The following is a 144,179-nucleotide window of genomic DNA, read 5'->3' as shown; positions in this document are numbered from 1 at the left end:
TGTAAAAGTAAGCTAGACTTACTAAAGAAGATACCCAATAATAACCTCTGAACTTCATCTATGGCTACTTCCCCAGATGAACACACACACACAAACAAACAAACAAACACACACACACACACACACACACACACTGAGCTCTTATCAAAAGAAGTACAAATAAAGAATCAATATGTGGAAAAATGTTCAATATATTTAGCCATCAGGGAAATGAAAAAAACTAAAGTGGCATTCAATCTCATCTCAGAACAGCTACTTAAAAAAAAAAACCTGACGAGTATACAGTAAAAAAAGGAAATACTTCTAGAATTTTGGTTCAGATGTAAATTAGTAAGTCACTATAAAATCATTATAGGAGTTCCACAAAAATACTATAAATAAGACTAATATATGACCCAACCATACCACTTCTGGTTAAATATCTAAATGAAATAACTCAGTAAATCACAGAGATACCTGTGTAGTCTTCCTTTATTATGATCTATTTATAGTATGCAACTTACAAAAGTAGTCTAGGTACTCACAAGTTGATGAGCTGATAAAGAGAATGTGGTTTCCATAAACAATTATGTGTTACTCTGCCACAAGTAAGCATGTAATTATGCCATTTTCAGGAAGATGTGCAGAACTGGGTATCATCACAGCAGGAGAAGTAAAAAATTAACAAAGACAAATATTTCACCTTTCTCTTCACAAATAGAAGCTTGGCTTGTCTCAAAAGTGGAAGGGGACTATTTGGGAAAAGTAAGGGGAGCATAGGAGGGTAAAGAGAAACAAGAGAGGGAAACTGAAGCTACGATTAAAGGACACACACACACACACACACCTTACCAAGATAGAACATAATTAATGAACGATAATTTTTATAAATAATATGAACTGAGACGTTCTAACAGATTCTGACATTCTGTTTAGTTTGTTTCATTTTACATGAAAAGTTTGAAATATGGAATTTTTAAAAGAAAATGTGGTAAGAGTAACTGATTATTTAATTCTATAGTTCATTTGAAAATCTCAAATCATGACATATACAGAACACATAAAGGTAAAATATGGTCCTCCATGAGTTTTCTACTAATGCTTGATTTAAAAAAGTCATTCAGCTGTATGATTTATTCTTTATAAAACCATTAATTTCTGTTGAATAATTATTTATTTTGCTTTGCAATTTATCAAAAGTTGTTGATTATACCTTTGGGAATAATTGATCCCTCCAAAATAAAGTTGCAGGAAAGAAATTAGTGAAAGATTGTTCATGCATGTAGTGTAAATGTAAACAGGATGTACCTTCAGTAATATTCTGCATGTCAAGTGAGTAAGGTATTTTTCTCCAAGAATGTTGTAGGTTGTAAGCATACTTTCTGTTCTAATAAAAATGCTGGAAACTTCAGTCCTTTTTCCAATGATATGCATAGAGACGGTCTTTTGAAAGCATCAATAGGTAGAATGACTGAAAGATCAATAGTTTCATGGCAATGAATATCCACTAAAGAACATTTCTCACCTAGTAAGACCTAATATTGGAACAGAATGATGGAAAAGAATTAGATCTCCATTTAAAACTTTAATAGAAGTTGGAAGCTTCATTCTTCAAATAATTATGCTATAAACATTTTGTAATAAATAAAATATGTTGAAATAGCTTCATAAATATTTAAGCAGCTAACCCACAAATCATACTAGGTGTTTTGGTCAACATTGTTTTAATAGTTACTTAGTGGCATGTATACCATTAGTGCCCATTAGTTACACAAGTACAATGTACTTCTTCAGCCACAAAAGCTATTCCACATTTAGTGGGATGTCCAGTAGTTAGATATTTAATAGTTATAACAGTTTTCTCTTGGAATCTATAGTTTACATGATTAAAGAAATAGGGGTGAATCTGGGATGCTATATTGATGGGAGAAGAATAAATGATTAGTAGAAATACTACATTTTTCTCAGTAGAGTAAGACACTAAATGATACAATAATTTGTATTTTAGGGAAATTACTCCCTATCTTTGGAGACTAGTTTTGTTAACTTTCAGTAGGTTAAATTCAGTAATACCTCCATTCAAGTTAGGAAAATAAAAATTCCATGATTAAAAGTTGACATGTCTTGAGTATAAAATTCCTCCGGACCTGCTCCCAAAGGCCTCAGGAGCTGAAAATTCTTGGAGGAAGTAGATCACAAGTGGAGACTTTTGATAGTCTTATTCTGGCCCTGTGTACTCTCTCTCTTTGGGGTCTAACATTAAATTTAATATCTTCTGCCTCAGGATCCTGGAGACAGTTGTTTACATACTTATCCTTTAGGGTAGATTGAAACATTCTGAAACTATGAAGCAAAATTGGTACTTTTTCTTATTCATTTTCCAGAAACTGTAGGAAGAACTAATAACTATAAAACTGTAAAAACAACTTTTCTCCTTATACTGTCATTGGGATAAAAGAAAATTGTAATCATATACAGAAACAAATATTCCATTTTTATTTAGTTTACCATCTACTGTGAAACTGTCTAAATGGAAGGAAAAATATAAGAAGGGACAGAGTCATGGGGAAAATAAGAGAATATGAAACACTATTTTTTTTCCTACTGAGAACACTCAGTACTAAACTTAAACTACTAAAGATACAAAGAAAGAAATAGAGTATCTTTGGGAGAAAAAGGAAAGAACATGGAGAGTTAAAAAAAAGCACAATGAAGACTGAGTGGCTGGAGAATTTGAGGAAGGGATGTGGAATTTGAATATGTAGGAAGAAAGTGTGCTTTAGGGAAGAGCATGAGGCAAAGAACACCACAGAATGAAACATTGCTGCATGTTTGGTTTATATTTAGAGACAAACTGGCATCCCAGGGGTTGCTGAATTCTTAAAGCAATTCATCTACAGAGCAGTGGTTACTTTATTTTTTTTCTCACAGGAAAGACATTGGTTTCTATCCTCTTACATTTTTGTAGAAACTTAGTCTATTTTTCATTTGCCAAGAAAACATTACAAATGTGACTGTCTTAGTCGGGGTTTATTTTGCTCTACAGAGACACCATGACTGTGGAAACTCCTATAAAAATGAATGTTTAATTGGTGCTGACTTACAGCTTCAGATGATTAGTCCTATATTGTTATGACAGCATGTAGGCAGGCAGACATCGTGCTGAAAGAGTGGAGAGTTCTACATCCCGATCTTCGAACAACAGGAGTCAACTGTGTGTCACACTGGGCATATCTTGAGTGACAAAGACCTCAAAACTTATCCCAACAGTGACATACCTTCTCACACAAGGCCACACCTCCTAACAGTGCCACGCCTTATGGGTGTCATTTTCTTTCAAACTACTTTAGTGACCAGTTTTAGCATTTGTTGCTTATGTAAGTACCGATTTTCTCATAAAAAGTATAAATGATTAAAATCTTCCAGTTGTACAGAAATATTTAAAATCTTATAGTAAAATATATATATTTTTACAGGGAATGCAAGTCTTCTATGTCGCAAAACAAACAAATAGAAAATATTAGACAAGATGTTTCCAGTATGTAAATTCCTATTTCTAATACATACACTACAAAGTGAAGAAAATAAAATTAAGAGTCATTTTATTCTATAATAAATTTTCATCTAAAATACACATATATCTATTCATATGCCTTATTAACACATATTGGCTTAATACATATATTGGCTTATAGTTCATGAGCTCAAAATCATCTCGCAGAAAAATAAAATAGAGAAAGCAGCATGACTGATATCCCACAAAACCTTCCATTGAAAGCATAGCTCTCCATAGGCCTTGACTCTTAGAACTCATAATCATTTAATAGAGTTGCTAGTTACCAGAAACCCTTTAGCCCAGGAAGCTTTGGAGTATATAGAAGATCTAGACAATGCGGGTTGAGGATGGGAGGAAGTAGAAACTGTCCTACTAGGTACATGCCCTGTGATAATGATGGATGTGTAGCACCAGCCAAGTCAAGAACACTCACAATACACTGTCAATCTGTAAAATAAGACAGTGCTCTGATTGCTGTACATGCATTATTGGGATTTGTTTGTGCACTTCCCATGTGTTTTGTAGTACAATGTTTAGAACACAGGAGAAATACTTTTTGAGATTCCCAATGCTGTTACTGTGTTTGTGGTAAAAACAGAGGTTAGCTAAAACTGAAAATTCTCTGCCTCTTGAGCCCACATGATTAAGTGATCAGAGTAGGAATGTGGTCTCCTCTGTCCAGATGGCACTTAACTATCCGATTAAAATGCTGCACATTTAAAAATCCATACTTACAATATGGTTTACATCCATCTCTTTTTCAAGAAGGCTCTTGATTAGTTATTTTCTCTGGGAGAGAAGTACAGTTAGAAGAATGACAGAAAATTGTAAGACATAATACATTAATACCATGTAACCCTAAACACATGATCACTAGGTAATTAAAAAATATGAAACAATTTTGGGGAGCCCTATTAGGAATATAGCTTTATCCCTGACTAGAGCTTACATCAGTCAGTTTCCAATCATTTTTGTTTATTGATAAAAGGTATAGTATAGAAAATTAATTCATCTAGTCATGTGCAAATATTTACTCATTCCTAATACAGTAAATACATCAACTTGGGGATCCTAGAGTTTGAGGCAAGCCTGGTCTACAGAATGAGTTCCAGGGCAGGCTCCAAAACTACAGAGAAACCATGTCTTGAAACACAAACAAACAAAAGACACAAACTAACAGAATTGGTATCCAAACAGGAACTATACTTCTGCTGCATACAAAAAACTTTAATCAGTATCAAAGACTTCAGAGTAAAGGTTTGCAAAAAGATATTTTAGCAAACAGATCTAAGAAACAAGCCTGTATATCTATTCTAATATCTAACAAAATAGACTTCAAACTAGAATTAATAAAGGATGAAGAATGTCATTTCACACACATAAAATCAAATATCCTCCAAGATAATATTTCTTTTTCCATACTTTTTTATTTAACTTTTTATGCATGTCACTTTCAGTTCTCTCTACCTCCCCTCCTCACCCAGCTCCCAATCCTCCCAACCCCTCATCTCCACTCCATCCTTCCTTCACTCCCCAGGGAAGGCAAGAGCTTCCATGACAGTATTTCAGAGTCTGTCACATCATCCCGAGACGGGCCTAGGTTCTTCCCCATGTGTACAGGCTGAAAGAGCGTCGTGCCACGTGGTATGGGTTCCCAGAGTCCCTCTGTATGTCAGGAATAAATACTGCTCTACTGTCTAAGGTCCCACAGATTGCCAAGGCCTCCTCTCTGTCACCCAGGTTCGGTGGGAGAGATGTCTGGATCAGTCCCATGCTGGCCCCTCAGTTATCAGTCTGGGGTCCCATGTGTTCCCCCTTGTTTAGGTCAGCTGCCTCTGTGGGTTTCGTCAGCCTGATCTTGATTCCTTTGGTCATCACTACTCTTTGCAACTGGGTTCTAGGAGTTCAAATCGGTTCACAGCTGTGGGTGTCTGCCTCTGCCTCGATCAGCCACTTGATGAGAGTTCTAGGATGGCATATAAGGTAGTCATCATTCTCATTATCATGAGCGGCATTTAAGGTAGCCTTAATGTCAGTTGATGTCATTCTTGTAGATCTGTGAAGATCTCACTAGTGTTAGATCACTCCTCCAACTTATACTGGCTTCCTCTTTTATGGTATCTCCTATCCTTTTCTCCTCTATTCTTACCCTGGCTCAACCTTTCTGCTCTCCCACGTCCTCCTCTCCCCTCCTTTTCTCTCCCTCTCTTTCTCACATCTCCTTCTGCCCACTCCTTTTACCCCCACAATCCAATTAGGAGATCGAATCCCCTAACCCTTCTCCGGGTTACCATGCATATCTCTCTTAGGATCCTTCCTGCACCCCAGACTTTCTGGCAGTGAGACTGTGGACTGGCAATGCCCTGCTCCATGTCTAAAATACATATATGAGTAAGTACATAGCATGCTTGTTTTTTGTGACTGGGTTACCTCACTCAGGATAGTTTCTTCTAGTGCCATCCATTTGCCTGCAAATTTCAAGATTCCATTTTTTTTTCTGCTGAGTAGTATTCCATCGTGTAAACATACCACATTTTCTCTATCCACTCTTCAGTTGAGGGGCATCTAGGTTCTTTCCAGGTTCTGGCTATTACAAATAATGCTGCTCTGAACATAGTTGAGCATATGTCCTTATTGTATAAGGGTACAACTTTTTAGTATATGCCTAAGAGTGGAATTGCTGGATCTTGTAGCAGACTGATTTTCATTTTTCTTTGTATTGTCTTGGAGGCTATCCTGGAACTTGCTTTGTAGACCAAACTGACCTTGAACTCACAGAGATCCACCTGCCTCTGCCTCCCGAGTGCTGGGATTAAAGGTGTGCCCCACCAACGCCCGGCTGATTTTCATTTTTCTGAGGAATCTCCATACTGATTTCCAAAGTGACTGCACAAGTTGCCATTCCCACCAGCAGTGGAGGAGTGTATCCCTTTCTCAGCATCCTCTCCAGCATAAACTGTCATTATTGTTTTTTATTTTAGCCATTCTGAAGGGAGGGAGATGGTATCTCAGAGTTGTTTTGATTTGCATTTCCCTAATGGCTAAGGATGTTGAGCACTTTCTCAAGTATCTCTTGGCCATTTTGGAATCCTCTATTGAGAATTCTCTATTTAGTTCTGCACTCCATTTTTAAAATTGGATCCTTTGGTGTTCTGGAGACTTGCTTCTTGAGTTCCTGTACCAATTCGGTCAAGGGTACCTCCCACTTTCTCTTCTAAGAGGTTCAGTGAGGCTGGATTTATGTTGAGGTCTTTGATCCTTTTGGAGTTAAGATTTGAACATGGTGATAGACATGGATCTATCCCAATTCTTCTACATGCCAGCATCCAGCTATACCAGCACCATTTGTTGAATATTCTTTTTCCATTGTATATTTTTAGCTTCTTTGTCAAAAATCAGATGTTCATTTTTGAGAGTGAATGGCGTGGGTTGGGGGAGGTGGGGAGAGCTGGAAGGGGGAACTGTGTTTGGCATATAAAATGAGTAAAATATTTTAATAAAAAATAAATTAATAAAAAATAAAAATGGTGGTATCTCATACTAGCAATCTAACAACACACCTGGAAGATCTAAAACAAAAACAAGCAAGCATACCCAAGAGAAGTAGATAGCAGGAAGTAATAAAACTGAGGTCTGAAATCAATAAAATAGAAACAAAGAAAACAATACAGTTAATCAATGAAATAAAGAGTTGATTCTTTTAAGAAATTAACAAGATAGAAAAATCCTTATCCAATCTAACTAAAAGACAAAGAGAGAATATCCAAACTTACAAAGTCAGAAATGAAAAGGGGCCATAACAACAAAGTAGTTTCTTGGCCCCCACAGGGACACTCTATTGGAGAGAACTTAATTTTAGTTTGCAAGTGGTTTTGAACTGGAGATTCCATTTGGGTTAGGGATGGAGACATTTGTCTACTTTTCTCATCTCCATGACCATAACTGGTGCAGACCCTTATAAGCCCAGTATATGCTGCTTCAGTCTCTGTGAGGATTTCATATGGGCTTTAAATATGTTGCTTTGGAGGGTGACATTTACATCAAGTCCTCTATCACCTGTAGCTATTATATTCTTTTTCTGTGTAATGTGCAGTTTTCCTCTGCCAGCTGCTTTGGTCCCGCCCCCACCCTGCAAGCTGCGTGGGCTCTGCCACAGTTGCAGTCCCCAAATAACACATAGGAGGCTATATTAATTATGAAGCTGTGGGCCGTTTGCTCGTTTCTTACTGGCTAACCCATAATTGTTAATCTAAGTATTTCTCTTACCAGAGAAAAGGGTCCGGACATCTTTCTTATCTGGAGGGCTACTTTGTCTCTGCCTGTGTCTCTCTTTCCCAAAATCCTCCTCAATTCCTAGTCCCACCTGTCTTGTTTCACTGTTGGCCAACAGTGCTTTATTGACATATACACAGGACTTCCCCACCATCTCCTCTTTTCTGTCTAAAAAAAAGGTTTTAACTTTGACATAGTCAAATTATATATAACAGAACAGCTATCAAGTAAGAACATAGTTGCAATATTTTGTCTATTAACATTTAGTAATATTTAAAGAAAGTATGTTATCATCTATCCTATCTGTATGAATCTCAAGTCTTATATGTAGCTAATCTTTTATTATAGCTAAGGAAAACTATGATGATAACTATCTGCCTTAAACTCCATCAAAGACCACAGAAGGATAACATATAAACACTAGGATTGACAGAGACATCTTGCTACCTGGACAATCACCCTCTATAACATTGGGGCACCCATCTTCAGCCCATAAGGCCACAATGTGTCCAAAAGACTTCTCAGCAAAGGAGGAAATTTCAAACTGTCCATCTGCATTGGCAATCTATCATTCATTTTTCTGTGTCCTCAGAAGTCTGGTAGACTCTTTCATGAATCAGGACCCCTGAAGGAATGTTTGCGTTCAGCAGTCACTTTCCTGTGGGTTCTGCATGTCCAGTTTATACAGCAACAGTCAAGCAGTCTAGGCAAGAGCAGTTTCTTGCCTAAATGGCTAATCTTGCCATGTTGAAAGCAAACTCCATAATGAGTATCTTTGATACCCATCTTCCTCTCAGACGTAATTGATGTGGCAGGAGCAGACATTTCTCATTATCAAGAAAAACATTAAATCATTTTAAATGCCATTTTCTGAAGGTCTTTGAAAGGTTTGAAGAATGTCTATGTATCTCAAATGTCTCTGTATATCTAGAAAACCTAACTTACCTAACTATAAATTCTGAGTATTATAAGTAACTATCTACAATCTGTATTTAATTATGCATTACATTTTAAAAGATCAGTATAAGCACAATACTTAATCAAGAAGAGAAATATACATTTCACAAAATTGACCTTGAATTTGTATCAATAAATGAAAAAACGATACCCATAGAAATTATTCATTTCCATACCATAAACTCCTTTTACCATTAAAAAGAGATTGGTTATGTTCATTAACAAATTATAAGCAACCCCATTTAGATGAAAACAAAGGTTTATAAACAATATGGGAATTTGGATGTCACTCATTCCAAACTGCTTCCTGCTGCATGCGGGTGCTGTTCATACCATGGGGATCCTGACAAAACACAGAAGCGTGTAGAAGTCCTTATTTTTGGGGTCTGTAAGGCTGCATCATCTTAGCTGTTTTAGATGTTGAATCACTTAGGCCACTGCTTCCAAGGGTCTTGGTTCATCAAACCACAGAAGCCTGGAAGGAATCCACAGCTTTCTATTTTCTGTAGAAACATAAACAAAACCTCTTTTTCCAAGCAACCAGTCCTTATATTTAAAGTTAGAAGTCAAAGCATTTTTGAAATATGTAAGTTGGATTATATTCAGCAGCATTTATAATCAAGTATATTTCAGCAGTTTTTCCTTTCTTAGCCACTGAACAACTGAAAAACACAATAGTATACAGTATCCAGACTTCCTGTGTATTTTCCATCTTTAGGTGGCTTATATTACTCTATTTCTTTAATTTTATTTATTTTTCTCTGAGACAGGGTTTCTCTTTGGAAATCTACCTGCCTCTCTGCCTCTGGAGTGCTGATATTGAAGGCGTGTGCCACCACACCCAGCTACTTTAGTTTTATTTTTTAACATCTTGTTTCTTTTACTCTACCAAGTCTACCTATGTTTTTCTTCATCTGAATCTGACTTTACTGCAAAACTTTTATGTTTTTCTGGCCACGTGTCTTATCTGCTAAAAACCATGGCTGTTTAAACTGCAGTTTTTCCAATATGGTGGGCATAAATTTGACTCCAGCACACTGCCTCAGTCTATGCTGACATCCAGCAGCATGGTGCCGGTTGGAGATGTGGTCACTGCCACTGACAGATGCTCGTGCACACCATTCAATTGTTAGCAGAGCCTCTTAAAAGAACCTGGCTGGTTTTTTTTTTTATGCTGAGTCAGGAAGACTCCCTTAAGCATGCTGTGTGAGTCTCTGCTTGTTGCTAGCAAAACAGAGCCCACCTAAGAAAATTGCTGCTACCAAGAAGCTGTGCTTATCTCAGTTCTTTTGTTTCTAAAATTCTTTTAAAGCTTTTGTCATTCTACATGGAAATTCAATTCTACTTCTGGCACCATTATGAAACGTGTAGTTTTCCTCCACCAGCTGTTTTGGTCTCCCCGCACCCAAGCCACTGGGGCTCTGCCACACCTCTTCCTCTTCCTTAAGTGTTACCTGAGCCCTAAGGTGAGGGATTTAGTGAAGACCTCCTTTTTAGTACCAAGTGTTCCAAAGTCTCTTATTCTCTGCATGATGTGTGGCTGTGGGTCTCTATATTTATTCCCATCTGTTGTAGGAGAACACTTCTTTGATGAGGGGTAAGCAAGTGACTGATTTCTGAGTCTTTTTCTTTTTCTTTTCTTTTCTTTCTTTTCCTTTTTTTTTTTTTTGGTTGTGAGCCTAGCCTTTAAAGGTTGAACCATCTCTCCAGCCCAGTCTTTTTCTATTTTTAAGAACAATACTATTTGGTTTTACCCCATGTTCCTGAGCTACCTAGTCTGGTCTCAGGTTCTTGGTCATCCAGTGTTGAGTATGGGTTGCACCTTGTGTACTGGGTCTCTTAAGTCAAGTCAGACATTGGCAGATCACTTCTGCAATTGTTGGTCACCATTGCAATAACATATCTTGCAGGAAGATCACAATGTAGGTCAAAGGATTTGAGGCTGGGATGGTGTTTACATTCCTCCTTTGTTAGCATGAAGAGTACTTTCCTGTATCAAAGACACTAGCACATGTGGGTGAAGGCTCTATGTAGGCACCAGTTTGACATCTTCATGTTCAGTGATTTGTGTTGCTAGTGTCTTCAACAGTGGGAATTTGTCATTACTTTGTGGAAGACAATTTATAATCTTGGCAACAGTCTGAATTGTTTGCGGGTTCTTGTGGGACTACTTGGGCCAATGACTCAATTAGATGTAACCCAGTTCTGGGACTGGAAGCTTCCTTTGGTGACAAAAAAATGTTCAATTGGGACTCATTACTTGGTTATGTCATGTAGACCACCATCATGTGTATACATGTTTGAGCTGTATTATGTTTCCATACTATACCCAAGTGACCCTTAAATTTAGCTATTTCTCCCCATTTTTCCTCCCTTAAGCTATATGCACTGGACAATAAGCTGAGAAGAATAGGAATTAATTTTGTAAATGAAAAGGCAAATCACACTGTACAAATGACATTATTTCTATGTGGTAGTAAACTGCGTGAGTTTAGATTGAGTGACTAAAAATGAGGATTCTCTCAATCTACTTAATAAGAAAGGATAACACACAAGAAATTTTAGGAAAGACAGTGTAATTCTCTTTCATGCTCACCATGCATTCATATAAAATTCTATAGTTCTGGTGACTCAAATCTCTCTATGTCTTCAATTTACTTACACAGTAAAAAGTTTACACATTTCATCTACCACTGATGGGAAAAATCTTTTCACTAAGTCCAAGAGGAAAGTGCGATGGCCTTGATTGCTTTCTTCATTGATCATCTGCTTTCTTAAACAGACTTAAAAATTATTCATTCATAATATCTATAAATTAATCTACAAGATATATCTTAAATGAGATATAGGAAAAAGCTTAATCATTTATAACCCTCATCTTCTTAAAAAGCCAGCTAAACATTAGATGCATGGTTTTTTGTCTTAAATCTATATTCATCATTATATATCATATGAATATTCTATATATAATTTAAAATAGATCTCTAATCTGTTAATATTACATTCTATGATTCATATTTTTTCTTTTTCCATTAGCTTTTTATATGCAGTGTACCTTCTATGTGTGTGTGTGTACATATGCACATGTATGCTCATGTTTGTAGAAACTCAGTGTTCATATCTGGAATCATTCTCCCAAGATTTTTCATCTTATTCAATGAAGCAGTGTAGCTCTGTTAAACATGGAGTTCAATGATGGAGCTACTCCTGCTTGCAAGCCTGCTTTAGGGCTCCCCTATCTTTGTTTTCCAAGTCTATAATTATAATTAGGCCTTCATGTATGGATTCTGAGGATCTGGCCTCTAGGCCTCACTGTTGAATGGCAAGTGCTAACAGCTTTGTTACATTCCCAGGCCTGCATGTTTGAAAATTTTGAAGACTAGTGATTTTAATTTTAAGTCTGAGGCTTAAACAGGCTTTGGCTATAGTGGGGATTTGATTGTCTCATACAGGGCTTGGGTGTTAAACGGTTACTCATAGAAGTGCCATTGGGAAGTAGTAGAAATTAGAAGAGATAGCCCCTAATGGGGAATTCTCAGATCACTGAGGATATGCTCTTGAAAAGAATACTTAGGCCCTATCTCCTTTGTTTTTCAGTCATAAGCTAAGTCCTTTGCAGCATCCACTGCTACTTCATTACAGGCCTGAACATAAAGAAGCCAAATGAATTGAAACCACTAAGACCAGGAGCTAAAATAAACACCCCGTTTTTATACACTAGGTATTTGTTATGGCAACAGAAATCTGACCCTTTTTTTCCCCTCAGAATTACAAAATACAACTTTGAAAAACCTTAAGGCTGAAAATGAATTTGTGTTCTGAAGAATATATGGGGACTGTGCACACTTTTTATTCTGCTGAGCATGAGTAAGAAATAAGGGTTGAGAGAGGGTAAGAACGTAGATTCCAGTGGCACATAGGAAAAAAACATAAATAAAATCTGATGAACGGTTTGGAGAGGTATGTCTCAATGTGTCACAAAGATGATAAATTCTTCCAGACAGTCACACTAGGCATAGCAGTGTAACATTTCAAAAATATAAGAGTGAGCACTGTGGAAGACGTCTGGACCTGCAGGCAGCAGTCCACAATTGTCAGTCATGTGTTAGAAAAAGCAGCTGAGAGTTCCTTAGCTACAAAATGACCAAGAGAGAAACCACTAGAGGCCCACAGGGGGTGTCTCTTTAAAGTAGGGATAAAGGGAGATAGTTCATACTAGTAGGAAGCTGAGAGGACAAGGGGTGCATGTTCAGAAGTGGGAATACAGACCCCAGCAAGGATCAAAGACAACACTTGGAACCAAGGCCCGAATGACAGTGATCTCCTTCTTGCAACATTGAGGATAGCATGCAAATGATGAGAGGAATAGGATAATGATATATTTACGTGGAAACTCACCCAGAAGTTACTCAGTTTTAATGAAGAGGTGATCAATATATTTGATTAAGTTCAGTTGTTTCCAGTAATCCACTGCAATGCAAGTTGATTAGCTCTGGTTTTACTAGCTGAAGAATAGTTGCTTATCAACATTTTATTTACACTTTTAAATAGTTACTTATTTTTGGTGTGTGTGTGTGTGTGTGTGTGTGTGTGTGTGTGTATGCATGTGTTATAGGTGGCCCATAGCGTAAAGGAGAAGATTCCAGATACCTTGGAGCTAGAGTTACAAGCATCCATGAACCACCAGACACAGGAAATTGGAACCAAACTTGGGTCCTCTATAAGAGCAGCATATATATACTCTTCATTGCTGAACCATCTTTCTATATCCTCACCAATGTTTTCTAGAAAATGTGTCCTTATCACATGTTGATGACACCCAGAAATAATAACATCTGAGAGTCTATCCTACATACACAAGCACACACACACACACACACACACAACACACACACACACACAAACACACCAGAAATGATTCATGTGTAAAACTAAATTATTTCCTTCCTTCTTATCTCATAGTAAAAGGGTGAAAATTATTCAAATGTCAATGCACAGTTATTGTGAAAATGATTTTCCAGTATTTTCCAATACAATGAACTAAAACAGTGCTGGTTAGTGGTCTACAAACTGGACACAAGTTAATGTGATTTGGGAAGAGGGAACCTCAACTGTGAGACACTATCTTGACTGATTTATGGTAATATGCTCAGATCACTGGGGAAACAGCCAACTTGGGCAGGGAGTTCTAGGTGTTATAAGAAATAAGCCCAAGTAAGCCATGATCAGAAAGCCAGTAAGTCATGGCCCCCAATAATCTCTGCCTCTGCCTGATTCCAGGTTTCTGTGTGGAATCCCTGCCGAGGCTTTCTCCCATGATGGGCTATGATGTAAAGTGGAAGTAGAAGCAAAATAATCCTATCTTCTTTAAGTTGCTTGAGTTTTAAATACAATAATATAATACCCTAACTAAGAAACCACTAAAAACAATACTAATGAATGTGCATTCAGATAAAGCTCACTAAGACTTAATAAAGATTATTTAATATGCTACAAGGAGAATGTAAAAGTTTGGTGACAAACTCCCATATATCCACTACATCTATGAATTCCTGCCAACCATAAATGGGGTGTGGTACTCACATGCAAAGTTTTTACTATATTTAAAAAGTACTGTTTAAATAGTCATCTTTCAATTACGTACTAGGTTGAAGTGTGTTTATTTTAAGTGTACCAACTTATTTCAAATACCTACTTCAGCATGAAAATTGTGTGAAAAATTAAGATATAATTTTAGTAAGTCATCCCTTCATTATTTTGAATTCCAGAAAAAACAATATTAAGATGTTCTTACCTCACAGAGCTGCTGCGAGATATCAGTAGGATTTATGTAACTAAATTACAAGTAAATCCCCTAATGCTCAGGGAATAAGGCATTCTGTTTAATTAAATATTCAATTGTTCTGTTATCACATAAAGCATACACGGTTTTCAAACTTAAAGTATTTGGAAACAAATTAAAATATGAAATACAGCAAAAACAAGACCCAGCATAGAATGTAATTTAATTCTTACTCATTTTCTGGATCCCACAGTGTTTCAGTATGAAGGAAGAAAAGTTAGACCCCAACCAGAAAGACATGACCTATAAACAAAATGATTTAACTTCCTTGAATTATTTTCCTCACTGTACCAGTCTTTCCAAGTTCCCGAGAGGGAAAGGAATAAACACACATACAGAGAGAGAGAGGGAGAGAGAGAGAGAGAGAGAGAGAGAGAGTGAGAGAGAGAGAGAGTGAGAGAGAGAGAGAGAGAGAGAGAGAGAGAGAGAGAGAGAGAGAGAGAGAGAGAGAAAGAGAGAGATGAATTGCACCACTGCATCACCCAGGACATTTCTAAGTCATTACTTCTAGGAAGGTCCCAATCTTACAACTTCATGCAGACTTAATTAGCTATTTATTTCCATTTCTGCTTCTACTACATGGTCATTTAAAGCTTCAACATATCAGCATATGGCCTGTGTGGGAGACATAATTCAATCCATAGCACCAACTAACTTTACAGAAGTGCCTTCCTTGCACAAGCCTATAATCACATGTTTTCAGTCAATGGTCTGCTGTGTCAAAATGTCCTGATGCTTCACTGCTAAGCTCTTACTAACACTCATCAGACTCTCTATACAAACATTTCTTCTTCCTTAGTATAGATATTTGTCTAAAAGTCTTTTTAATCCTATTGGACTTGAATAGCAAATCCATAGCTAAAATGCTCACTGACAAATTAGACACTTAAATATCATCAACATTTTCTTGTTCTTTATAAAAAACAATGGTATATATTCAAAATGCTAGGTTGGTTTTGAATTTCACACTTGTTTTGAATTAAAATATAGGAAAATAGTATTTTCATGATTTACTTTATTTGTATTTGCTTTACATTACAGCTTTACACATTCTTGTAAACTATTATTATCATTATATTGTGTACATGATATGTGAGTGGTAGTGAATGGCTAGGATACACATGTCAAGATCGGAAAACAACTTTGTGGAGTTAATTTTCTCCTTTCATCTTTATGTATTTTCTAGAGAGTGAACTCAGGTTTCTAGGGTTGCAGGGCACATGTCTCCATCAGCTGAGCCATCTCACTGGACATTTTCATTTTCTTTATATTAATTAAAAGTTGAGGAATACCAGTCATTATTTCACTTGTCTTATTGTTTCTCATCACTAATATGATAACCAGGCATAATGATCGTATCTTTCAGGCTTCTGATTATATTAGTTTTCATTAAACCTTCACCCTTATAGAGGCATATGGAGTATGACAGTGCCATAGACTACATGTTTTTGGTTTATTCATTGGACATATGCTTTACATACAAAAAAACTATTTTGATTTACCATATGTGATCCATATTTAAATGTGGAAATGGAGCCTCACAGGAGATGTATCAAAATAGCACATGCAAACATTTACTATTTGTGCCAGTAAGTGGATCTTTAGAAAAAACTCAACAACTACCATATGTAGCAGCTGTTAGTCAGTGAACCAAAAATAACGTCCTGGAACAATGAATCCTGCAGTCTCAGCATATTTTAGTCCCATCCACCTAGCAAATAATTATCTTTCCAAATTCATTCAAATGCCTAAAAGGCTACTCATTTGCAATTAGTCACTGTAATTGTTTTGACCCAGACATGCTAGTGAGAGAAAAACAATCCAAGAAAAATTTCCAGAAGCTATAAGGTGAGCTAGAGGGATAAATACTAGTGTGATCCTCAGGACAACTTTGGAATCAAACACAGAATGGTCTTAATAAGTATCTGGCTATCAAATATGGCTCAGACAGTATCTAGAGCCATACACAAATGCTAACTAGTTTATTAATAAGAACTTTTCTGAAAGTTCATAAAGGGCTATTTTCTATATTGAGTATTTCCTGTGTTTACATATTTTGGTCTATGAAAACATATAATAGGAACCTATAGTAATACATATTTGAAGTGCATTAAGGCTAGATATCACTAAAGTTTATTTTGAATGCATATGTATACCCATGGAGACAACTTTAAACAAGGTGAAAGTCACAGCGGGAAAAAATCATTATCAGGAAGCAAAGTCACTGACTTTGAACTTTATCTCTATCACAAGCATGTAGATAATGCCTGAGTTTCTTTAACAACTATTAGAAATACCAACTTGCAAAAATGGAATGGTCCACTAACAGCTTTGGTGGCATTCAGTCCATGAATGGCTGAGCCCATTATTCTGGGCCTGTGGTTAAGCAGCATTTCTTTGTTTTCTTTGTGGTGATAACATTATATATATAATTTTTAACTTTAAATTTAAATCAGAAACAAGGTTGCTTCACATGTCAATTCCAGGTCCCTCTCTGTTTCCCTCCCCTCCTCCCATGCCCTCCAACCAATCCCCTCATTTCCCCAGGGAGGGTGACCGCCCTCCATGGGGGTGTCCATAGACTGTCATGTCATCCAGGGCAGAGCCTAGAACCTCCCCCAAGAGTTCGGGTGAGAGTGCATCTCATTGTTGGATGGTAGCCCAAAGTCCATTTGTATACCCGGCATAAATACTGATCTACTACCCAAGGCTCAATAGATTACCTAGGCCTCCTCACATTCATGGGTCTTGATCAGTCCCATGCTGGATTCCCAGGCATCAGTTTGGGATTCAAGAGCTAAACCTTGTCAAGTCAGCTGTTTCTGGGGGTTAAATCAACCAGTCTTAATCCCTTTGGTCATCAGTCCTTCCTATCTGTTATTGGATTTCTTGAGTTCAACTCAGTGCTTATCCATGGGAGTCTGTCTCTGCTTACATCAGCCATTGAATGAAGGTTGTGTTTCCCAGACTCTCTGCCATTGGGATTGTAGGCTGGCATTTCCCAGATCTATGTCTAAAATCCACATATGAGAGAGTACATGCCATGTTTCTCTTTTTGCGACTGGGTTACCCCACTCAGGATGGTTTTTTCTAGTATCATCCATTTGCCAGCAAATTTCAGGATTCCATTGCTTTTTTCTTCTGAATAGTACTCCATTGTGTAAATGTACCACATTTTCTCTATCCACTCTTCAGTTGAGGGGCATCTATGTTGCTTCCAACTTCTGTCTATTACAAATAATGCTGCTATGAACATAGTAGAACAGACATCCTTGTTGTATGAATGGGCATCTTTTGGATATATGCCTAAGAGTGGAGTTGCTGGGTCTTGTGGTAGTTTTATTCCCATTTTTTCTGAGGAATCTCCATATTGATTTCCAAAGTGGTCGTGCAAGTTGGCACTCCCACCAGCAATGGAGGAGTGTTCCCCTTTCACCACATACTCTCCAGCATAAATTGTCATTGGTGTTTTCGATTTTAGCCATTCTGACAGGAGTGAGATGGCATCTTAGAGTTGTTTTGATTTGCATTTCCCAGATGGCTAAGGATGTTGAGCACTTTCTCAAGTGCCTCTCAGCCATTTGAGACGCCTCTATTGAGGATTCTCTATTTAGTTCTGTAACCCACTTTTTAATTGGATCCCTTGGTATTGTGGAGACTTGCTTCTTGAGTTCTTTGTAAATTTTGGAGATCAGCCCTCTGTCAGATGTGGGGTTAGTGAATATTTTTTCCCATTCTGTAGGCTGCCTTTTTGTCTTGCTGACTGTGTCCTTTGCCTTACAGAAGATTCTCAGTTTCAGGAGGTCTCATCTTTTAATTGTTGATCTCACTGTCTGTGCTACTGGTGTTATGTTCAGGAAGCTCTCTCCTGTACCAATTCATTCAAGGGTACCACCCATTTTCTCTGCTAAGAGATTCAGTATGGCTGGATTTATGTCGAGGTCTTTGATCCACTTGGACTTAAGTTTTGTGCATGGCGATGGACATGGATTGATCCGCATTCTTCTACATGCCAACCTCCATTTATGAAAGCACCATTTGTTGTTGAAGATGCTTTCTTTCCATTGTATATTTTTAGCTTCTTTTTCAAAGATCAGATGTTCATACATGTGTGGGTTAATATCAGGGTTTTCAATTCAATTCCATTGGTCTACCTGTCTATTTATGTGCCAATACCAAGCTGTTTTCAGGACTATAGCACTATAATAGAGCTTGAAGTCAGGGATGGTGATGCCTCTGGGCATTGCCTTGTTGAAAAGGGTTGTTTTGGCTATCCTGGGTGTTTTGTTCTTCCATACAAAATTGATTATTGTTCTTTCAAGGTCTGTGAAGAATTAGGGTGGTTTTTTAATGGGGATTGCAATGAATCTGTAGATTGCTTTGGCAGGATTGCCATTTTTACTACATTGATCCTACCTATTCAAGAGCATGGGAGATCTTTCCATTTTCTGGTGTCTTCTTTAATTTCTTTCTTTAAAGACTCAAAGTTCTTGTGATACAGGTCTTTCACTTGTTGGTTAGCGTTACTGCAAGGTTTTTTTTCTTGTTTATGGGAATTGTAAACTGTGATGTTTCTCTGATTTCTTTCTCAGCCCTTTTATCATCTGTATATAATAGGGCTACTGATTTTCTTGAGTTGATCTTGTAGCCTGCCACTTTGCTGAAGGTGTTAATCAGCTGTAAGAGTTCCCTGGTAGAGTTCTTTGGTTCATTAATGTAAACTATCATATCATCTGCAAATAGTGAAAGTTTGACATAATCCTTTCCAATTTTTATCCTCTTGATCTCCTTTTGTTGTCATATGGCTCTGACTAGAACTTCAAGTACAATTTTGAAAAGGTATGGAGAGAGTGGACAGCCTTGTCTTGTTCCTGATTTTAGAGGAATTGTGTTGAGTTTCTGTCCATTTAGTTTGATGTTGGCTGTTGGTTTAGTGTATATAGCTTTTATTATGTTTCAGTATGTTCCTGTTATGCCAGATCTCTCCAAGACCTTTATCATGAAGGGGTGTTGGATTTTGTCAAAGGCTTTTTCAGCATCTAGTGAGATGATCATGTGATTTTTGTGTTTCAGCTTGTTTATATGGCGGATTACATTAACGGATTTTCATATGTTGAACCATCCCTGCATCCCTGTGATGAAACCTACTTGATCGTTGTGAATAATTGTTTTGATGTGTTCTTGTATCTGATTTGTCAGTAGAAATTGAGCATTTTTGCATCCATGGTCATGAGGGATATTGGTCTGAAGTTGTCTTTCTTAGTTGTGACTTTGTGTGGCTTGGGGATCAAGGTTATTGAAGCCATGTTGAAAGAGTTTGACAAAGTACCTTCTGCTTCTATTGCATGGAATTCTTTGAGAAGAATTGGTATAGGATGTTCTTTGAATTTCTGGTAGAATTCTGCACTGAGGCCATTTAATGTGGGCTTTTTTTGTTTGGGAGAATTTGATGACTGCTTCTATTTCCATAGGGGTTATAGGTCTATTTAAATTGCTCATCTGTTCTTGATTTATTTTTGGCAAGTGATAGCTATCCAGGAAGTCATCCATTTCCTTTAAATTTTCGAATTTTGTGAAGTACAGGTTTTCAAAGTATGACCTGATGATTCTCTGAATTTCCTCAGAGTCTGTTGTTATATCCCCCTTTCATTTCTCATTTTGTTAATTTGCATGTTCACACTGCTGTTTGGTAAGTTTGGACAAAGGTTTGTCTATCTTGTTGATTTTCTCAAAGAACCAACTCTTCCTTGCATTGATTCTTTGTATTATTTTCCTAGTTTCTACTTTATTGATTTCAGCCCTCAATTTGATTATTTCCTGGCGTCTACTCCTCCTGGGGGAGCTTGCTTCTTTGTGTTCTAGAGCTTTCAGCTGTGCTGTTAATTCTCTAGTATAATCATTCTCCAGTTTCTTCATGTGGGCACTTAGTGCTATGAACTTCCCTCATATCACTGCTTTCAAAGTGTCCCATAGGTTTGGGTATGTTGTGTCTTCATTCTCATTGAATTCTAGGAAGTCTTTAATTTCTTTTTTTATTTCTTCTTTGACCCAGCAATGGTGCAGTTGTGCATTATTCAATTTCCATGACTTTGTAGGGCTTCTGCAGTTTGTGTTGTTGTTGGATTCTAATTTTAACGCATGGTGGTTTGAATGTATGCATGGAGTTGTTCCAATTTTTTTGTAGCTGCTGAGGTTTGATATGTTGCCAAGGATGTGGCCAATTTTTGAGAAGGTTTCATGCATGTGGAGGTAAGAAAAAGGTGTATTCTTTTTTATGTGGATTAAATGTTCTGTAGATGTCTGTTAATCCCAGTTGGGTCATTACTTGTATTAGACCCTTTGCTTCTTTGTTGCGTTTCTGTCTGGTATTCCTGTCTAATGATGTGAGTGAGATGTTGAAATCTTCCACTATAAGTGTGGGGCTTTACATGTGATTTAAGTTTTAGTAATGTTTCTTTTATGAACGTGGATGCCCTTGTATTTGTGGCATAGATGTTCAGAATTGAATCTTCATCTTGGTGGATTTCACCTGTGATGAGTATGTAATGACCTCCTTCATCTCTTTTGATTGATTTTATTTCAAAGTCTAATTTGGTAGATATTAGGATTGCTATCCCTGCTTGTTTCTTGGGTCCATTTTGATTGGAATATGTTTTCCCAACCTGTAAGTCTCAAGCAATGTCTGGCTTTGAGTGTGACGTGTGGTTCTTGCATACAGCAGAAGGATGGGTTTTATATTTGAATCCATTCTGTTAGCCTGTGTCTTTTTAAGCGGTGAGTTAAGGCCATTAATATTGAGGGATATTAGAGACCATTGATTGCTCATTCTTCTTTGATTTGGAATTGTTTTTGGTCTCAGAATTATGTGTGCAATTTCAACCCTTCGTTCTTTTGGCAGTTGGTAACGTGGGATTATCTAATGCCTATGTTTTTCTGGTTGTAGTTAACTTCCTTGGGTTGGAATTTTCCTTCCATAACTTTCTGTAAGGCTGGGTTAGTGGATACGTATTGCTTGAATCTAGTTTTGTCATGGAATATCATGTTTTCTTCATCTATAGTGATTGCGAGCTTTGCCGGTTATAGTAGTCTGGGCTGGCATCCATGGTCTCTTAGTGTTGGTAGAATTTCTATCCAGGATCTTCTGGCTTTCAAAGTTTCCATGGAGAAGTCAGGTGTAATTCTGATAGGTTTGCCTTTATATGTTGCTTGGCCTTTTTCCGTATCTGCTCTTAATATTCTTTATTTATTCTGTATATTTAGGGTCTTGATTACTATGTGGCAAGGGGATATTCTTTGTGATCCACTCTATTTGGTGTTCTGTAAGCTTCTTATACCTTCATTGGCATGTCTTTCTTTAGATGGGGAAAGTTTTCTTCTACAATTTTATTGAATATATTTTCTGCCCCTTTGAGGTGGTTTTCTTCACCTTCTTCTATACCTATTATTCTTAGGTTTGGTCTTTTCATGGTGTCCCATATTTCCTGGATATTTTGTGTTAAGGATTTTTTGAACTTAAAATTTTCTTTGGTTAATGAATCCATTTCTCCTAGTGTATCTTCAACACCTGAGATTCTCTCTTCCATCTCTTATATTCTTTTGGTAATGATTTTATTGGTAGTACCTGGCCATTTGCCCAGCTTTTCTATTTCCAGCCTTTCTTCATATTGTGTTTTTTATTGTCTCTATTTCAGTTTTCAACCCTTGCACTGTTTGAATTGTTTCTTACAATTTTCGGTTTATCTTTTCGTCCATTTGTTGCATTTTATGAATTTTTTGGTTCGTTTTTTCTTCCATTTCTTGCATTTTTATGGTTTTTATTCCTTTCTTTGAGGGATTTTCCTATATCATCTTTTAGGGCCTCTATCATTTTCATGAAGTTTTTTGTAAGGTCATTCTCTTCTGCTTTATTTGCATTGGAATGTTGGATTCTTGCTGGTGTGGTGTCTCTAGAATCTGGCTGTGTCATATTTGTTTTTCTGTTGCTGAGTGTGTTTTTGTATTTTCTCTTTCCCATCTCTTATTTTAGTGGGTGGAGAAAGAGTCTCTTATTGGTCTGGTGGTTAGGTGACCAGAGTTCTCTTTCGGTGGGTGCTAGCAAGTCCAATCAATACTCTGGTAGTTCTTCTATTCCTCGTCCTAGTTCTGGTCCTGTGGATAAAGAAGAAGACCAGGAATATGGGGTGCTTAGCCTTCCACCTGGTCCCCTGGTCCCTTTGGTGGAAGAGAAAACTTGGTATCTGGAGTGCGTGGCTCCCTCCGGGATGGCAAGCTCTGTGGCAGTTCCCAGACAATCCCCAGGCACTGGAATGTAGGCCAGGATGCATGGCTTGTTTTACCTGGTCCAGCCTGACCAGCTGGTCCCCTTGTCTCATTGGTGGAAGAGAAGACCTGGGAATGGGAAGCTCTGTGGCTGTCCCCAGTCACTGGAAGGCACGCAGGGATGCAGGGCATTATTTACCTGGATTTGCTGGTTTCCTGGTCTCGCAGCATTTCATAGTTTTTAAAATACAGTAGAATATAGCTATTGCCTTTATGGTTAAGACACAAAATGGTACAAGAGGCGGCACATGCCTTTAATCCCAGCACTTGGGAAGTTCCAGGATAGGCAAGGTTGTGAAGACATTTGGTATCTTTACATAGAAATTAGAAATTCAAAAGTTTTGAGTAGCTTGATGAAAATATTTCATTCTCATATTTATGGAAATTGCACATTAGAAAGTGATGGAAATGTTTTATATTATAGGGGCCACAGTGATATATCTCAGTGGTTAGGAGCATTGGCTGCTTTTTCTGAGAACTCAGGATTGATTACCAAAACCCACATGGTGACTTACATCCATCTGTACCTCCAGTTTCAGGGGAATTGATGCTCTCTTCAGCATTTCAGGGGCAATAGGGCAATATGTGGTATTTGAACACACACGAAACTGAAAAACACATATAAACAAAATAAGCGTCCTTTTAAAGACTCATAGGTTATAAAAATCAATAAAACAATGAATATACTACTTAAAATCATAAAAGGGAAGATTACCATTTACAATTAAAATTGAATAATGAACTATACTACAAGAATAGAGCATAAGTCTTAATGACTGAGAATTGCACATGGCAAATGTTTGCACATTTACACTCTTATTTATGATTTTTAAAGATCATCAGGAGCAGTGGTATTCATCCAAAAATATGATATGATTAGGTTAGTTTTGAAGATAGCCACAACTAAAAATGATTGCCAGGACAAGAATGTTGTTACTATACTAACAGGTTTATCTCTTAAAATAACAGAATTTGGGGAAAATGTAAATCATCCTTTATGAAATGTTTCGATGGTAACTATTGATAAGATTAGTTTGTCTAACAGTCCAATACACTCTTGTTTTTTTTACTATTAACTATATTTACAAATCTCAATTTTTGGACCTAATTGCAAGATTTCACACACCTTAACACCATCTCTTAAACTAATAATTTAGGTAAAGTTCACATTGATACTCATTTTCATAATTTATTGAAAAATCATTGAAATACTTTGTACATATATTACTTATATAGAACGATATGATGAAGGTATGTAAATGTGCTTATATGTGGTCATCTGAGGCAGGAAATAGTACTCAAGGTGCTAACATCCATTGGTAAGTATATTGTTCTCATCTCTGTGCTGTTCTCTCACATCATAGAATAATACATGACTGACAAAGGTAACAACAGTTTGTCTCCATTGAATACCCCTCTCTTTACTGTGGCCAGTCTGCGGTCAATTTCTAACACCCATAAGCTCCTTTGTTTCTTGAAGTCTATCAAGATGGTGCTATCATTGGCAGTCCCATTTGAAAGCATATGGAACACAGTGATTGAAAATAATGGTGTAAGCTTCCTGAATCACACAACTCCTTTGGGGCAGAGAACACTTCTGAGCAAATATTTGTGTGATAATAGTGCATGAGTTCTTTTTGTTCTGTGAGTCTTTTTGGCTCATTGTCTTGCTTTCCTCACTCAGCTGCTGTGTCTCTACATTTTCTTACTCTGTGGCTGGGTGTCAAGGTCATCAACCTTGACCATGACATGATTTAAAAATATTAATTTTATCATGTTGACCATGATAAATCTGACCAAATGAGGCTCAAGGATATTTATTTGCTTTCTGATTTCAAGTAAAAAGCATTAGAGCATTTCATTCTCTTTTGAGAAGAGATTAGAGAAGAAAAATTATGGGACTATTCTCCAATGTCAACAAAGTCACCATAAAATCTGTGTATTCTTAATACAGTGATCTTGGCTTCCACTAATGAGGTAAAACATTTCTCAGATTGCTACTTAATGTCATGTGGAATATATAGAAATCACCATCAAATTGATTTTTAAGACTCTTGTCTAAAGCTATGTCTATTATATTATTTCACAGTCCCTTGTCAGGTTTGCGTGGTGGGAAGAAAGTTTGTTTTTGGAATTTATCTTCAGGATAGCCTTATTCTCCCTAAGGGGTCTCTATGCATTTTCTTATTAACATGCTTCATCTTTACTCTGCTAGTTGGGACATTAAGGCCTCACACAAATGCTCTATCAAAGCCATCATTTTGCATCTGTATCACAGGTTGTTCCCTTTCCTTATTTTCTCTTCCTACTTAGGAAATTTCTACACAATATTTTCAAATTTCCTCTAGAGATAATTTGGTCCAAGTATCTGAACCCCATCAGGAAAATATACATGAAAGTGGTCTATCTGTCCTTCCATTATGTTAGGACTTAATTCTAAATGGTTAGCACCTACTTGGAATATACATTCTGATGAGGACAGTCTTTTCTACCCCACTATCCAGAACATGCTCACAGATATGCCTTACATGAGCAATAAACAAAATGTGCAAAGCCAACAAAGTTTGGAGATTATCAGTTACAACTACAGCATTAATTGACAGCTGAGAGGCAGGCAATAGTTCTCGTAATGAGCTCAGGAGCCTCAAGACTTGTGCTTTGCATAGGCATTTAGAATCCAAAAGGGACTGGGAGTTAGGCCTCCTCACAATAACCCCTTCAAAGTTGTATCTTAAATAGTAATTAGGCAATGGGCTGCAAAACAAGCCACCAACCAGCCAGGAGAGTCACACTACAACAGATGGAAGCACAGGTTAATTAGAGGCAAAATAGTTTTTTGATAATTCAGAAGACAGAACTCACGTATACCAAGTGTATGGACACTAAAAGGGGGGTGGGCGGTGAAGCATACTGTTTCCAACATTTAAAAAATATTGACAGATGATACCTAGGTATTTTATGAGATAGAACTAAATATATCATGACTTATAAATAGTGCACTCTGATCAGATCATAGAATTACTGGTCCTAGCTTGTGGAACCTCTAAGTGCTGTTCTTTTACTTGTTTATGCAACATAAAGTAATTTACTGTGAAATCCATGACACTGTGCTGGAAACTTCACTATTTCTATCTAACAGCATTTTGATACCTATTATCCCATCCCCAAACCTATTTGCTAGCCTTGTTTTATGGCTGTTTTACATTTAGATTGTAGGATTTAGCATCCACATATGGAAGGAAACAAATATTTTATCTTAGTGCCTCACTTATTCTGATTTTATAATTTTATGATTGATTACAGATATCAAATTATTACACTGTACCTGGCAAATAGGTACCTTTTAATTAGTCTTATTAGTGGTAAGCATTGGTTGCCACTGGTTGAGCAAAGGATGGTGACAAAATATGGGGATGAGGTTGGACAACTACTAACTGCTTTGTAAAAAGAATAAATAAAACATTTCCAGAAATTTTATATTTATATGATCTGGAAAAGTTGATGCTTTTACAAAGCCAAATGAACAAACAAACAAAAAGAGAACCGAAAGAAAAAGCCCCTGAGGCCTTCGAATGACAAATACCCATTTAGACTCAAAGTACTCATGAGATAGGGTTTTACAATTAAACCAGAAGTACTCAAGATAGCAAGCACTTGTCAATAAGTGGCAGGCATGTGGGAGAAGTGTGGGGAGAGCAGAGAGAGAACTGGGATGGAGGAGATCGAGATCTGCTTGGGCATAGATACCTGGCAAGGCATCAAACTTATATGGACCAGTGATTATTTCCTGTAGTTCTATTTTCATCTTTCTATCCTTGATTCACCTTATCTCTTATATAAAAGGGTTTATTAAAATTAGCTTACTGTACTTTCTTCAGTTACTACTATGAGGTGTGTGTGTGTGTGTGTGTGTGTGTGTGTGTGTGTGTGTGTGTGTGTGTGTGACTGGAGCGTGTGAAGCCATGTTGTCCTTTCATTCATGGGTGACCAATGAGAAACTACCTGACATCCTATGCATCTCCACAGACATGAGATGGAACTTGGGAAGAAGATAGATGGATTGTGTATCTGAGTTACAAAGTTATGACATGTTTCAGGATTTATGACAGTCTCCACTTGTAAAGGGAAAGCCTTCCTGCCAGCCTGGTTCCAGCGCCGCATCAGTCCCAAATAAACACACAGGAGGCTATATTAATTATGAAGCTGTTGGCCTTGCTTGTTTCTTACTGGCTAGCTCTGACTTAAGTATTTATCCCATAATTGCTAATCTAAGTATTTCTCTTACCGGAGAGGTTTCCGGGCTTCCTACCCAATAGCGTTATATCTTGACTCTCTGTGTTTCTCCTCCCCAGAGTTCTCCTGGACTCCTAGTCACACCTATCTAGATTTCTATTGGCCAGCAGTGCTTTATTGACAAAGGACTTCCTGAACATCCACTATCTACCAAACTATCCCCATTTCCTTGACCCCCTGGGTATATGATACTTCTTAATCTCTTAGCATCCACTGCACTGAAATTTAGCCATATGACTGAGTTGAAAACAAATGAGATTCCTGAATAAAAAACTTTCTGTGCAAACTCCTACTATATTAAACTACAGACAAATCTCTTCCTATTCTCTCTTGCTCCTGATATGCAGGGAGTAATCACTACACCGGGATGACTCAGAAGGACCCTGTGGTGGAGCTTCATCCCTAACATCATAGCCACCACTTGCAGAAGATAAATTTCTCAGTCTTAGTCTGCTGGAATTTCATTTTTTATGCATAATACCAGTTGGTATTATCTTTACTCATTTGTTTATTTTTAATTAAGGGAGATGTCAGTGATATCTTTAAATCTACCTCCCCTATCTCATTGATGGGAATAGGCAGATGTAAATGTTAAAAGCACCCCCAAAAAGTGAATAACTAGGAATTCATGCTTCCAGGAGATAATTTAGATTGAATCTACAAAATTAGGAAATTCAGTAGTCTGTCCTCATATTCTACAAAGTTAACACAGGTGAAAAAAGATTGCCATTGCAAATTTGACTTGTAATTGTAGAACCATCTATTTTCCTAAGGAATATATTTCTTAAAATAACAAATATGCTATAAGAGCAATTATATTTATAATCCATGCAGTGGCTGCCAGACTCTACTAATGAGATATTATGGTTACTTATTTCAGTGCATTCATAAGGTCATTATTAAACATTATACAGGCCAACTGTCTGTAATAGTCAAAAATATTTGTTTCTTCATGTGCTTATAAATATACATTTTTTAATTCCATCAGCTCAGACCACATTAACCTACAAATAAATCCCTACCTATTTGCAAATGATTTTCTTTTCTCCAGAACCATTCAACAGGAACAAAGTTCTTCAACAAATACCTCCCTAAATTTCTTTTGACTACCACCAAGAGCTCATAAATCCCATCCACTAATGAGTAAGGCACTTTGCACAATTACACTCTCTTCTCACTCAGCTTGACCCAGCCACTGGAAAATTCTCTGTATTTCTGACTACCATATTCAGCTAATACTGGCCCTGTAATTACCCTAACTTGAAGCCGCATAGTCAATTTAATACTTCCTTCTCCATAACCCAGCACATCGATCCAATCAATGGGGGATACTCTCCTTCCACGCAGGCTTCACATCTTTCGCTCTCCTTCTCTTCCTGCTGCCTGCAGTTCTGTTCAGATGCTCACCACTTCCCTGCTTTTCTTACTATAATGACCTAGTAATTGGCTCCTGCACTGCCACCTCTCTCCAATGCAATCCAGTCTACACTGATTCACGATTAATCACCCTAACCTGCATCTCTGATCACAGAATCACAGGGATCTGATAGAGATAAAAGGGATCTCCTTACTTTTCAACTCTCAATAAATATCAAGACTAGATAATTAGATAATTCCTAGATAATTTGCTTTATAAGCAAGAGATGTGACTAAACATACAAGTCATATATAATAATAAAAAAGAAAAAGGAAAAATCGTGCTTCAATTCTTTATAGCCAGTTTTACTTTCTAAACATGAAGTTGTTTTCATCTTGCAGGTTTGTTTTATTTTTAAACTTATTAGTTATAATTCTAACTTTTAAAAATAGAGTTACACTCATTTCCAGATTGAGAGACTCGTCATACAACACGTCATACGACATACAGTGAAATATGACTAAGATAATGCATTTAACCCTTTTCTGTACCTTTCACCGTTTCTTGTTATTATCTTTTTGCCAGCTTCCATACCCATGCCATTTTAGTTCCTTCCTATAAACTATAACTAAATTCCAGTGCTTCCCATATTACTCATGTCAAAGAATCAGAAAAAGAAGCAAAATAAGCACGCATTTAAAAGAGAATCCTTTTTTGCTCTCATCCTGCTCTCCTTTATTCTTCACCAATAATGAGATTAATGACTTCCTTATATGCCATCCTAGAGACTTCATCCAGTGACTGATGGAAGCAGAGGCAAACATCCACAGCTAAACACTGAACTGAACTCCTGGAAACCAGTTGCAGATAGGGAGGAGTAATGAGCAAAGGGGTCATGACCAGGAGAGTGAAACCCACAGGAACAGCTGACCTGAGCAAGAGGGAGTTCATGAACCCCAGTCTGATGGCTGTGAGTCCAGCAGGGGATTGATCCAGACCCCTGAACATGGGTGTCAGTGAGGAGGCCTCATCAATCTTTGAGGCCTCGGGTACTAGATCACTATTTATCCCTGGCATCCAAATGGATTTTGGGAGCCCATTCCACATGGAGGGATGATCTCTCAGCCTGGACACATAGGGTAGGGCCTAGGTCCTGCCCCAGATGAAATGACAGACTTGAGATATCCCATGAAGGGTCTCACCCTCCTTGGAGAGTGAAGTGTGGATTGGATGGGGGGTTTGGGGGGTTGTCCAGGGGCAGCGGAGGAGGGGAGGAAGAAGGAGCTGGGATTGATAGTGAAGCAAGCTTGTTTCTAATTTAAATAAATAAAAAGTAAAAAAAAGCAACAAAAAATAAATCAAGTTATCTGTCTTATTAAACATTTTGACTGAAAAAAAGAGTATCCTTATGGTTTGGATTTTTTTCACTTATATTTAATGGAAAAAGATTGTTTTTTCCAGCTGACCTCATCAAGTAGGAGCTCAAGTACTTCAGACTGACAGCTGGGGAACCAGCATAAGGCCTCCTGAATATGGGTGTCAGTTGGGAGGCTTGGGCAGTCTATGGGACCTGTGACAGTGGAGCCAGTATTTATCCCTAGTGCACAAGTGGGTTTTGGAAGCCCATTGCCTATGGAAGGATACTCTCTCAGCTTAGATACATGAGGTAGGGACTAGGTCCTGCCCCAAACGATGTGACAGACTTTGATGATCCCCCATGGGAGGCCTCACCCTTCCTGAAGAGTGGATGGGGTGTGGGGAGATGGTCGTGGGAATGGGAGGACAGAAGAGAGAGGGAACTGGGATTGGTATGTAAAATAAGATTGTTTTTTATTTTAAATAAAAATTAATTTTAAAAAGTGAAAAAAAAGATTGTTTTTTCTTTTCACATAGTATATCCTGAATATGTTTTCCTCTTCCTCTGCTCCTATTTCTTCCCACTTCCCCTCCATCTGGCTCCACTCCCTTTCTGTATCACTAAAAGACAAACAGGTTTCTAAGGGATAATAATAAAATAATGTAAGATAAAACAAAAACTAACATATTGGAATTGAGAAAACAACAACAACAACAAAACAACAATAAGAAAGAAAAAAAAAGAAGGAAAAAGAGCCCAGAAAAAGGCACAAGGCTCATTGTCACACTCAGGAATTTCATAGAAACACTAAACTGGAAGCCATAATATAGTCACAAAATACCTGATGCAGACTAGTCCTATCCCAATACATGTGTGCATGGTGCCTCTGTCTACGTGGGTTCCTATGAGCTTGTATCATGCTGATTTAGAGGGGCTTGATTTCTACATGTCCTTTGTCCCCTCTGGATCTTACTCTCTGCCTGCTCTTCAGCAGAGCATGGTTTTCATCTTAAATGTGCCTCAAAGCTCCCAGTTTACTCTTGCTCACCTACCAGTCTATTGGAAGGAAATGGAAGTTTTAGGAAGTGGAAACCACTGAAAAGAAAATAAGGGCCTGCTCTTCATGGAGAAATTTGAAGTCTATGCCCTTACCCTGTTGTTGCTTCCTCCTTTGTGTCTGCTGTGAGTTAGTAGCTTTGTTTGTTCCGTATGTGCTTTTAATGACACAATTCCACAGACCCCAACTGGAGAAACAGCATATAATGAGCCCAGTTCTCTGAACCCATGAACCAAAGCCAGTCTTTCCCCTTTTTAAGCTCTCTATCTCAAATATTTTATTGCAGTCATGAAAAACTATTAACATTAGCATGATTATGAAATTATATCACTGTAATCTATACTTAATTAGAAACCTAAAATTAGAAACATGAGTAAAATGAAATATAGGAAGACAACTGCTGCACGATGCTGTGTAAAACTAGGTTTTAGACAAGGTTATTTGGTCAGAAGTACGGGTCAGAGCTAAGATCTCATTCACCTTGCTGTATACCTTAACATGACACAGTCGCATGCCTCCATTTTCCATGAGGTTTCCATACGTTCCTTGAGGTTTTATGGGAAAGGATACATGACAAATTCAAGGCCACTGGATTCACCAAAATTTCAAGTAGACAATGGTGAAGAGAATAAGACATTACAAAAGGTTAAATATGAAAAATGGATCATAGAATTCTATGATGAAGAGTAATATTTATATGTAACCATAGAAAAAACTTTTGTTTTGTTTTTACCTTTTGCAGAATTAATTAAGAAGAAATCCAGGATTCTGTGCGTTGCTGAGGGTTCAGGAGGGCAGTGTGCTTTTATTGCATTGACTATCAGTGTGATCCATAAAAAACAACTTCACTTCATCTTGGTTTAAAATAACTAGAAACTTAGTCTAAGGTGTGGTTACTATTAACCCTCAAGTCCAGATAAGAAGAGATTTAGTCTAAGGCATGGTTACTAAATGTTTGTGGATAATTAAGGAAGAAAGCCTGTTTGTTAACAGCCACAAGGCAGCTGTGAACCAGGAAAAACGTAGTCAGTCTTTAGAATCATTCAATCTGCCAGAGCTTTGATCCAGGACCTCTTGGCATCAAGAAGTGTGGGGAACATTATTTTGGGTGTATGTATTTTTATTAGAGTAGTTCAAAAAGACTTCACATGATTCTTTAATTTGGACTCTTTCCCTCAATATATGTTTTTTATTTAAATTAGAAACATGAATGCTTCACATGTCAATCCCAGATCCCTCTCCCACCTGTCCTCCCTTGTCCCTCCACCAGCACCCCTCCAGCCCCCCCACCCAATCCCCATATCATTCCCCAGAGAGGCTGAGGCTCTCGTTTGGGGGATCTCCAGAGTCTGTCATTTCATCCAGGGCAGGATCTAGGCCCTTCCCCATGTGTTCAGGCTGAGAGAAAGCATCCCTCTATTTGGAATGGGCTCCCAATGGATGTTTTATAATGGTTAGTTGCATTGTTATTTCAGTTCTCTCCAAACTGATATTCTGCGTCATCACATGATCCATTTCTATTGGCAGCTGGTGTGGTCCTGGTGGCTATGGTGGCAGTGGCCATGGTGTTGGTGTTGGTCATCTCGGTAGTAGTGGTGGTGCTGGTGGTGCCATTTTCTTTCTCTTAGCTTTATTGTCTATATAAATTCCAACCTGGTTTAAATGAAGTGTAATACTTAGTGTTGTTTTAAAATCCCACTAACCTGGTAAAATCTAGGAAAGCACTCTTTGCTTGGACATTAGAATCCTATTGCTGTTTATTTGCATTTGTTAGAAATATTCAAATTCCACCTTCTAATGATATTGCTTGTTGCAACAGTATCAATATCTTCCAATACTTCACTGCCAGAGACTCTGCTTGTATCTTTAGCTTTCTTGCATATTTTTGGTAACTTGTCAATCATATTCCTCTGACTGACTCCTTTCTCTCATCCTCCACATGCTGTCATGGTCATTTTATCCTTTTAGAAAACCTATTAAGAACACAAAGCTAATTTCAGAATATGTTTTCTTTTTTGGGAGCGGGGGTTTTTGTTTGGAAGCAAAGTCTCCCTGGCCTTGACAGTCTGACAGCCTGCTATACAAATCAAGCTGGACTTGATCTAACATAAATTTGTCTGTGCCTCAGCTTTACAAGGGTTGGGATTAAGTTCTATCACGCCAGCAAAAAGATATATTTTCTTTTATGTACTGCTTTAAAATATGTTTTATTTTCTTTTTAATATGATTTTTATGTATTTTGAGAACAAAATTCTAATATTCATGGCACATTATACTTGTACACTTTATATCATTCAGGGTAATACATGTACTTTAACGCATACTGAAATTAAGATATTTAGCATAACCATAAATTCACAAATTTGTCATTCTTTATGGCAAGCCCATCCAAATGTTTTTCTCTGATTCAACATCTGGTTTTTGTATTATCATGGGAAATTTCCTTAAGTTCTCATTGCAAATAACACTATATATTTACTTACGGCTAATTCTGTTTTGCTTGAAAATGGGATGGTCTCTTCTGTTGTTTTACATTGCACATGACTGTGCCAAATCACTTTTCAGACTGAAGCCATCATGGTTTTATAGCACCTTTCAATCACATAGCAGGTGTCTAATAATCTTCTATTTAACGTGGCTGTGCTGTTCTGAGGAAGGCAGACCTAATATTACCTGAACAATAGCAACTTATAAAAACTCTTATGACTTACTAATTCAAAGAAATGTTTAGTCTTTCTCTTGTTAAGTATCGAAAAATAAAAATCTCCTTAGATTCACTATTCTCTGATCCATGCAATAACGTTTTGTTCCCACTCCCAGCTAGTCATTCCAAAGTTCAATGGCCATTTTCATTTCATGTCCTTCCTTCTCTCTTCCACTCTATTCTTGGTAGCTAAAGTAACATAAACTGGCATGATGAGATGTGAGAGACAGTGTCAAAAAGGAGCCTTAACTTCTGAATAACAAAGAAAAATGATAGTGAATGATGTGCAATCATTAACATCCACTGTCAACCTAGTGTACTGAGAATCATCTCAGAGGCACACCTTGATATTTGTGTGATAGAGATCCTACATAAAATTAACTAAAGTGAGAAGACTTACTCTGAATGTAGGTGGTATCATTTTATGGGCCCTAGTCAGACTGTATATAAAATAGAAAGTGAACTGGGCACCAGCATTAACTGTTCTATGCTTTCTGAATAATCAGCTATCTCATATTTCCATACCATTGTAGATTATCCTGGCAAGCTGAGAGACAAGGCAAACCCCATCTTTCTTGGTAGAGTCACATAAGATATGTCATAAACACACATGATGATGATGATGATGATGATGGCATTTTGGTGGTAGAAGATAGGAAATTTTGGTGAAGAAAATTTTGGAAATCTGTTTTGAACTTAAAACTTGTGATACAGGGACTTGTGCTCACCATTGGTACTCATAGATGTTACATTTCTTCACTCATAAATACTTATAATGGAGGTTAATAGATCATTTGCTACTTCATATTCATCTTGCTACACAAGTATGTACAACTCCATTATTTAGAGAATAGAGTACTATGGGCTCCTGTTTTCCAAGGCTCCTGAAATATTGCACAGTTTGTTTGTTTATTTGTTTGTTTGTTGTTGTTTTTCTTTATTTTGAAGCTTCTTTCTTGTTTTACATTCTGCTTTCATTTTTTATCAGTGTGTAGCCTTCATTTTTCTTGCCTCTATTTTTTTGCACTATATTTATTGTGTTGGTTGCAATTATATCTAAATTTGCAACTAATTGTCTCTTAACAGGTCAACTTTACATGACTACAAATCATCTCCTGGCATGAACATACAATCTTCATAATGCTTATTTTACAGAGTGTTTGAGAGATTTCTTAGTGAGTAACAGAACTTGCTTGTAACTCAGTACAAGAAACTGAGTTAAAATCTCAACATGAAACAAAAAACACTGACCATATCTGCATGTATCTGTGATTCTAGGGCCATGGGAATAGAGACAACAGAATCTCTGTAGCTAGATGTGTGACAGTCTGTTTGCAAAATCCAAGCTTTCAGTTTAGGAAGATATTTTATCTCAAGGGAATGAGGCATAGAGTAATTAAGTAATAAGGACAACTTATATCCTCTTCTGGGTTGGAAGCATTGCCTGCATGTACAAATGGCATAAAAAACAGACTACACATACACATACATACAGAGAGAGAGAGGGAGAAAGGGAGAGGGAGAGGGAGAGGGAGAGGGAGAGGGAGAGAGAGAGAGAGAGAGAGAGAGAGAGAGAGAGAGAGAGAGAGAGAGAGAGAGAGAGAGAGAGAGAGAGAGAGAAATATTTATACAGGGGAAAAATCTACATTTTAAACTATAGTGTACAAAGATTAGCTGCCATTGCCAAAAAATTCACAAAGCTTATATTACCTTACATGAATGTTCATTAACATATATACTGAAGAGTAATAAATAAATAATAAGTACCAAGTAATTATGGCTAAGGAAGAATCATACTCGAGCCCTACTATTTCACTTGCTGAGTACCATAGTAATTCCTTTTAGGATATACTCCAGGATTTCATTTTTATATATGTCCTACACATAAGATGACTGTCTTCCACCAGGTGCCTTAGGGCGGATCTGCTCTGTATGTTAACCACTTCTTTTCCATGTATGTTTTTTTAATAGCACCAGATGTACAACAGCTGGCTTTTTGTACAAGGACTTAAACAACTTTTCCTATAGATTTTATTGAATGTACATAGGCCCTAATTTATAGATATGGTGTGTGTGTGTGTGTGTAATTATTAAATTACAATTAAATTCATTTAAAACCTTTTTTTAAAAACCATGAGTTTCTTAAATTCATAATCTGTTCTTCTCTTAACTTGGTAAGTTTGTCCATTATGCACAGGTTGTATGCATGTGCCTACTTTTATTAGCTCATCTCATTATTAAATACCTCTGCTACAGAAACCAGTATCTAACAGACATCCTGGTGTCATTTCTTCTTTATATTTCTAAGATAAACAATGCTCCAATTGCTCCCAAACTTGAAGTTACCCTACAGTTCTGCTAATCATCTCCATGGCAGCAGTGGCATTGGGAACGCTGTACTTTCTCCTTGGTTGGTTTTATAAACCCACTTCCCCATGTTAATTTGTTGGCATATAACATCTTGGCAATAATACATTTCTTGAAGCATTGATGAATTGGGGATTCAAAAAAATCAAGAGTCAAGTGAACCAGAAACCCTAAACTATGATACAAGAAATGAATTGCATGGTACTAGAAAAGTTTGACTTGGTTCTAAGCATCATGCTTCTGAGAAAACAATTTAGGTAAATTTTTTTATGAGCTAGGCATTTGTTCTTAGGTAAAGTAACTTAATCACAGTGTATATTATTTTAATTACTAATAAAATATAATGACCCAGTGTTAAGTTAGGATTAAAATGGTCTTATTATTGTCCCATTAACCCCTGTATTTTCATGTGATTCTATACAATTTGACTCTATGGAGTCTTTGTTTCCCTTTATATAAAATAAGTACAGTATTAGTTTTCATTTCTAAAAACATTTCTGTTTTTAAAGCTCCCCCCCCCCGCAACTGGTGGAGTAATGATTGATTTGTTTTTATTCTGATGTGTTTATAAGTCTGACTAACAAATCGCAAATCTTCAGGGCCATATCTACAACAGTTCAATATCAGTTCAATAACAGACAGGTAATTGAAATGTGGCCCAGGGGAGTTTCACAAGACCGTGCCTCCTGGTGTGGTAGTAAGTCGATGGGAAAGTGATCTCATTCTTTAGATCTGGAAAACTCTGGCATCTGGCATCCAGAAAGTGAGAATTGGCAACAAGTGACCAGTTGTACTGGTGTATTCCTACACTCAACAACATCCACTTCACAACCACCACAGCCTATTGTATGCAGGTGTTATTGAGTAGGACCTGATGGAAGGCACTAGTATACCCATATAAAGGTTAGGCCTACAGTTTATGTGGCAGGAACAGTAAGGTACTGCTCACAAATGAGCAGGATTATACCTTAATAATTTTGCAGAATACCACACTTGGTCAAAAGGCAGATAACAAGTGATTTGATGTCACCAACCCCAACAGATACATCTACATCTCAGTTCCTGCACCTACGCCCCAGGGAACATTTCAAAAGGTGGGAGGAAAGATTGTTTAGAGTCAAAGGACTAGGGAAGCCTTCTGTGAGATTGTGTTCCTAGAAATGACAGGGAAGCTGCACCCATGATACTTAATGCAGATGCCTAAGGTAGCACTAAATAATGACAAACCAGCAGACATACTAATGTGGAAGGAGGGAATTTCATGGGACCCTACCCCTAGGAAAAGGACTACAGACAAACAATGACACAGACAGGGGGAGAATTAGCCTCTCTCATGAAGGAACTCCCTAATTGGTTATCCAGTACCAAGTGGGTAGCTAAACACTAACCAGACTCAGCAAGTGTGTGTGTGTGTGTGTGTGTGTGTGTGTGTGTCTGTGTATAGCAATAATAATCAAAGGAATATAGGCCAGCAATTTGAGAGGGAGGGAGTGTGGATGGAAAGAGTTGGAAAGGGAGACATAGGGAAATTGGAGGGAAGGGATAATTATGTGATATATTTTAATTAAAAAATCTTAAAAGAATGTCATTTTTTCTTGTGTAATATTTAATCTAATCTTTCAGTTATTTTTCCATTCTATGTGAAAACAAGTATTCTTAGGACTTAAAAACATATTTAATTTCTGCTTTTAATTGTGTGGGAGGTGTGTGTGTGTGTGTATGCTTACCTCTGAGAGTGCAAGAGCATGTGGAAGGCAAAAGTGGGTGTTACAATTCCTGGAGCTCGAGTAACAGGTGGTTGTAAGACAGCTAACCTGGTTATTAGGAATCAAACTCAGGTCTATTGCAAGAGGATGGCATGTTCTTACCCACTGAACCATTTCTCCAGCCCATCTTATAGTCTTTTAAGTGAGGAAGCCAATGAAATGTCGTTAAGATACACAAAGAAGTTGAATGGTAAAACTAAAAGTACAGTGCTTAGAAAGTTACTAAGTGAACATATGGTTTTACTTGTCCTACTACAATAACATAGGCATAGGGAAATGGCTATGTGAGTTAATGAATGCTATGAAGCATAATGACCAGAGTTCAGATCCCTAGAGCCCACATGAAAATCAGAGGTGATGATACATGCCTATGACTACAATGCTCAAGGGTCAAAGACAGACATTTCACTGACTAGCCCATGTACATAAAATGGTAAGATCTAGGTACATAGAGAAACCCTGTCTTTTTATTATTATTTTCATTTTAAACAGTTTGTTTTACATGTCAATCCCAGTTCCCTCTCCCTCCCCTCCTCCTGCACCCCCACCATCCCGCACAGCCTCCCACCCTATAGCCACTTCCTTCCACATAGGGGATATCCAGAGTCTGTCATTTCGCTCAGGGCAGGGTCCAGGCACTCCCCTAAGAGTCCAGGCTGAAAGAGCATCCCTCTGTGTTATGTACACACAAAGTCCATTTGTATGCCAGGGATAAACACTGATCTACTGCCCAGGGCCCCATAGGTTGCCCAGGCCTCCTCACTGACTCTCACATTCAGTGGGTCTGGATCAGTCCCATGCTGGCCTCCCAGCTGTCGGTGTGGGGTCCAAGAGCTCCCCCTTGTTCAGATCAGCTGTCTCTGCTGGTTTTGCCAGCCCATTCTTTGCTCATTGCTTCTCTCTCTCTGTCACTGGGTTCCATGGGTTCAGTTCAGTGTTTAACTGTGGGTGTTTGCCTCTGCTTCCATCAGTCACTGGATGAAGGTTCTAGGATGGCTATAGACATCACATTCATTATCAGGAATGGGCATTTAAGGTGGTCTCTCCACTATTGCTTACCGTGCCAGTTGGTGTCATCCCTTTAGATCACTAGAGGTCTCATTGGTACCAGATCTGTCTTCTAACCTATGACTCCCTCTTCCCCCTATTCTACCTCCCACTCAACCTTCCTGTTCCCCCATGACCTACTCTCTCTTCTTCTTCTCCCTCTCTCTTCTTCCCAGCTCCTTTCCTCACCCCTCACCGTGTCCCCAATCTGTTCAGAAGATCTTGCCTCATTCCTCTTCTCTGGGGTACCATGCATATCTCTCTTAGGTTCTTTCCTGATTTCCAGACAGAGAGTCTGGGAAACAGAGAAATCCTGTCTTAAAAAAAATAAATGATTTCCATTTCCTGGATGGCTAAGGATGTTGAGCACTTTCTCAAGTGCCTCTCAGCCATTTTAGACTCCTCTATTGAAAACTCTCTATTTAGTTCTGCAGCCCACTTTTTAATTGGGTCCTTTGATGTTTTGGAGACTTGCTTCTTGAGTTCTTTGTAAATTTTGGAGATCAACCATCTCACTCCTGTCAGAATGGCTAAAATCCAAAACACTAATGACAATTTATGCTGGAGAGGATGTGGTGAAAGGGGGACACTCCTCCATTGCTGGTGGGAGTGCCAACTGGTTCAGCCACTTTGGAAATCAGTATGGAGATTCCTCAGAAAAATGGGAATAAACCTACCACAAGACCCAGCAACTCCACTCTTAGGCATATATCCAAAAGATGCCCATTCATACAACAAAGATGTCTGTTCCACTATGTTCATAGCAGCTTTATTTGTAATAGCCAGAACTTGGAAGCAACCTAGATGTCCCTCAACCGAAGAATGGATAGAGAAAATGTGGTACCTCTACACAATGGAGTACTATTCAGCAGAAAAAAGTAATGGAATCATGAGATTCGCAGGCAAATGGATGACACTAGAAGAAACCATCCTGAGTGAGGTAACCCAGTCACAAAAAGAGAAACATGGCATGTACTCTCTCATATATGGATTTTAGACATAGATCTGGGGAGTGCCAGCCTACAATCCTATGGCCAGAGAGTCTGGGAAACAGAAACTTTATTTAGTGGCTGATCGAAGAAGAGGCAGACTCCCTTGGTTAAGTACTGAGCTGAACTCAAGAAAGCCAGTAACAGAGAGGGAGGACTGATGATCAAAGGGATTAAGACTGGGCTGGTTTAACCCCCCAGAAACAGCTGACCAGACAAAGGTTAACTCTTGAATCCCAGGCATCAGCCTGGGAATCCAGCATGGGACTGATCAAGACCCCCTGAATCTGGGTGTCAGTGAGGAGGCCTAGGTAATCTATTGAGCCTTGGCCAGCAGTTCAGTACCCATCCCAAGTATACACACGGACTTTGGACTCCCATAGAACAATGTGAGGTGCACTCTCACCCTGAACTCTTGGGGAAGGGTCTAGGCCCTGCCCTATATGAAATGACAGACTATGGACACCCCCATGGAGGGCCTCACCCTCCCTGGGGGAATGAGGGGATAACGGGGGGGGGGTTGGGGGGAGGGCACGGGAGGAGGGGAGGGAAAGGGAGAGGGACCTGGAACTGGCTTGTGAAGCAACCTTGTTTCTTATCTAAATTTATACTGGAAAATAAAAAAAATAAATAAAATAAAATAATATAAAAAAATTTTCAAAAAAAAATGAAGGTTAATAGAGGAAGACACACAGTGTTGGTGCCTGCTATCCACATGCTCATGATCATGCAAACATGTCTATATACATAAATACACACATGAATACCAACAGAAAAAAAAAGAGTGTGTTTAATATAGGTGAGCTCTATGGAAGATGTTCTCAAACTTAAGGATTCCCTAAGGTATGTATTAAAGGCATCAAAATTAGTATTTCTGAGGGACAAATCCATTAATTTTGATTAGGTCAATCAAGAACAAGATCTGACCTATTACACAAATCAGGAAAGAGGTTGCTCAAGGATAAACCCAGTTGTAAAGAGCTATGGCTCACCATGCTTTCCTCTCTGTTTTGAAGAATAAATTATGTTGACAGTGTTTAATTCAGTATTTTTATGATTATGGATGAAATAAATATCAGTGTCATATTAAATTAAAAAACAGTATCAACTTATTTAATAATCAAGGTGGGTTATAATTGTTTATTTATTTCTGCTTCTAGGAAATTCACCGGTCTTGAAAGTTCATAGTACACAATTGCCTCAAGAGGACATAAAGTTTTAGGAATTTTCCTGTGACATGTTGGGTTCCTGTGCTCATGCACACATGCATCATGCACATACTGATGATAGTAAATCTGATGAGCTGCTTTTGAGCATCATGTCCTGATAATGCTAAACTGCAAATTATTGTTTGTATTTTGATCAGTGTAACGTGATCAGTTTTAGTTTGCGTGCAGCATGGCAGCTGTTAAATTATAGATGGGATCAATATGATTTGATTCAAAAAATTTTTAAATAGAGTAGCCATGTATACTTAGAAAGCTCCAGTGGTCTAAGATGCAGTGATTATATTTTCATAGGGTATTGTCACTCTCAGTTTGTTGAATGGGGTTAAGCTACATGTACCGAGAGATTTGTCGTGGAAATTCAAAGAGGCACTGAACTTTAATTGCTTAGCATAGCACCTGACAGAGACATCTTAAATTGATACATTTCTTGCAGTTTTACAGACAGGAGAGTAAACATTATATATGATCTTTAGATCTTTATGTTAGCATTTGTACTTCTTTATATTAGAAAATAATTTATACTTACTTAACCTCTCATGACTATCAAATTACTTTAGTCTATAAAATCCCATTGACTTTCATGTTTATATTACTACATAGACAAACCAGATGTTATGTCACTTTGGTTATTAAAAGTCACATGATTAAAGCTTATATTACGAATTGCAAATGGTAATATTAGGATGGTAACTGGAGCTATCTAGTGTCTGCTTTAAAATATCATTGAGTTATCCAGAAAATATCTATTTAATATGTCCTGTACTGAAAGCTCTATGACAGAAACAAGAGTAATGCATAGCCCTGTCCCAGAGAGCTAAAACTGGCACTTGACTGTGAGTTAATGTATGAGATTTGAGTCTCAGCTTAGCAATGATGTCAGCTATGGTGATGATGCTTGTTTACCCTTGCACCATCATTTAAATTTGTGCTGATGTTTTGAATTATCAAAGGTAAACTCTATGAAGTGGTCAGTGTTTTCACAAGATTACGCTATCAGTACATTAGTTTACTTAGAGAGCAAGTGGAAAGCTGTTCATTCCATGCCACTCGTTGACAGAGAAACCAAGAAACAAAGCCCAGAAATGTGGAATCCAGATCTGTGTCTGTTACTGCTCTTCTCATGGACTTTCATGACAAAACTAAAGCCAGAAGTGGTATCATTTTGTCCACATGTGAGCCTTCATTCCTGTCTCTATGACAGACTGCCATAGAAAATGTGGGGTTAAGGTCACCCATTTTAAGGACACTAGCTCCTGCCTTTGTATACATGTGTATGAACAAACCAGAGTGGTATCATGTTTGTTTGTCCAAGAAGTGGAGAGAATCACTAAACAGCTTTTACTCAGAGCAACCAGTCTATGAAAAGCAATATATTGTGCCTCAATTGGGATTGGGGTTTTTCTGCATGACATCCTTTTAATTTCACCAGGACTGGACAAACTTGAAAACTTCACTGGGCAGAATGAGACACTGGCTAGGAGAGGATATAGGAGCTGAGCTCAAGATGGACTTGTGGCCATGGTTATGCGCAGTGATTTGTTCAGTCAACAGCCCCAGAACTTCCGTGGTGGCTCCTCTGTGCTTATGTATTCACCATCTCTATCCCTCTTTTCTCTCTTCAGGAGGCTGTGCTTAAAGCTGATTGCTGAAATTCTGCAAATGAAATCCAAAGTAAAAAAACAACAAAAACAATTTTAATTTGGACTCCTACCTGTGGAAGTGCACATCTAAAGGGCAAGCATTTTCAAAAGAACTGAGATCTATCAGTGGCATAATTTATCTTTGTCAGCTGTCAGTGGACATGGCCTTTATTTGAAAGCAATTTAATTAATGATATCAATGCCCTTGAACTTCTTCACTGATGAAATAAAGGAATCCATATATCCTAATGTCTTATACAGATTTTCCCCCATAGTTTAATATACTTCCCAAATGCCAGTCATTGATCATCCACTCATTGGAATTAAAAAAAATCTATGAGTTTTAGATTTTGATAGAAGGAAAACAAAGAAAAACATATTGGGTGTTAGCTGACAGTAAAACCATATCCAAATTTGTGTTCCAGAAAGTTTGTTTGTCAAATATGTAAAAGAAAAATTACAAGTTCCTTTGATGCCATTGAAAAGCCTAAGGCAGTTTCTATCCCATTTGTATTTCTGGATTTTTTTTCAGGCCCATCTGTTTATTTTCTATTGAGCAACCATTACAAAACAGAAAGCCAGCATGTGACAATATGAAAACAGGTGGGATTTGAAAATAATTTGAGAGGCATAATGATCAATTCTCAGACAAAACGACCTCAGGTTGACTAATGTCACAGGTTTTCATGAACTTATATCCCTTTAAGGTTAGTACTATTTATATGAGGTAGAATTTATGTGTAATCAGGAAGTTCAAGATCTTTAGACATCTTAGGAATTGAAAATTTTAAATATTTCTTATGATTCTTTTCAGTAATTTTTAAAGTGTTGGAGGTCTTGGCCTTACTAGATTTTCTAATATATTTCAGATTATAGTATAAAACCCAGAGGATACAGTTTTAACTCATTTCCTTAACTATGCACATATTGATTCTGATGGAATATGCCTGGAGGGATTAGACAGTTCAGAAATCTATTTTAAATATTAACTTAAGATCTGTAATATGCACTTAAAAAGAAATACATTTTTAAAATTGAAAACTTTTATGAAAAAGTTTGCCTTTCATTTGATGTTTTCCTTTTTGAAAAACTTGATTTATTTTTATTTGTTTGTGTGTGTGACTACATAACTTTATGTGCATGCTATGTGCAATAGAGCCTGCAGAGACCAGAAGATAGTGTTGGATCCCATGTAACTAGATTTACAGGAAGTTTGCGAACTGCCAGGATGGTATAGGATACTGAACCAGGGTCCTGTGCAAGAAAAGTAAAAATGCTCTCAACTGCTAATTCATCCCTCCAGTTCCTCACTTGATATTTTATGATAAAATTTTGATACAGACTAATAAATGCCCCTTGTACAACTTAAAGGAAAGCTCACAAATATAGGAAAGAAAATGAGATAACTTATATTACATATTTAATAGTAATTACCCTATACAAATATATGCTCTTTATACTAAAATATTATATTTTCAGATGAAACAATTTGTCCTGTTTGTCACTTATTTTAATCTTAGAAAATATTATCTTCAGATGTCTTTTAAATTGAAAGGATATAGGAAATGTACTGGGTTTATTTTACTGTCTTCAACATCTGACTTACATGAATCTATTTACTTTTGCTAGCATCCTTAATTTAGTAGAATAATATTAAGAACATATGTTGTAAAGACAAAGTGCTCACCATCAATACTTGCAACTAATACTTTCTGTCTGTTGTTTAATCAAGTTGTGTAATTGCTTTTAGGACAAGTTTCATACCTGAGAAGCATACATGAGGATGTTCACAAGAGAGAACTACCTGAAATAATATCAAAAGTTAATAGATTATTGGTATAATTCAGCACTGGCCACACAGGACAGACTGAACAAGATGCATATATGCTAGACACAAAAAACCAAGACCTTCATTTAATTTTCTCATGAGGTTCCTTGTTATCAATTGTCAGTTCATTATTCTTGGCAAAAAAACAATAGTTGTTGGTCCTTAGCAATTCCTACAATTGTACACTGAGCATTTGTACCAAGAAATAAAAGATAAGGAATAGGCAGGTCTGAACAAAGGAACTTGTTAATTTCTTGGAGCTGAATTAAAAAAAAAAACCTACAAATGTTCAAATCAGCTAGCATGCCTTTTCTAATTTTTTAAATGTTGAATGATATATAGATGGTATAATTTCTAATAATTCTTTCAGACTGGAGATATAGCTTGGTGGTAAAGAATGCCTGTTGCCCTTGTAAACAATCAGAGCTCAGTAATTAAGCATCCATATTCATGTCAAATAGCTCACACTGCCTGTAACTTCAGATCCAGAGGGTTTTACAACCTCTTCTGGCCTCTGAGAGTATCCACACACATGTATGTGCGAGTACACACAAATACAAACACACACACGCACACACACAAACACACACACAGACACTTTTTAAAATGTCCTTAAATGAAAGAAAATAAATAATGCCTGCACTTACTTGTGTTTGGGGAAAAGTCTCATCAGACAGCAAAAGACTCAACTCTTTCTGCAATGAATCCTTGACAAGAATCTGTGCGTATAGTGCTTTAAACCTTTGTTTGTTTTTAATTATCCATCAAACCTCATGATTACAATTTTCTTTTAAGGAGGAAAACAGTTAAGTAATTACCACTTTCATGCATTTTTTCTAAAAATCCTTTATTTAATATTTTTTCTGTTTTATTTATACCTTTGATTTGATCATCTCAGAGCCAATAAGAGGGCGATTACTTTAATCTGACTGGCAAATTAACTTAATTACTGACCAAGATTTGTTTCTGAATGGCTTTAGATATTTAGTTGTCAGTAAGCTATAGAACTGGGGGATTCCCCTTTTTGTGAATTTTAAATACATCTAATGAAATATTTTCTGGAATAAATAAGCTTCATGCAGTATGTCTGCACTTCTACATCAAAGTCACACCATGTCATCCTAACAGGTTCATCTCATTAATTACATGGTTTTGTGTGTTGTGACCAGTAGCAAGGTCTAGGAAGGCACCAGAAGGCAGTTTCTCCTATGTCTCTGGGGAATTTTAATTTGAGTTTCATTTATTTATGTGAGAATAGCTGATACCAATTAAGCAAAAAATGATTTCAAATGCTAAGAATACATGCTCTAATGCAAAAATAAATTAACATTTATATTCTATAAAAACTTTCACAAATGAGTGCATTCCACTCTAACTAATGGTGCTCAAATTAATATTTATGGGCCCTGGGATATCACTGTCCACTAAGTAGACCTCTATTTTAGAGCACACAGGAAAAATGTTACTAAAGAAAGTGTCTCCAGTTGTAGAATAAGTTAACATACTCTAGGTTGAAAAGAAATGGTATAGAGGGAGAAAATATTAGTTATACAAGAGTTTCACAAGATAGAAAACAGCTGCTAGATATTAATCTAGAGAAGCTCAGGAGGTGAGAAACCACTGGAGAGCAAAAACAGGGTGAACATTTCAACATTCAGTCTCTTAGCAGAGCCCAGGATGAAACTGATATGAAAGCTGGCATCTGCTCAGGTTAAAATTTTGATTAAATTTTTCCAAATTATAAAGTTTTACAGGCCTGAAAATCAGCTCTCAATAGCAGATTGCCAAGGATGTTTACCAGGTGGGGTGTTTTTGATGTTCTAATGCTCTTAACTGTATTGTAGATGAGGGACACTAAAAGAAGCCACTGTTTTAATGATGTGTTCTTTATACACACACACACACACACACACACACACACACACACACACACCATATGCCTTGAAAAGGAAAATGTCTATCATGTCAAAAGTTTTGCATGGTAAGCAGAGTTAGGAGCCCAGTGGATATGGAATTCCCTCTGGAAGGCAATGCTATTGGATTGAGTTGTCATACATAGATAGAACAGGTGTTCTGATTTGGGGAGGAATTTCACTAAGGATGAGCACAAGCCAGGATGGACCAGGAGGACAAATTTACAACATTTAAAAAATGCAAATGTTCTAAAACTCAGGGACAGTAGTTGTATATTCTAGGAGGAAGGTAACCCTGAGACCCAGTGCTCTGATCAAACATGGTTTTCAATAGACATGTATACAGTTCACTTGTCTGTACCTATATAACAGCAGATAGCTGTAGCAAATCAACAGACACAGAAGAGGGAGCTCCAGGATGACATGAGTACCATAGTGCTGTTAAAAGACCCCCAGCATTGTGGTTTACTTATTCACACTTTCACTCCTCAGTTTTTTTTTTAATTTTTTTTATTTTCCATTTTAAATTTAGATAAGAAACAAGGTTTCTTCACAAGTCAGTACGAGGTCCCTCTCCCTTTCCCTCCCCTCCTCCCGTGCCCTCCCCCCCATCCCCCCCGTTATCCCCTCATTCCCCTAGGGAGGGTGAGGCCCTCCATGGGGGTGTCCATAGTCTGTCATTTCATATAGGGCAGGGCCTAGACCCTTCCCCAAGAGTTCAGGGTGAGAGTGCACCTCACATTGTTCTATGGGAGTCCAGAGACCGTGTGTATACTTGGGATGGGTACTGATCTGCTGTCCAAGGCTCAATAGATTACCTAGGCCTCCTCACTGACACCCAGATTCAGGGGGTCTTGATCAGTCCCATGCTGGATTCCCAGGCTGATGCCTGTGATTCAAGAGTTAACCTTTGTCTGGTCAGCTGTTTCTGGGGGTTCAACCAGCCCAGTCTTAATCCCTTTGATCATCAGTCCTCCCTCTCTGATACTGGCTTTCTTGAGTTCAGCTCAGTACTTAACCAGCCAGTAAATGAAGTTTCTGTTTCCCAGACTCTCTGGCAATAGGATTGTAGTCTGGCACTCCCCAGATCTATGTCTAAAATCCATATATGAGAGAGTACATGCCATGTTTCTCTTTTTGTGACTGGGTTACCTCACTCAGGATGGTTTCTTCTAGTGTCATCCATTTGCCTGCGAATCTCATGATTCCATTATTTTTTTCTGCTGAATAGTACTCCATTGTGTAGATGTACCACATTTTCTCTATCCATTCTTCGGGTGAGGGACATCTAGGTTGCTTCCAAGTTCTGGCTATTACAAATAAAGCTGCTATGAACATAGTGGAACAGACCTCTTTGTTATATGAATGGGCATCTTTTGGATATATGCCTAAGAGTGGAGTTGCTGGGTCTTGTGGTAGGTTTATTCCCATTTTTCTGAGGAATCTCCATACTGCTTTCCAAAGTGGCTGAACCAGTTGGCACTCCCACCAGCAATGGAGGAGTGTCCCCCTTTCACCACATCCTCTCCAGCATAAATTGTCATTGGTGTTTTTGATTTTAGCCATTCTGACAGGAGTGAGATGGTATCTCAGAGTTGCTTTGATTTGCATTTCCCGGATGGCTAAGGATGTTGAGCACTTTCTCAAGTGCCTCTCAGCCATTTTAGACTCCTCTATTGAAAACTCTCTATTTAGTTCTGCAGCCCACTTCTTAATTGGGTCCTTTGCTGTTTTGGAGACTTGCTTCTTGAGTTCTTTGTAAATTTTGGAGATCAACCCTCTGTCAGATGTGGGATTAGTGAATATTTTTTCCCATTCTGTGGGCTGCCTTTTTGTCTTGCTGACTGTGTCCTTTGCCTTACAGAAGCTTCTCAGTTTCAGTAGGTCCCATTTATTAATTGTTGATCTCACTGTCTGTGCTACTGGTGTTATGTTCAGGAAGCTGTCTCCTGTACCAATTCTTTCAAGGGTACCACCCACTTTCTCTTCTAAGAGGTTCAGTGTGGCTGGATTTATGTTGAGGTCTTTGATCCATTTGGACTTAAGTTTTGTGCATGGCGATAAACATGGATCGATCTGCATTTTTCTACATGCCAGTCTCCAATTATGACAGCACCATTTGTTGAAGATGCTTTCTTTATTCCATTGTATATTTTTAGCTTCTTTGTCAAAGATCAGATGTTCGTACGTGTGTGGGTTAATACCCGGATTTTCAATTCGATTCCATTGGTCTGCCTGTCTATTTTTGTGCCAATACCAAGCTGTTTTCAGGACTATAGCTCTATAATAGAGCTTGAGGTCAGGGATAGTGATGCCTCCGGACGTTGCCTTGTTGAACAGGGTTGTTTTGGCTATCCTGGGTCTTTTGTTTTTCCATACAAAATTGATTATTGTTCTTTCAAGGTCTGTGAAGAATTGTGCTGGGATTTTAATGGGGATAGCATTGAATCTGTAGATTGCTTTTGGCAGGATTGCCATTTTTACTACATTGATCCTACCTATCCAAGAGCATGGGAGATCTTTCCATTTTCTGAGGGCTTCTTTAATTTCTTTCTTTAAAGATTCAAAGTTCTTATGATACAGGTCTTTCACTTGTTTGGTTAGCGTTACCCCAAGGTATTTTATGTTGTTTGTGGCAATTGTAAAGGGTGATGTTTCTCTGATTTCTCTTTCAGCCCTTTTATCATCTGTATATAGTAGGGCTACTGACTTTCTTGAGTTGATCTTGTAACCTGCCACTTTGCTGAAGGTGTTAATCAGCTGTAAGAGTTCCCTGGTAGAGTTCTTTGGGTCATTGATGTAAACTATCATATCGTCTGCAAACAGTGAAAGTTTGACCTCTTCCTTCCCAATTTGTATCCCCTTGATCCCCCTTTGTTGTCGTATGGCTATAGCTAGAACTTCAAGTACCATGTTGAAAAGGTATGGAGAGAGTGGACAGCCTTGTTTTGTTCCTGATTTTAGAGGAATTGCGTTGAGTTTCTGTCCATTTAGTTTGATGTTGGCTGTTGGTTTACTGTATATGGCTTTTATTATGTTTAAGTATGTCCCTGTTATCCCAGATCTCTCCAAGACCTTTATCATGAAGGGGTGTTGGATTTTGTCAAAGGCTTTTTCAGCATCTAGTGAGATGATCATGTGATTTTTGTTTTTCAGCTTGTTTATATGGTGGATTACGTTGATGGATTTTCGTATGTTGAACCATCCCTGCATCCCTGGGATGAAACCTACTTGATCGTGGTGAATGATTGTTTTGATGTGTTCTTGGATCCGATTTGCCAGTATTTTATTGAGTATTTTTGCATCAATGTTCATGAGGGATATTGGTCTGAAGTTCTCTTTCTTGGTTGTATCTTTGTGTGGCTTGGGGATCAAGGTTATTGAAGCCTCATAGAAAGAGTTTGGCAAAGACCCTTCTGCTTCTATTGTGTGGAACACTTTGAGAAGAATTGGTATAAGCTGTTCTTTGAATTTGTGGTAGAATTCTGCACTGAGGCCATCTGGACCTGGACTTTTTTTGGTTGGGAGACTTTTGATGACAGCTTCTATTTCCATAGGGGTTATAGGTCTATTTAAATTGCTTATCTGTTCTTGATTTAGTTTTGGCAAATGATAGCTGTCCAGGAAGTCATCCATTTCCTTTAAATTTTCGAATTTTGTGGAGTACAGGTTTTCAAAGTATGACCTAATGATTCTCTGGATTTCCTCAGAGTCTGTTGTTATGTCCCCCTTTTCATTTCTGATTTTGTTAATTTGCGTGTTCACTCTCTGCTGTTTGGTAAGTTTGGACAAAGGTTTGTCTATCTTGTTGATTTTCTCAAAGAACCAACTCTTCGTTGCATTGATTCTTTGTATTGTTTTCCTGGTTTCTACTTTGTTGATTTCAGCCCTCAATTTGATTATTTCCTGGCGTCTACTCCTCCTGGGGGAGTTTGCTTCTTTGTGTTCTAGAGCTTTTAGCTGTGATGTTAATTCTCTGGTATAACTGTTTTCCTGTTTCTTCATGTGAGCACTTAGTGCTATGAACTTCCCCGTAGCACTGCTTTCAAAGTGTCCCATAGGTTTGGGTATGTTGTGTCTTCATTCTCATTGAATTCGAGGAAGTCTTTAATTTCTTTTTTATTTCCTCTTTGACCCAGGGATGGTGCAGTTGAGCATTATTCAATTTCCGTGAGTTTGTAGGTTTTCTGCAATTTGTGTTGTTGTTGAATTCTAATTTTAAGGCATGGTGGTCTGATAAGATGCATGGAGTTATTCCAATTTTTTTGTAGCTGCTGAGGTTTGATATGTTGCCAAGTATGTGGTCGATTTTTGAGAAGGTTCCATGTGGTGGTGAGAAGAAGGTATATTCTTTTTTATGTGGATGAAATGTTCTATAGATATCTGTTAATCCCAGTTTGGTCATTACTTCTATTAGACCCTTTGCTTCTTTGTTGAGTTCCTGTCTGGTATTCTTGTCTAGTGGTGAGAGTGGTGTGTTGAAATCTCCCACTATAACTGTGTGGGGCTTTAGATGAGATTTAAGTTCTAATAATGTTTCTTTAACGAATGTGGATGCCTTTGTATTGGGGGCATAGATGTTCAGGATAGACACTTCGTCTTGGTGGGTTTCACCTGTGATGAGTATGTAATGACCTCCTTCATCTCTTTTGATTGTTTTTATTTTAAAGTCTAGTTTGTTAGATATTAGGATTGCTACCCCTGCTTGTTTCTTGGGTCCATTTGATTGAAAAATTTTTTCCCAACCTTTAACTCTCAAGTAATGTCTGTCTTTGAGGGTGAGGTGTGTTTCTTGTATGCAGCAGAAGGAAGGGTTCTGTCTTCGAATCCATTCTGCTAGTCTGTGTCTTTTTATGGGTGACTTAAGGCCGTTAATATTGAGGGATATTAATGACCATTGATTGCTCATCCTTCTTTGATTTGCGATGGTTGTTGTTGGTGGAATTATGGGTGGAATTTCGCCCCTTTGTTCTTTTGGCTGTTGGTAGAGAGGGATTCTCTAATGCTTATGTTTTTCTGGTTGTAGTTAGCTTCCTTGGGTTGGAGTTTTCCTTCCAAAATTTTCTGTAGGGCTGGGTTAGTGGACACATATTGGTTGAATCTAGTTTTGTCATGGAATATCTTGTTTTCTCCGTCTATAGTGATTGAGAGCTTTGCCGGGTATAGTAGTCTGGGCTGGCATCCATGGTCTCTTAGTGTAGGTAGAATATCTATCCAGGACCTTCTGGCTTTCAGAGTTTCCATGGAGAAATCAGGTGTAATTCTGATAGGTCTGCCTTTATATGTTACTTGACCTTTTTCCTTAGCTGCTCTTAATATTCTTTCTTTATTCTGTATGTTTGGGGTCTTGATTATTATGTGGCGAGGGGATTTTTTTGTGGTCCACTCTATTTGGTGTTCTGTAGGCTTCTTGTACCTTCATTGGCATGTCTTTCTTAAGGTTGGGAAAGTTTTCTTCTATGATTTTGTTGAATATGCCTTCTGCCCCTTTGAGGTGGATTTCTTCTCCTTCTTCTATACCTATTATTCTTAGGTTTGGTCTTTTCATGGTGTCCCATAATTCCTGGATGTTTTGTATTAAGGATTTGTTGGATTTAAGGTTTTCTTTGGTTGATAAATCCATTTCTCCTAATGTATCTTCAACACTTGAGATTCTCTCTTCCATCTCTTCTATTCTGTTGGTAATGCTTGTATTGGTAGTGCCTGACTGTTTGTCCAGCTTTTCTATTTTATGCCTTTCTTCAGATTGTGTTTTTTTTAGTGTCTCTATTTCAGTTTTCAACCCTTGCAGCGTTTGCATTGCTTCTTGCAATTTTCTGTTTATCTGTTCGTCCGTTTGTTGCCTTTTATGAATTTTTTGGTTTGTTCTTTCTTCCATTTCTTGCATTTTTTGGTTTGCTTTTTGTTCCATTTCTTGGATTTTGTGCTTTGTTTCTTCTTCCATTTCCTGCCTTTTTTGTTTTGTTTCTTCCTCCATTTTTTTCATTTTTTGCTTTGTTTTTTCTACCATTTCTTGCATTTTTTGCTTTGTTTCTTCTTCCATTTCCTGCCTTATTTGGTATGTTTCTTCTTCTAATTCTTGCATTTTTTGCTTTGCTTTTTCTTCCATTTCTTGCATTTTTTGCTTCATTTCTTCTTCCATTTCGTGCCTTTTTTGGTTTGTTTTTTCTTCCAATTCTTGCATTTTTTGGTTTGTTTTTTCTTCCATTTCTTGCATTTTTTGGTTTGTTTTTTCTTCCATTTCTTTGAGGGATTTTCCAATATCCTCTTTTAGGGCCTCTATCATTTTCATGAAAGTGCTTTTAAGGTCGTTCTCTTCTGCTTCCTTCGCGTTGGAATATTGGGGTCTTGCTGGTGTGGAGTCTCTAGAATCTGGCGGTGTCATATTTGTTTTTCTGTTGCTGACTGTGTTTTTGTATTGTCTCTTTCCCATCTCTTCTTTTAGTGGGTGCAGAAAGAGCCCCTTCCTGGTCTGGGGACCAGAGTTCCCTTTGGTGGGTGCTAGTAAGTCCAGTAATCTGGTGGTTCTTCTATGCCTTGTCCAAATGCTGGTCCGTGGGTAGAGAAGAAGAACAGGAATCTGGGGCGCTTAGCCTCCTACCTGGTCCCCTGGACCCTATGCTGGGTCCTGTTGTAAGTGATCCGGAACAGCTACTCCCCTGGTCTCCCTGGCTCCTGTAGTTTCCTGGTCTCTTTGGTGGGAGAGAAGATCTGGAGTCTGGGGTGCTTGGCTCCCGCCGGGATTGGGAGCTCTGTGCAGTTCCCAGGCGATCTGCAGGCTCTGGAACACAGGCCGGGAAGCTGGCCTGTTTACCTGATGATGCCAGAGGGACAGCTACTTCCCTGTACTCCCAGCCTCCTCTCCTTTCCTGGAATCGTTGGTGGGAGAGAAGATCTGGAGTCTGGGCTGCTTGGCTCCCGCCGGGATTGGGAGCTCTGTGCAGTTCCCAGGCGATCTGCAGGCTCTGGAACACAGGCCGGGAAGCTGGCCTGTTTACCTGATGATGCCAGAGGGACAGCTACTTCCCTGTACTCCCAGCCTCCTCTCCTTTCCTGGAATCGTTGGTGGGAGAGAAGATCTGGAGTCTGGGGTGCTTGGCTCCCGCCGGGATTGGGAGCTCTGTGCAGTTCCCAGGCGATCTGCAGGCTCTGGAACACAGGCCAGGAAGCTGGCCTGTTTACCTGATGATGCCAGAGGGACAGCTACTTCCCTGTACCTCACTCCTCAGTTTTAATGTGATATATATTTGTATTATTTCCATTTTCCTTTCTTTGGCTCAATCCTACCCTACCAGACTTAATTTGGGAATTTAATTAAAATCAAGCAGAGAAATATGGCCAAGTACTTATATTTCACTTAGTCTTATTGCTACCACAGTCTCTCAACAGGTAGCCTTGGATTTTGAGAGAGAAAGGACTTTGAAGGTAATGTGCATTGGTTTTGAGATTTGGTTATCACCCTCTACTTTTCTTAATGCATATCAAATCTTTGGATGAGTTGTTTAGTTTTTCTGATTTTCAAATCCTTTTCTTGAAGTGGGGCCATAAGTCCCATAAGCCGTGCCTCATAAATTGTCATGATGGTGGCTAAAATGTAGCCAGAGTAGAGTCAGTGAAATGGCTCAGTGGGTAAAGGCATTCATTGCCACACTTGAAGACCAGAGTTCAATCCTGGGGACACATGTCATAGAAGGAGAGAACCAAATGACTGTTCAGAATAGTCTTTTGATGTCTACATTTGCATATAAACATGCATATTGACACACACACAAACACACACATGCGCACACTATACACACATATTTATGGGGAGGGAAGAAAAACAAGGAAAGAATAAATAACAAAAACATGATCAAATAAATATTGAGTTTCTGACAGTTTAATCACGGATTGTGATTTCATCCTACACTTTAATCTCTGTACCTGGAAAATTCAGGGCATGGCATCATTTCCACAGAGCTAGCGACCAGCATCAGCTAGCAGTATGTGTCCTGTTTAGACAAGTAATGGTTCCCACATTCCCACTGTCATTATGCATGCTATTAACATTACTTCCTTTCTCCTATGAATGAGTTATCATCATGAAAATTCACAAAGAGCTATTTAAGACAGTGCATTTTAGAAAATTCAAGTATTTATAAAAATATTTTAATAATTTAAATAATAATCCTGGAGCACAATAATTGGGTTAAAGTCTGAAGCCATAACATGAATCATTGTTAATACATAATTTCTGTGTTGGAACATTAAATATGCTCAATATGGAGAAGACTCTATACTGACCATATTACTAATGTAAAGCAGGCCCAGTGAGGGCAGGATCTTAGTGACAGGGACAGAACTAGGCATGTAACAGGACAACCTCATTGACTGTTTAATGCTTTCCAACTATATTTCTAATTTTTTCCAGTATAATTTTATAAATTAAAGAGATCCTGACACCAAGTCTACATTGAATTATAATCCTAAGGTTAGGGTTATTTATATGTCTTTGCTTCAGTAATAATGTTGAATGAATATTCCGCATTTAAATAATCATGTTCAAGCCTTACTTTGGACTCTTACTTATGGTTACTGTATATTAAATACTAGTTTTTCTTCAATGAAGTCAACAGCTTCCAAATTCCCTATGAATTCACAGATGTTAGTAGATGGCCCACTGTTGTTATTGGTTACTTATTTATGCAGTACTTATCGTACCAACTTCTAGCAGTTCTACCTTGTCTGATCTCTTCATTAGCTCACGATAGAGTTTACTGAATGTTTTTATGATGGGTTGAATGATGTGCACTTGTACTAATTCACAAAATTGGTGACAACTCAGAATAATTCGATCCCACATCTGCTGTTGACAAAGTCTGAGAGCAACAGCAATAGACAATTAGAAATTTGGCTACAAAAAGAAACACACACACACACACATCTATATCTATCTATCTATCTATCTATCTAACTATATATATATATATATATATGATTTCTTAGGCTTGAATTCCACAAATGCAATGCTTTTCCAATCCCTTAAAGATCATATGAGTACCTTGCTCCAGTCACAAGAAGTTAGATGATTCATTAGTGCTACAATCATATTAACACTGGGTATATGCTTGCCTGTACCTCAATATGGAATCAAATTCCTAATACTGGGATATAGGAGTCAAAAGTAGAAGCTCTAAAGAAAACATAGAAACAAGTGTAGACGTATATGAATAAAATGTTTTGTTTGATTTTACTGGAATGAGACAACAGTTCTTTTTCAAGTGGACTGACACTTTTAGGGTGAAGACCTACAGAAGAAATTACTGAATTGAAAATAAATGGGCTAACAATGAGATTAGCTCATTTTATTGATTAATTATGATGTGATTAATTAATAATGGTGAAACTAATCTCATCATTGAGATTCAGTCATAGTATTGAAAGAAAATGGAAGATTCCTTTTCTAACATTTTTTATTTCTTTTTCTTCACTTTTTCAACAGACGAAAAGATGCATTTTAACACTGAAGGTATGTGTGGTTAAATAACATACTTTTCAGTGCCATTACCATGTAAATGGGACCAGGAGTTTTCAAAACTATTGTGACCTATTTTGAAAGAAAATTGTCTCTGTTACAAAATCTTCAGTGGTCAAACCAGGAGATAATTCTACATTCCAAAAAGCTGTAAGAAAGTATTTGGAGGGTTTTGATCATGAAAAATAATAAATGTTTAAGGAGATAAAAATGGTGACTTAAATATCACATAATGTGTTCAAGGAGCAGAAAAATACATGGAATCCATTATAGTGTTGTGGCTCAGTTCAAAATTAAAACATGAAAGGTATATATGTGCAAATAGAAACAAAGTGTTTCAGACTTTAGTTCAATATGGAACTATTTCTTGTTTCTTTCCTTTTCTGATTGTAACTTTTATTTCTTTACTATTGTCAACAAGATCGAGGTAACTTTGAGTCCTGGAAAAGGAGGCAGCTTCAGTTGCAAGGTGCCATCCTCTCACTGTTAAGAATTGAAGCTAGAAAATAAAATCAGAGCTCTAAGTGTAACTGAAGAACACCTTCAGGAAACTTCCTTTAGTAAGATAAATAATACATCAGGGAGATCTAGACAGAGAAATAAATCACATACCTGATATGAACATCACATTGTGTCTTTAAAAAAATACTCCAAATCTTACTGATAGCTGTTACCCAAGAAACCTCACATTATCATTTTTAAATAGAGTAATTGCTAAGGGGAAGATTTTTCCCCTCCCATTGAATCCTGAATAATTTTCTTTTTGAGATTTCCCAAAATGCTAATTTAATCTTAGAGCCAAATGTTGGTGGAAGGATACTACAAGGTTATCTTCTCCTTTATATTAATTTTTTTAGTAACTTCCTTTGTGTAGAGCAACCATTAGTATCCGGGTAACATGAGTCTGGTCTGATGAGTAAATAATCATGTTGCTACTATAGAGTACGAAGAAAAGAATAATAAATAACACTATTATAGGACATATTTACACATCCCACTTCTAAATCTCACCAGGTATATGCCATCAAAAACACATCAGAAAATGAACTCAAATATGTTCATGGAGATTTTTATTGCTAATTTGGGGGTTTCATTTTAAGCATCTTCGTTTTTTGCTTGTATGTGTTTTTGTGGTGTTTGTTGGTATGTGTCTCTATATCTATAACGTCTCCTACTTTTTTCATTGTTTGTCACATTCTATTTTGTTTCATTTGCCTATTTGTTTTCTAAAAAGAGAGAAAGAAGGGCTAAAGTTGGAAGGATGGTAAGATTGGCAGGGTCCAGGAGGAAATAAGATATAGGAAACCATGATCAGAATATATCATATGAAAAATTATTTCCAGTTAAAAATATAATGAAATAGAATCTATCTTTGAGTCAGGACTGCACATTGTTGTTCAAATAGAACAATTTCAAATATAGCAGCAATGGTGCAGAAACAAAACAAGTCACTTTTCTAGCTTCTTGTCCTCTCCACTCTCATACTTGGTACAGCAAGACAGCAGAAATATACTGTGGACTACTCATCAAACAAATAGCATCGATGGCCCTCCTTTCCTCCGAAACATCTAAGACAGACTGTCACTTGGTCAGTTAGGTATGGACAAGAAATCCTGGAAAGAAACTGTGTCTGCAGAGACTAATTGACTGATTAGAACAGTGGTACTATAGTGACACTGTGGAGAGATGAAGGTTTCAGGGCTACAGTCGGCTTATTATATTTTGGGATGGTTTTAGCACCCATAATAGCCATTTTTGCCAAACTTTGTGTCAGAACTAATATTCTGTGAGTAATAAATACCATCCTTTTACAATCTGTTAATTTAGCAAGCCTCTAGCTTCCACCAATCTGAAAGTTAATAATGTCTTCAGATGATATCTTGTATCTATAGAAAAACTTCCTGTCTTACTTTAACCACCTTCTCTGATTTACCCATCAATCTACTTCAGCATGATTTATGACTTTCTCTGGCACATAAGACTGTAAACCTTCATGAGACTACCACATTGGAACATATAATCTGTGGTAAGTTAAATCTGTGTCCCTGGGCCATGGTCACTCAAAATGTTTCCAGAAAAACTATTTCTTAATCTATTTAAGATGGGAGCTGTATGTTTTGTGCTGACATAGGCATGTACTCTTCTCAGCTTCCACCAGCTGCTGTCTACCTGGGTGTCTGCTGTGTTAACAAGTCCTTTGACAATCTCTTACTTCAAAGGACAATTCTCTTCAGTGCCCCCCCTTGAACCTCCACTCCAAAACCCTTTCAACACCATGTCATATAATATTCACTAACATGTCTCTATGTACTTTATTCTGTAAGCAAGCTGCTCTAGTTTCAATATGGGTTGTCCATTCTTACACTCCATTTAAAATTTCATTGCCATTATAAAATATAAAAGGTGAGTTAAGTTGAGATACTTAAAAGGGTGATTTTGGGTGTGCTGTTATAAATGTATTAATTTACTAATGCAATTAAAATATTAATCAACTATAAGATTTAGAGGTTATCTGAGAATGGGTCTGCTATAAAATATGAGCTTGGCTAAGTCTCTCATATGCTTCCTATCTCCCACTATGTGACACACAGAACTGCCCTGTGAATCTCACAGAAAAAAATCTCAAGATGCAGTCCAGAAATCTTATACCAGACTTCCTATCAAAGCAAACCCTTTTGCATAATAATGCAGACAGTGTATAGTGTTATGTTATTAGTAAAAGACAATAGACTAAGTGATATTTACTAAGACTCTACTCTATGCAAGACTTTGAATACACAAGTGAAATGAGCATATTGTCTAACTGCTACTCTGAATAACACAATTAAAAGGCTATCTCTTGACACTATAGGAACACTCACTGTAGTTTAATTTTTGTTGTTGCTTTATTTTTTTCATTTCAGAATAGATATCTTACAGGAGAGGATGAAATTTATATTATATTATATTATATTATAATGGTTTGTTAGGACTGACCAGTTTCAAAGTGACAATTTCTCTAGCTCTTTGGCAGTATAGAAATAAACAGTTAGTTGGGAGGTGAACTTTGCAAAAGAATGGACTGAGCAGAAACACGAATTGAATATGCAGGCTAGAAGGCGACAAACTGTAGCCTTGCTTTGCCACTTAAAACTACATCCTTAAAACATTTGAGGATTAATTTTCTCTGGAGATTAAAATATGTCTATCTATTAGGGGAGTGTATAAATTAAGAAAACACTGAGATTGTTCTTAAAAGAATTTATCCCTCATTGTGGCACACATGTTTTTGTTTTCTCTCCATTCTCACCTCTTTGTGTTTGTGTTAGTCTTGTGTAGCCCAGAATGGCCTCTATCTCCCAGTGTTGCTGAAGAGGATCCTTGAACTCACAAACCTTTGTCTCCATCATGCAAATATTTGGTTACAGGCATGCACTAACATGCTGATCTTCTCTTTTGTTTTTGTAATTATTAGGAGAGACTTTGTAATAAATCAGAGATGTATATCTTTTTGTTGTTATTGTTTTTGATTTTTTTTAGACAGAGTTTCTCTGTGACTTTGGAGGATTCCTGGAACTAGCTATTGTAGACCAGGCTGGTCTCAAACTCACAGAGATCTGCATGCCTCTACCTCCTGAGTGCTGGGATTAAAGACGTGCACTACCACCACTGGGCTTCAGAGATGGGGATCTTTTCTCAGGGTTATTTATAATCACTGCTGAGTGCAGCTTAATAAAAAAGATGGCCTAAAAAATAAGACTATAGATAGATCTTTGAAAATTTATTTCAAATGACAGAGACATGCAGAAAAGACTATGAGCAGAGAAATTTAATAACATGATGAGTTTGTGGAGCATGGCTGCCCAAGTATAGTGAAGACTCAAGAACAGTTGTAATTTTATAGAACAGAATTCAGAGAGAGAGAGAGCTTAAAGATAAATGAAAGACAAATGAAGCAAATGTAGAAATGCATGCAAGTATAAAGCAATTTCCACATAGAATAGGTGTCATAGGGAACTGTTTGCCTATGCAAAGGTTCTGTGTGTTCACATATTTATTCTTGAGAGAACCCTAAGAAAGTAAGAGTTGATAAATGAATTACATCAAGGGAAAATTCAATATATTTACTGAGCTCTTCAGACTAGAATCATACATACTCTCTGACCTTAATGGACACTCTGAGAAGAATTGAAATGCATCATGTATATGATAAATATGTATATAGAAACAGAATACTATACTGAGAGACACAGAGAGAGCAAGGCTACTTCACCTGAGTTATTTGCTCTGTTTAGCCACTAGAACAGGGCAGCTAAGATTGCAGAAGATATAATTCATTCCACTGATATGAAAATGTAACTGAAGGGAAACTATTTTGGTACATTTGAGATGTAAAATTTTTCTGTGGTTGATTGATTTTGTGTCATTTTTATGGACTCCATTTACTATTTTAGAATGAAAATCTTTGTATAAACAAGAATAACCATCTACTGCATATTTTATTTTGTGTGTGGTACAATGTACACTTACTATTTTGCTTGATCAGCATTCATCTCCCCTTGTATCTGGAGACACATAATAAGTTTTGAATGACCACTTATTGTTCATTCTTGGTTTCCAGTCAAGTTGGGACTGGTTATATCTCTATCCTATTGTACACTAGCTGCTCAGATTTCATTTCATTTGTTCAAGTTCAATGAATAAATGAGAGTAAAACCTGAATGTTTTCACCCAGACTCTTTGGAAAGAGATTCTTTCTACTGTTTTTGTTAAACTAGGTAGAAATGGACTTTATGGCATATAAGTTGCCACAGGGACGACTCTTAGTATCAATGAAACAAATCGATGATTATTGAAAACATTGAAATCCATTCTAGCCTATAAACTGGCATGACTATTTCACAGTAATGTAGCCAGTTCAATTTGAATTACTGATATTTGGGAAGCCATTACTAATGCTCTAAGTAGAAATAGAGATTTATTTTCCTAAAACCACAAAATCACTGTCCCTTTCTTGTCTATAAAGTGCCTTCCAACTCTGTAGCTTTATGATCAACCAATTAACTGTATCTCCATCTGTCTGTAGACCTCTATAATATCATAATCATTTGATTTTTAATCAATTCAATTATTTCGCAGCAATAATGATATGTGTAAAAGTGAATTGGTTTAAATAAATTGATAGAATTTTATATTTTGACGAAATTTTCTTCAACACTGAGTATGAAAATGAATTAATTTAAAATGTGTATGTGTAATGAAAGAGTTTGAACAAAGTAAAATTTAGATACTTAGATATTTACTGGCTACGATTATAAATGAAGATATGGAATAAAGTGATAGCATTATACTGATGTAAGTGAAAATACTAGAAAACAGGAAGGTGCTACCTATTCCAAAAAATTTTCAGAAATAGTTTAATATGGAAATCTATTTTGTTTGGTTTGGACATGGGGTGTTATACAGACCTGGCTTGCCTCAAACCTCCTTGAAGTTCTGATTTTAACATCTCCACGTCTCAAGTGCTGTAATCATAAACTTGTTTACATTGTTGAGAGGATTAAACCCAGACTTTCATTCATTGTAAAATAGTACTCTACCTGATTTCTATCCACTGACTATGAGATACCATATCTGTATGTGTGTGTACATTTTTGTAGATGTGAAGATCTGTGTGTATGTGGGGAGAACATTGGGTGACTGTGTATCTTCTTTTTTGGATCTTCTTTGCTTGTTGAGTGAAACAGCAATTCTAGGTCTCTCATTGAACCTAGAGTTTTCCATTTCAGCTAAGATGACTAGCCCCTGAGCTACTGGGGTCTTCATGTCCCCATGTCATAGTACTGAATACTGGATTTCCAGGTAAGAGCTACCACCTCAGACTTCTAATACAAGAGTATTATGACTCCAAATGAATGTTCTCATACTTACACAACAAGCATGACTGACCATTGCTCTAGTACTGGGAACACAATTTCCATAATCTTGCTTTTTAGGTTGTGGGTTATTTGCTGTGGATCAAATGTAACTGCAGAGGTAGAATTAGAAGGAAAAAACACTGGTAGATTGACTGTAACATACACACCGATCAGATTTAATGTTATTAAAATTGAATAACATACAAATAAAATCACTTCATATTATTTGGGAAAACTAATGCGTTCAAGTGACTTTAAGAAAAGTCTAATGTTCGAGTTATATTGATGAGGGAGAATCTACAATGGCTAAATAGACTGCTATGATTTCTGCTAAGTCACAGAGATTACCTAGGGTAACACAGGAAACACTTGAATGAGAATGACTGAAAGATGAACCTCCTCCGTTTTCTGCATGATTTCTCAACTTCTGCCTAATGTTTGACTAATCTCTGCATCTGCTTCCACCAGTTGCTAAATGAACCCTGTCTGGTGGTGATTATGCTAGGGTCCCGAATACAAGTATATAGGAGAGTAGCATTAGGAATCATTTCATTGCACCTTTTTGTTTGTTCTTGTTTTTGTTGTTAATGTTTAGTTCTATCCTAGCTCTCTGAGCTATCCTGACTCTAGTTCCTGGCTCTCCTGGCAGTCTCCGAGTGGGTTTCTTCTTGTGGCATGGGTCTCTGCTGGTCCAGTCCATGGTTGGCCACTCCCATTATTTCTGTACCACCTTTACCACAGTAAGTTTTACAGAGAGGACAAATTATACATCTAAGGTTTTGTAGCTAGGTTGGTGTTCCAATTCCCTCACTGGAATTCTTGTTCAGTTACAAGACATGGAGTATTCAGTCTCCTTATTCCCCATTGTAAAGAGTCTTAGTGAGGGTCACCCTTGTAGATTCCTGGATCCATTACACTAGGTTTCTAGCTCATCCCTAAGATGCTCAGTCCCCAATTCTGGTACTCTCTCCCTCCGTTCTACTCCAGCATGATCCCCCTAGATCCTGACTGCACCAGCACCCAACCTACCTAAAATATCTACTTTATTTCCCCTTAATAGGGAGACTTTCCTTTTGAGCATTCCTTGTTACTTATTCTCTTGGTCTGTGGATTGCAGGATAATTGTCCTTTACTTTACTATTAATATCCATTTGTGAGTGTAAAATTTGTTTGCCTTTCTGGATTTGGGCTACCTCATTCAAAATGATTTTTTTCTAGTCTATCCATTTGCTTAGAAATTTCATACCATTAATTTTTAATGGTGAGTAATACTCCATTATGTAAATGTAACACATTTTCCTTAACCACTCTTTGCTTGAGGAGCATCTAGATTGTTTTGAGTTTCTGGCTATTGTGAATAGAACTGTTGTGAAAACAGTTGAGCAACTGGGTTTTTTTGTGGATGGAATGCCTTTTCCATATTTGTACAGGAGTGGCAAATGTGTGTCTTGAGGTAGGTGGATTTCCAACTTTCTGAGAACTTCCATATTGATTTCCCTCCCACCAGCTATGGAAGAGTATTCCACATCCTCTACAGTATGAGCTATCACTATGTTTTTGATCTTAGCCACTCTAACTGGGATAAGACTGACTATAAGAGTTGCTTTGATTTGCATTTCCCTGATGGCTGAGGATGTTCAACATCTCTTTAACTGCTTCTTGGCCATTTGAGATTCATCTGTTAAGAATTCTGTTTAGATCTGTACCCCATGATTTTTTAGAGGGGAAATCACTCTCTCTTTTTTTGTTTTTTGTTTTTTAGTTTATAAACAGTCATATGATATGTAGCCCATTTTTTATTTTATTTATTTTTCTCTTTTTATTTAAATTAGAAACAAGCTTGTTTTACATGTCAATTCCAGTTCCCTACCCCTCCCCTCCTCCCCTGGCCCCAACGAACCCCTATCCCAACCCTTTCTGCTCCTCAGAGAGGCTGAGGCCTTCCATTTTGCCCCATTTTTTAAAAAATGGATTATGTGGCTTGTTGATGTCTGGTTTCTTGAGTTCTTCACATATTTTAGAAATTATCCCTCTATCAAATGTGGAGTAGGTGAAGATCCTTTCCCATTCTGTATACTGTCATGCTGTTCTATTGATGGTTCCTTTGCCTTATGGAAGCCTTTAAGTTTCATGAGGACTGCTTAATAATTGTTCATCATAGTACCTGCACTATTGGTATTCTGTTCAGAAAATTGTCTCCTGTGCCAAGATGTTCAAGGCTATTCCCCACTTTCTCTTCAGAGTTAATGTAAGTGGATTTAAGTTGAGGAGTTGATACATTTGTGCAGAGTGATATGGATCTGTTTGCATTCTTCTACATTTAGTTAGACCAGTTCCATTTAATGAAGAAGTGTCCTTTTTTTCCATTGTGTAATCTGGCTTCTTTGTCAAACTCAGGTGTCTATTAGTGTGTAGATTAATACCTGGGTCTTTGATTCCATTTTATCTATAAAGCTGTCTGTTTTTATATCAAAACCATGTAGTTTTCATTACTATAGCTCTGTAATAGAACTTGTGATCAGGAATGGTAAAGCCTCCTGAAGTTCTTTTTAAATTATTATTATTCATGTATTTATTTTACATTCCAGCTGCAGCCTCCTACCATGCTTCCTTCACAGCCCTCCTCCTCCCTTACAATCCTCTCCTTCTCCCATCCGCCCACTCCCTTTTCCTCTGTTTCCATCCAAGAAAAGACAGATCTCTCATGAATATAAATAAAATGGTGTATCAAGTTGCAGTAAGACTAAGCACCTACCTATTCATTAATGCTGAGCAAGGCAACTCAGTATGAGTAGGGTGCCAAAAGCCAGTACCAGCATGACCTCTGGTAGAGCCGTGGGTTTCTGGGTACCTGTATGACCTCTAGAGTTCTGGATGGAGGTATGGCCTCTTGTGTTCCAGGTCACATGGGTTTTGGGGATAGAGCAAGGAGAAATAGATGCCAGGAACTAATCAAATTGAGAGCTGAAATTAATAATGTAGAAACAAAGAAAACAATACAAAGAATCAGTGAAACAAAGAGTTGGTTCTTTGAGAAAATCAACAAGATAGATAAACCTTTATCAAACCTAACCAAAAGACAGAGAGATCACATGCTAATTAACAAAATCAGAAACGAAAAAGGTGACATGACAACAGACACTGGGGAGATCCAAAGAATCATCAGGTCGTACTTTGAAAACCTGTACTCCACTAAATTGGAAAATCTAAAGGAAATGGATGATTTTCTGAATAGATATCACTTACCAAAGTTAAATCAAGAACAGAAAAACAATTTAAACAGATCATTTAAAAATTTAATATAAAGTTCTAGTCCTTGAAAGTAACTATTACAAACTGTTTATGATAATTAAGAAATGATGGTTAGTATTTAGTCACCTCTAACAATCAAACTTGTAGTCATGTTAGGTATGCTTTCATAGTTGAACAGGGATATATTTCAGATAGAGAGGTGGTCTTCAAACACTTCAGAAATCAACAGAATATAGTATTTAAGATGTTTTAATAGCATAGTGTTTTTCATGACAATGAGACACATGTGCTTCTGGCAGCCCCAATCTACTTCCAAGAAGCTATTGGACATGGAAGAGCCTCCATATGGAGTTTGCTTGAAATGTGACAAATCTAGTCACGGGGTAAGAAGTTGTCCTTGCCTAATTGTTGACACTATGCTGTTAAAATTGAACAAGAAGGACACAAAGAAACTTGACTGCTGAACTTTGCCAAGGCAAAGTAGACAAGCCTTTCAAGATTCCTACTTCACAGAAAAGTCTGCCAGATAAACTGGGCCTGTAGGCCAAAAATAGATGCTCCAACATTACATGGGAACTTTGGGTGACATTCCAGGCAGGCAGATGTTTGTATTTCTGTAGTTTGCTCAGCACTTCCTTTTACTAGGGTAATATTTTTCCCTTTCAGGTCTCAGATGGGGTTGCAGAATAGACAGTTATAGTTTTACATTTCTGCTTGTTACTAAATTCAGAAACAAAACTCACAAAAGTGATATAAAGTTTATAAAGGTTGAGAGACATAAAAGCTTATGTTGTTTATATAACACATTATTTTCAGGTCTAAAAGGATATTTTTAAGTTGGTAATACAAGTTATGACAGAAAGTGATTTAAGCACAAAACTTTTGATTCACCAAGGCAGGATAAATAAGAGAGTATTTTCTCCTAAACCTGCCAAATTAAAATTATGAATGTAAATCTTGCTTAATATTTGTTCTTATTTTATATAGTTCATAGATGTTAGAGAAAGAGTTTTATTGAACTAAAAGATGTTGGGACAATGTTTTTGTACATTGTCATGTTCTCTGTCCTTCCTCATCTGCTGAAATTCATCTTGTGATTGGTTTAATAAATAGCTCAATGGCCCCTAGCTAGACAGGAGAGGATAACTTCCACTTCTGGGAGAGATGGTAACTCTGAGAAATAATCTGAGGATAGAGATTTGCCAAATGAATGAGGAAGAAGTCAGATGTATGGTAATGATCCATGTGGCAAAATATAGATTAATTTAAGTGGGTTAATTTAAGTTTTAAAAGCTACTTGGGAACAAGTCTAAGCTAAGGCCAACATTCCATAATTACTATAAAGTTTCTGTGTCATTATTCAGGAGCTCAGGGTCCAAAGAAAGACCTGCTATAATAAGGAGTATTAGAGGTCTCTGGATCAGGTCTTACCTAGAGTTCTGAATACAGGTGTGGCCTCTGGTAGAGCAGGGATTGTGAGCTGGGGTTTGGAGATAAGGGGAGAAGTTGCTGTTAGGTAAACTGGGTTGTCTTTGAGGAACCATTTTAGATATTTGGGTGGGATCTTACTTGGGATTCTGAATACCAGCATGCCTTCTGGAAGAGCAGGGGTCATGTGTCAGAGCTTTTGCTAAGGTGATATTTTTATTTTAATAATTTATACAGCATCATCTGGATGGCTCCTTTGAAAAATATTACAGATGAGAAGTTAATTTGGAATAGCAGTCTCATTATAATAGTTTTGGCTTGAATCATGTTAACAATATCTATAAGTGCTTCATTATCCTAGACTGCAGTGATCCATGGAGGCTGTGAACAAACCTTCTGAAGGTATGTGTATCTTTATGTAGTACACAATCAGGTTCTGAGGGCATATGTTTGTAGAAACCATTGACAAACAGTCTCTCTGCATAATATGAAGTGTAAAATATGAAGGATGGACCTTCCTGCTGAGACCTTGAGAGCAAGAACAGGTTATACTAGGACTTCAACTAAGCTAATATCTGTCTGCTGGAGTCTTAGGATGTACCTCAGACTGGAAGCTGTGGCATATACTCTTCAATAATTCTAAAGGGTGATTTTAAGTGATCCTTGGACTTGTTACACTGGCAGCCATTTTAAGACAATTTTATATCTATAAATAGCCTCTATAAATCCTAGAGGACATGCACAAATATTTCTAGGGCTTTGGCACCATGATCTATGGTTCTATGAATGTAGGCTCAGAGCAAGAGAGAGACAGAGAAAGATGTGTGTATGTATGTGTGTGTATGTGTGTGTGTGTGTGTGTGTAGAGAGAGAGAGAGAGAGAGAGAGAGAGAGAGAGAGAGAGAGAGAGAGAGAGAGAGAGAGAGATCTTTGACAGGGCATGTGAAATAATGTTTGCATCTATCTTTCTGGTCTCCATGGTGATTGTGCTGTAGGCTGTATAGAATATCTCCCATAACTCTACCACATGTGACCTAGGACTGTGGCATTTGGGAGCTATGAAGCTAAGTAGATTGCTTGAGTGACATCAGGTGTTTTTTCACCATACTACATAGCTGATACTGGGTAATATAATAAGCAGGGTGTGGTGGTTTAAATAGTATGGCCCTCATATACTAATGTGTTTGAATGCTTAGCCCATAGAGAAAAGTACTATCAGAGGTGTGGCCTTGTTGGAATAGCTGTGGCCTTCTTAGAGGAAGTGTGTTCCTGTGAGGGTGGACTTTGAGGTCTTATATGCTCAAGCTATACACACTGTGGAACACAGTTTTTTTTCCTTTTGCTGCCTGCGGATCAAGATGCAGGACTCTCAGCACCATGCCTGCCATAATGATAATATACTAAACCTCTGAAAGTATAAGGCAGCCACAATGAAACATTTTCATTTATAAAACTTGAGTAAAATGATAGACTCTAGACATCCCCTATGTGGAAGGATTTGGCAATAGGGTGGGAGGGAGGGTGGAAGGGGTGTGCGGGAGGAGGGGAGGGAGAGGGAACTGGGATTGACATGTAAAACAAGCTATTTAAAATTAAAATAAAAAAATCTCAAAAAAAAAACTTGCTGTTGTCATGGTGTCTCTTCGCAGCAATAGAAATTAAGACACAGTGTCACTAGAAAAACATAACCATCTAACAAGTAGATCTATTAGATTGGCCCAAAGGATATGTGCTGAGTAGTACAACACTGGCTGTTTACACCATGGAAAGGCTACAAATAAAGTAGACAGTTTATGAGGCATCCACCTGCAATTTTCATCTGTCCATGTTGGCAAATTTATTTGTTTAAATGTTTTGTTGTGTATCAGTAGAATCCATTAGTACTTTCATTGTCATAAAAGAAAAAACAACACCAGGTTGAAAAATTACCATAGGCTGGTGGTAAGACACATATCGTATAGAATTTCAATAGCTAGAGGTCAAAATATAATATGTGTGGCTAATAGGGATATGGATGATGGTGTGAGACGATAGAGAATTTGATACAAACTTCTAGTGCCCTGTATTTTGGCATGCAGTTTTCCGGCATTAGGGAAAGGCACTCAATGTTCGTGTAGACTAGGACACAGGGAAAGAGATCCAGATGAAGTTTAACAGTCTAAAGACAAATTTTATGACAAAGGCATGAAATTTGTTATTAAGTTGTAGAAGAGAATGATGTTCTAAAAAACCTGAATGACTTCAATCTAAACCATTAACAGGTAAATGGGAACACCCTAAGCCTGTGAGAATTGCTAGGTTTATGACATCATTCAACCTTTACAGAGGCAAAGCCAATAGGAAAGAAGCCTTAGTAGCAACTGCTACTAAGACACATTAAAATTGTACATAATTATTTAATGCACATTAATAATCTTAGGAATATATAATTTTTAGGTGACAGATACTATTTTTACAGCTGTTTTCTAGTGAAAGAATAAGTTTCTCTTCATTAAAGACTAATGAGTGACATTACACTTAAGTATTCACATTAGATATGCTTCTTTGAATTTAATGATGGGGCAATGAGGCCTTTAATTAAATACTCAAAATTCTCTATAGGGAGAAACAAAATAAATTTATCTATAATTTAAAAAAATAATGGGATCCATCTGTTATACAATCTGATTTTTAAATTTTTGGATACTTAACCATATTACCAGTGCTACTCTGAAAGCTAAGTTCTTGCTATCATAAAACTTATTGACACCACAGAATACAAAATATGGTAATTTGCATTTATTTGCTATGTTTTGCTTCTACACCTTTTATATTCACTTTGGAGTAATCAAGGATTCCCCAAAACCCATTGGTTGTTCTTTAATTTACTGTTATAGTTAGCTACAATATTCCACAATAGTAGTGAATCTTAAAGCAATATCTGAAAGAAAAATGATCATAGCATTAAAGATTATTATCTAGAAATTGGATTATAACCTATTCCTTAAAATATGACCTTCTTAAATTGGTTTTTCCTACTTTAGATATAGAAATATTCATTTACCCTGTGCACAAGTTGATTATGTATTTATTAAAATATAATTAAAGTTATTAAAATTAAAACATTTAAATAAAATGCAACAAAGCTGGTAGATTTTTAGAGGAAGGTATATGTAAGTAAAATTCTTCCACAGATAATGCTACTTTAAAAGAATTTAGGTTCTTAGTAAAACACAGCAATGAAGAATAGAATAACTAACAGTACAAGCAGTCAGTAACCTCAGATATTTACTTAGAATTTCACTTTGTTCTTATTTCCTGATGTTGTTACCTTTATCTAAGGGTTATCACTGCACAAATATTGAAGAACAAAGCATAATGTCCTTTTTAATAATGATAGGAATGTTTTGTTGGATGTGAAAGGCAAAAATGTAACTCTCTGTAGTCCATTTTGATGGAGCTATGATAAAATATTCCATTAGGGAAAGGTTTCTAAAACCTGCGGATGTGGGATTAGATAAAAGCAGATGATACTCAGAGAGGATGCTACATAGCTCAAGTGAGAATGCTAATTATTGGTGCATGATTGTTCTAGTTTTTATGGAGATCAAGTCTAATCTATACCCTGCTTGGAGAGTTTTGATGAGAATTTCTAGCGAATAATGAAGAGAGAAGGTGATTTGCAGCAGAGAGATTCAAGAATTTGGAAGAAAGGACTTTTCCCCAAGGAAGACAGAAAACATTATTTCTGAAAGTGGCATATTTGAGTTATACAATGAATACTATAGCCTCTTCACTTTGTGTATACTGGAGAACTATATCGAAGTACTGTGATTACGTTACTATGAGGTATAAAATAAAATCTTAAAGATAATTCACTTAAGAATAAGGTAGATAGCTGACTTAATATCAGTTTCAGTTACCTTAGCACAACATTTGTGTTACATTAGACACACTACCCAATAAAATATGAATGCAAAATACCTGGCAGGGGTACATTATAGTAAATGGTAGATCAACATTACCAGAAACATAAAATAGCTTTAGATATTATAGGTTTCTTTTTATATGTTATGTGATTAAAACATTTTTATATACACATATATGCATTTATCTTGGAAACTTCACTGCTATTTGGAATTCATGTTTTTGATTATTATTAGTTTTCAAACATGATTTTTTCAGCTAACTTATTTCCATCATGAGATCAAAAACAGTAATTTAATTAGCAAGCTTAAATATCCTAGACAATTAAACTTTTTACACATAAAATAAGTAGATACCAGCACCCATTCTGGGCTCTGCCCACAACTCAAGTGGAATTCCACTGTCAGTCTACTGCTCTGGAGCAGATGAATGACATGCCTGCCGCTGGACTGCCACCACCACCCCGGGGATTCTCTTCACCCCGGACCCACTCTGTTGCCCAAGGCCCAACTACTTTCATCTTATCACCATCGTCAAGGTCAGCCCTTCCCTACAACTCCATCACAATCCATACGTCCAGGTAACATTCACACCTTGGCTCCATATTCTGGTATTGTATAAGAAAACACCTTCTGGAGGAATTACTAGTCCTGATTTCAAGGGCTACTACAGAGCTATAGTAATATAAAAGCATGGTCTTATAATTTAAAAACCCACAGGTTGATCAGTGGACTTGAATCAAAGATACAGATGTAAATCCACATACTTCCAGAAACCTAATTTTTGTCAAGCCAAAGTTATACAGTGAAAAAGAATAAGGGATTAGGAAGATTAAGTTGGGAGATAAAAAGAGGAGAAAAAGCAAAGAGACACAGAAATAGAGGGAGCCATTAAAAGTTTAAAGAGAAATCTGGCACTAGGGAATTGTAGACATCCACAAGGATGGCCTCAACTAGGAATCTAAACAATAGTGGAGAGGCTACCTTAAATGTCCTTCCCCTATAATGAGAATGATGACTACCTTAAATACCATTCTAGAGCCTTCATCGAGTAGATGATGGAAGCCAAAGCAGAGATCCATAGCTAAGTACTGAGCCAAACACATGGAGTCCAGTTGTAGAGAGGGAGGAGTCACGAACAAAGGGGTCAAGACCAAGCTGGGAAAACCCACAGAAACAGCTGACCTGAGCAAGTGGGAACTCATGGACACCAGTCTGACAACTGGGGAACCAGCATAGGACCAAAACAGGCCCCATGAATATTGGTGCCAGCTAGGAGGACTGGGCAGTCTATGGGGTCTTTGGAAGTGGATGTATCCCTAGTGCACAAATGGATTTTGGAGGCTCATTCCCCCATGGAGAGATACTATCTTAGCCTGGATACATGGGAGAGGGCCTAGGCCCTGCTCCAAATGACTTGACAGATTTTTACGAACCCTCCTAGAAGGCCTCACCCTCCCCGGGGAGTGGATGGGGAGTAGGAGAGTTGGTGGGGAAGCATGGGAGGATGGGAGGGAGAAGGAAGTGGGATTGATAGGTGAAATAACATTGTTTCTAATTTAAACAAGATTTATTTAAAAAAAGAAAGCAATCTTTAACAAATGGTGCTGGCATAACTGTATGCATACATACGGAAGAATGTAAATCAATCCAGGTCTGTTACCCTGCACAAAACTCATGTCGAAGTAGAACAAAGTCCTTACCATCAATCCAGTTACATTGAACCTCATAGAGGAGAAAGTGGAAAACAGCCTTCAAGACATCAGCACAGAAGACAACTTTCTGAATAGAACACTGGTAGCACAGACACTAAGACTGACAATACATAGATGAGACCTCATCAAACTGAAAAACTATAAGGCAAAGGACACTGCCAATATGACAAGTTTGGAAAAGTTCTCCACCAACCCCAAATCCAATAGAGGCCTGATAGTCAAAATTTATAGAGAAGTCAAGAAAGTAGACATAAAAAAAAAAACCAAATAATTCAATTAAAAATGGGGTAGAGATCTAAACAAAGATTTCTCAACAGAAAAATATTATATGGCTGAGATACACTTAAAGAAATCTTGAATTAATTAGCCATTGGGGACATTCAAATCAAATAGACTTGCAATTCCATCTTACACCAGTCAGAATGGCTAAACTCAAAAGCACTAATGACAGTTTATGCTGGAGAGAATGTAGAGCATGGTGAAGAACATATCTCCCCTGCTACTGGGAGTGCAAACTTGTACAGTCACTTTGAAAAACAATATTGAGGTTTCTCAGAATATTGAGAATCAATGTACCTCAAGACTCAGCTATACCACTCCTGGACATATATTGAAAGTATGCTCAATCATACCCCAAGGACATTTGCTCGACTTTGTTCATAATAGCCAGAAACTGGAAACAATCTAGATGTTCCTCAACCAAAGAATAAACAAAGAAAATGTGACATATTTACTAAATGGTTAAAAACAATGACATCGTGAAATTTGAAAAATAGATGGAACGAGAAAAAAAAAGCTCATCCTAAGTGAAGTAATCCAGATGCAGAAAAACAGACATGGTATGGACCCACTTATAACTGGATATTAACTCTATAAAGTAAAGGGTAAGCATGCTATGATCCACACACCCAGAGAAGCTAGGTAATAAAAAATACCCCAGTGTTACCCATGAATTTCCCAGGAAAGAGGAAATTGAACAGATCTCATTGGGTGACCTGGGGGCAGCTGTAGAAGGAAATATACGGGATATGGTTGAAGGTGGATAAGGGGGAGAGTACTGAAAGAAATGAATGGAAAGGGGGGGCATTTTGGGCTCAGGTAGAAAGCTGGCCCAAGATAAACTCCCAGGAATCTCAAAGGATGACCTCAGATAAGCCTCCTTGCTCTGGTGGATGCATAGCCCAAACTTGCTATCTCCTGTGACAGGGCAGGACATTCAGTGGAGGGGTTGGGGTGCAGGTCTAACCACACAACTTTTGATCTATAGTTTGTTTTGCCTATGGGGTATGCATAATAAGGGTGGCAAGGAGATTCTGAGAGTGGCCAAGCAATGGCTTGTCCAGTCTCAGATCTATATCAAGAGAGTGAATCTACTCCTGACACTGTCTGAATTGTCAGGATCCAGAGTCTGCATTGCTCAGACACCTATGATAGAACCAAACAGTATTGGAGAAAAAATGAATTTAATGGTGCTTTGTTATACTCTGCTATACTCAGAGATTGGTGACTATATTCTAATTGCCATTAAAGAACCTTCATCCAGTAACTGATAGAAACTGATAAAGAACCAAGCCTTGGGCAGAGCTCAGGGAATCCTGCTGAAGAGGAGGAGGAGGAAGGACTGTAAGAGCCACAGGAGTCAAAGTCATTACAAGGGAACCCACAGAAACAACTAACCTGTACTCAAAGGCATTCACAGAGTCTGGACCTATAGCCAGGGAGCCTACATATGACTGATCTAAGTCTCCTACATATGTTTGACAACTGTGTAGCTAGGTCTACTTGTGGGACTCCTAGCAGTGGGAGCAGGGACTGTCTCTAAAGATTTGGCTGACTTTTGGAAACCTATTCCTCATACTGGGTTGCCTTATTCAGCATTAATACAAAGGGAGGAACTTAGTCCTACAGCAACTTGATATGTTGTGCTTTGTTGGTAACCCTGGGAGTCCTGTCCCTTTCTAAATAGAAACAGAGGAGAAGTTAATTGGGAGGTACAGAGGGAAGGTAGAGGGAAGTGTATGAGAGGATGGATTTTCTCATTCTGAAAAAAAAAATACTGCCTTGGTGATTTAGGTAGGACCCGTAGTGAACTTATGTGTCAATTTGGGATCACTGCATTTTATGAAACTTTTAGTAAATAGATGTAGGTTCACACATAATTGTAAGAAATAATCAATAGATCCTTAGGGGTTTTACTCTATTTTCCCCAGTAGCTGATCACAAACTACAACATCGAATCACAACATTCACCTTTGATATAAAACAGTCCCATATTCATCATATTCATCACATTTCCATTACTGGTAGGAACACTATTGTTAGCCAAGCCTCCTATTTCTCTCTTCTTTTTCCCCTCATCCATGATTAAAAACAGAACTTATATAGAAAGGTTTTGTGTTTCTCTATTTACATAATCTTGCTAGCCTCAAGAATACAGTGCAAATGGAATTATAAAGTACATAATCATTACGATTTGATATTTCCTTCCCATTTTTGTTCTTTTGTTTTCATTCTACTCTCTCTGCTTGATCATACAGTCATCATTAATCTACTTCTTTTGGATTATTGATCAGTTTCTTTTGTATTGTCATCTGGGTATTGAATCTCTAGAAATATTTTTATTTCAGCTATTTTTTGGTTCTGAAATTCCATTCATTTCTTTTCCAAATATTCAACGATATTTGGTAAAACTATTTATTTGCTGAAATTCCTTTCTTTTTCTTTTTGCCCCTTTTGTTTAATTTAAACTGGATGACAATTGTTATGTGCTATTTTATTATTGCTTTGTTAAAATTTGTCAGATAATTCGAACAGCTCTGTTCCCTGAGTATTGTGGCTTAATTATCTTTGTTCATTCAGACTGAAATATTCATGGTCTCAATGTGCTGTATGATATTAAACTGAATCTTTGATGTATTTTCTAAGGCTGTAAATCCTAAGAAAACATACCAAAAATAGTTGTCTCTTCCCTTCATACAGGTAGCAACAGAAGACAGAATGCTATTTCTTCATCATAGGCAATAGAGAATAGATGTCAAATGTTAGAAATAGAAGTAGAAACAGCTCTTAACTACTTGGTGCAGTTTGGTACACTAGCTTCTCTTTAGCCTCCACAGCCACCTCCTGGCCAGGAAAAGTAAGGGTACTCTCTAATGTCGTTAACCAGCCGCCCAATGAGCAAGGGAAGGGCCTGAGGGATTGTCTAATAGGACTCTTCTAATGCCAAAGAAGAAGCATGTTTCATTATTACTCAGTGGAACTAAGAGTCTAGGTTTTTTTATTCAGTCTCTGCTTATGTCTCAAAATTTGAATATCACTGAATATCTTTGATTAAATATGTAAATGAAATACCCATAATTTTATTTGGCCTTCTGGTACCACCTTAGAATGATGATAAACAGATTTTAAATTATTTAAAATGTAGTTTCTTTGACCAGCTGGTAGAGTAATTGTTGGGCTTCTCAGTAAGAAGGCAAGGCTTCTAATGACACTGAATTTCACATGTATGAAAATTTCAACTTCTGTTCCAGGCAGGATGAAGGACAACTTACTTCTTGGTGCCTATTTTGACCTAGTTCTTGGAATGTCTTTGTGAGCTTGCTCTTCAACTTGTGACTGAGAAATCTTCTCTACTGGTTCTTGCTGCTTTATTTCTTAGAATATTTAGTATTTACTAGGCATTTTAATATCTTTGTGCAGTTTTTTTTTTCTTCCTTTTTACTCTTTTGACTCTTTGGAGGACCATAACCCAGCTCCCAAATAAATCACACAAGGAATCTTATTCTTACTTATGAATGCTCCACTTTAGCTTGGCTTATTTCTAGCGAGCCTTTCTTAACTGAAATTATCTCATCTTTTTTGCCTCTGGGATTTTTCTTTCTCTATTATATATGCCTTTCTTTACTTTTCACTCTGTGACTTGCTGTAAAGGTAGATGGCTCTCCCATCATCTCCTTTTCTCTGTGCCTTGATCCTCTCCTCCCAAATTTCTCCTCCTATTTATTCTGTCTGCATGTTAGCCATGTCTATTTTTTCCCCTGCCTTGCTCCTTGTCATTCAGGGCTTTATTAGAACAATCATTGTTTTAGAAAGCGAAAGTAACTCAGCTTCACAGAGCTAAACAAATACAACAAAAAGGAGTGTGACACATCTTTGCATCATTAAACAAATGCTCTGAAGCATAAAGCAATGTAACAAATCTTCAACGAATATTCCACAGTACCTTTGTAGTTGTAGATAATATCAGCTGAACTTAATTTCGATATTTAGATTCAAACAAGTTAACTTCACATAAGCCATATGGCAATACTGTGAGTCTTTTAATACTCTTGAGTAGCTTTGTTCAACTATCTAGATAGTATCATTTTTATTGTTATGAGTCTCTTCACAAAATTCTTCCTCACCATTCTCAACTTCAGCCACTCCTGCCTTCTTTAAGATACTCACCTCTTAGATTATATAATATTTTATAATTTTTCTGTCCTCTGTGTCTGAAACATCCTTTCTAATATCTACTGTAGCTATTCATTTTCATCACTTAACTATCAGTTTAAATTCTGCTTCCTTGAAAATGTCTGGGGGGGGAGTGGGAGCTGGGAAGAAGAGAGGGGAAGAAGAGGAAGAGAGAGTAGTTCATGGGGGAACAGGAAGGTTGAGTGGGGGGGGTTGAATAGGGGGAAGAGGGAATCATAGGTTAGAAGACAGATCAGGCACCAGTGTGACCTCTAGTGATCTAAAGGGATGACACCAATTGGCAAGCTAAACAATAGTGGAGAGACCACCTCGAATGCCCATTCCTGATAATGAACTTGATGTCTATAACCATCCGGGAGCCTTCATCCAGTGACTGATGGAAGCAGAGGCAAACACCCACAGTTAAACACTGAACTGAACCCAAGGAACCCAGTGACAGAGAGTGAGGAGCGATGAGCAAATTGGCAAAGAATGGGCTGGCAAAACCAGCAGAGACAGCTGATCTGAACAGGAGAGATCTTGGACCCCAGACCAACAGCAGGGAGGCCAGCATGGGACTGATCCAGAACCCCTGAATGTGAGAGTCAGTGAGGAGGCTTGGGCAACCTATGGGGCCCTGAGCAGTGGATCAGTGTCTATCCCTGGAATACAAACAGACATCGTGTGTCCATAGCACAAAGAGGGATGCTCTCTCAGCCTGTACTCTTAGGGGAGTGCCTGGACCCTATCCTGAGTGAAATGACAGACTCTAGATAACCCTATGTGGAAGGAATTGGCAATAGGGTGGGAGGTTGGGGGCAATGGGGGGTATGGGAAGAGGGGAGGGAGAGGGGACTGGGATTGACATGTAAAACAAGCTATTTAAAATTAAAATAAAAAATTAAATAAAAAGTCTACAGTGGCCTAATACTATTGTTCAGATTTCTTTTTTTGACTATTTTTTATTTATTTTCAAATTTCAATTTAAATTAGGAACAAGGTTGCTTCACATGTCAACTCCAGGTCCCTCTCCGTTTCCCTCACCTCCTCCCGTGCCCTTCCCCCAAATCTCCCCAATATCCCCTCATTTCCCCAGGAAGGGTGAAGCTCTCCATGGGGCATGGGGTATCCATAGTCTTTCATTTATTCCAGGGCAGGGCCTAGAACCTCGCCAAGGGTTCAGGGTGAGAGTGCATCTCTCATTGTTGGATGGGAGTCAAAAGTCCATTTGTATACCGGGGATAAATACTGGTCTGCTACCCAAGGCTCAATAGATTACCTAGGCCTCCTCACTGACACCCACATTCAGGGGGTCTTGATCAGTCCCATTCTGGATTCCCAGGCATCAGCCTGGGATTCACGGGCTAACCCTAGTCAGGTCAGCTGCTTCTGGGGGTTAAACCAGCCAAGTCTTAATCCCTTTGGTCATCGGTCCTCCCTCTCTGTCATTGGCTTTCTTGAGTTCAGCTCAGTGCTTAACCGTGGGAGTCTGCCTCTTCTACCATCAGCCACTAAATGAAGGTTTTGTTTCCCAAACTCTCTAGCCATGGGATTTTAGGCTGGCACTCCACAGACGTATGTCTAAAACACATACATAAGAGAGTATATGACATGCCATGTTTCTCTTTTTGTGACTGGGTTACCTCACTCAGGATGATTTCTTCTAGTGCTATCCATTTGCCTACAAATCTCAGGACGCCATTTATTTTTTCTGCTGAATAGTACTCCATTGTGTAAATGTACCACCTTTTCTCTATCCACTCTTCAGTTGAGGGGTATCTAGGTTGCTTCCAAGTTCTGGCTTTTACAAATAATCCTGCTATGAAAATAGTGGAACAGACATCCTTGTTTTATGAATGGGCATCTTTTGGATATATGCCTAAGAGTGGAGTTGCTGGGTCTTGTGTTAGGTTTATTCCCATTTTTCTGAGGAATCTCCATACTGATTTCCAAAGTGGCTGAACCAATTGGCACTCCCACCAGCAATGGAGGAGTGTTCCCCTTTCACCACATCCTCTCCAGCATAATTTGTCATTGGTGTTTTTGATTTTAGCCATTCTAACAGGAGTGAGATTGTATCTCAGAGTTGTTTTGATTTGCATTTCCCGGATGGCTAAGGATGTTGAACACTTTCTCAAGTGCCTCTCAGATATTTTAGACTCCTCTAATGAAAATTCTGTATTTAGTTCTGCAGCCCACTTTTTAATTGGATCTTTTGGTGTTTTGGAGACTTGCTTCTTGAGTTCTTTATAAATTTTGGAGATCAGCCCTCTGTCAGATGTGGGGTTACTGAATATTTTTCCCATTCTGTGGGCTGCCTTTTTGTCTTGCTGACTGTGTCCTTTGCCTTACAGAAGCTTCTCAGTTTCAGGAGGTCCCATTTATTAATTGTTTATCTCACTGTGCTACTAGTATTATGTTCAGGAAGCTGTCTCCTATACCAATTCGTTCAAGGGTACCACTCACTTTCTCTTCTATGAGGTTAAGTGTGGCTGGATTTATTTTGAGTTCTTTGATTCATTTGGACTAAAGATTTGTGCATGTCGATAAACATGGATCAATCCTCAGTCTTCTACATGCCAGCCTCCAGTTTTGCCAGCACCATTTGTTGAAGATGCTTTCTTTTTTCCATTGCATACTTTTAGCTTCTTTGTCAAAAATCAGATATTCATACATGTGTGGGTTAATATCAGGGTTTTCAATTCAATTCCATTCGTCTACCTGTCTATTTTTGTGCCAATACCAAGCTGTTTTCAGGATTATAGCTCTATAATAGAGCTTCAAGTCAGAGATGGTGATGCCTCCAGACATTGCCTTGTTGAAAGGGTTGTTTTGGCTATCCTGGGTCTTTTGTTTTTCCATACAAAATTGATTATTGTTCTTTTAAGGTTTGTGAAGAATTGTGCTATGATTTTAATGGGTATTGCATTGAATCTGTAGATTGCTTTTGGCAGGATTGCCATTTTCACTACGTTGATCCTACCTATCCAAGAGCATGGGAGATCTTTCCATTTTCTGAGGGCTTCTTTAATTTCTTTCTTTAAAGATTCAAAATTCTTGTGATACAAGTCATTCCCTTGTTTGGTTAGTGTTACCCCAATGTTTTTTATGTTGTTTGTGGCAATTATAAAGGGTGATGTTTTTCTGATATCTTTCTCAGCCCATTTATTGTCTCTATATAGTAGGGCTACTGATTTTTTTGAGTTGACCTTGTAGCCTGCCATTTTGCTGAAGGTGTTAATCAGATGTAAGAGTTCCCTGGTAGAGTTCTTTGCGTCATTTATGTAAACTATCATATCATCTGCAAATAGTGAAAGTTTGACGTCTTCCTTTCCAATTTGTATCCCCTTGATCTCCCTTTGTTGTCGTATGGCTCTGGCTAGAAATTCAAGTACAATGTAGAAAAGGTATGGAGAGAGTGGACAGCCTTGTCTTGTTCCTGATTTTAGAAGAGTTGTGTTGAGTTTCTGTGCATTTATTTTGATGTTGGGTGTTGGATTGTTGTATATAGCTTTTATAAGTTTAGGTATGTTTATGTTAACCCAGATCTTTCCAAGACCTTTATCATGAAGGGGTGTTGGATTTTGTTAAAGGCTTTTTCAGCATCTAGTGAGATGATCATGTGATTTTTGTTTTTCAGCTTGTTTATATGGTGGACTACATTGAGGGATTTTCATATGTTGAACCATCCCTAGGATGAAACCTACTTGATTGTGGTGAACGATTGTTTTGATGTGTTCTTGGATCCGATTTACCAGTATTTTATTGAGTATTTTTGCATCAATATTCATGAGGAATATTGGTCTGAAGTTCTCTTTCTTAATTGTGTCTTTGTGTGGCTTGGGGAACAAGGTTATTGAAACCTTGTAGAAAGAGTTTGGCAAAGACCCTTCTGATTCTATTGCATGGAATATTTTGAGAAGAATTGGTATAAGCTGTTCTTTGAGTTTCAGGTAGAATTCTGCACTGAGGCCCTCTGGATATGGGCTTTTTTTTTCCTTTTTTTTTGGTTGGGAGAATTTGATGACTGCTTCTATTTCCATAGGGATTATATGTCAATTTAAATTGCTTATCTGTTCTTGATTTAATTTTGGCAATTGATAGCTATCCAGGAAGTCATCCATTTCCTTTAAATTTTCAAATTTTGTGGAGTACAGGTTTTCAAAATATGACCTGAGGATTCTCTGAATTTCATCAGAGTACATTGTTATGTCCCTCTTTTCATTTCTGATTTAGTTAATTTTCATGTTCACCCTCTGCTGTTTGGTAAGTCTGGATAATGGTTTGTTTAACTTTTTGATTTTCCCAAAGAACCAATGCTTCATTGCATTGCTTCTTTGTATTGTTTTCTAGTTTCTACTTTATTTATTTCATCCCTCTATGTGATTATTTCCTGGCATCTAATCCTTCTGGGTGAGTTTGCGTCTTTGTGTTCCAGAGCTTTCAGCTGTAATGTTAATTCTCTAGTATATCTATTCTCCAGTTTCTTCATGTGGGTACTTAGTGCTATGAACCTTCCCTGTAGCACTGCTTTCAAAGTGTCCCATAGGTTTGGGTACATTGTGTCTTCATTCTCATTGAATTCTAGGAAGTCTTTAATTTTTTTTATTTCTTCTTTGACCCAGGAATGGTGCAGTTGTGCATTATTCTATTTCCATGACTTTGTAGGGTTTCTGCAATTTGTGTTGTTGTTGAATTCTAATTTTAACGCATGGTGGTCTGATAAGATGCATGGAGTTACTCCAATTTTTTGTAGCTGCTGAGGTTTGATATGTTGCCAAGTATGTGGTCGATTTTTGAGAAGGTTCCATGTGGTGGTGAGAAGAAGGTACATTCTTTTTTATTTGGATGAAATGTTCTATAGATGTCTGTTAATCCCAGTTGGGACACTACTTCTATTAGACCCTTTCCTTCTTTGTTGAGTTTCTGTCTGATATTCCTGTCTAGTGGTGAGGGTGGTGTGTTGAAATCTCCCACTATAAGTGTGTGTGTGCTTTATGTGTGATTTAAGGTTTAGTAATGTTTCTTTTACGAATGTGGATGCCTTTGTATTTGGAGCATAGATGTTCAGAATAGACAATTCATCTTGATGGATTTCACCTGTGATGGGGATGTAATGACCTCCTTCATCTCTTTTGATTGATTTTATTTTAAAGTCTAATTTGTTAGATATTAGGATTGCTACCCCTGCTTGTTTCTTGGGTCCATTTGATTGGGACTTTTTTTCCCAACCTTTAACTCTAAGGTAATGTCTGTGTTTGAGGGTGAGGTGTGTTTCTTGTATGCAGCAGAAAGATGGGTTCTGTCTTAGAATCCATTCTGCTAGCCTGTGTCTTTTTGTGGGTGAGTTAAGGCAATTAATGTTGAGGGATATTGATTTGGAATGGTTATTGTTGGTGGAATTATGTGTGGAATTTCACCCCTTTGTTCTTTTGAGTGTTGGTAGAGTGAAATTCTCTAATGCCTATGTTTTTCTGGTTGTAGTTAACTTCCTTGGGTTGGAGTTTTCCTTTCAAAACTTTATGTAGGGCTGGGTTAGTGGATACATATTGCTTGAATCTAGTTTTGTCATGGCATTTCTTGTTTACTCCATCTATAGTGATTGAGAGCTTTGCCGGATATAGTAGTCTCGGCTGGCATTCATTGTTCTCTTAGTGTTGATAGAATATCTATCCAGGACCTTCCGGGCTTTCAGAGTTTCCATGGAGAAGTCAGGTGTAATTCTGATAGGTTTGCCTTTATATGGTCCTTGGCCTTTTTCCTTAACTGCTCTTAATATTCTTTCTTTATTCTGTGTATTCAGGGTCTTGATTATTATGTGGCAAGGGGACTTTTTTTGTGATCCACTCTATTAGGTGTTCTGTAAGCTTCTTGTACCTTCATTAGAATGTCTTTCTTAAGGTTGGGAAAGTTTTCTTCTATGGTTTTGTTGAATGTGTTTTCTGCCCCTTTGATGTTGTTTTCTTCACCTTCTTTTATACTTATTATTCTTAGGTTTGGTCTTTTCATAGTGTCCCATATTTCCTGGATGTTTTGTGTTAAGGATTTTGTGGACTTACGATTTTCTTTGGTTGATGAATCCATTTCTCCTAGTGTATCTTCAACACCTGAGATTGTCTCTTCCATCTCATGTATTCTGTTGGTAATGCTTGTATCATATCAGTAGTACCTGACCGTTTGCCCAGCTTTTCTATTTTCAGCCTTTCTTCAGATTGTGTTTTTTTTATTGTCTCTATTTCAGTTTTCAACCCTTGCACTGTTTGCATTGTTTCTTTCAATTTTCCATTTATCTTTTCATCCATTTGTAGCATTTTATGATTTTTTTGGTTTGTTCTTTCTTTCATTTCTTGCAGTTTTTGGTTTGCTTTTCCTTCCATTTCTTGCATTTTTTGGTTTGTTTTTTCTTCCAGTTCTTACATATTTTGGTTTGCTTTTTCTTCCAGTTCTTGTATTTTTTTTGGTTTGTATTTTCTTCAATTCTTGCATTTTTTGGTTTGTTTTTTCTTCCATTTCCTGCCTTTTTGGTTTGTTTTTTTCTTCTATTTCTTTGAGGAATTTTCCTATATCCTGTTTTAAGGCCTCTGTCATTTTCATGAAGGTGATTTTAATGTAATTCTCTTCTGCTTCATTCGCATTGGAATGTTGGGGTCTTGCTGGTGTGGAGGCTGTAGAATCTGGCAGTATCACATTTGTTTCTCTGTTGCTGAGTGTATTTTTGTATTGTCTCTTTCCAATCTCTTATTTTAGTGGGTGCAGAAAGAGCCCCTTACTGGTCTGGGGGTTAGGAGACCAGAGTTCCCTTTCGGTGGTTGCTAGCAAGTCCAATAATCTGGTCGTTCTTCTATTCCTCATCGTTGTTCTGGTCCCATGGGTTTAGAAGAAGACCAGAAATCTGGGCTGCATAGCCTCCCACCTGGTGCCCTGGTCCCTTTGCTGGATCTGCTGTTTTCCTGGTTTCCTTGTTGGAAGAGAAGACCTGGAACCTGGGGTACTTGGCTCATGCTGGGATTGGAAGCTGTGTCCAGTTCCCAGGCAATCCCCAGGCACTGAAACTCAGGCCTAGATGCAGGGCCTGTTGTCCCTGGTCAGCCTGAGCAGCTGGTCCCCGGTCTCTCTGGATCTGCTGGTTTCCTGGTCTCATTGGTGGACGAGAAGACCTGGAATCTGGGGTGCTTGGCTCCCACCAGGATTGGAAGCTCTGTGCAGTTTCCAGGCAATCCCCAGGCTCTGGAATGCAGGCCTGGATGCATGGTCTGTTTCACCTGGTCCCTCCGGAATAGCTGGTCCCCTGGTCTCCTTGATCTGCTGGTTTCCTGGTCTGCTCCCTCTGGAGCAGCTGGTCCCCTGGTCTCCCTGGATCTGCTGGTTTCCTGGCCTTTTTGGTGGAAGAGAAGACCTGGAATCTGGGGTGCTTGTCTCCTGCTGGGATTGCAAGTTCTGTGCAGTTCCCAGGCAATCCCCAGGAACTGGAATCCAGATTTCTTTATTTTGATTATTATATTTCTTTCTACAGCTGCAGAAGACCAAACACAAAGGTTGACTCTATTACTTATTCTAAGAATATAGTATTTAGTAGGTGCTTACCAAAATATACAAGGATAGTGATAGTATCATGTTGCCAGAGAGGAGATTCCTGTATGAAGTTAATGTTACAATTTTAGCATAAACTTAAAATAGATGTAAATATGATAGATTTAATACAGTTGAATTTGATTCTAAAATTGGCCAAGGTTGCAACCAGAAATAACCCATGGTCATTTTACATTATTGTTGACATAGACTGAAACAAAAATCAGGAAACTAAGACTCTTGTTTAATGAGAAAATTGAAAAGAGTCACCCCATTAGACAGGACTAAAGTATATTGTCACATAGACACAACACCATTGGATTCACAAACCATCTGTTCTGCCATCTAAAGCTAATTAAACTCAAAAAATTGAGCAATTAAGAAACAACTGTCAGCCTAAAGTATGAGTCAAGAAGGATTTGATAATAAAACTATAGATATTACAAATATGCTTAATTAGGAAGAAGCTGAATGAAAGACTACAAGTCATTAATGTGATGCTGATAGAATGAATTACAGTGCAAAGATATTAGCAGGAAAAAATTATCAAGTGGTAACTTGTCAACTGGAATATTCTATTAGACTAATGAACTCATCTAATATAAAAGGGCAACATTCAGGTATGTTTTTTCAGAAAATTTTCTAACACATTTGGATATTAAATATTAACATATTTTCTTGAAAACTGAATGAGTGGGTAAGATATTTCTTTACTCTGTTTTGTGTGCTCAACATTTACCTTATATCCTTTGATATATTCCCAACTGATTATTTACTATTCAACAAAATATCAGAATTCCTGAAAGCTTCTAATGAAACAGTGTTTGTGGGGAGATAGCCTTTGTTGTTTTATATTCATAAGTATTAATATCATAAAGCATGTTCACATACATGTAGTATTTGAGCTTTCAAGAACCTATTCATATAACAGTGGGGGTAGTTTGATTTAGCAAATGAATAAGACAAGTTTCATAATGTAGTGAGTTAACAGCCATATGATGGATCTTAGTTATTATAGCCTGGAAATCCTTCCCAATTCTACTTGGCAGTTCCTATTTATTTGTTAATTAACTTAGTAGCATAATGATTCTGGTAGATGACAATATTTACTTGTTGAATATTACAGAAAGATTATCTGTAAGAACAAATTTCTAATTTTTCCACTGGTATATACCAATTATGCATAATAATGACTTTCATTATGTCATTTTAATAAATTTCTATGCTGTATTTCAATCACATTCATTCTACATTGCTCTTGATTTTCTTTATGTTACTTCAGTTGACACTCTTTTTCTTCCTAATATGTTTCTCCTCTACATTTTAAAAACATGTCTTATATTTTTTTATGTGATCAAATTACTTTCATCCCAGTTGCTTACAGGAGTATGGATTAGGTGTTATTTACAGGATCATATATAACTTTCCAGTGGCTATGCCATTGAAGGAAAGTCTCTTCCTTCCCTAGCAATGACTAACCTAAAGGAAGGGTTCGGTATATGAGCCCTGCTCACTCCCTGATGGAAAATTTGCAGGTTCAATATTATGAAAATATTATGCAGGTGAGCACAGTTGTAGGGACTTCAATTGTCCCACAGTCATGGAACATTGAGAAGAACAAATGTATTTCCAATATCCTAGCCACACATATGTAATTACCACAATCACTGGAAGTGATTGTCATGAGTTTTGGGCATTAAAACTAGTTTCAGGCAAAATAATTTTTTACTGTAAGAAGTAGTTACATATTTTAAAACTGTAGAGTATTAAGGCAAATAAGGCAGGACCTGTACCTGAGCCACTCCACTAACACTACAAATTTTCAATTGACTGGACAATTGCATTAGTATTATTTGTGTTTGCTTATTAGAGATGGGTCTATTCAGTCTACATCCATGAAAGTAATGCCTGGGAAACATGAATGTTTTATGAACTTTTCTTTTGTAATGGATGCATGACATAGTTTTAGAAAATTTCCATGGAAAACCACTAAGTTTATGGAAACTGATTTAAAAATAGAATAAAATAAAATGTTTTGACATTATAGAGATTTGCAAAAATCAAACTCTAGTAATAGTGGTAGTAGTATGAACTTTTATCATCTTAATTGGTGATAGAAATACATTTTTAGAAACATGCTTGGTCATTAGGGAAGTGTAAATGAAGACTACTTTAGAGTGGCTAAGATCAATAAAAGAAGTGGCAGCTCATGTTGATATGAATGTGAAGAAATGAGGAAATTCACTCTATTAGCAGGTCTGCAAACTTGTACTCATGTGGAAATCAATGTGGCCTTTTCTCAGAGAGATGGGAACCAATGTACCTCAAGATCTAGTTATACTACTTTTGATCTTATGTTGTGTCATCCTAATTCACAGATACTTGCTCAGTTGTGGTCACTGATACACTATTCATAATTCTCAGAAATTGTAAACAATGTAGATGTTGTCTCTTAATAGAAGAACTGATAAAGAAAATGTGGTATAATTACACAATTAAAAAAATGAAACCATCCAAGTACTGACCAGGCCCTACCCTGCTTAGCTTCCGAGATCAGATGAGATCGGGCATGTTCAGGGTGGTATGGCCATAGACAAGCTTCAAACTCTGGAACCACAGAAGTTAGGTTTGAGTAAGGGACTGGCAGACAGTAGAACCCCCTACGGAAAAGAAATAGAATAGATAATTAGAGATGGATGAAGGGTGCTGAAACAGGATGACCAAGAGGAGATGGGGAAGGAATATAGGGAGAAACAGTTATTTGAGGGGTCATATGGAAACCTAATAAGTAGAACCTTCCTAAATTGTATACATACATAAGTTATCCAGATGAAACTGCCAACTACTGAACAAAGCAGGGCACCAACTAGATATTTCTTGTCACCAAAGAAAACTTCCAGTATTGGAAATTGGGTACAGTTGATTAAATTTTTGCCAAAGGGGTTCCATAGAAACCCCCAGACAACCCAAGCTGTTGCCAATATCATAGGTTGCTCTCTACAATCTGACAGCAAGGACCCATTACCTTGGCCTACAGAACCCCTACAGAAATCCCTGAATATGGAGATGTCATGCTGGTACATACAAAGAACCTTAACCCCCACATGCTAGAGTTTCAGTATAGATAAATCCTCTGCATACTATGAAAAGAGAAATGTAAAACAGCAGTCCAGCCACAAACCTTTTCATCTACAATGCTTTCCTTCCTGTAAGATATGCAAAAGTCACAGTGGCACAGAGTTTGTGGGAGTAACTAACCAATGTATGATTTGACTTAATGTCCACTCAATGAGATGGAACACATACCCAACACTGTTTGGGTGAAACATAACTTGAACATAGATAGCCCAAGGACCTATGACTAAAACAGAATAACTTTGTTCTGAAACAAAGCAAAAACAAAAACAAACCCATAGCAATAAAATGACTGCTAATGTCATTCTATGAATATTCACTATTCAGTACCTTGATATGCCATTATCAGAGATGTTTATTCCTACAGCAGATCAAAACAAATACAGAGACCTACAGTCATACAATATGCAAAGAGTGAAAGATTTTGGAATACTCAGCCCTAAATGGTATGAATCCGTCAAATCCCTCCCCTCAGAACTCAGGAAACCTGGCAGAAGTAGAGGTGGCAAGAGTATAAGAACCAAAAGGACATCAAAAAACAAGGAGTTCTAAGATGAAGGAGGTCATTACATACTCATCACAGGTGAAACCCACCAAGACGAAGTGTCTATCCTGAACATCTATGCCCCCAATACAAAGGCATCCACATTCGTTAAAGAAACATTATTAGAACTTAAATCTCATCTAAAGCCCCACACAGTTATAGTGGGAGATTTCAACACACCACTCTCACCACTAGACAAGAATACCAGACAGGAACTCAACAAAGAAGCAAAGGGTCTAATAGAAGTAATGACCAAACTGGGATTAACAGATATCTATAGAACATTTCATCCACATAAAAAAGAATATACCTTCTTCTCACCACCACATGGAACCTTCTCAAAAATCGACCACATACTTGGCAACATATCAAACCTCAGCAGCAACAAAAAAATTGGAATAACTCCATGCATCTTATCAGACCACCATGCCTTAAAATTAGAATTCAACAACAACACAAATTGCAGAAAACCTACAAACTCATGGAAATTGAATAATGCTCAACTGCACCATCCCTGGGTCAAAGAGGAAATAAAAAAAGAAATTAAAGACTTCCTCGAATTCAATGAGAATGAAGACACAACATACCCAAACCTATGGGACACTTTGAAAGCAGTGCTACGGGGAAGTTCATAGCACTAAGTGCTCACATGAAGAAACAGGAAAACAGTTATACCAGAGAATTAACATCACAGCTAAAAGCTCTAGAACACAAAGAAGCAAACTCCCCAGGAGGAGTAGACGCCAGGAAATAATCAAATTGAGGGCTGAAATCAACAAAGTAGAAACCAGGAAAACAATACAAAGAATCAATGCAACGAAGAGTTGGTTCTTTGAGAAAATCAACAAGATAGACAAACCTTTGTCCAAACTTACCAAACAGCAGAGAGTGAACACGCAAATTAACAAAATCAGAAATGAAAAGGGGGACATAACAACAGACTCTGAGGAAATTCAGAGAATCATTAGGTCATACTTTGAAAACCTGTACTCCACAAAATTCGAAAATTTAAAGGAAATGGATGACTTCCTGGACAGCTATCATTTGCCAAAACTAAATCAAGAACAGATAAGCAATTTAAATAGACCTATAACCCCTATGGAAATAGAAGCTGTCATCAAAAGTCTCCCAACCAAAAAAAGTCCAGGTCCAGATGGCCTCAGTGCAGAATTCTACCACAAATTCAAAGAACAGCTTATACCAATTCTTCTCAAAGTGTTCCACACAATAGAAGCAGAAGGGTCTTTGCCAAACTCTTTCTATGAGGCTTCAATAACCTTGATCCCCAAGCAACACAAAGATACAACCAAGAAAGAGAACTTCAGACCAATATCCCTCATGAACATTGATGCAAAAATACTCAATAAAATACTGGCAAATCGGATCCAAGAACACATCAAAACAATCATTCACCACGATCAAGTAGGTTTCATCCCAGGGATGCAGGGATGGTTCAACATACGAAAATCCATCAACGTAATCCACCATATAAACAAGCTGAAAAACAAAAATCACATGATCATCTCACTAGATGCTGAAAAAGCCTTTGACAAAATCCAACACCCCTTCATGATAAAGGTCTTGGAGAGATCTGGGATAACAGGGACATACTTAAACATAATAAAAGCCATATACAGTAAACCAACAGCCAACATCAAACTAAATGGACAGAAACTCAACGCAATTCCTCTAAAATCAGGAACAAAACAAGGCTGTCCACTCTCTCCATACCTTTTCAACATGGTACTTGAAGTTCTAGCTATAGCCATACGACAACAAAGGGGGATCAAGGGGATACAAATTGGGAAGGAAGAGGTCAAACTTTCACTGTTTGCAGACGATATGATAGTTTACATCAATGACCCAAAGAACTCTACCAGGGAACTCTTACAGCTGATTAACACCTTCAGCAAAGTGGCAGGTTACAAGATCAACTCAAGAAAGTCAGTAGCCCTACTATATACAGATGATAAAAGGGCTGAAAGAGAAATCAGAGAAACATCACCCTTTACAATTGCCACAAACAATATAAAATACCTTGGGGTAACGCTAACCAAACAAGTGAAAGACCTGTATCGTAAGAACTTTGAATCTTTAAAGAAAGAAATTAAAGAAGCCCTCAGAAAATGGAAAGATCTCCCATGCTCTTGGATAGGTAGGATCAATATAGTAAAAATGGCAATCCTGCCAAAAGCAATCTACAGATTCAATGCTATCCCCATTAAAATCCCAGCACAATTCTTCACAGACCTTGAAAGAACAATAATCAAAATTGTATGGAAAAACAAAAGACCCAGGATAGCCAAAACAACCCTGTTCAACAAGGCAACGTCCGGAGGCATCACTATCCCTGACCTCAAACTCTATTATAGAGCTATAGTCCTGAAAACAGTTTGGTATTGGCACAAAAATAGACAGGCAGACCAATGGAATCGAATTGAAAATCCGGGTATTAACCCACACACGTACTGAACATCTGATCTTTGACAAAGAAGCTAAAAATATACAATGGAATAAAGAAAGCATCTTCAACAAATGGTGCTGGCATAATTGGAGACTGGCATGTAGAAAAATGCGGATCGATCCATGTTTATCGCCATGCACAAAACTTAAGTCCAAATGGATCAAAGACCTCAACATAAATCCAGCCACACTGAACCTCTTAGAAGAGAAAGTGGGTGGTACCCTTGAAAGAATTGGTACAGGAGACAGCTTCCTGAACATAACACCAGTAGCACAGACAGTGAGATCAACAATTAATAAATGGGACCTACTGAAACTGAGAAGCTTCTGTAAGGCAAAGGACACAGTCAGCAAGACAAAAAGGTAGCCCACAGAATGGGAAAAAATATTCACTAATCCCACATCTGACAGAGGGTTGATCTCCAAAATTTACAAAGAACTCAAGAAGCAAGTCTCCAAAACAGCAAAGGACCCAATTAAGAAGTGGGCTGCAGAACTAAATAGAGAGTTTTCAATAGAGGAGTCTAAAATGGCTGAGAGGCACTTGAGAAAGTGCTCAACATCCTTAGCCATCCGGGAAATGCAAATCAAAGCAACTCTGAGATACCATCTCACTCCTGTCAGAATGGCTAAAATCAAAAACACCAATGACAATTTATGCTGGAGAGGATGTGGTGAAAGGGGGACACTCCTCCATTGCTGGTGGGAGTGCCAACTGGTTCAGCCACTTTGGAAAGCAGTATGGAGATTCCTCAGAAAAATGGGAATAAACCTACCACAAGACCCAGCAACTGCACTCTTAGGCATATATCCAAAAGATGCCCATTCATATAACAAAGATGTCTGTTCCACTATGTTCATAGCAGCTTTATTTGTAATAGCCAGAACTTGGAAGCAACCTAGATGTCCCTCACCCGAAGAATGGATAGAGAAAATGTGGTACATCTACACAATGGAGTACTATTCAGCAGAAAAAAATAATGGAATCATGAGATTTGCAGGCAAATGGATGACACTAGAAGAAACCATCCTGAGCGAGGTAACCCAGTCACAAAAAGAGAAACATGGCATGTACTCTCTCATATATGGATTTTAGACATAGATCTGGGGAGTGCCAGCCTACAATCCTATTGCCAGAGAGTCTGGGAAACAGAAACTTCATTTACTGGCTGGTTAAGTACTGAGCTGAACTCAAGAAAGCCAGTATCAGAGAGGGAGGACTGATGATCAAAGGGATTAAGACTGGGCTGGTTGAACCCCAGAAACAGCTGACCAGACAAAGGTTAACTCTTGAATCCCAGGCATCAGCCTGGGAATCCAGCATGGGACTGATCAAGACCCCCTGAATCTGGGTGTCAGTGAAGAGGCCTAGGTAATCTATTGAGCCTTGGACAGCAGATCAGTACCCATCCCAACTATACACACGGTCTCTGGACTCCCATAGAACAATGTGAGGTGCACTCTCACCCTGAACTCTTTGGGAAGGGTCTAGGCCCTGCCCTATATGAAATGACAGACTATGGACACCCCCATGGAGGGCCTCACCCTCCCTGGGAGAATGAGGGGATAACGGGGGGGGATGGGGGGGAGGGCACGGGAGGAGGGGAGGGAAAGGGAGAGGGACCTCGTACTGACTTGTGAAGCAACCTTGTTTCTTATCTAAATTTAAAATGGAAAATAAAGAAAATATTAATAAAAAAAAAACAAGGACTTCTAAATCAACAAGATCAAAGTTCATATAAACTCACAAAGACTGAGGTAGCTTGCATAGGGCCTCATGAGTCTGCACCAGTTGGGATACTAGAGCTGAAAGAAGAAGTAGGCACATGGCCCTTATCCTTAACTCAGAAGCATTTCTAATTAAGAACTATTGCAAATGAAAATTTTAGTTTCATTTAAGGAACTATTCTTAGTGGTAGGCTGCATACTAGCAGTAGATAGCCAACATAAGTGAAGTTACTGGCATCTTTGGAATTTGCTTGTCTTATAATGTCATGTTACAGCTATTCTCTTTATAATTTTATCTTACTATTTTCTTACTTTATTTTCACATAATACATATATATTCATATTATATACATTCATTATATATAAGATACACATAACCACATATAACATATATTTCTCTCTTTCTCCCCTACAGGTCCTTTGCATATACATTATGCTTCCAGTTTAGTCTTTATATGGGATTCGGAGTTTGTTAAGGAGTGTCTATTTATTGTGCCTTCTCTTGTACTCTTTTCCTTTTGTTTTGTTCAGTTCTCATGTGTTAGTTTTTGTTGATCTTATTTTGTTACATTTCGTTACTATCCCCTGCAAAGCCTGATTTTCCTAATTAGAGACAGGAAAGTATGGATTAGATGGGAGGAGAGGTGGGTAGCAATTCTGAGTAGTGGAGGGTTAAGAAACCATAATCAGGACATATTCTGTGAGAAAGAATTGCATTTTCCTTTTAAATGGAAAAGATAAAAAACAAATAAATAACCATGTTATTTAAAAAATAATCTTAAACGAGTGTAACACTGAACTTAAGGTATTTGTATTAAGATTTTAGGAATTAGCACTATTTTTTTTTATTGCCCAGAGTTTTGCCCCCAGATCAAACAGCTCTGCAATGGTTCATATCAATCCAAGATGAGAAGAATCAGCAATGATGTTATCTTCGGGCTCCACAATTGTCTTCTCTGTGTTTATAACTAAAGCATAGGCTTCCTTTTAAAATGGCATCTGGCCCATCATCCCTGAGGCAGTTTCTATGACTTCTGTTTGAAACAGCTATTAAGACACATGAAACTCACAGTATCACAGAAATCAAGACTGACAGACAGTCTATTACTAGAAAATGGGTGAATTTCTGCTAACTATAAAGCCAGAGAATAGGATTGAAAGGGGGAAATGTGGTTTTGTGAAAGAGAATAGCCTCACATTACTGAAAAAAAAGATAGGAAGATGTTTGGATTCCTTAGCTCTTTTTCTCTCATTCTTTAACTTCCCTTCCTTTCCTGACACCACCTCTATCCCTCGTAAGAAGTTGAGATCTTAAAGAGCAACCCTGTTCTTTCTCTTTTAGCATATCATGCCATTGCTCCTAATAGTTTAGTCATGTTATTGTTAGCCATGATGCCATTAGGTAGGATGTCGGAATAAGGGAAGTTTCAAAAGGGGTGTAATGTATTCTGGAAGTCTTGAAGTAAAGCACTATCATTTTACTGCTTGGGGGCAAGCCATGGGAAAGATGAAGGAGCAACACACACAGACGATCCTTACATGCTATGTTATGGCTCAGAGCTCTGGGATGAAAGATGACACTCATCCCTTTTAGTTTTTAATAGAAAACATCTTGAGAACCGGGAAAAGAGCAATGCACTGTAATTTACTTTTTATATCTAGGACTAAGATGAGGATTAAATTTATGAATAAAGGGACAGTAGCTGAAGCTAAGGATATCCTGCTGATTAGTTAACACTGTAGGGCAGTTAACGGTAGACCTTCACATGTGACAGGAGAAAAGCAGAACAGTCTGTTCTCCACTACTATCTAAAAAGAGAAACTAGAACATCAGAGAAGCAGAAGCAAGGACATGATTGTACAAAACAAAGGAAGAGTCTTTAAAAGTTATTAATTCCAGAAACTAAAATATTGAAAACTTCCTTTTGAATTAAATCAAAATGTAGCACAAGACTAGGTATGAATAGAAAACAACAACACAAGAGCAACACCTACTTAGAGTAAATGAGAAAAACATAAATTAAAGAATTGTAGGAGAAAATAATGGCTGTTGAGTCCAGCATACCAAAATATAACTTAAAAATCTGATCTAGACAGGGAAGTAGACATAGTAATTTAAACTGCAGAAGACTATTTAATGTGTCAGAAGCAGAAAGAGATGGATCACTAGTATAGTTAAGACAACCATTAATGTACAGCATAGAATTGAGATACCAGTCCTAAAAAAAGGAGGGGAGCAATACATTGTGAAAACTAAACACTGTCAGAGGAAAGGTAAAGCATTTGGAAGTTTGGCAATGAAAATTTACAGTAGATAAATCTGTTTTCTTTAAAGAAGAAACATGTCATTTGATTTGAAGCAATCTTAAAATAAGGAGAAAATGTGGTATATATTTCCACAGCTAATACATAAAAGAATTTCATAAAAGTGTACCAAGACACTCCCATGAGCTCACATTAAAATGACTCCCACTGAAGCATCCACTCCTAAAGGCAACAGTTCAGAGGAGCTGGGTCCACAATGAGGACACGTTTAATTTGCTTTCAAGCTTCTCCACGGCATAGTAATTGTACTTTAGACAATTGAACCATGTCTTTATAATACATATAAGGCAAATGTGAGGGAAAAGAAAAAATTCCTAGTAATTTAGTTGTCTTTTATGAAGATGTTTGAAAGACAGCTAGTAGAATAACTTCATGATAAATATTGTTTAATTGAGACTATTATGAAAAGCAAAGTCAATGAAACTCAAGTATTTCTAAATTCATGAGAATTATATGCATTATATTATACATGTATTTTTCCTATTACAGAAATCAGCAAATAGGATTTACTTATGAAAATTATGAAGTTCTTCTGCTAGATAAAACATATAATTTGACATTGCTTGCAATCTAATAGATACACAAAATAAGAGAGAATATATAAATACTATAATTAAACAATGAAAATAATTTATCCCAAAAAACATATATAAAGTAAGATAGTAGGATACTATTTCAGGCAGATATACTTTAAATTCATGGAAATGATCTTTGCATAGCAATATTTATAAGAACCTGGAAAATTTCCAGAAAAAAGAATAAAAATACAGATAAAATAGATCCAATCTAAGAAGGAAGGAGTAATAAGAGAAATATTTCATACTATGAACTACCAACTTAAGGATAATTCTTATTTCTAAAAATATGTGCTTGTGACTATGGCAAATTGTAATATTTTATTACTGTCACAATCTCATGTTAGGAGTGATAAATAACAACATAAAAAGACTATATATGAATGAAAGTAAATTTTTCCATGAATCAAATTTTAATGTCATCATATGTCTCAACACCTTTCCTAATGCTGTGACCTTTTAATACAGTATTTCTTGTTGTAACACTCAACCATAAAATTAATTGGTTGTGCTTTATAACTCTAAATTTGCTACTGTTATGGGTCCTAATATAAATATCTGTGTTTTTTGATGGTCTTTTTTTTTTCATTTTTTAAATTTAAATTAAAAACAAATTTGCTTCACATGTCAATTCCAGCTCCCTCTCCCTCCCCTCATCTCCTGCCCCCCCCTAGGCCTCCAAGCCTCCCTCCCAATCCCCACTCTGATACCCAGGGAGAGTGAAGCCCTCCGTGGGGCATATCCAGAGTCTGTCATTACATCCAGGGCAGGGCCTAGGCTCTTCCCCAAGAGTCCAGGCTGAAAGAGCATTCCTCTCTGTTGGATGGACACCCAAAGTCCATTTGTATGCCAGGGATAAATACTACCCAAGGCTCCAGAGATTACCTAGGCCTCCTCACTGACACCCACATTCAGGGGTTCTGGGTCAGTCTCATGCTGTCCTCCCAGCCATGAGTCTGGAGTCCAAGAGCTCCCCCTTGTTCAGATCAGCTGTTTCTATGGTTTAAACCAGCCCAATCTTGACCCCTTTGCTCATCAGTCCTCCCTTTCTGTCACTAAATGCCAGGGGTTCAGTTCAGTGTTTAGCTGTGGGTGTCTGCCTCTGCTTCCATCAGTCACTGGATGAAGGTTCTTTTTCCCAGACTCTATGGCAATGGGATTGTATGCTGGCACTCCCCCTGATTCATGTCTAAAATCCATATATGAGTGAGTACATACCATGTTTGTCTTTTTGTGACAGGGTTACTTCACTCAGGATGGTTTCTTCTAGTGCCATCCATTTGCCTGTGAAAGATTTCTTTGACCTCCAAAAGGGTCACAACCCAGAGGTTGAGAACTACTTTGCTAAATGGAGGGTAACATGACTAAAGTGGCAAGTATAATCAACAGTCATGTGGGGAAAGAAGACATTGATGAACTTTTCAACTTAAAATATACTGGATATATTTGATCAAATACAAAACAATGTAATGAGACAAAGAAAAAAAAGATAAAAGAGAATTTAATTAAACTTGGAAAATTAGAAACAATTATTAGCAAAGTAACTGAACAAATTCACAAAGGAAAAATTTTATGTCAAAATTTACAATTCCTGATAATTGTAAATGTAATGGAACTAAAAGGTAAAACCATAGAGTTGGTAATTTTGATTAAGTCATAGAGTTTATAATTAATGTAAGTTGTAGAGCTTATAATTATGTTTGAACTATAGGATCCATTTTGACAATCTATGAATACAACGTGAGAGAATTTATCCCATATGAAAAACTAATAATGCAATTCATTTGTGCTTGAGATAATTAATTTTCATTGTCATCTTTACTAGGTTTAGGATCAGTCTTCGAAGAGTCATATCTATGAGTATGTTTCCAGATAGGCTTACCTGAGGAAAGAAACTCTGAATGTATACCTTTGCTGACAAAAATGGGAGGGTATCACAATTCATGAACCTCTCTCTGTTTCCTGACTGTAGCTGCAATGTGATCAGCCAGTTCGTAATCCTGTAACTCTCTCTTCCCTGCTATAGTGGACTGTACTTTCAAACTGTCAGGTCAAACAACCCCTTCTTTCCTGAAGTTGTTTTGTCAAATATTTTGGAACAGTAATATAAATATAAAACATTAATGGCTTTTTCAAAACTGTAACATAAGAATAATAGAATGAAACCTTTCCTGGAAAAAACAGGGGAAGGATAATAAGAAGGGTGTCAATCAGGAACAGGAGTTATGCATAGAAATAAAACTTTTACAGTTCAAGATAAAAATATTAGATGTAATAAACCTGTGTGTGATTAATCATGGTTATTTCTGTTTTAAAGATTAGGGGTAAATTTAATTTGTGCTTCGAGTAATTCTTTGTTTGCTTATGTTTTTTTTTACATTTTTTGTTCATAAGTGAACCTGAGTTGTAATTGAACATTGGGAATATGTGTGCTCATGTAAGCAGAGGTCAGGGAAGGAGCATTAGTACTAGGTAAGAAGAGCAGTGCAAGGAAAAACAAGAGGCTTGATGTTCAGCAACTCTGACTGAAGTTGGGATTTGAGTACACAGTGATCTGCTAGGCTGATGTCCACTTTTATAACACAGGGAGTTTTCTAGAGCTAAGAGTGCCTGAAGTGGGACACACCCCCTTCTAGACAGAAACACTTATCATCTTTGGTCTAAAGCTGATCAAATCTCAAGAGAAAATGAACAAGATTGGAGACCCACCATAACGAAGTTGACTCCCTACCGTTATGAACCATCTTTGTTTTTATATGTATATCTGTCATTATCCCTCTTTAGATGACTCATTTAAACACACACACACAAACACAAATAAAGAAAAATGCGTACTGTATTTGTCTCCAAATGAAAGTAAGCACAAAGCACACCAATATAGCAAACCAGACAAGCAAGCACTGAAAACCCCAGCATTACTATTCCAATAGAGTTCTCCAGTGCTATTGCCTAGAAATTGCTTGTTGAGGCATCAAGGCTCTGCTTTGTCAACTTACAATTATCAGTTTACTAAAATCTCCAAGAAGTCCCATGCTATGGAAATACATTTGCCTAGTAAATGTTAAGTTTTCCAATGCAATACCTGATAAAAGTCTTCCAGAAATACTGTCCCATAAGTCATCCCTGGGAAAATGCTTCCTTGTTCTTGATGTCTGGAAAGGAGAGGAAGCACATGTGGAGTTATGGACTGAGAGAATACTGTAAAGGTAAATACTGAAAATTCCTAAAGATTTCACACAGAAGTTTGATTATTAACATCTTATGTTATTGTTTTTCATTTATTACAATTAATGAACCAATATTAATATTTATAGTTGCTAGAGTCATACTTTTTCTAAATTTTTATTTTTCATTTGTTTTTTTAAACATTTTGATTATTTTAATTTAATTATGTCATATTTTTACTAATTTTTATCTCTTGGTTCTGTTTCCCTTGCCCTTTTCTGTCTTTCAGGCAGGGACCTGCAGCAGCTATATAACACTCAGGACAGTTCCGTGTGCACCGCCGGCTTTGGGAAATATTCATTTAATTCTATAAACAACTGCCACTTTCCAAGGTTCTAGGTTAATGCTAAGTCTCCTGTAACTTTGCCATAAACCTTTCTCAAGAATAAAAAGAATGCTTTATCTGAAAACAGTTGCACCTAAAAGCATGGAGAGCATCAGGATGATGGAAAACATCAGTGAAATGCTAAAACACAATTCACATGTAACCATTCTCATTATTATCAAAGGTTACAATTTCATCAGAGGTTAAAGTTTTAAGGAGACTATTTCCATCTCAGTTCCTGGTTGTAAAGTCAGAAGCTGCAGAGACTAATTAGTTCAATCTATAGTAAAAAGCTATCGGCAGAATTAAGTTTGAACTTTAAAGTCTGCATCCAGGCAGAGTTGTTAATGATATTTTTATATTCCAGACTAAATCGAAAAATCATTGGCTATTTTACAGTGCAATAAAATATAAACTGATAAAATGAATGGTTAGATGATATGAACACAGACATTTCCCATGGACAGATGCAGTCTTGAGCCAACAAGGTCTTCTTTTACATTCATCAACATTTGACAGTGTTACCTTACTTTCCAAGTGTAAGTAAAGCAATACAAATGCTGGTGGAAAAGTGCTCTGTTGTGACTCTACAAGCGAAAAGCACCAAAAAGTGCTGGAAAATAATTCAGAAAGTGAAGTGCCCTCAATCAGCACCATTCTAACATTTATCATTCTTTCACTTTTTCCTATCATTAGAGTCTAATGTTTCCTCCTTCCTTTTCCCACATAATGAAGTACATTTAATTGCATAGAAATGCTTTGGATCTTATAAGTTTCACAAAGACTCTGGACTATTTACTAATTCATTATCTTTAATAAATGCGCATTTAGGCATTCTCTGCAAACTGCTATTTGTCATACTTCTGGCCATTGTTCAGTCCATCCTTCTAGTTCTACCATTCTACCAGGGAGACTTCTCAAAGGGTCTAAACTTTAGAGTCTAAAGCCTGTTGCATTCAGCAGAACTTCCTATGAGGACAGAAATCTCAGTCTGCAGTGTCCAGGATGGAAATACCAGTTCTTTGTGGCTATAGAGTAATTGAATATGAGAATTAAATGGAGGACATGGGCTGGAGAGATGGCTCTGTAGTTAGGAGCAGCTGCTGCTCCTGCGGAGGACCTGATTCTGTTTGTATCACCCCCATAGCAGCTCACAATCACTTGTAACCTTAGATCCAGGAGAATGTAACATCTCTTCTAACATTCAAGGGCATCTGGCATACACACTTACATACATGCAAACAAAATGCTCAGGAATACAAAAAAAACCTTAGTTTTGTGAAATCTAATTGATATAAATTAACTTGAAGCGCATATGATTAATGGCTACCAGATCAAATAGTACAGATCTAAAAGTTATTTTATTCTGTTCTCTAAAATGTAGACTTCATAAAAAAACTTTAAGTTTCTTTTTCATTATAGTCTAGTTACTGAATCCAGAAACTTTCTGTCAGTTATCCATGAGGGAAAAATATATTTTGATGCCAGATTTTTTTGAGAAATCAGTATAGACAAAGTATACACAAACTTTGGGACAAATTCCCTAGTTTTTTTTTAAAGTTGGAAAAACAAGTATAATTAAATTCTGATATCTCTCAGTGCTTCTGTTCTTTAATTGTAATCTTATGTTTCTTAACTATGGTCATAATCTGGATCCTACTTGGTAATTTACTGTACAATGACATGAACTATATAAGGTCTTATACATAGAAAACCTGCATGTGTCTACATAGACTGTAGTTCAGTGAGTGATACTTATGTACTTATAGTAAAAATATGGATACTGAAATCCTAAGGGAACTCACCTTAGTCCAAAATATCTCCTTCTCTTTGCAATATGTAACTTAACTTGAAGGAATGTCTCAAGACCACCTTACTCATCAACACAGTGGCCAATGGGTATATTACTCTCACTGGGAGTCATTTTCCTCCACTGAGATTCTGTAAAGCATAAATTACCTTTAAGCAAACATAGCTACCAAATATTCAGGTCTTGATATATCCCATGTCCTTAGTTGAACAGTTTTTCCATATCATGACTACACTAACCCTGAGGATAGAAAACTACCTTCAGCATCCTTATGTTGCCGGGAAGTTATCTGGAGTAGCCCAGGTGAAAAGTAGTTTTGATAGGTCAGAGATATAGCTCAGTCATTAAGAACACTTGCAAAGGTCCTATGTTCAAGTCCCAGAACCCAAAAAACAGCTCATAATCATCTGTAAATCCACTTCTGGGTAACCTGATGTCCACCTCTGATTTCTTTAGGCACTTGGCACACAGATGGTGCATTTAACATAAACACAGCAAACACTTATGCACATAAAATAAATAAAGTAAAATTAAGCTTAAAACAGAAAAGTAGAGCCAATAAAGTTTGAATCTATGAAGCTGAACACCAAAATGTTTGTGTACCTTGATATCAGTCCTTACATTACTCTGACCTGATAAACACTGAGGAAGTTCATGATTTTCCAGTGTGTGACTTCCTCTCCATCTTAACATGGACTTGACCCGCTAAACGGTTGAGAAATACACAAACATTTTTAATATTTGAAAAAGACACTTTGAAAAAACACAGAAACATGAATTAGATGTTCAAAGAATGCTTCCTCTGCTGGCAACAGTGCCCTAGGGGTAGCAGGATTACAAAATGAGTCTCCAGTGAAGGGGCTGACATATCTTTAGAGACCTAATTTATTCTGAATTGTTCTCAATTGCTTTCTATTTGAAACGATGGTAGTGCTCCCAGTGGTACCTAAACAGGACGGATCATGGATGGTTTAGAAACACAGTTTATTAGATACAGAGAATTCAGCAGTGTAAAAGTGGCCATGATGGTGCAAACAGCAAGTGTTAATTAAATACAATTTATCAGATACTCAAGCTAGGTTTAATCTGTGACTATTGGTTTGTATTCTTTGCATGTTATGCTGGAAACATCTCTAAACAGAAAATGGTATTTTTATGTTTGTTCTGAGCTCAGAAAATGGAAGCAAGGGGATTTAATATAACTGGACCAATGTCAGACAAATGGTGAGTGGAGGTACCAGGAAGCAAACCCAGACATTCCTCATTTCTCTGTTGGCAACTCTCCCTTCAGAACAAAATGATATATGCAGACAAAGAAAGCTTGTCCTCATGTGGCCTTGATTATAAAGTGAACTGCTGTTTTCCTCAGAAAAGGTTGCTCAACTAGAAGGAAGAAAAGAAGAAAACATACATACAAGCAAAGTACATAATAATGGAATGATTTTAAAACCACCAACTAGAAAGATGAATGAGAATCAGATTACGTTTACATGAAGACGTAAGAAACCTAGGCTATGAACAGTGAAGTGATTTTTCATACACAAAAGAATTCAAGTTTCTGCAAATATGACTTTTAACACACTTGTTACAATTTTTAAGTAGAATCAATTCTTAATTCTGATTAAAACATGGAGAGCATGGGAAAATACTGAGAAAGCACACAGACTCCTGTACTTATTTGAAAATAACTGCAAGAGAATGAAACAAAACAAATTAAATGAACAAAAACCATCTAATTTAATTAGTTTCTACATGTCATTTTTGAAGGATCTATCTTTTAATAAATTATAGACTCATCATATAATTACATGTATGTGTAGGCAGGTATGATAAGTCAGGGTGGATACCCACAGAGTCCAGAAGAGAGTGTCAGATGTCCTGGACCTAGAATTATAGCCAGTGAGAACCACCTGATATGGGTGCTGGGAATCAAATCTAGGTCCTTTGCAAGAACAGGGTGTGGTCTTGATAGCCAAGTCATTTCTCCAGCAAAGGCTCCTCACAGAATCTTTCTTTAAAAGATTCCAAAATAACATGAAGAGGGGTAAATACCCTTGGTAATAAAAAAGTAAATACAAGAGTTCTTAATAGAGTAAGGCATTCTGTTACATTCGACTACTGCCTTCCATGGGCAGTGAGTGGTAGTGTCTGAATTCAGGGTGTTTTAGACATTTACTTGTTCTGATCTTTCTCTTGACCTTCTCAGAAATGTTCTATGCCAGTAGATACCCAGAGCATCCTAATAGAAAACAAACACCTCTACACTTAACAAAGTTTAATCGGTCAGGTAAAGGCATCCAAGAGTGATGCATTTTTATGAGTAGTACCCATTTTCCCACATCTGAACAGCCATTAAATGATAGCTGCAGGGTCAAGCTGTATGAGGAAAACAGTACTCCAGCATTAGCCATGTGACTTATTAGAGGCACATACAGATGAGGTAATAAAAGGGTAGTTTACCACACCGCTAACCACACCCACTTTAGGCATGACTAAAGACATATACAGAAAAGAATAAAACTAACTTTGTTTGTACTTATCAATTGACTTTCTACATTCTTACTGACTATTTAGGAATTGTTAACACTATCATAGTTTGCTAAATTTATGGACAGGCAATGCAAGTAAGCTAGAGAAAACAAAGGTCATTCAGAAATTGAAAGAGAACCTTATGATGAAATCAGACACGATGATGTATTTGCTTTGTGTAAGCGAAAATGTGAAATTACAGCTTTCTCAAAAGGAACTGAGGCTAGTGACTCCAAAGTAATTTGTATCCAATTTTACATGATAGTTCTCCGACTGTAGATTGGACATGGTAAACGTTTCTGATATGTAGGTATACTACTCAGAAACTCATTTTTTCTTTAAAAAGTTCTAGGATTTTGATAGTTTTCTGACTACTCCCACTAGATGAACCTGCAAATAACATTAGATTGTTAAGTAAAACCATTTTGTACATGTTAGGGTAGAGATATCATTAATTTATGTATCTTAAAAAGAATGCTGCCTGTGTCTCAGGCTTCAAGTAAAATTCACATGAATGAGGGACATGGGAGGAAGAGGGAATACCTGCTTTAGTCCAGTTGTTTCTCTAATGTATGTTTCCCCAAAATGATACCTTCACAGACTACCTACACCAATCATCTCTCTATATACCCCTCTCCCTATGTCTAGTTGCTTGTTTTTCCAATTTTCTTTCCCCAATCCTTTTATTCTTCCCTAATATTCTATCCATCTTCCTCTCCTTAAGTCTTCATAAAGTCTTTTAGTAAACAATAAAAATAGCAACCAAATATTTTATGTGACGGTTAGAAGGACCATCAGGCAAATATTTTGTAATAATAGTACTTACTGGTAGCAGAGCTGATGTTAAAGTACTTCATTTTCTATGAAGTAAAACTCAAAATCTGAAATACAATCAGGTATATATTAAAATGTAAAGATATTGCCAGTGAATGAAATCCACTTAACTCACAACAATATACTTAAACATTTTTCCTCTAATTGAAATGCCAACAAATACTCCTCATATCATTTAATATGCAAGTATGTAGATTATTTCACTTTAGCATAGTAGGCATGACTTTCACTATTAAAATAGCCAGGTTATGGACACTCTTCCAGGAAACATAAGCATTAATAGTTATACACTAGAGGGTCTAGTAATATGTAGATGTAATAGTTTTGCAATTCAAATTAGTGAATATTTGTATTTTATAAGTCTTAGCGATTATAGATAGATAAATAGATGATAGATTGATTGATAGATGGATAGATAGGATAAAGAGAATATACCTACTATTTCTCCCATGGTAAAAAAGAACACAAAGCTTAAAATAGACACAAAAAATATCCATTGTACCTTCTGATGAAATCAGAGAGTCCTAGCTTCCTGACGTCTAAGCATTTTCAGCCAAGTCTTGCATCAAATGATTCCAATGGTCTTCTTACATTTTGGGGTGGTGGAATCATGTGGTGGTTAGGGTAACACAAATCTCTCCTAGAAACAAATTTAGATATTGCTGCAGGACATCTGTCTCATCAACACTGAACACCAGTCCTACTAGATATGTATACCTATCCTTGCAAGAATAAAAATACCTGAACAGAATTTCTGGACATTAACATTTTCATTCAAATTTATATCTCAAAGGGGTATGAATGTCGTCTTCCTGTAGATAAAGGCATATCCATGTAGGACTTCAGCCTGGAGTGGCCTGTTGAAATGTTAGCTAAATGTCTGAAGACTAGGGTATCACATCTGGGCATCTGTCTCTATGAAAAACTGCTTAGGGACACAAAGTCCATAACAGCCTATGAAAAGTAAATCACCAGAACCAAATAATGAAACAGCCAAGTAGCCAGAAAGAGCACAGATACCTTAATGGCTGTCATTTTTAAATCTCCGGCTCATGCTTCCTAGATAGTTCATGAACTGTTGTCAGTCAACATTGTTTATTTTGAGGACCCAAGCTTCCATTTTGTAATGATCTCATTTTTGAAAATGATTATTTGTGAAGCAGTAAAGGAATTGCTATAATTTAGTAAATTTTTAGCTGGATTACAATCATTTTAACATGGCAGAATATTGTGTAATATAACTTGATCGAAAATGAAACCAAACCAAAGGAAAACAACAAAAACAACAACAACACACACACACAAAACACACACATGCATATACACACACACACACATACACACACACACACACACACACACACACACACACACACACACACACATGAAATCAGGGCAGAAAATACTTGGATCAAAATAATTTTAAAAGCACTGTGTGAAAGAGATGATTTTGCAATGAAATAGTTACTTTGCCATTAGAGTATGTTTTTTAATTAATTTTTATTTTTACTAAAAACAAACTTATTTGCCATTAGAGTATTTCAATTTTGATCATAGACATGATTTATAGCATCTCTTATTTGATTGACAATGTACCTCCAACACTGTTATAAAAAGACTTGCATTTTCTGTTAGTAACTATGCTTCTTTTGTTGAGAAGCACTTGTAAATATTTTATGCTATTTTCAAAGATGGAGATTTTGACTTTCAATATCACTGTTATTCACTTTTATGCCCTTAAGATTTTTGCAGGTCATTTTACCTAAGTTTTAAGATATTTCCAGTAAATATTAGCAGCGACCTACATGTACTGAGTGTTAATTTGTGGTATTCACACTTGTTTTATTGCCTTGGTTCTGTAAAATAATTCAATGAGATTAGAATCATATTTTTATGAATTAGAAAACAGAGACACAAATCATTTTGGAAGTTGGCACAGCTATGAAATGGCAGATTGTGAACAAAGAACTACAACCCTGAAGGCTACTTTAATCTATTTTTGACATATACTGACTTTTAAGCAAAGCATTTTGCTTTTACTAAATCAAACAAATGAATTAAAGTAATGATGTGTAGGATTTGGGAAATTGATGTGGTTTAAAATTAGTTAAGGGGACCAGCTGTTCCGGCGGATCCAGGTAAAACAGACCCTGCACCTGGGCCTGTGTTCCAGTGCCTGGGGATTGCCTGGGAACTGCACAGAGCTTCCAATGCCAGCAGGAGCCAAGTACCCCATATTCCAGGTTCCTCTCCCACCAACGAGACCAGGAAACCAGAGGAACCAGGGAGACCAGGGGACCAGCTGTTCCGGCAGGTCCAGGTAAAACAGACCCTGCATCTGGGCCTGTGTTCCAGTGCCTGGGGATCACCTGGGAACTACACAGAGCTTCCAATCCTGGCAGGAGCCAAACACCCCAGACGCCAGGTCTTCTCTACCAACAACCAGACCAGGAAACCAGCGGATACAGCAAAGGGTCCAGGGGACCAGGTGAGAGGCTAAGCACCCCAGATTCCTGGTCTTTTTCTCTACCCAAGGGACCAGAACAAGGACAAGGAAGAGAAGAACTACCAGATTATTGGACTTGCTAGCACCCACCAAAAGCAACTCTGGTCCCATAACCACCAGACCAGTAAGGGGCTCTTTCTGCACCCACTAGAAGAAGAGATGGGAAAGAGACAATGCAAAAGCACACTCAGCAAAAGAAAAACAAATATGATACCACCAGATTCTAGAGACTCCATACCAGCAAGAATCCAACATTCCAATGCAAATGAAGGAGAAGAGAATAACCTTAAAACCACTTTCATTAAAATGATAGAGGCCCTAAAAGAGGATATAGGAAAATCCCTCAAAGAAACAGATGAAAAACAAACCAAAAAATGCAAGAAATGGAAAAAAACAAACCAAAAAATGCAAGAAATGGAAGGAGAAACAAACCAAAAAGGGCAGGAAATGGAAGAAAAAACAAACCAAAAAAGGCAGGAAATGGAAGAAAAAGCAAACCAAAAAATGCAAGAAATGGAAGAAAAAGCAAACCAAAAAATGCAAGAAATGGAAGAAAGAAGCAAAAAATTCATTAAATGCAACAGTTGGACAAAAGATAAACCGAAAATTGCAAGAAACAATGCAAACAGTGCAATGGTTGAAAACTTAAATAGAGACAATAAAAAAACCATAATCTGAAGAAAGGCTGGAAATAGAAAAGCTGGGCAAATGGTCAGGTACTACTGATACAAGCATTACCAACAGAATACAAGAGATGGAAGAGAGAATCTCAGGTGTTGAAGATACACTAGGAGAAATGGATTCATCAACCAAAGAAAAGTGTAAGTCCAACAAATGTTTAACACAAAACATCCAGGAAATATGGGACACCATGAAAAGACCAAACCTAACAAAATAGGTATAGAAGAACGAGAAGAAAACCACCTCAAAGGGGCAGAAAACATATTCAAAAAATCATAGAAGAAAACGTTCCCAACTTTAAGAAAGGCATGCCAATGAAGGTACAAGAAGCTTACAGAATACCAAATAGAGTGGATCACAAAAAAGAAGTCCCCTTGCCACATAATAATAAAGACCCCAAACATACAGAATAAAGAAAGAATATTAAGAGCAGCTAAGGAAAAAGGCCAAGTAACATATAAAGGCAGACCTTTCAGAATTATACCTGACATCTCCATGGAAACTCTGAAAGCCAGAAGTTCCTGGGTAGATATTCTATCAACACTAAGAGACCATGTATGCCAGCCCAGACTACTCACCCTCACCCTCAAAGACAGACATTACATGAGAGTTAAAGGTTGGGAAAAATTTTTCGAATCAAATGGACCCAAGAAATAAGCAGGGGTAGCAATCCTAACAAATTAGACTTTAAAATAAAATCAATCAAAAGAGATGAAGGAGGTCATTACGTACTCATCACAGGTGAAATCCACCAAGATGAAGTGTCTATCCTGAACATCTATGCCCCAAATGCAAAGGCATCCACATTCGTAAAAGAAACATTATTAGCACTTAAGTCACATATAAAGACCCACACACTTATAGTGGGAGATTTCAACACACCACTCTCACCACTAAACAGGAATACCAGACATAAAATCAACAAAGAAAGAAAGGTTCTAATAGAAATTAATGACCCAACTGGGATTAACAGACATCTATAGAACATTTCATCCACATAAAAAAGTATATACCTTCTTTCCACCACCACATGGAACTTTATCAAAAATTGACTACATGCTTGGCAACATATCCAACCTCAGCAGCATCAAAAAAATTGGAATAACTCCATGCATCTTATCAGACCACCATGCTTTAAAATTAGAATTCAACAACAACACAAATTGCAGAAAACCTACAAACTTGTGGAAATTGAATAATGCACAACTGCACCATTCCTGGGTCAAAGAAGAAATAAAAAAAAAATTAAAGACTTCCTCGAATTCAATGAGAATGAAGATACAACATACCCAAACCTATGGGACACTTTGAAAGCAATGCTATGGGGGAAGTTCATAGCACTAAGTGCCCACATGAAGAAACTAGAGAATAGTTATACTAGAGAACTAACAGCACAGCTGAGAGCTCTAGAACAGGAAGAAGCAAACTCCCCCAGGAGGAACAGACGCCAGGAAATAATCAAATTGAGGGTTGAAATCAATGAAGTTGAAACTAGGAAAACAATACAAAGAATCAATGCAATGAAGAGTTGTTTCTTAGAGAAAATCAACAAGATGGACAAACCTTTGTCCAAACTTACCAAACAGCAGAGAGTGAACATGCAATTTAACAAAATCAGAAATGAAATAGGGGGAAATTCAGAGAATCATCAGGTCATAATTTGAAAACCTGTACTCCACAAAATTTGAAAATTTAAAGGAAATGGACCACTTCCTAAATACCTATCACTTGCCAAAATTAAATCAAGAACAGATAAGCAATTTAAATAGACCTATAACCCCTATGGAAATAGAAGCAGTCATCAAAAGTCTCCCAACCAAAAAAGCCCAGTTCCAGATGGCCTCACTGCAGAATTCTACCATAAATTCAAAGAACAGCTTATACCAGTTCTTCTCAAGGTATTCCATGCAATAGAAGCAGAAGGTTCTTTGCCAAACTCTTTCTATGAGGCTTCAATAACCTTGATCCCCAAGCAACACAAAGACACAACTAAGAAAGAGAACTTCAGACCAATATCCCTCATGAACATTGATGCAAAAATAGTCAATAAAATACTGGCAAATCAGATCCAAGAACACATCAAAACAATCCTTCACAACTATCAAATATGTTTCATCCCAGGGATGCAGGGATGGTTCAACATACGAAAATCCTTCAACGTAATCCACCATATAAATAAGCTGAAAAACAAAAATCAAATGATCATTTCACTAGATGCTGAAAAAGCCTCTGACAAAATCCAACACCCCTTCATGATAAAGGTCTTGGAGAGATCTGGGATAACAGGAACATACCTAAACATAATAAACGCTATATACAGTAAACCAACAGCCAACATCAAACTAAATGGCTGAGAAAGAAATCAGAAAAACATCACCCTTTATAATTGCCACAAACAACATAAAATACATTGGGGTAATGCTAACCAAACAAGTGAAAGACCTGTATTGCAAGAACTTTAAATCTTTAAAGAATTTAAAGAAGCGCTCAGAAAATGGAAAGATCTCCCATGCTCTTGGATAGGTAGGATCAATGTAGTAAAAATGGCAATCCTGCCAAAAGCAATCTACAGATTCAATGCAATCCCCATTAAAATACCAGCACAATTTTCACAGACCTTGAGAGAACAATAATCAATTTTTGTATGGAGAAACAAAAGACCCAGTATAGCCAAAACAACCCTGTTCAACAAGGCAACGTCTGGAGGCATCACCATTCCTGACTTCAAGCTCTATTATAGAGCTATACTCCTGAAAACAGCTTGGTATTAGCACAAAAATAGACAGGTAGACCAATGGAATCTAATTGAAAACCCTGTTATTAACCCACACACGTATGAACATCTGATCTTTGACAAAGAAGCTAAAAATATACAATGGAATAAAGAAAGCATCTTCAACAAATGGTGCTGGCATAACTGGAAGCTGGCATGTAGAAGAATGCGGATAGATCCATGTTTATCACCATGCACAAAACTTAAGTCTAAATGGATCAAAGACCTAAACATAAGTCCTGCCACACTGAATCTCTTAGCAGAAAAAATGGGTGGTACCCTTGAGCAAATTGGTACAGGAGACAGCTTCCTGAACATAACACCAGTAGCATAGACACTGAGATCAACAATAAATGGGACCTCCTGAAACTGAGAAGCTTCTGTAAGGCAAAGGACACAGTCAGCAAGACAAAAAGGCAGCCCACAGAATGGGAAAAAATATTCACTAATCCCACATCTGACAGAGGGCTGATCTCCAAAATTTACAAAGAACTCAAGAAGCAAGTCTCCAAAACACCAAAGGATCCACTTAAAAAGTGGGCTGCAGAACTAAATAGAGAATTTCAATAGAGGAGTCTAAATGGCTGAGAGGCACTTGAGAAAGTGCTCAACATCCTTAGCCATCCAGGAAATGCAAATCAAAACAACTCTGAGATACCATCTCACTCCTGTCAGAATGGCTAAAATCAAAAACACCAAAGACAATTTATGCTGGAGAGGATGGGGTGAAAGGGGAACACTTCTCCATTGCTGGTAGGAGTGCCAACTGGTTCAGCCACTTTGGAAATCAGTATGGAGATTCCTCAGAAAAATGGGAATAAACCTAACACAAGACCCAGCAACTCCACTCTTAGGCATATATCCAAAAATGACCACTTATACAACAAGGATGTCTGTTCCACTATATTCATAGCAGCATTATTTGTAAAAGCCAGAACCTGGAAGCAACCTAGATACCCCTCAACTGAAGAGTGGATAGAGAAAGGTGGTACATTTACACAATGGAGTACTATTCAGCAGAAAAAAACAATGGAATCCTGAGATTTGCAGGCAAATGGATGACACTAGAAGAAACCATCCTGAGTGAGGTAACCCAGTCACAAAAAGAGAAACATGGCATGTACTCTCTCATATATGGATTTTAGACATAGATCTGGGGAGTGCCAGCCTACAATCCTATGGCCAGAGAGTCTGGGAAACAGAAACTTCATTTAGTGGCTGAATGAATAAGAGGCAGACTCCCACAGCTAAGTACTGAGCTGAACTCAAGAAAGCCAGTAACAGAGAGGGAGGACTGATGACCAAAGGAGTTAAGACTGGGCTGGTTTAACCCCAGAAACAGCTGACCTGACTGGGAATCCAACATGGGACTGATCAAGACCCCCTGAATGGGGGTGTCAGTGAGGAGGCCTAGGTAATCTATTGAGCCTTGGGCAGTAGATCTGCATACATCCCGAGTATACACATGGACTTTGGACTCCCATCCAACAATGTGAAGTGCTCTCTCACCCTGAACTCTTGGGGGAGGGTCTAGGCCCTGCCCTATATGAAATGACAGACTATGGACACCCCCATGGAGGGCCTCACCCACCCTGGGGAAATGAGGGGGTAATGGGGGAGTTGGGGGGAGGGCATGGGGGGAGGGGAGGGAAAGGGAGTGGGACCTGGAACTGACTTGTGAACCAACCATATTTCTAATCTAAATTTAAACATAAAAATAAAAAAATTAAAATAAAACAAAATTAGTTAAAAACTACACACAAATACAGGGTGGGGGAAAGTGGTTAAATCCAAATTTCTTCACATTTTGTACATGTGTGTATGCATGTTCACATGTGTGTCTGTATACTTTGGTATGTTTGTGAATACATGTGGAGGAAACTGATAGCAGGTGTCTTCCTGGGTTGTTCTCCACTTCATATGCTGAGGCAGAATCTCTTACTTGAACCCAGACTCATTGATTTTAAATAGTCCAGTTAGCCAACTTGCTCAGAGGATTTAACCCTTGAGAATTGCCCAATCCACCCTGCATTTATGTGGATGCGGAGATGCAAATTCTGGTTCTTGCTTTTTGCAGCAAGAAATTGTCCCCCTGAGACATCTTGCGAGCCTGAGAAAGTCATTTTTCAAGGTATATTAGATGCAAGTATGGAAATGCCATAATGGAACCCATGATTGTGTACAATTGGCATATACCAATGAGGAGAAAAAAGAAACAAATACACAGGGAATTCTTCAAATTCAGCATTTGATTAGAATTTCCACCTAGTCTTGGAGCCACAAATGAGTTACCCAATGTTCCTTTGTAATTGTGACCCATAACACCTTGTAATTATTTTTAAGAATTAACTTTGGATCCTGAATCCATCTGGGTCTTCAGGACATTCTCATCTTATTGATGGCATTAAAACAGCTTTTTGAGGGTTCGTTCAAGTCAGTCATGATGTGTGCAGTGCTGAAGTGAACATTCGGGTGCTTCAATGGGTGTCTCCCTTTCCCTCTCTCTCCACTAAAATGGTCACAAAGCTCCCAGGTAAACTGGATATTCTGAGCTGGTGCTACTTTCCAGGACATACAGGAAGCACAGTCCAGGCTCTGTTGAACACCCAGATTTTTCTCTTATTCATTGTAACATTGCTCACTTCTATAAAATGCCATACTCACCTACTCATCTTCAAAATTTAACAAAACTAATCTAAGTTTCTATTTCCCTCTGTGCTGGAAATAGACAGAAAATAAATTACATGCTCCACCTTACCATAGCTATTTCGGTTATTAAATGCTTAGTGACATACAGTGGACGTATGTGGATAGGAAATCATAATTACAGTAGTGAAATATTCTTAACTGAGAACTGAAATATTTTCTTTCTGGCCCTTAACTATCTTTTATAAATGTTTAAAATTCATCTATTCTTTAGTCACACAGAAATGATCTTTAACCACAACAATCACTATTAATGAAGAACATATCATGCTGGCTGTCCATACCCATCTTTCTACATATGGGTTAGGACATTCTGGATGTTGGTGGACTTCACATGCTACATTTGTGTCGTTGTTCCTTGTTAGAAGCCAAAACCACAGCCACAGCTTCATACAGCTTGCTAGAAATGCAAAACTGGGGGCTTACTTAGGGCCCTCTAAATTTCTGGGGTTGGAGCTTAGGACTCTGTATTAACAAGCTCTCCAGGTGATTATCAGGCACACCGAGGTTGAGAAGTAAGGAAACTAGGGCTTTTAATGAAGCCAATTAGCATTAATTGAGAAAACACACCAGGGTGGAAGTACACTTCTCTGTGGGAGGCCACATCTTTACTTTCTCTTATTTCCCTTTGAAGTTTGAGACTAACTTGCAATGTTTAACATATTTCCACCACTCACTTCCCCAGTCACTGAATATACATGTGAATCCCGACCTTCACACTCAACTTGCAAGTAAGCCCAGGGTTTGGCATGCACAAAACAAGGGAATTTTTTGTACTTTGAATATAAAGTTTTATTTTTCGCCATATGGTAAGAGTGTCCATCGAAAAACACCTTAGAATATATATAAAATTAGAAATGTATGTCTGTCATGTACAAGAGGCAGATGAAGATAATGGAATCAATTATTACTTCCCATTTTTATGATTAAAATTAAACCAGTATAGTCATTTGCCATATACAGCCTATATTAAATTAATCAAAATCAAATTGTACTGGATAATAATCGTATTTGATAACTAATTATAATTGACTAGATGTCTTTCAAGTACAAGTATTTAGTAATAACAATAATGAGGACCACCATGGTTGCTGTGTTTGGGTTTAAAAACAAGTCACTTGCATCTAGTAACTTGACCAAATATTTTAAAATATTATAACAAATACAATTTGAGCTTAACTCTTGCCTTGAAAGAAAAGCCCTCATTGGGATATGGTAGATAAGAATCTCTCGTGGTTGTTTGTTATTGTTGTTGTTGCTTTGTTTTATTTTTGATCTTGGTTACTTTGGCCATTTCTACCTTGCATTAAAATATCTTGGAGGCTTTCCAGTTGGGGAAAATGGGCTCATAGATAGCCAAAACATGGAAAGGAACAAATAAATTATTGTAAATTTATTACTGGAAACACACAGGAGTTTTTATAACCTAAGTAAAGAATGCATGCTTACATACAGGCTTTGAATATAAATTAAACCTATAAAGTAAACATTGCCCAACATTTTTATTATGCTTACCTTGATAGTATAGTGGAAGATATTATATGATTATAAATTTAGAGGGTATAAAATGAAGTATCTGCATTCAAACATTTGTGGAAGGAAGATAATAATACATGAACATGTTTTTAAAAAACTGGATATGGAAAATATTTTTTCTGAACTGTGATGCATTTTATGTCATTATACATAAAGAAATGGTTTGTTAAAAATAAGTCCTATTAATTACACTTTTATATTACTTTGTAGGGTTCATTTATGCTCCAAAAAACATTAACAGTAACGTGTCTACTTATTATTTAATATATAACAAAGAAGCATGAGTATCAGTAAATAGAGACATTGACTAATTCATGGTGACTTCCACAGCTTAACAATCCCAAAGCAAACCCCATATTTTTTTAGGACAATTATCGTTCAAGACATGGGAGGTACCATGTGGCAAAATTCTTTATGGAATACTGAGAATCTTCAGGAATCCTAGTAAAATGCCAGTTTTGGTCAGAAAAAAGAAAACTTTGTTATACTTAATAGCATATTAAGCAGGTTATAAGAACTCTCAAGTTCCATTATATAAAGCGCAAGTGAATTAAATATTAAATCATCCTCCTAAACACTTGGGTAAGAGCCTCCTCCTTTCTTCCCTTCTACTTCTCCCTTCTCCTCATCTTCTTCCTTCCCTTCCTCCTCTTAATCTTCCTCTTCCTCCTCCTCCTCCTCCTCCTTCTGTTTTCTTCTCTCTTCCACACTCTCGCGCTGATTTTTCACCCAATGTTTCAATTGGTTCTTGGGATTCTCAAAACAATCTTCAATGAAATATTTCATGTATGAATAATATTGTGTCTTTTAGTAAAAAGTCAACAGTGAGGCTGTCAGGAAAGGCACACTTATTCCATATGGAGTTTTTACGATAAGTTATTCTAGAATGTTGTCCAAATTTGTACTTCTTGTAACTCTACACTTCTTACTTGATGAATACCTTTGTCCACATTTTGTATTGTCCCTCTTCTTTACCCATAAAATTCAATGTATGTAAGGTGATAGCTCATTCTTGGATGGCTACTTGACAGTGTATTTCCATCAATAAGAGTGGGTTGAACATGAACTCATCAGTATTTTTTTTTAGTGCCATGTATGCTTGTAGCATTTGTCTGCTTATCTGTTCAATACATTTTTCAATTTTTAAAATGGAGTGCAGATCCAAACAAAATTCTCAAGAGAAGAATCTCAAATGTCCAAAAGACAATTAATTGTTCAATGTCCTTAGCCATAAGGAATTAAAAATGACCATGAGATTCCATCTAACACTAATCAGAATAGCTAAGATCAGCAACACTAATGACAGCTTATGCTGGAGAGGATATGGAGCAAGGAATACACTTTTCCACTGATAGTGTAAGTGCAAACTTTTACAGCAAATTTGGAAAATAAAATGGAGGTTTTTTCAGAAATTTAAGAACCCATCTACCTAAAGATCCAGTTATAGCAGTCTTGGGCATATTCCCAAAGCATGCTCAGTCATTCCACAAGTACACTTGCTCAACTATGCTCAAAGCAACTTAGTTTATAATAGTCAGACCCTGAAAACCTATATCCCTCAACTAAAGAATGGATAAAGAAAACATATTACATTTGCACAATGGAGTATTACCAAGCTGTTCAAAACAATGACATCATGAAATTTGAAGGCAAATGGATAGAACTAGAGAAAAACAATCATCCTGAGTGATGTTGCCCAGACTCAGAAAGGCAAGCATGGGATGTACTCATTTATAAGTGGATATTAGCTTTAAACTAAAGGATAACTATGCTACAATCTATAGTCCCAGAGAGTTCAGGAAACAAGGAGGAACCAAAGTGGGGTGGGGTGTATGTACTTTCCTTGGAAGGAGAAATGGAAGAGATCTTCTGCGTAGACTCTGGGCCATGAGGTTATTGTGTTGAGGATATAGATGTAATGGGAAAGTAATGAAAGAAGTCTTAATGGAGGGCATTTTGGGTTCAGGTAGAAACCTGGTGTAAAGAAAACTCCCATGAATCTACATGATGGCCCCTTCTAATATTCTAATAGTGAGTAGGTAGCCTGAACTGGCCATCTTCTATAGCCAGATTAGTGACCTCCCCAATTGTCATTGGAGAGTCTTCATCCAGTAAAGGATGGACACATGCAGAGATCCACAGTCAAGTTTGAGCAAGCCTTTTATGTGGTCTGTTTGCTTTCAAATTGACTTCATTAACTCTGGCCTTTTATCTATTCATACAAATTTATAAACCTTTCTAAGTAAAAAATTCACATTGATTATGAATGACATCTTCTTGATCTATAATTTCATTTAAACAGATTTTTAGGGTTAGTTTAGAAGTTGTATTTCTACTTTTATCTAGACCCTTTTAAGGCTTTAAAGGCATCTTTTTAAAAACTTAGAGAATTTTACTGCAAAGTATAGATGGAGTTTAGAAAGTAATTTTGATATGTTTATGTTTATTTTTAGCTGACATTATAAAGATATTAGTGTAAGATACTATGCTATATTCTGATGCATGTATTACATGGTATTTAAGTCATATTAAGCATGTTTATCATTTTTTTTAATTTTATGGCAGGAGCTTACAAAACCATATCTTCTGGCTTTTAAAAATATACAGTAATTATTGTTATCCATAGTCACCCAAATGTGCAATAAGAAAACTTAATTTCTTATTCCCATCTAAATGTAACTTAATAACCACATAGCAACCACATGTAATCCTTCTATGCTTCTTTGGTTTCCTCAGTTTCTGATAACAACTATATAATTGTTTATGTTATGCTTACACATGTGTGATCATGTAACATTTTTCCATACCTGGTTCTGTTCACTTAAGATAATTTTTTCTTGTTTTACCTGTGCCACTGCAAACAAAAGGACCTCCTTCCTTTTATACTAAATAGAATTCTACTGCATATATGTACAATATTTTCATTAACTTTCATTAGTGATTGACACAAACGGAATGAATTTCTTATAGTAAATGATTCTGTGATGTGTTGGGAGGCCTTACTGGTCAGAGGATGCAGTGTACCATGGCCTGGCTTTCCAAGCTGCATAACATGGGGGGCTCCCTCCCCATTGAGACTTCCTGCTCTCCACCTGCCTTATTTGGAGAAGGTCTCTAGACCCAGAGTCCTGACCCTACCTGACAGCTGTTCCCAAGACCAGATGCCTGATTTATCCCTACTGTGACCCTTGGCATAGTTCCCTGCTAGAGCTCTCCCTCTTCTACCCATATGGTAATTATGACTTGTACTATGAGCATAATGATAGTTGTGTTATTTAATGCAAGTTACTTGACTCTTCAGCCCTGTCCCCAGCATTTATGTGCCCCCTCCTTCTGGAATAAAGTGGAGTTGTAACACTTAAACTGTCTCTCAGGAGAGCTGTCTCCTTTGACTCACAAGCTGTCTAAACCTGCTTACTTACTTCTTCTGCTCATGGACCTGCAGCCTAAAATCTCTGTGGAAGATGGAGAACCTCAGTGATGGACATGGGGATGCAGATACTACTCAGACAACCTGTCTTATTACTTCTGGATACATACCCAGTGATGGAGTACTGTCTCATGTGGTAGTTCCATTTAAAATTTGATGCATGTGGTATGTTGTATGGATGTATTTGGGTATGCACATGTTTGTAAGTATACATGGGGAGGCTAGATACTGGCAGAAACTTTGTCAGTTTTTCACATTGACACAGGCTTTCGGATCGAACCTAGAATGCATCAACTTGGTTAGATTTATAGGCTGATCATATCTAAGGATCCACCCATTTCCCTCTTCAGTTTTCCCTCAGTGCTGAGTTCTTGGGTTTCAGAGAATGCCACCATAACTAGCTTTTAATAGGTGCTGAGGATGCAAACTCAAGTCTTCATGTTTATGTAGCTAACATTTTACCAACTCTCCCCCAGTCCCCCCATCTCTTCTGACTTTTAGGATGAATCCACATACTCTTTTCTATAATGGTTCTACTAAATTGTAGCTCTAACAATAGTCAGAAAAATGTCACCCTTTCTTAACTTCTTCATTAGTCTTTGTAGCTGTGCTTGCTGATTTTCTAGGGGACAGTTATTTTGCCATATCCACAACAAATTCCTGTAACTCCAGCTCCAGTGAATCCAATAGCTGTTGTAGGTGTCTGTGAGCACTTGCATTCACACTCACACACAAATCATAAAATAAGTCTTTAAAATTAAAGTTTTGTGACCTATTTTATGTTTGATCCTGGTGAAAGTTCAATGTGATGATGGGTAAAATGCGTCTTCTGTAGCTTTGTGGACTGCTTTGTAAATCAGGTTTATTTAGTCTTTGGTGAACATTATTTCTTCTATTTCTTAATTTACTGTCTGGGTGATCTGTCTACTGCTGGAAGTAGGGTGTCTAAACCACAAATATTACTGAATTATAATCTATTTATCCCTTGTGTTAGGATTATATTTACATACATTTGAGTCTTCCAATGTTGGGGTTTTACACATTTAGAACTACTATCCAAGATAACTTAACACTTTTATCATTATATAATGACTTTATCTCTATTGCTTTTAATATAAAGTCTATTTTATATGACAAAACTAGAGCTAGTCTTGCTACCCTTTGTGTTCTATGTGGAGGGGACATTTTATTCCATCCTTTAAATTCCAAACCATACAGATCCACGGAGGCGGAGGTGAATCTGATATTGGATTATTGTCATTTTTTCTGTCCTCATTTGTTACAAGCACAATGTGGCATGTTTAGAAACATAAAAGAGAATAGCTAAGAAGACGTCTCTGTCTCCACTAGCCTTTCCATGGGGCTTGGATTCCTCCATGGCCAGGATGTGGGGTCCTGAACAGTTCTTGGCAGAATCATCACGGAACCATTGGTCTCCTATGACATACATGTAGCCTCGTGGTCTAGTTAGGGCTACTATTTCTCTCATGAAATGCTGTGACCGAAAGGAAGTTGGGGAAGGCTGGGCTTACGTAGCTTACGCTTCCACATCATAGTCCATCATTGAATGAAGTCAAGACAGAAACTCAAACAGGGAAGGAACCTGGAGGCAGGAGCTGGTGCAGGGGATTTGGAGGGATGGTGCTTACTGTTTGCTCTTCAGGGTTTGCTTAGCATTCCTTCCTGTAGAACCCAGAACCACAAGCCCAGTGATGTCACCAACCATATTAGGTTGGGTCCTCCCTCATCAATCACTAAAGAAAATACCCTACAGGCTTGTCTATGTCCCAATCTAAAGGTGGCATTTTCTCTATAGTGGATCCCTCTTCACATATGCCTCTAGCCTAGATCAAAATTATATAAAATTTGCCACCACAACATTGTAGTTGTATGATTTTTTTGCTCTTTTGACTTTTTGAGGGGCCTTGCCACCCAGCTCCCAAGTAAATTATACATGGAGGATTATTATTATTTATGAATGCCTGGCCTTAGAATGTCTTGTTTCTAGCCAGTTTTTCTTATCTTAAATTAACCCATCGACCTTTTCCTCTGGGCTTTTATGTTTCTTACTTCTATATATCTTATTTTCCTTCTTACTCCTTGACTGGCTGGGCAGCTGGTCCCTGACTCCCTCCTCTCCCTGTTCTCTTGCTGCTCCTCTTCCTCCCTTATTCCTTCTATTTATACACTCTGCCTGCCAGCTCTGCCTATCCTTGCTCCTGTCTCACTATTTGGCCATTCAGCTGTTTATTGGGACCGCCAGGTGTTTTAGACAGGCACAGTAACACAGCTTCACAGAGTTAAACAAATGCCGCAAAAACACAAGTCACACACCTGAAAATAATATTCTACCATGTCTCCAATATCTCATATTAAAAACCATCACAAACATGAAACATAACAAACTTAAAAGAACAGGACACACCACACACAATCTGAATGAAGCAGAACGACACTCCAACAAGTATAAATAAATAAATGCCCAATGGCTGGGACTCACTCACAAAGGGCTTAGGTCACTTATCAGACTCCTTTCTCTTTAGCACACACTGAGCTGTCTTGTAGACTGAGGCCATCTCCACTCCAGCATTGCTACAATGATGGTCAGCTGTCCCATGGGTACTGGTATCTCCAAAAAAATAGTCTTCTACTACAAATCAGCTCCCCTTTCACCAATAGCATCTCCTGGTTGCCTTCAGGGTGCAAAGCCTCAGTTTTTCTTAATCACTCTTTCAGTTCTTGGGTTTCCACTGCTACTCTGGCTGTACCTTCAGGAATGGTTTATCATGTACTTCATAGTGCTAAGTCTCACCCACTTTCCAAGACATCTTCATGTTTTCAAAACCAGTACCACCTGGGAGACTCTCACATGTTACCAAGTTTGCCTGCTACCATGAGCTACAAGGCTTGGCCACTCTGACCACAGTTTTCATGAGCTGTCTCTGAGAAAACACTGACCTAAGGTTATATCTCAGTGATACTTGGCTCTTCTTATTCACAGCTGATATGTAAGCCCCAGATGTCCAGATCCCATTGTCCTAGCAAAACAAAGGTTTTACATTAGTGTTCCTGACCTCTTGTAATTACAGCTGATGATTCAGCTAAAGCTGACCACACAACAGGATTCCATCTGAAACTGTAGAAACCAGGCCTCCTATGCTGCATTGGTTTCTACATTTTCATTTTCCAAGATCCTGCAGAACAACCTACTGAGCTTGCAGCACTCAATAGCTCAAAGCCCAAAAGTCCCCTCCATAATCCTCCAAAAACATGGCCTATCACAATACTCAATTCCTGCTATCAATTTTTGTGCTACTTAGGGTTACTATTGATGTGATAAACACCATGACCAAAACAGTTTGGAAGGAAAGGGTTTATTTGGCTTACCCTTCTCTATATCTTAGTCCATCACTGAGGGAAGCTTGGATAGGAATTCAAATGACAGAAATCTGGAGGGAAGAGTTTATGTAGATGACATAGAGGGGTGCTCTTTATTGGCTTGATCTCCATAGCTTGCTCAGCCTCCCTTCTTTTTGGGAGGAGTCAAGGGTTTATTTTGCTTAGCCTTTCATATCATCACACTTCATCATTGAAATCAGTCATGGCAGAAAATCAAACAGCAAGAATTTGAGGTCAGGAGCTGATGCAGAAGAATGTTAGAATGTTAGCTTACTGCTTATCTTCATGACTTGTCCATTTTCCTTCCTTATAGCACACAAGGCCACTAGCCAAGAGATGGACCCACCCACAATGAGCTGGACTCTCCCACATCAATCACTAAGAAAATGTCTGACAGGCCTTTCTACAGTCCTATCTTGTGGAGACAATTTCTCAGCTAAGGTTTCCTAGTCTTAGATGAATTTAGCTTGAGTCAAGTTGACATAAAACAAAAACAAAAGCAAAACCAAAAAAGGAAAATGAAAACAAAACAAAAACTAGCCAGCATCCCTTGTCTCTTAAAATAAAAGCTAGCCCCTATCTTTCCATTCATGTTACTGTTTAACATAAAAATCTCTGCTTTTTGTCAAGTTTTACAAGATACTTTTATAACCCCATAATCTAGTTTAATTTTTTACTTTTTAGCTTTCTTTTTAATTTACTTTTGTGCCTTTCACATTATTCAACCTGATCCCACCCCTCCTTAACATCTAGAATCCACCCCCTCTCCCCCAAAATACAAAGGAGTAAATTTTAAGATAAAAGAGGAGGGTAAAAGAAGGAAGGGAAGCATGTCATTATTGAAGTTGGTGTGACACACTGAGGCATGCAGTCCCTTTATCCATACAGTTTTACATGCAGGCATTCATCGCAAAGAATCATTGATTTGTTTTGAGGCTCCTGGTCATTGTCATACTATCTCCTCCCTGGGTGTCTTCCTGGTGATCCTGTTGCTGCCCAGTGTCATGGAGATTCTGTAGCACTTGGTCCACAGGATCCTGCTCCCAACCAGTGATACAGCAGATCACAGATGGAGAAGATGTTGGGGTGGGCCAACACTTAAGCCTGGTTCTGGGTGTGGGTGGTTGCTACCAGGATGAGTTCTGTAGCATTGTCCTAGCTAGTATACCCCTTGCCGGTCTCCCACTTCATTTATTTTTTTTTCCCATATTTTTATTTAACTTTTTACACATGTCAAGCTCAGTTCGCTCTCCCTCTCCTCCTCCCCCACCCCCCAGTACTCCCAAATCCCTACCCCACTCCATCCCCCCTCTGCTCTCCAGGGAGGGCAAGGGCTTCCAAGAGGGATTTTCAGAGTCTGTTACATCATCCTGGGAAGGGCCTAGGTTCTTCCCCACGTGTCCAGGCTGAGAGAGCATCCCTCTGCATTCCGGGAATAAATACTGCTCTACTCTCCAAGGTCCTAAAGATTGTCAAGGTCTCCTCTCTGTCACCCATATTCAGTGGGAGAGATATCTAGATCAGTCCCATGCTGGCCCCTCAGCTATCAGTCTGGGGTCCATGTGTTCACCCTTGTTTAGGTCAGCTGCCTCTGTGGGTTTCACCAGCCTGATCTTGATTCCTTTGGTCATCACTCCTCTTTGCAACTGGGTTCCAGGAGTTCAATTTGGTTCACAGCTGTGTGTGTCTGCCTCTGCCTCTATCAGCCACTGGATTAGAGTTCTAGGATGGCATATAAGGCAGTCATCATTCTGATTATCATGGGAGGGCATTTAAGGTAGCCTTAATGCCAGTTGGTGTCATTTTTATAGATCTGTGAAGATCTCACTAGTGCCATATCTCTCCTCCAACTTATAATGGCTCCCTTTTTTATGGTATCTCCTAGCTTTTTCTCTTCTATTCTTACCTGGCTCAGCCTTCCTGCTCTCCCATGTCCTCCTCTCCCCTCCTCTTTTCTCCCTCTCTTTAGCATTGCCCTAGCTAGTATACCCCTTGCCAGTCTCCCAAGGGTTTTTTCTCTCACATCTACAGCTTCAGGGTTGGCTCTAGTGCATTGCCCAGTGGAGGTATATGGACCACTCTCCTGAGTGCTTTAGCTGATAAGGGGCAGTGATGGGGAAGTCCTGTGTATATAGAAATAAAACACTGTTGGCCAATAGGGAAGCAAAATAGGTGGGACTAGGAATCTAGGAGGATTCTGGGAAATGTAGTGAGGGGAGCAGGTACATGTGATTCTGAGGAGACCCAAATCTGGGTTCTTGGTAAGATAAGACCTTATAAAAATATGTATTAGTAACTATAGATCAATAATTAAATCAGAGCTAGTCAATGAGATACAATAGCAAATGGCCAATCGCTTAATAATTAATACAGTGTCTTGTGTGTTATTTGGAGGCTGAAACTGCTTTGCAGGGCCCGGGCAGTTGGTGGGAAAGACTAAATGTTACAGGGCAGGGCCAGCTCTTCTACATGAAGGGGGCAGTGGTCTCTCCCCTACCCAAGCTACCACATGACCCACATGACAGATAACGGGGACAGCTCTCCCACCTGCCTCAGGCATTGATGGACAGGGGAGCAGGAGTCTCTCTCTTGCCCATACTGCCTCTGGGCCAGCTCTCCTCTGTGCCTCAGAGGTTCATGGGGCGGCATCTTTCCCGAGCCCATGCCACAGGAAAAATGAGTGAGAGGGATAGCTTTCCCATGCCCATGCTTCTGGGTTGGTTCACCCACACCTCCACCAAGGTCAGCTCTTCTGTGCTGCTCAGGTGAGGTACAGGTCCACCTTCCTTAGTGCTGCAACTGGTAAGGGGGAGAGTCAGCTCCCTCATGCACCATAGAGTGTCAGAGCAAGGGAGTAGGGCACCTTTCCCTTGCTCTCACCAACACATGGCTTACAATGGGGGAATGGCCTGCTATCTCACTCTCACCGGTACTTTATGCCATCACTGTCAGCTCTACTCTGCTGTCCATCAGCCTCCCTAATGGAACCCAGGACCACCAGCTCAGAGGTGACCCCAACCACAATGGCCTGGGTTCTTCCACATCAGTCACTGTTCTCCTCTTTTTCATTTGTTACCTTTTAAGTCAAGGTTGTCCAAATCAGCAACCAAAACTCCACAGCAATCTGCAGCCACAGTTAGGCAGTAAGAGCCACAGTCTGAGGATACAGAATTCTCTCAGGCACAGACTCTTTCCAAGCTACTAAGGGAACTTATCTAAATCTCTCTCTCTCTAAAGAACACAAGATTCTAAGGTTGAAGGGAAATTCACTCCTCAGAGAGGCTGAATACAAATAGCTCACCTCATCTCCTTCTCTCCAGAAGCAGTAGGGCTTCTTCTAGCATCCCCTTAAAAACCCTTCTCCACATGGCTCCTCCCTACCACTTCCTGTCAGCTAGTTACTGACTCAACCTCCTGACAGCAGGTGAATTTTATTTAATCAAACACATCTTTGCATCATTAAACAAATGCTCCAGAGCATAAACAAAAGTAACATTTCTTATAATAACATTCAACAACAAATCACTAATTAAAAAAATGCTCTGCAATCTTGCCTGCAACCCAGTCTTATGGAGGCATTTTCTCAGGGTTCACTCCTCTCATATTACTTTGTCCTGTGCCATGTTGACATAAAATTAGCCAACACACCTCAGATGTTGTCAACTTCCATCACGCCCTAAGCTCAAAGGCTGCTGAAATGAACAAGTTACTGGGATAGCATCAAGGCACGTGCTGCTATGGTTTGGCTATTCAGTATGCTCCTGGCTCAGGAAATCCTAGTTTAAGCAGATTACTGACACATACTTTCTTTGTTTCCTTTCCTCTTCCCATTCCTATTCCAGTCTTTCCCCCTTCTTTGTGTTTCTCCTGTTCCCCTTTCTTCCTTTTCCTTCTCCCTTTCTCATTTTGTGCACCGGATTTCTTCCTTTTCCCCTTCTGTCTTGATAGTGTCTCAGTCTGAGAATGGGCTCTCCTGAAACTCACATTAGCCCCAAACATATAACAACCCTCTAACCTCATTCTCATAAGTATGGGAATGAGGCATGAGTTCCCCTACCTAGCTGTTGACATTTCTTTTTTAAATGACAACACATTCTAAGGTTACCGTTTCACTATGAATCTAATATTTTCACTTGAAGCTGTTTAACTTGAGACCTCAACCCTCCTATATACCTAGCACTGAGCTCCAGTCTTTGTCACTCACATTGAAGTTCATCACCGAACTTTCCAAGTTGGTTATTTGTTTATTTTATCTAAGAAATCAGTGAGGATGAGAACAAGTTTATCCCAAAGAGCAACTTCAATTGGTTCCTTCCACCTTAAGCTGCATACAGAAAGGACAACCTTGTACTAATCAATGAGTTTTCCTCCACTGCCTTGCCTCTGCTGTCGAGGAAACTTCAATATGGTCACTCTGTCTTGGTTTTATGATCTGCTTTCTTCAGTGCCTTTGCAGTTTTCTCCATAAAGCCTTCTTCCTCTCTTTAGCACATCAGGTCACTTATTCCTTAGAGAATTATGGAACAGTCAATTGTAACAGCAAAATAATGCCAACGAAATGTGGTGGCATATGCCTTTAATCCAGTGTTCCATGGTCAGTCTTTGTGAGTTCTAGGCCCACTAGGGCCATGTATGGAGACTCTGTCTCAAACACAGTAAGTTTTGTAAAATCTGATGATTTGATTATAAAAAGTCACTTTTTTGAAAATTAAAGAAGTATCTTAGAGGAATGTTAGGCAAATTCAATGACATAATCCAGCTTTGCTTGTATGCCCATTCTTTACAAAGAACAACAGTAGTAATTAGAATAAAGGGAATTTTGTGAGCACCCTGAAAATTCTAATTTAAATAAAATTTGCCACTACATGTGCTTATGACAGAATACATTCTTTGATCTTCAATATAGTTGCCAATAGCAAAATGTAACCATCAAAATTTGCAATTATTAAATAAATAAAATGACAATGGATTCCCTCATGCACACATGCCATATTTCAAGCCATATGTGGCTACTGGCTATTACTTTGGACAGAAAAGATATACAACACTTACACATGTAAAAAATATATTTTTCTATACTGTATTATGAAAAAAATCTATAAATACACAAAAGGGATGGATTGTATTTAAATACAGTTTAAAATTGGTTAGATAGACCTAGTCTTTGTTTTATCCTTGAAATGCTTGATTTACTTAACTATTTATTTGGGTGTTGCAAGGTAGCTTCAGTCATTATATAAATAAAATTTTGTGGTGAAATATTATTTGATTTATTAAAGTTTACCTGAGGATTCAGAAAGCAAAGTCATCCACTAGCCATAGAAGCCAGGCACACACATTTAACCCATGGACTCAGGATTAAGAGGTAGAGGGATCTCTGTTGTGGGGATCACAGACCCTGGCCAGAAACACACCCCTCCATCAGCCTGGGAGCAGGCAGCTGCGAGATAATGTTTACTGAAAACAATTCAGTGCTATAAAACTCTTGATAGGGCTCAGATAAGGGCTGGCTCACTGAAACACCATGACTTTGATCCCCCCTAAGGCTAGATGCTTCTTCCTGCTCCCTGGGTTTCTCTGGGGCTGGAGATTAAACCACCAGCCAGGAGGGTGAGAAGTCTGGGAGAGCTGTGAGAGGTGTGTGAGAGCTCGGTTGGAGAATTGTATGTAGATGGATGGCAAAAGTCCTTAAAAAGGGAAGCATTTTTCTTGGGGAGTTCTCCTAAGCTGAGTTGGGGAGCATAAAGTTTTCTAAAAGCAACCGACTGGTCTCTGTGTCATCTATCCCAACCACCTCGCTACATTCTCGAATGCAGGCTGCTCAGCAAGTGGGACACTCTGTAAGTACCAGGGCACCCAAATCTATATAAGATTGATCCACTTCTGAGGAGAAATAGTTCACACCAAGATGATCTCAGCACCTTTAATCCTAGCACTAGAGGGGTATAAAAGATAGTAGCAGGTTCTTCAGCAGTCTGTGTCAAACATTCATTCTCCAGCCACATCGAGGATAGGAAGACATTGAAGTCTCAGGATTCTCCAGCCACTTTGAGGAAAAGTTACAGTATGAGGTTTGGTGGAACAAGGACTGCCTTTCCATCTGAGGTAGAGTAAGAGCTAGTGACCAGCTACTTTGCTCTTTTTTGATACAGGATTTCTCTGTGTAGCTTTGGAACCTGTCCTGGAACTAACTCTTGCAGACCAGGCTGGCCTTGAAGTCACTGAGATCTGCCTGCCTCTGCCTCTCAAGTGCTGAGATTAAAGACGTGCACCACCAAGGCCTGGCAGCTGCTTTGCTGTTTTGATCTTCAGCTTGAAGCTTGAACTCCAACATGAGTCTATGGGTCCTTTTATTTTCATGCTGCAAAGTTTAAAATTGGAAAGTCTAGAACTAATTTCTACTGAAGTGAACATTTTAACAAACAGGCAGTGGACCAGTCACTAAAACTATGAAGTTTCAAACAAGAGCTCATTGGCTCAAGGGCCATGTGGAAATCAAGTCTTAAACCTACTTCATTCAAGATACAGGTCAAAGGTATTTATATGATGACTATGCAGGGTGGTGGGCTGAGGAGGAGGCTCAGCTGGTAAACTAGAAAGAGCTTGCTACATACGCACGAGGATGGATATGAGTTTGGCTCCTCAGCTCCTACATAAAGAGTTGGATGAAGCAGTATGCATCTATAGTTTGAATGCTAGGCAGGTATAGGCAATGGGATCTAGGGTCCTTGGTCTTAATACCTAGCAACCTGCTAACTCTGTGCAGTCTGGGTTCAGTGAGAAACACCTTCTCAAAAAATAAGGAAAATTTAATTTATTTGTGAAATTCAAGAAAAAAGCTATTTAGTCCTCCATTCTCAATTGTTTTATTTACATGTCTTTTTCACTATTTTCAGAGGTCATGTATCTGAAAAATACCCTGCACATGTACACACACTCCTTAGCCTCAAATGTTGGAGTCATTTTAGTCATGAATGCCACCTCATGATCCAGTGCATGTGAAGAATGCACTGGCTTCATGCTGTGCTGGGGGGGGGTGGAGTTTTGGCATTCTGCAGTTGTTTGAAGAGATTCAACCCCTCTGTATCCTAATGAAAATCATGCTTGACAAACATTACCAACATGACTACTACATGCAACTTTAGGATCTACAAAACTAGTGATGAAGAGAAGTAAATAAAAGCAAGTGAAAATGGAAGGCTTATTGGGTTGTCCTTGGAATTCACAAATAGATTAAGCTATCCTGTTACTTGTTCAGAAATTAGGCTAGTACTCTTCTGGTCCACCCTACCATCTGTTTTTACTCAGGTCCTTTTTTCCAAGTGGAAATGATGTCTTTAAGGGATTTCCATCACTTGGTTTCTTGGACTTCGAAACAACAAATGCTATTATTGCACAACTATAGCACAAGTTAAACACATGCTGATAATAATCTCAAATGGGAAGCCAGTATATGATGTCTGTCTCACAAAAGAGAAGGCAAACTTCAGCCAAATATTTTCCATGCCTGCAATTTCCAAAATGTGCCATGTAGCATGCAGCAGTCCTGAATAACAGAAGGAGGCCTGTTGTTTGTGTTTTCTGGCAGAATAGGTAATGCATCAGAGATGTGGCCTTGTTAACCAATTTGACCTTACCTAGAAGAACTATTGGATTGGCTATTATGGAATTCCTTAAGGAGGAGAAAATAGATTTGGAAGAAAATACAGCTTAGGAAATATCAAGAAGGGGCCTATTTCCGAGATTTAGTACGTGGAGCAGCAAGAGTAAGAAAATAGATCTTATTCTCATAGGAAAGCAGTGTACTTCATGATGATTTAATTAAGCAGTTAAAGTAGGAAGGGGGGCTAGATTAATAAAATTGATCCTTAGATCGTATTCACCCCAGGAAAAACCATAGCTTCTGAGAAAGGATGCATCAGAGTATATTAAGAAAGATATGGGATGCCTACAGAGGAGTTTATAAGGTATCAGTCTTGGAACAGTTTCAGCTGGGGATACTAATCCTCACTTCCATTTGATCAGAAACAATATCAGTAATGTATTTAAATAGCCATGAACCCCCCCACTAAAACTTCATCTAATTTATATACCTTCTCTCAAAGATTGCTTTATCAAATGATATCATTTGCAGTGGCACAAGAATTACAAATAATTATTTCAGGGAAATTGAGCTATATTCAAATATTCACTAACTCAAAGACAATGAAACTAATGGAAACAGGATGTCCTCTGTGAGCTGATGTATTTTTAATTTCAAGTAGTTAATTAGTGGTAGAATGATTCCAAGTTGTAAATGACTTGATTGTCAAGTGAAGTCCATGTTTTAGGAATACAGTAGATACTCACTGAGTTCAGTAACTCAGTCACTGCCACTATTGCATTAATACTTTCATTCCTTATGTCCTAGGAAACATCAGAGAGACAAAGGCAAGAGTATTGTGAATTCTAATTGTTCTTAAGAATAAAATCGTAGAGTAGGTATTGGGGGTTAATGCTGAAGATCAGAGAAGTAAAGTGGCCAGCCAGAGTCATTCTTTCCTCCCACCATCTGGTGAATCAACTCAGGTTTCAAGACTTGGTGGTCAGCATTTTTACCCGCCCTCATTGTGTGTTTCCAAATAGGAAAGTGTTTGATACAAAAACTGTACAGGTTGGCTTTCAAGTTTCTAACAGTTATTTTATTGCATTTCACTGATTTCACCGACTTGTCCTTTGTTTACAGAATAACAGAAGCAGGAGTTGTGAAATACTCTTTGCAAATTTTTCTCACTGGAGAATATTCTCATTTTTACAATGGAAGTTGTTTGATTTTTCAGCTTGATACAAATGAAGGAATTTAGTTTAATTTGCTACTAGCTCATGAGAAATTTTAACTGATGATTTACTTTAGATTTTGCCATAAATATTTATTACTACTCTCAATAACTTACTCAACTCATTTTTTCTGAGTCACTTTATTAATAGTAATACCGCCTATATAAATTCAACTATAAATTGCTTTAAATATTACCTTACAGCAAGAGCAACAATATTATCGCTGAAGTTGAGCTGTTTTATGAGTAGAAAGAAAACAGTAATGTATAATGTTTAGGGTGTTTTTTTCTCAAATATAAATTAAATATTCTATGATATTTTGGTCTTAGGAATGTGTTAAAAATATTGTGTTTTATGTAACTTCCTGACATGTATTGTGATCCCAATGGCTTATATTATAATTTTCAGAAATCTTTTATATTTCATCCTTTCTTTTGTTCTTGAGACAGTGTTTCTCTGTAGGTTTGAAACTCAGTTTCTAGATCAGGCTGGCATTGAACTCACAGAGATCCACCTACCTCTGCCTTCCACGTGCTGGAATTAAAGGTGTGTGCTACCACCAGGCACCTTTCATTTGTTCTTATGCTGTCAAGCAATAAGGAACTTTAAAAAATTGTACTCTGCTTGTTATTTTTCAGTCTCTATAAACATATTCTCTATTAATATAAGGACCAAGTAGTTTCAAACCACAGGAAAAGTTACTGTGACTGCTTTTGGGGTAGTGCAGGAGCTATTCCCCATGGAAATATGTATACAGAACAGTGTTTCCTATGGTTAGGTATAAAATCTAGCCTGGATTGGGAAACACAAAGGAAAAATATTCCTGAAGGTGTGGGTGAATAAATGAAGCTCCCCCTACCATGTTGATCATGGGATGACTGTGTGCCTGTGTCTCAAATACAAAGCACATGACAGATCTTCTTCTCTTTTAGTAAGTTATGTGTGACTGCCAATCAATCAACTCACTTCAGCTCATAAGGGGAATAAATAATAACAAGTGGCACTTGTGTGTTTGACAACATGTCACTGATAAAATAGTTAACCTGTACTCTGGGAACTTTATAGGACAAACTATCAATGGAACCAAAAGAAAATATACATAATGTTTAAAATTTTTGTATGCTTTTGATAAACAGCATTTAGTTTACATAGTACATTGAATGAGTATTTAGAGAATCACTTAGTGACATTTTCCTGACATTCTTAAACATCATTGAATGTATTTATTTTAGTTTTTCAACTTCATATCATCTCTGTATAGAACACTGTTACAGAATTAATTCTTTAAGATACTGTTAATTTCGCCCATCCCATAATTTTAAAATGAATTTTTCAAAAACTGTCAAAAAAGATGAATATATGACTATGGTTTAGGGGAGGAAGTAACCATTTGCTTGACCCTTGAAAAGGTGAGCAAGTTGAGTGGGTAAATGTAATTTGAAGTTATAAGAAACAATTTAAATACCCTCATTTTGTCAAGAGGAACAAAGAACAGGTTACAAATTAGATACTTATGTAAAATTTCTCCCATACACAGAGAAACTTCTCTCACTGTGCATCTCACAGGGAGCCTGGAGAGAGACTAGCCTAGTTATGAAAACTGTTCTATCATTAATCCTTGATGCCAAGTTCTAGATGTAGAGATACTGTCTGGTATAAACAATTATTCATTTATCAGGCTCAGAGTTAGCTTAGTGCTTTGCTGACTGCCTTTCTGTAAGCCTGAGATATTCCTCTCTTGAGAATATGTGATGTAAAACATAAGACATAAAAATTATTTAACAAAAATTGCAGCATCAGACATGAGAAAGAAACCTGGATTTGAGTTGTTAGGGTAGTCCAGGACACAGAATTTTGAACATTCTAGAGACATATTTAGTCTGAAAGCATTCTTGCTGTGGTCTAGCTTCTATAGCACTAAAAGATACTGTCAAGATGTCAAGGAAGAAAAGAAATCAATAGTCCTATCTAGTGTGGTGCTACAGTGACCTGAGTCTCATATCTTGGTGGAATGAGCTGTTGGAGTGAGCTTAAAACCCATTCTACATAAAGGAAAAAATGCCTTGTATCCAAAGTCTAGCCAACTATCCAGGGCTAGTAACGTCATGGGTTCATTTATCTCAGAGCTTAAACACTTTACTAAAGCAACATGATTCCTTAACTGCATTCTAATTCTTATCCTTACTCCAACATATATGTACAGGTCTCAGCTTTCATCAACAACCTTCTCTCGGACTGGAGAGATGGCTCAGAAGTTAAGACCACTGACTGCTCTTCCAGAGGTAGTGAGTTCAATTCCCAGTTACCACATGGTGGCTCACAGGATCTGTAATGAGATCTGGTGTCCTCTTCTGGCTTGCAGACAGACATGGAGGCTGGCTGTTGTATTCATAATAAATAAATCTTTAAAAAACAAACAAACAAAAAACGTATTAAAAAAAAACCTTCCTCTACAGCAAAAGGAGACCATTACTGGATATAAATCAGAGAATAACAGATTGTGGAAACCAAGACCCAATGGATACATTGACAATGCTTCCTATACTCAAGGTTCAAGAACAAGGAAGACAGGAAGATAAAAATGTGGTAATCAAAGGAACAGGAATTGTGTTGGAAGAGTGTGTTTCATACAGATTACAGTGTCAGGGCCCGAATATAATATTTCAATATAGGCCTCAGCTCAATTCCAGAAGCTTGAATCTCCTATTGTCTTTTAGATGTAAGCTGTTTACCTCGGGATGGCCTGGCTACAATCCAGAATGACTTCTAGTTTACATAACAATAGACCTAGGCCCCACACCCATCACGGAGGCTAGGCTAGTGGGGCTTCCCTGGGGGCCGTTGAAGCACAGCTGAGGACTAGTAATAATACTTTTGTTAAAAGAGGTCTGAGGACTTAACCTTAACTTAGGGAGGACTGATGACCAAAGGGATTATGACTGGGCTGGTTTAACCCCCAGAAACAGTTGACCTAACAAAGGTTAAATCTTGAATCCCAGGCATCAGCCTGGGAATCCAGCATGGGACTGATCAAGACCCCCTGAATGTGAGTGTCAGTGAGGAGGCCTAGGTAATCTATTGAGCCTTGGGCAGCAGATCAGTACCCATCCCGAGTATACACACGGACTTTGGACTCCCATCCAACAATGTGAGGTGTACTCTACCCTGAAATCTTGGGGGAGGGTCTAGGCCCTGCCCTATATGAAATGACAGGCTATGGACACCCCCGTGGAGGGCCTCACCCTCCCTGGGGAAATGAGGGGATAATGGGGGGGGGCTTGGGGGAGCGCATGGGAGGAGGGGAGGGAAAGGGAGAGGGACCTGGAACTGACTTGTGAAGCAACCTTATTTCTTATCTAAATTTAAACTGAAAAATAAAAAAAAGATAAAAAAAAAGAGGTCTGAGGGTTTGTGTACCTGGCTTTCTAGGACCATCTCTAGTGTTAAGTGTTTCCTAGTCAGCCCTATGTACATGATAATAGATGCATTCTCCCAAGTACCTCCACATTTAGAAAGCTATTTAAGAGGATACTTGAATAAACCAGTGTCTCCAGTATGGACTTTGAGCCCTCCTGAAATGACAAGATGTCTCTGTCTCATTCTTACAGTCATTGGGGAGCTAGGACTTCCCTGATCCACACTTCCCCACTCAAGGTCAAACCTGGGGTTGTTCGGCTGGTTCTGAACATAGCCCCAAAGACATCAGTCCAGGATAGATGCCCCTGTAGTGTAGGGCTGATATAGGCTGGACCCTGACATTACAGAAAACCTACACCTGATACCTCAACAATATGACTGCTTAAAGAAAGGTTGATGCCCCAATAATACAGCTCCTTAAAGAAATTTTGAACAAGGACAACATCAATGGATGTGTTAAAATGGAAAGAGGGAATTACATGGGGTCTCACCTTTAGACAAAGTACTACATACAGGCAACTAGTGACTTCTGAGAGACAGAAAATTAGCCTTTATCAGGGTTGAGCATCTTAGTTGGTTATTCAATACAATACCCAATTGGTCAACCCTAAAATCAGCAATAAAAATTAAATCTATTGGGTTGTATTTACATACTTATACTGTAACACATGTAACAATTATATCCAAGAAAAAGCTCTCCAATTTGAGAAAGAGTTGGAGCCATGAGAGGGTTGAAGGAAAAAAAGAAAAGAAAATAATGATAAATCTTATAATACAATAAATGATTAGAAAAAAAGTAAGGTGGAATCAAATAAAGGACTTTGAATAATAGGTGTATTTCTCCAAAGATCTGTGATTCAAAGGTGACTTAACTTTCTTGAAAAATGGGGATTACATTAAATCTTGTGGTGTGTACCTAGTAAACTGTGAAGATGAGGTAGTTGTGATTCTCTTCTTCTGCCTTGCTTTAACTGTCTCCTACATATGAAATGCCTCCTTTCTGGTTGTGTTTTGTTTTTTATTTTATCCTTATTGTCTTATTTTCAAATATAACTATTGAATGTATTTATATTAACACTGTCATATAAAACATTGCTAGAGTCACCTCGATGAAGACAACCTACTTTTTTCTTCAAATCAAACATTGATACACATATGAACCTTTTGTAACACAAAAGACCTAGAGATTGATATTGGGATACAAATTTCAACCTGAATATCAGAAAAGCAAAGAAGCTGGCCACTAGCTCTCACCTCAAGCTCAGGCTGAATGTGCTGATCCTGTTTCCATGAGTTCTCACCAAGCGTCAGACTGTAACCTCTCCTCAGCATGGCTGGAGAATTAATGACTCCCATCTTTAGTATGCCTGAAGAATGAATGGCTCTGAGAACTTGCTTCTGTCTTACACACTTTCCTAATGTTGAGATTAAAGATGTGCCCTATAATTTTATTTTACACTGATTCACTCTTGTGTAGATCTGAGTGGCCTTGGCCTCATAGTTTCTTCTACCTATTAATCCTGAGTCCTAGGATTAAAGGTGTGTACCACCACTTCCTAACTTCTATCTGCTGGGATTAAAGTTTTGTGCCTGTCTTCTTTGGTTTTACGAGACAGGGTTTCTCTGTATTGTTTTGGAGGCTGTCGAACTCACAGAGATCTGCCTGCCTCTGCCTCCCGAGTGCTGGGATTAAAGGCATGTGCCACCACCGCCCGGCTTGTGCCTGTCTTCTAAGGCTTATGGCTGACTTTGGTTTTCTGAATTCTCATTCAAACTTTAATAAATCATAATCAATATATCACTGCAATGCTTCCAGGATCCTGTCTATGTAGTCATATGAACAGCTTTATAATTAGGGAAATGTTTTTTTAATGTTCCTTTTCCTTTTCTCATTTTTTAAAATCATGGATTGGATGTAATACTACTGCAAATAATGTTCCCACATGCCCACTGTGATTTTCCTGTGGCAATTTTGGAATATATTAGAACATTTAACATATGGAACCTTTTGGGAGAAGTTGTTACTTTAGTGGTGTTTCCTTGACAGGGATACTGGGTTAACTCTTCAGTCTTCTCTTCCTTTATTCAAAACCAGCATTCAGCCACTCAAGAATGGACTGAAGTCTTTGAAACCATAAAAAAAGATAAACACAAAAGGGAAAGAAGTAAACTAAACTCAAAGACTTCACTTCTAATAAATCACACTGGGGAGAAATTGTATAAATGTGGCAAAGCCTTAAGTTCCCATTAAACTCTTACTATTCATACTAGAGAGAAACTATATAAATGTAAAAGTTGTGGAAAAGCCTTCAAAACAAATCCAGTCCACTAACCTCTAGTTCTTGTGTTGTGAGAAAAACTCCAAGACAACTTTCCTTGAAATTGTGTTTGACAACAAACCACCTCCAAGAGACAAACCACGAATGCTCCCTTCCAGCACCAACTAATGGGAACAGGCTACCTGCAAGTAACAGACTAAGTCATAGAAACCACTAATGCTCCCATCTGTAAATAACCAATCAAAAATACTAGTAAAACAATTGCCCTGACTCTGGGAAATTCCCTTAATTGTTTCCCAAATGTCAACCAATCAGGATCTGACCCTTACCTACTGATGTAATTCTGTGACTTTTTTCCTCTAAAATTCTGGCAATAGACAAGGGACTTTACTCCCTCTTGAGGCTGCTGAGTCAACCTGCTAAATGGAGCTCCTACTGGTAGGACAAAACAAAAAGGCCTGGTGCTTGCAGTTTGGTGAAATCTGGCTCCTGGGTGGTCTCTGGGGGTTTTCGAGAGGAGCACAACAAAAAGAACCTTAGTTTTCTTTGTCTCTTGATTACCATAAGTAACTCATAGAAACTAAATGTCAACATGCCAGCTTACAACCATATCCATCACAGCAGGGACTTTGCTGGATTTCTGATTTATTTATAGGTAAGAAGAGGATGGAACTAGAGAAGAAAGCATATGAGTGAGGTAACCAGACTCAGAAAGAGGAACATGGTGTGTGTTTCCCCTTGCAGCTATTAAGTAGAGAATTCTATCTATAAAAGACAGACCCAGAGATACTAAGTAACAAGGGTTCAATGGATCTTTCTGGAAAGGGAAAACAGAATGTATTTTTCCAGTTGACTGGGGCCAGGTGGAGATGGGTGAAGGGAGGAGTGGAAGGAGAGAGTAGGGGGAGAGATGACTGGAATTGGGGAATCTTGGATGTGATATGGAAACCCTAGCCAGGATTCCTAGTAATATAGGATACAAGCCTTAAATGTACATCTCTGATAACTAGGCAAGGCTTCCAGTAGTGAGACTGAGGCACTAACCCAAGCACAAAAAGTTTGGCTTACAATTTGTTCTGCCTGATAGATGTGTTTGGGTAGTAATGACACAGAACTTATAGAAGTAGATAACCAATGACTAGTCTAACTTGAATCTCATAGCAAGAGAGGGAACTCATGCCCAACACTAGCCTAATGACCAGAAACTAGAGGTTAGATATTCCTGAGACCTATGGTAGAACTAAACATGACTGGTCAAAAATAGGAAAAACAAGTAAAATGATTCCTATTGATATTCTTCTATATTCATAGATCAGTACCTAGACCAATTATCATCAGAAAGGCCTCACCCAAAAACTGATGGAAGCAGATGAAGGAATGCAAAACCAAACATTAGCAGAGCTCAGGCAATCCCATAAAAGAGGGGGAAGAAGGATTATTTGGGCCAGAGGATTCAAGAATATCACAAGAACACATCCTATAAAATCAACTGAGCAGAGCTCATGGTGGCTCACAAAGACTGGAGTCACAATTGTGGAACCTTCTTGGGTCTGTGCTAGATCCCACATATATGTTATGGTTGTGTAGCTTGGTGTTCCTCTGTGACTCATAATAGTATGTTTGGGGAGTGTCTCTGACTCTTGCCTGCACTTGGGACCCTTTTCTCTTATTGAGTTGCCTTGTACAGCCTTGATATGATTGTTTGTACTTGTCTTACTGTAACTTGTTATGCTGTATTTAGCTGATATTCCTCAGAGGCCTGTACTTTTCTAAAGAAAATAGAGGATTAGCTAATCTGAGGGGGGGGTGATAAAAGGAGGTGAAGGAGACTGGGAGGAGAAGAGGGAGATAAAACTGTTGTCAGGATGTATTATATGAGAGAAGAATAAATGTTTTTAAAAGCAGTACTTAGGACATAGTAAGCTTATCTTAATCATTTCTCATGAAATTATAACTTGCCTTTTTACCCTTATGTTTTGGTGATCATTCCAGGCTAATTCTGGATATTGGTCCAATTCATTTGTTTGAAATTTTCTTCAGGAGATTCTACAGTGTGGGCTGAAATTTAATTTCATTAACTTTGTAAATCCTAGTAGACAAAGATGCCAAAGGGCCTATTTAAATGAATCCTTCTCGTTTGATGTGGCCATGGACTAACTAATGTCATTTAATTCTTCACTGTCACCAGTATTCCATTTTGAAGATTTCTGCCTGGACTATGTGTTTTTGAGAAAATTTTTTATCTTAATCAAAAAACTACAGAGACAGTATTAAAAACATTTAAAAATGAAAATAGATAGCTTTGCTGGTAATAAAGCATACTGTCACTTATGGACAAAGCTGATGACTAAAGATTCCTGAAGGAACAATCCTACAGAGGATGTAAATAAAGTAGGAAAATGTAACTTACTTAAGAAAAAAATCGCTGAATGTAAGACCCATCATTCACTGCACACATCTGTAGAACCAACAGCAAGATGGGTAGAAAATTAGATGTGTGTCTTTAAATGGCTACTCTCATTAAAAATTAGTACCTTTTATATTTTACTTCCCTTATGTAGGAAAGTTGACTTGAAGTTGCATAGTTTTCACATGAAGAAGTTGGCCCTGTATTTATAACTTGCTTACTGGACACTTTTAAGACACCCCAAATGATGCTCAACCTCATCTATTAAAATGTGCAAAAATCAGCATTTTGTCTCAGACTCTACTCAAATTAAATAGAATGTAAGATGAGAGTTGAGAAGTGTGAACCTTTTCTATGATGACACAACAATAGTTAAGCTAAGCAACTTTGTGTTATTCCCAGATGAGCTTAAATAATGACTTTGCCAAACCAAAAACAATATTTTTTATCCCCAGGTAAGAGATTGTTTCTGTCTAATAATCACAAAATATTGCCTTGGTAGTAATTGTTTTTCTGACATAAAAATGATTGAAAACAAGCCAATAAAATCTGTTGCTGAAAAAGGAAAACATTAAATTAGGCCCCAACTTTCAGTAAAATAGAACCATATGGTACATTTAATTATAAAGTTGAGGAGATATGTGAAGTTTTAATTTAAGTGTTTTACTTACAACATTAGCTCAACTCTTCTGCCCAGATGTTTAGTAGTTAGCCATGGCAGACACCTAAAATTGTCTCTAAAGGAAAAACAGAAAAGCGAAAAACAACTGTTGAACCATGTATTTATTCTAGTCAACAGAAAGTTCAACTTAAAAAGTTCAATGAATGGGATTAATGTTGAGAATCTGTGGTTTCTCATGCTTCTATGTTAACTATATCACTTCCTCCTTTGCATTGCTTTGCAGCTCCCAAAAGGTGGTATCAATTTAACATGAATTTTGGAATCAGAACATTGTTTGATTGACATTTCATATGCACATTTATGTATGCACTCATTAGCCATACACCAAATAGCCACTGCTTACTGTGTGTCTGACATTGGGCTAGACAGACTTGTGAGCAAAATTGTCAAGATCTTTTCATATTTTTGCAGCCTGGGGTTAAGCATATATGAACTAATTAGTCTTCGGCAAATCATCATTTCTAAATGTCACTTTTATCTACTTCGCAGACTAATATCAGCTCTAAATGGAATAGGAATCCATGTGAAGAAATTGGTTAGCATGCTCTACAAAGGTCTTCTCCGTCTGTTATTTTCATACCAATCAATTGAACCATCATGAGTGGAAGAGAATGTATTAGGAAAGTAAATTATTTGATCAAGCATGGACTGCTTTTTCTTGTCACCATTTCCTCAAACATGAAGTTTTAACAAACTATTCACAGAGCATTTGTATTTTATGAAATGCTGTAAATTATTGGAGGTGATTTAAAGCAGACAGGAGGTTGTGCTTAGTAACTCAGCAAGTGTCACACCATTTTAATGTACAAGACATAAGAAGAGTTTGATTTTCACTTCAAGTCTTGAAGCCAATCTCCTGTAGACACCAAAGGACAGCATCACTATCAAATAGTCACAGTATTTGCGCATCTTCCTGCCCTACATGTCTTGAATAGAATGGTGTCTTTAATCAATCACAGTCACCAGCCTCCTGCAAAGTATTGCTGCATGGCTCCGCTTGAACATGGCATGCGTGAGCACAGGCATTACCTTCTTGCCAGGACAATGGAGATTGATGAGTGGGAGAGGGGGGAGACCGGAATGGAGGACATTGGATTGATGCATACCATGATCCATGTGTCTCCCCCTTGCTTGGGTTGTGACAAGATGAGTGGGACTTGGGGAGAGCAGGAACAGCTGAGCAAACAAAGTAATCTGGATTACATTTGAGGTAATGGTGACAAGTTCTGGAAAGTCACATCCATCATTTGAAGCAATGACTGTCTTCCAAAACTGTGTTCACCTGAGTCTGATGATGGAAAAAGAATAAGTCTACTTTTCAATCCTCTTGAGTAAAAGTCTCTTCAGATGGACGGCTTTATTGTTCTGTTATTGCTCACTCTATTTGTCCCAAACCCTTCTTCTTCTTTTTCTACCTTTACTTTTAGCATCATAAACCTGCCAGAAAGGACCGAGAAACCTATTCATTGTGTGGCCTGTTGAATAAATTACATTTGCTCCCAAACTTTGAAAGGTGCTTTAAAATAAACACAAGAGGAGGCAGAATATCTCTCACTAGATTGCCAGTCAGCAAAAATCAAGTGTTTTATATATGATCAACTTAGTGTGGCAACTGACTTCCAAAGAATATCATCAGAGAAGGTACCCTGCCTTGTGAATTAGTATTGTTGTTCCTGCCTGATTGCTTCTAATGTGCAGCAGAGAATATTCAACTTCTCCTAGTTATTTTACACATACTCTGCTGCTGTTGACCACCTACTGCTTCTTGTGTGGTTAACAGCACTATGTGATTATTATTCACAGCATCATTAATTAATTAATAAGACATTTGGTGATGATATTAAGGAAGTTGGAACCATTTCAGTTTAGATTGACACTACCCAAGACATTGGCATAATGCATGTTTGCTCAGACATAGAAGAGTATGGCAGGGAATCTGGGCAAGAATAATAGATAGCTAATTTGCACATAACTAATTAGAATACCATCGTAATTTGGACGTGGAACAAGCTACTATTTACCTTTCTGTGAATGTAAAATGTTTCTGAAGCAAAGCCACAAAGCAGTGATTTTCAGCAGACATAAGGAGCTGCAGCAGAGTCTGGTATTCAGAACCTTGCCAGGTTTGCAAAAGTATGTTCACTACACCTATTTCTTACATAAGCCAGAAAGCAGGGCTGGACAAAACTTGTTGGCTGGTGGGGAGGGAATATATAGAACATACAGTTAGAAACTGATGTAGGAGGCATGCAGAGTGAGAACAAAGAGTCAAGAAGTACTCTGAAAGTATAAATGAAATATACTGAAGAATATTCAAGTTATTCGTAAGAAAAATTACTCTCAAGAACTTTAGCACCATACATTCCACTCGTTTAAAAGTTCTGGTTACCATGGACTTTTATAGCTGGTATAGCATGTAAGTCTTTGAAGCACTTTAAACTGAATTGCAGAAACTACAATGGTGAAGTAGAGTTCTCCTGAGATGGTTATGTGTTTGTGTTAATACCCTGTGTTATAGCGAAGTGAAGTTTTGTGGAGAATGCTATGTAACCATGAAGCTCTGAGAGGTCATTCCTTCCTTTCAATGATTTCCCACTATTAAGTTCCAGGTGTTATTGTGACAGAAAAAAATCATTTCAAAGTCTACTGGCACAAAGCATTTACCAGAATATGCCCATAGCTTCTGTGTGTCATGGGTTTGGGCAGAGTGCTCCTGGTATTGCTGGTCACTGTTGTATGTATGGTAGCTATTGTGGATTGAATGTGAACTACCTATCAGAGCCTCAGATGTTAGAACACTATAGAGCTGTCTAGACAGGACATGGACCTTTGAGGGTTTAGTTTTTGGGATGGTAAGCAGAGCAAGTCAGACATTTTATGGTCACAGTTTCTGTAGGGTGTTTACAGTTCCACTCATGATCTTCCCTCAGGGATAGAGATGAGATAGTCATCATGTCTTTTCTTTGATGATGGCCTGCTCTTTCTGGTCTCTGAGCCAAAATAAGTCATGCTTCAGTTGTTTCTATCTGGTGATTGGTTACAGTATCAAGAAAAAAAATGGCCTCAGATGGGATATTTCATGGGCTACCCCTTAAGGCAGAAATAATTTGGATGCAACTTATTTAGTGTTTATGCTTGCTAAAGTTGGCTAGTGGCGTGGTTTCCAATGGAACTATTGGTTAGACTTCATACACAAGGCTTTTCCATGGTACCATGCAGTGTAAGATTTGTTTCTTTACAGAATAATAGTTGTGGTCTGAGAATTTGTGTGTCTATAATGACAAGTGGAAAGCAGTTATAAATGTTACTTCATTATAGTCACAGCACACATAGATCCAAGTGAGTGGAACATAATCCTACATCTTGATGGGAAGGATGCCAGCATCGTAATGCAGTAGAAATTTTTGGGGGGTTGAAAGTGTTTTTGTTTGCATCTTTAGAGAATACAGGATGTTGTTAATGATTAGTTAAGAAATAATTGTTGATGACTTGATGAAGAAACTTTTGGCTTTGAAAAATATAATGATGAGGTACTGAAGGTAATGGGTCAGTTGGTAATGTGCTTTGTGAGACAACATAAAGAAAATATTTGCGTTTGGATCCTTAATACCTATTTAAGAGGTTGGCATGATAGTATATATCTGTAATCCCAGCATCAAGGACGTAGACACATGAGGATATGTGCTGCATGTTGACCATAGTCTAGTTCACTGGTGAGCTCAGGTTCAGTGAGGAACATTGTCTTAAAATATGGTAAAGGACACATAGGAAGACAGTGTGTCAACTTCTGGCCTCCACACTCATGTAGATACATGTGCACAAAACTACTCATTCAGCACGTGAATATATGTACAAAGACACAGACACAGATACACACACACAAACACACACACACACACACATACAGGGAAAAACTGATATGTTAAAACAGTTATAGCTACATAAAGAACACTGGACACTCTACAGTAACAGTAACAATCCCCTATTGCCGCAATTCTCAGGATGTAAAATTATTTTTAGGGAATGATTTGAACTTCATGGCTTGATGAACTATGAGATGCCTTAGGCATCAAATGTAACAGCAAAAAAATCATTTCCTAATTGTCTTTCTAGGGAAAAGGTGAGCCTGAGATTGATAACCTTTTCTGTATCACTTGTTATCTACATAACCTAAGATAAATTAATCAACTATTCTTTGCCTCATTTTTTTCTGTGTACATCTAGAAGTACAAAAATAGTAACTATCTACTCCAGGTTTTTGGAACTAACAAAGTTAGGTATGAATGTGAAGCAATTTATGCAGTACAATACACGAGATAGTGTAAGTACTAAATAGATGTCAGCTAGTATTTTTTACAAGGGTAGCTTAAGAAGTTAAATATTTTTTACTGAGATATTAATAATTATTCATGCCAAAAGATAGACTTTGGAGACATGATAAATTGGGGTTTATTTCATTCATGGAAAAAATCTGGAGGAAACTATTTAAGAGTATTTTTATGTAATACGACTATTCATTGTAGGAACAGGCTAAGATTCTCCCCCATCAGTACTGAGAAGCTTCAAAAGAACCTCTACTTCTTATTTGTATTGTTTCTCTAGCCTTTTCTTCCTCTTTATGTTTACGTTGTGCAAAAAGGAGCTATCTGATCAATGATGACAAATATTATATGAAAAATATTGAATGTCAGTAGAAACCATTAGGTTGTGTCAACTCAGAAAGTCTGTAAGTATCTGTCTATGGATTCCCGAATATCGTGTTGTCTCCTATTTATTTTTTATAATTTTACTGTCTGTTTCTTAATACTGCTTGTATAGTGAGATTTAAAAAAAGCCACATGTTTAGATGAATACTAGCACCACAAAGTATCAGGACAAATGTTTAAGTAGACGTGAGATTCTAGTCCCAAAGAACAAAAAAAGAGCATGTATAATGATCATATCCCTCTTTTTTTTTTAATAAAAAAGATTTACTGAAATGTACATATCCATAACCATCACCATGACCATAAATTTCAGCTATATTCATAAGTGACTTTCAAGATACCTTGGTGTTATTACCTTTAGTGCATATGTGTTTATCTTTATGTTAAGGATGATTGCAGATCAGGATATAAGCTGAATTACAGCATAAACCAGTAGAGTTTATTCTCTTTTCCTATTTACTTGTATTGTGCATAGGGCACACAAGTTGGTATATATACCAGTGACACTAATGCATGACCACAGTAGAGTCTGGATGTCTATTCACTTGTAATAATTGAACTCTGTCACAAAAAAACAAAGGTAGCTTTTAGGCCATATTTCTGTCTTCGTAAGGTATTAGCAATGTGATATTTGAGCTTGACCTTCTTAACCTATATGGTTTTAGGATCTTGTGTAAATTCTCAATCATGCTAGAGTTTTACCTTTGAAGTTTGAAGACAAATTTAATAAAAAGATAATACATGTCTTTCTTGGTTTTTGTTTTTTTTTCTTTGATTTTTTTTCGCCCAAAGGACTGTGCCTCTATTTGGTTTCTTTCAGTAAAGGTATAAATTAAAGATAAAACACTGGACAATCTTAATAGTCATCCAAAGTAGAAACAGATCATAGCTATGACAGATGACTTGCTCCAAAGCAGTCTGATAATACAGAACCAGTGGCACATTGCCCAGGACAAAATGCTAATGAACTCTTATTTTCTCATGAATATTTTTGCAGACATATACTTTTAAAGAAGTACCGTGTCGAGTTGGAATTTTAAAAAATGCAACTTATTTCCCTAGCTCCATGTATAAACAGAAATGGAGCTGTCTGACCGAGTATGCTATTTCTGATGTTCTTGAGAGTCACGTATCTTGAATACA

At 37.7% G+C, this 144,179-nt stretch overlaps 3 long non-coding RNA genes across 4 annotated transcripts in view; 1 reads left to right on the top strand and 2 right to left on the bottom strand.

The window, feature by feature from the left end:
• Nucleotides 1–42,980, top strand: part of LOC121137215 — a 50,641-nt gene extending 7,661 nt beyond the window's left edge. The window contains exon 3 of the long non-coding RNA XR_005874447.1: nt 42,714–42,980. This is a non-coding gene — a long non-coding RNA (uncharacterized LOC121137215). The remainder of the gene's footprint in view (nt 1–42,713) is intronic.
• An 18,939-nt stretch (nt 42,981–61,919) lies between these two features.
• Nucleotides 61,920–119,015, bottom strand: LOC110339234. 2 transcript variants are annotated; one of them, XR_005873545.1, is made up of 7 exons: nt 118,979–119,015; nt 104,200–104,337; nt 103,690–103,744; nt 100,330–100,465; nt 98,057–98,126; nt 64,639–64,847; nt 61,920–61,993 (listed from the first exon to the last, which is right to left on the bottom strand). It is a non-coding gene; the product is annotated as an uncharacterized LOC110339234 (long non-coding RNA). The 2 variants fall into 2 exon arrangements; XR_005873546.1 differs by lacking the exons at nt 61,920–61,993; nt 64,639–64,847 and adding an exon at nt 86,749–86,864.
• Nucleotides 119,016–119,678: 663 nt separating this feature from the next.
• LOC121137261 lies at nt 119,679–123,955 on the bottom strand. The gene is made up of 2 exons (XR_005874512.1): nt 123,805–123,955; nt 119,679–120,367 (listed from the first exon to the last, which is right to left on the bottom strand). It is a non-coding gene; the product is annotated as an uncharacterized LOC121137261 (long non-coding RNA).
• Nucleotides 123,956–144,179: the final 20,224 nt, after the last annotated feature.

Source organism: Mesocricetus auratus, unplaced genomic scaffold (genome assembly GCF_017639785.1).
Source record: "Mesocricetus auratus isolate SY011 unplaced genomic scaffold, BCM_Maur_2.0 Super-Scaffold_100676, whole genome shotgun sequence".
NCBI classification, from domain to species: Eukaryota; Metazoa; Chordata; class Mammalia; order Rodentia; family Cricetidae; genus Mesocricetus; species Mesocricetus auratus.
The sequence above is the reverse complement of the archived record's forward strand: the minus strand, read 5'-3'. Positions and strand labels throughout refer to the sequence as shown.